The following is a 118,560-nucleotide window of genomic DNA, read 5'->3' on the forward strand; positions in this document are numbered from 1 at the left end:
ACGAATAACGGCTTGTATTTTGTATTTTTATTTGGTTATCCAAACAAAAATTGGAAATTTAAAAAACGGACCAGGAGCCGAATTTGATTTTGATTTTGAACTTGACCCATTTGTGTGCCCCGGAAGTTACTGATTTGTTTATTCTTGGTGGGTTTCACCTGAAAGATCCTGCCGATTTTTTCTGTTGTCATATCGTCTTCTTTCACTGCAACGCGTTTAGTTCCTCTGAACAAGATAAAACTCTCCATCCTCAACTCCATCCAAAGCCTACAGCAATACAGACTGTGTAGATAACACTGCAGTGAACTCCCGCGCAACAGAAACCCACCAAGAATAAACAAATCAGTAACTTCCGGGGCACACAAATGGGTCAAGTTCAAAATCAAAATCAAATTCGGCTCCTGGTCCGTTTTTTAAATTTCCAATTTTTGTTTGGATAACCAAATAAAAATACAAAATACAAGCCGTTATTCGTTTTTTGGTATTATATTCAAAAACGAAAAACGAAAAAACGAATTGGTTTTTTAATTTTCCGATTTTGATTCTCAATTGAATATCAAATGAACGAATGATACACGGATTGTCACCCCCCGCTTTGAAGCAGAGGTTTTTTAGGGAGGCACTCACTCACCAAAAGGCTGCTTTGATCTAATAGCCTTTTTGTAGCAAATTAGCCCCGTACCAGTCGAATTGATGACCGTTAGTTAGGGTCATGCAGTAAAACAAAATACTTCAAGCCTGAGCTACATCTCATATGTTATATGTTAATGTGGGTTAATTTGTCATATAATAGAGTCTGTGTTAGTCACATGCCTGATCAAACAATGTTTTACTATATATGTAAAGAATATACTGTGATTATTGGTTAATCTTCTATATAATACAAGGTTTCACACAATAATTATGTAATTATAGATACTAAGATAAGTAATCATTATTGAAAGATATTTGTCAATACACTCAAGGTAAAATAAACAGTTACTCTTTACTAGTTAGTTAGCAAGCTAGCTACAATAGTTAGCTAGTTAGTAGCTAGCGACATTAGTTAACTAGTTATTTAGTTAGTTAGCAAGCTAGCTACAATAGTAAACAAGTCAGTTAGTTAGCTACATTAGTTACTTAGTTAGTTAGCCAGCTAAGTTACATTAGTTAACTTGTTAGCTAGGTGTTACTCTTTTTATTTACAACTGACTAGACTAATTTATCAACACTAATTACCTACATCAGTTAACTAGTTAGTTAGATAGCCAGCTACATTAGTTAATTTGTTGATAATTAAATATACATACATACAGGTGTTAGCATCACCAGTTGCTGTTGGCATCGCCACCTAACTCTTAGCATCACCGGTTAGCCGTTATCATCGCCAGATATCTGTTAGCATCACCAGTTAGCTGTTTAAAGATATTCAAAAGGGGAATTAGAAACAGTATAAGACTTATTGCCTACATTATTACCACAAATAAAAAAATACACATATTTCCTTACTTTATGTGCTATTCTTAGGTGCAATAGTGCAAAAGTATTTGTGCTTCAGTGCTTCACACCTCTGTTAAATATAAACATATATTACATTTGAATACTTTTAGCACTTTTTTTAAATTTAGAAAAGTTTTAGAGTACTTTTACTCAAGTCTGGGTCTCTAGTATTTTATATGAATGTGTGAGTGTGATATAATAAAGAGCTCCGTACCAGTGGGAGGCGCTGAGATGCAGAGCTCGTGCAGGGATGAGATAAATAAATAAATATAGAGATAAATAGATGAAAGGGTGAGGGACAGACAGAGGCACGCGCTTGTGTGTTGTTGTTGATGTGGATGCTCCTGATTCAGCCCGTTCTCCGTGTTAATCTCTGCGGGTAAAAACTCGGCGCTGTGAGCCGCTCTCAGCATGGACCCCAGCACCACTATTCTCCGGGTGAAGAGGAAGCGGGGGACCGACCCCGCGGACGCGCTGCTGCTGGCCTGCAAGCGCATCCGGCCGGAGCCGAACTCAGCGCAGCCCGCGGCCGCAGAGCCGGGCCCGGAGCCCGCCACCACCGCCGCCGAGCCCCGCATAGAGAACTCCGTCTTTAAGCTGGTGGCCACGGTCTCCTCACAGGTACCCGCTACTGATAAACCCGCGGGTTATTTAGCTACAGCTTTAGCTAACGTTACATTAATATTAATGGAGTTTATCAGGTTAGCTTAGCTTAGCCTCGTTTTCACGTGTGTTTTTAGCGCGCGGCTGCGCACTGCTCATTAGCTAACTGTAGCGTTAGCTAACTGGCTAACTACAGGTAACTAGGTAACATGGCTAATTATAGCTAACTAGGTAACATAGCTAATTGTAATTAACTAGCTACTATAGATAACTATAGCTAATTAGCTTTTATAGGTAACTATAGCTTTATCTAATAAGCTAACTATAGCTAACTAGCCACTCTAGATAACTATAGTGTTAGCTATCTAGGTAACATAGCTAACTATAGCTAACTAGCTAATATAGATAACACTAGCGTTAGCTAACTAGGTAACATAGCTAACTATATCTAACTATAGCGCTAGCTAAATACCTAACGTGGGTTTTGTAGCTAAGCTGAACTAATGTTGTTGTTTATGGTAACATTTTAGTTAGTTAGACGAATAATAAAACCTTTAACATACAGAACTGAAATTAGCTATTAACTAACTAACATATTCTAGGGGTGGGCGATATGACCCTAAACTGATATCACAATGTTTCATGGTGCTTTATATCTCTTGGGGATATGACAAAACCCTGAATAAAATATATATATACAGGTGCTGGTCAACGAATTAGAATAATTTGAAAAACTAAAGCTAAGATGCTGTAGTTGTGCTTAGCACTGCAGATGTTACAGTTAAAAAATATCTGGATACATGTGAATGGCTCTTTGGGGACTTAATATAATTTGGACAGCTTGAATTTACATAAAGCTTATTAAAAGACATTTGTCCACTATTTTAATTATATTTAATCTTGTAAACAGGTTTCAGACACTAAATCTTCTCAAAACTGTGGTAAAACTGTGTCTCGTCATCACACAGAATAAGGTGGAGACTGTCGATACTGTAAGACAACTTCATATCATTTCCTATTCAATACTAAAATTTCATTTTAATTTTGTTGCAGTAGTGTATTCTTGAAATACAGGTGCTGGTCAACGAATTAGAATAATTTCAAAAGGCCTAGGGACTCCCACTCCTTAATTGTATGTATATTTGCAATATATAATTTCATATAGAATCCACAGAAATGTTGTTAGCAAGTCTTAAGATCCTGATCGATCTCTCTTTATGAAGGATGCTCCAGTCCAGCCTCACGTCCGCGAGGCTCTGTCCCGCCCCCGGCTGGCCCACGCCCTGCGCCCCTCTCAGGGCAGCTCCCAGAGGATCATCGGAGATCTCCGCAGTGTCAAATGGAGCACCAGGCGAGAGGAGCGCTACCGGATCCTCTCCAGCCACCGGACTGGGCTCCCGGCAGAACCGCCGGCGCCGAGAGAGACAGAGGCCCAGGAGACAGGCACTCCGACAGAGCCTGATCCACGCTTATCTCTGGGAGACATGCAGGTGTTCGACATCGTTCAGGAGGAGGAGGAGGAGGATGAGAAAGTCCCGGGAAAGGTGAGAATTAATCTACAGTTACAGTAGATACAGAATCACCAGCACTGTAATCTGTTGTACCCGTACTGCTCTGTAATTAATCTACAGTTACAGTAGATACAGAATCACCAGCACCGTAATCTGTTGTACCCGTACTGCTCTGTAATTAATCTACAGTTACAGTAGATACAGAATCACCAGCACTGTAATCTGTTGTACCCGTACTGCTCTGTAATTAATCTACAGTTACAGTAGATTGTGTTTTTGGTTTTTCTCATCATTTTATAAATGTGATGTAGATGTTGCTGAATGCTGGTGTTTCTATTGGCAATGCTGCTCACCCATATTTATCATTCACCTGCTAATCAGTTCTTCTCCTTTCTCCAGAACGTAAAGTCCGACACAGAGACGATTCTGTGTAATTCAGTGAAGATGATCCGGCAGAAGTTGGCCGTGTCGACGGATGGACTCGGGACTGAACATCGTGAGAAGGAGGACGACTACGTCTATGACCTGTACTACCAGGAGACGGCCACGCCGGGCTGGATCCAGGACATCCTGTCCGTCAGACCCTACAGCGAGGAGGGAGAGCTAGTGAGTGGGGCTGTAGGAAATATTGATATTGATATCGCATCCTATTGCAATGTTTTGTTATCCAAAACTTTAATTGATTGAATAAGAAGTAAACTTTTCTTTTACCCAGATGTTATAAATATGATAGTGATTTTATAGTATGAGAGTTTTTCAAAAATGTTTCAAACAATTACAATATCACATTGCTTACGGTATAGCAATATACTCAGTATTTGCCCATAACCTCGGCTCAGCTGGTGAGTGGATAGTAGCTTAATGCTGAATTTGAGAAGTTGGTTGCTTTATATACAAATTTTAGAGAGAGGTTGTATAATTACATACATTTTAATTTATTAATTATTATAGCAAGAACTACTAAAAAAATGACCAAGAAATGACGGTTGGTCAATCTAAAAAGAAGAATTACAGTTCTTTCACCCTTTTAAAACATGTATTAAATATAATGGTGAAATGGGCACTCATCAGGACTGCCCTAAGAATAGAAGATCGAGAGTTTCCTCTGTTATACAGGATGAGTTTATCAGAGTTTCCAGCCTCAGAAACCACAAGTTAACAAACAGCTCCCCAGATAAGAGCATCTGAATACTTTACAGAGTATTTTAGTTTGTTTAACACTGTTTTTAAGTTACTACATGATTCATTATGCGTTCCTTCATAATCTGATAGATCACTTCACTATTCATTTACTATGTAGGAAAACATAACATAGTAAAAACATTGAATGAGAAGATGTGTCCAAACCTTTTGACTGGTACTGTTTGTGTGTTGTGTAAAGGTAGTTAAAGTAAAATTACGTCTGCAGGTGCCGGAGGAAGTGGCGTGGGAGGAGGAGGTGTATGAAGACGAGGATGATGAGAATGAAGAGCGTAACTGGAGGAATGACTATCCGGATGAGGAGGACAGTGAAGACGGCAGTGATGCTGAAGAGCGCTATGGAGGTGAGTTTTTACCTGCGTTTGTTTCGTATTTACTGTTTAACCAATATTAGCACATAGGCTATTTAATCAAGAACATTAGATTCTTTGTACACATTAAAAATGCATTTATACTTGGGTAAAGCTGATGAGGGATGTTTTTAAATTGAAGTCACATGCTGTGGTTTAAAATAGAAGTCCCTGCACCTACAAGATTAATATTACAGGATCATTAATGGCAAGTAAATTCTAAAAAAAAAAAAGTCAGATTTTTTGAAGCTGTGGAGTTACAGCTGCTAATGCTAATTTGTTTGCTAAACGTGACTGAAATATAAATGTACTATTGAAGAATGAGATGGATCCTGTTTAACTACTCTAGCAGGCTCTATGAACACTGAGTGAGAGAAAAAAAATACAATTACTCCTTATGTATGAATTCTATCAGTCAGGTATTAAGGAGCAGTAAAGACACTCCACTGAAGTACAGAGTTATACAGGAGTTTCAGTTTAGTTCTCCAGCACCCAGACTGGAGCAGCATTAGCATTAGCCGCTAAACATGCTCGTTAATGCCCTGTACAGAGGGGAGTATTATGGGCCTGTAGCCTGCTGCTAATCCTGGCTAGCACTGCTGGAGAGGTTAGCTGCTAATGCTAATTCTTCAGCTTTAGTGCTGGAGAAATTCGGTAATCTAATCTTACTGTAAATAAACGGAAGCGCTTTACTCACCCGAATAAACAGTTTTCAGAAGAAAAATCTGTGTAGATTAACATCCAGCACTCTTACCTCCCACTACCACCCAGCGGAGAGATCTGCTGAATTAGAAGTTCCTTATGCACCTTGTTGTGCAAAAAAATACGATAATTGTTGATTGACTAATTTAGATATTGTGATACTGAATCTGAATACTAAAATACACAGAAACATCATCCTCGCCTATAGCACAGTTGAACCTGGGTGGGTGCTACAGAGGCAGAAATTACCTTACAAATAAATAAATGTTTATAGGCGACGAGTGGTCCAGCGGTCTAAAGCGCTGCCACTATGAGCGGTAGAGGTGTGCCAAAAAATCGATTCACATAAGAATCTTGATTCTCATTTACTACGATTCAGAATCGATTTAAAATGTCCCAAAATCGATTCTGAGGGGCGGGTTTTAGACTGATTTTGGGCTGGGTATTTTTGTTGGACCTGGCAACCCTGGGGATAGCGCTTGTCCCTTTGGAGATCTTCCAGACACACACAGAGCGTAGGTGTTTGAGAATCACCGGTAAGATGGCAGAACAAGCACTATATTACCTTAGATTAACGTGTAGTTTCAATGTTTTATGGCAGAATGCTTCATAACAAGCATAAAAAAGATCGCTAGTAGTTAGTTTCAGTAACTGTTAGCTAGCTAACTAGCTAACTTTCCAGTTCCACCTTAAATAACGCTACAGGTGGCAGCGGGCTGCAGCATTTAAGGCGGAACGGAAAAATAACAATAAGCTAATCAGAGCTCATTTCAGCTCCTCATCACAGAGGAATTAAGGAATGGACAATATGAATTAATTTCTCCACCTCCTGCCCCCTTTCTGAAGAAATACAACCACCTTAAATTAACTAGTTAATCAGCAGCTGCTCCTGAACTTTAGCGCTCCACTGCTATCATCACATCAGCCCAGCAGCGTCACCTACACACCACCGCTAGTAGCCTGGTAATAAAGCAGTGTTATTTATTTATGTATTTATTGTTCATTAACGTCATTGTGATATCCCAGTGATTCCTCTGTCACTGAGGACCCACATTCCTGCACATTTTATTGTTTTTGTAACACATTACTTGCTCCAGGACCAGTGTATATTATGGAGGGTTTTTTTTCAATACGATTCATAAGCCAGAAGCAGAAATATTTATAATTCAAATCGTTTTGAATCAAAAATCGATTTTGAATCGAATCGTGGCCCCCAAAATCGGAATCGAATCGAATCGTGAGATAGTAATCGATTCCCACCCCTAATGAGCGGGAGGTTGCCAGTTCGAACCCCCGCTCATGCAGCTTTGCCATCAAGCTGCCGGCGCTCAGAGGGAGCACAATTGGCCCTGCTCCCTCCGGGTGGGTAGATGGCGCTCTCTCCCCACATCACTCCTAGGGTGATGTGGATCAGCACAAGGCTGCGTCTGTGAGCTGATGTATCAGAACCGAGTCGCTGCGCTTTCCTCCGAGCGTTAGCGCTGTGATGCTGCTCGGTAATGCTACAGCATCAGCAGCAGCTTGAAAAGAAGTGGTGGCTGACTTCACATGTATCAGAGGAAGCATGTGCTAGTCTTCACCCTCCTGGTGTGTTGTAGCATCACTAGTGATAGGGGGGAGTCCTAATGAGTGGGTTGGGTAATTGGCTGTGTAAATTGGGGAGAAAATGGGGGGAAAAATTAGAAATAAAATCATAAAAAAAAGGTTTATAAAAGTTTAGGCAGGACAGATTTAAATGAATCACATTACAGGCAACTGTGTATGCATGTGTTTAATAACAAAGAACCAACTAATCCATTATTAAATTAGTATATTTAATTAGGCAACTATTTTAAGAATCGATTTTAATCGATTAGTTTCTGCAGCTCTAGTTTTCAGTGTTAACTGAGAGCTGTGTGTCTCTGCAGGCTGCTGGAGTGAGGAGCACTCCTACAGTCGGAGGAGCTGGGAGCGCTACCAGCAGGAGGTGATGAAGGAGGTGGAGGATGATGAAGACGAGGATGGAGAAGACTATGGTTCTGACTGAAACACTGTGTGTGTGGGTGGGGGTGTGTGTTCGGTTGCGTTCAGTGTGTGAGGGACTGTTTTTACTCACATGAAGGTGTGTGTGTGGTAGTTCTGCAGATATTAGTGTGGGGTGCTGTGTGTGTGGTGTGTGTTAGTCAGATGAATGATTTACTCTGTGATGTTGTTGAGTTGTTTGATGGTGCATGGTAGAGTGAACAGGCTGGTATGTTAGCAGTTGAGTTTGTGTAAGTGTGAAATGATCTGTGTTGTTGCGTGTGTGTTTGTAAGTGTGTGTGGGGTGGGTGTGTGTGTGTTTGTAAGTGTGTGTGTGTGTGTGTGTTGGGTGGGTGGGTGTGTGTTTGATTGAATCGACATTCCTTGTTTCCAAAGGGTGACTATCTGTAAATATGTAGATGTGTATAAAACAAAAAATAAAGATTTCAAAATGAATACTTTAGTCCTGAAACTTTCTTTCTTTAAAATTGGTTATTACTATGGGATTAATAGGGGTGTACAAAAACACTGTTCAATATTCCAATATTAATCTAAAACTCACTAAATTAAGATTACCGTGTTTTTCGCACTATAAAACACACCAGATTATAAACTGCATTATGCGACACTAGTAAGGAACAAGGGTGTCGCCATGTTTCCCTTCTAATTCAGCAGGTCTGCGTGGTGAGACCTGTAAAGCTAAGCTAAGTAAACAAAACAGATTTCTCTCCTGACAAACCATTTATCTGGGTGAGTAAAGCACTTCCGTTTATTTACAGTAATCTTAGATTTCTGCTAAGGCTGGGTGCAGCAGCGTTAGCATTAGCAGCTAACTGCTAGTGCTAGTAAATCCCGTCCGATAGCACTACACTGAGGAACCCTGAGTGTTCCAGTGACCCAGGGTGATATTAGGTAGCGGTTCATCCTAAGCAGCTTGTTTTAACACAGTGAACACACAGAGTACAGTTTGATATACTCCCCTATGAACGGCATAAAAATGCTAGTACTCCTGCAAAGAAACTCCTGTATAACTCTGTACTTCAGTGGAGTGTCTTTACTGCTCCTTAATACCTAAATGGTAGAATTCATACATAAGGAGCACTATATATATTTATGGGGGAAATTAAAAGATTTTAAGTGAGCCTTATCTTCTGAAAAATATGATTATAAGCACTTGGTTTACCTGAACATATTTTTCCCAGAATAAGTAGTATTTTGATTTAAGCTTTCACTGTGGACCTCTACCTCACTCTGCCTTACCCTTTCTTGCACTAAATCACTACCCTCACATTACCTCACTCTCTAACCGTTTACCTGGCTCTACCTTACTCCTTACTTAAGTTGTTGTTTACCACACGTTAGCGTTGAACAAGCTAGTTAGTTTATGCTTGAGAGCGATAGAAGCACAAAACTCAGTTCTGCTGACTTGCCACAGAGAGTAGGTACAGATCCCTCACTCAGACGAAGTCTGCTGGCTAATACTTCAGTGTACTGAAGTTCTGAACCAGCAGACTGATCTAGTGAGTTGGGTTCTGGTGGGGGTTGACGGGTGAGGGGTGGAGCCAGGGTGGTTCTTTGCAAGTTTACTTATGATGTCACAATAAGGGAGGAGCCAAATGGTTTATGGAACAGATGGATTTTTTTGGTGCTTGGATTGTTTTATAGAGGCAGTTGTGACCAAAGTGGAAATACAAAAGCATTACGGACATGTACTGATTCAGAAATGTTTTATTGATGTTCTGTATAATAATAATAATAAATTAAATAACACCTATGTGCCTCTTCAGACGCACTTCACAAAAGTGCCGCAGAGTTTAGAAGCAGAGTTTAGACCCTGCCACCTCGACCACAGTGAACATGAGCTTCCATGCTTTGGTCCAGCAGATGGCAGGATGCTCCTTTTGCAGTTTGTGTAAAAATGATCTCAATCAGAAACATGCTGATACATATTTCATCACATTCAAACTCAACAACTCAAAACAACTGTCCTGAAATATGGAAGAAGACGTCAGAACAGACACGACCGCCTCAAAACATCACATATGCCTCTGACTAACGGAATTACGCTGCATATCTGAACATCTGAGATCCAGAGAAGAGGAAGATTCCTGAATGTGCTGTTTTTTTTTTTTTTTGGTACTTTTGCCCAGAAAACAAAAACAAAAAACGTGTGTAGGTGTTCTATAAACATCAGCGTGAAAATAACGTAGAGGTAGAGCTGAAGACCCTTTAACTTAAACTTTAACTAACTACCCACACCCCCCCAGTGGCAAGATTATTATATAAAACATCATCATACCAAATCCCAGAACGCACCAGAACATTATGACCACCTGCTTGTTTGTTTCTGCACTTCTTCACCGTTCATCTTATCAGCTCCACTGATCATAAGAGCCTGTTAAGCAGCTGTAATAATAATAATAATAATAATAATAATAATAGTAAACACAGTACAGGCCAAAAGTTTGGACACCTTCCCTTTTTCAATGCGTTTTCTTTATTTTTATGACTATTTACATTGTAGATTCTCTCTAAAGGTATCAAAACTATGAATGAGCACATGTGGAGTTTTATGTACTTAATAAAAAATGAGCTGAACCTCCACAGTCACCGGACCTGAACCCAATCCAGATGGTTTGGGGTGAGCTGGAGCACAGAGTGAAGAAGACAAAGGAGCAACAAGTGCTAATAAACACCTCTGGGAACTCCTTCCTTCCTTCAAGACTGTTGGAAAACTTTTCATTTCAGGTGGCCACCTCTTGAAGCTCATTGAGAGAATGATGCCAAGAGTGTGTAAAGCAGTAATCAGAGCAAAGGGGGGCTATTTTGAAGAAACTAGAATAAATATGTTTTATTTCACCTTTTTTTGTTAAATACATAAAACTCCACATGTGTTCATTCATAGTTTTGATGCTTCAGTGAGAATCTACAATGTAAATAGTCATGATAATAAAGAAAACACACTGAAAAAGAGAAGGTGTGTCCAAACTTTTGGCCTGTACTGTATGTATATGTATGTATATGTATATGTATATATATATATATATATATATATATATATATATTCTCCGCACTGCCGTGATTATCATGGTGGTGGTGTATGAGGTGTTAGTGAGTGTTCAGCTGGTACAATAAGTGGATCAAAAACAGCAGTGCTGCTGGAGTTTTTTAACACCTCAGTGTCGATGCTGCACTGAAAATAGTTCTCCAACAATGCACTATGGGCGGCTTCCCGTTGCCAGTGTCCCGTTTATTTGCTGTCCCCCACTTTATTAGACACTGGGTATCCCGTGGGCCATCAGAGTCCCTTGTGCACCAACGATGTCCTGTGTGCCCTGTTCTGATTGCTAGCAGTGTCCCGTGAGTAATGTCCTGTGGGCCAGCAGCGTCCCGTGGGTCAGCAGCGTCCCGTGGGTCAGCAGCGTCCCCTGGATGGCGATCTGTGCACCAGTGATGTCCCATGCTTCAACAGTGTCCAATGGGTGGCATTCCGATTGCTAGCAGTGTCCCGTGGGTAATGTCCTGTGGGCCAGTGGTGTTCCATGCGCTAGCAGCATCCTATTGGTCCTGTTCCGTGGGCCAGCACTGTCCCTTGGGCAACATTCTGTGGGCCAGCAACGTCCCATATGCCAGTGGAGTCCTGCGGGCCAGCAGTGTCCCATGGGCGGTGTCCCAATTGCCAGCAGTGTCCCTTGGGCAACGTCCTGTGGGCCAGCAGTGTCCCATACGCCAGTGGTGTCCCATGGGCGGCATTCCAATTCCCAGCAATGTCCTGTGGGCCACCAGCGTCCCATATGCCAGCGGTGTCCCGTGGGCCAGAGGTATCCTGTGGGCAATGTCTTGTAGGCCAGTGGCGTTCCCAATTGCCAGCAGTGTCCCATGGATAATGTCCTGTGGCCAACAGTGTTCCATACGCCAGCGGTGTCCCGTGGGCAACGTCTTGTGGGCTAGCAGCATCCCGTGCACCAGCGGCTTCCAATGCGCCAGCGACGCCCCGATTGACAGCAGTGTCCCGTGGGCACCATCTTTTGGGCCAGCAGTGTCCTGTACCCTGTACTGATGAAGGACTACAGGATGATAATGACAGTAAACTGTGCAGCAACACATTCAGATCTTCTGTCTCTGACTTTACTTTATCTACAAGGTGAGATAATAAACAGTGTTTAAAAACTCCAGCTGTACCAGCTCAACACACACTAACACCTCATACACCACCACCATGCTAATCACTGCAGTGCTGAGAATAACCACCAACCACCTAAATAATAATAATAATAATATTAATAAAGAGCTGCTCTGTGGTGGTTTTTGAAGAACAGGGTGAAATGAGTAGAGTATAGAAACAAACAAAGAGGTGGTCATAATGTTATGATATGCATAACTGTGTATAAAAACAAATTACCAGTGTTAATATGAGAGTGAACGGTTGTGCAAACAAGAATTCCCTTCTTAGTTTCTCTACGATTTGTGATATAATGAAATGTATATAATAGATCATTTAGAGGAGGCTTGTGGTTTAAGGCTTTTGGTCGTTATTTCCTTCGTCCAGAGGATTATTTCTTTTTTTCTTCAACAAATGCTCCAATGCTTTAAGGTTTAACAGATATTCTATATATTCTACATACTCTAAAAATGCAAAGATGCATAAAATAAAATAACTTTGTTAATAAATAAAAAATAAAATAAACACTAAACTGATTTTAAACTCACTTTCTATGTCTAAAAAAATCTAAAAATTCATTGTAATCTAAATTAACTCATTTAAAAATAAAGATAATGCTACAGTGGATGCGACGGGAAGACAAACGAAGTCCCGCGTCACGGATCTGTCCGGATTTATCCGTGTTTGTCCGTATTTCACCACCGCGGCGCTCGTGTCCCTGAGAGGTGGATTAACAGGGTTATAAATGAGTTTCAGTCATCGAAACAAACACTTTCCTCATCTTGCAGCTCTGTTTAGATTTCTCTGTTCAGTTTTTCTTTTTAAAAGGTCACGTGACTGATCATGTGACTGATCACATGATCACTGAGGTCCTTCTCCTCCATGTGAAAGCGTTGTTATTAATAATGCAGGATAAATTCCAGCACATTCGCATCACTGCCTCCCCTTCCCCCGACCTCTAACACAGGACAGCAGCAGGACACAGCGGGACCGGACCCCCAGTTCTGGTTCAGGACGTTGAGTAAGGGTCTTATTCCTCCAGATCCATCTCAGTGAGAACACAGAAACAAGTGAACTGAGTGAAGCGGGTCAGAGAACCTGCAGAAACAACAGAAATACACATTAAAAAGTTAATTAAATAAAAAACAGCTGATTTATGTGAGCATTGGCAACATTATTTGACAATTTACACAGATTTTCACATCAGATAGCGAAGTTAAAGAACCATTATGTATGACGCAGTGGGAAAAATAAATATTTTATATGCTGCTGATTAACAATGTAGAAATTTGTAATTTTTGATGTATTTTTTTTATCCTACTTTTCTCCACATTTTAGCTATGCCGATAATCCCATCTACACTTTTTAGCTGTATACCCCCGCATATAATACCCTTATCACTCTATAAGGGTAAAGACTACCACATGCCTCCTCTGACACATGTTCTTTTGATAGACGGAGACCAGAAGGAATACAAGACATAGACTGAGCTGCTAATTTCTGCTGAACAGGTAGCCAAGCACTGAGCTTCAGGTATGGTAATCTTAACTTAGCTATTAAGCTAATTTATCCCAACTAAAAGCTAGCATGGATAGGCCTGATCGTAATCATAGCTATTTTTTGCACTATAAGGCACCGAAAATCTTCCCCAAAATCATCAGAGCTCCTTATAATCCAGTATTAAGGAGCAGGAAAGACACTCCACTGAAGTACATATACAGGAGATTCAGTTCAGTTTAGAGATTTCAGCATTAGCATTAGCCGCTAACTGTGCTAAGCGCTACTTAGCTCTTTCACTGTTCAGAGGTGGGTATATCTGACTGTAGTCTGCATGTTAACCATGTTAAAACAAGCTACGTGGGATGAACCGCTAGCTAATATCACCCTGCCTTACTAAAAACAGTCAGGGTTCCTCGGTGTAGCGATGTCGGGTGGCATTTACTAGCGCTAAGCAATGCTAACTGTGGCTAATGCTGCTGCACCTAGCCTTAGTGGAAATCTGGAAATCTAAGCTTACTGTAAATTAATTAAAGCGCTTTAAATCACCCAAATAAACAGTTTTCATGAGAGAAATCTCTGTAGATTAACATCCAGCACTCGTTTTACAGTTTTGTTTACTTGGCTTAACTTTACTTCACTTAACTTTACCGACCCCTCCCACCACCACCACTACCCAGCGGTGAGATCTGCTGAATTAGAAGGAAAACATGGTGACACCCCTGTCCTGTTCCTTACTACTGTCGCATAATGCACCTTATAATCCAGTGCGTCTAATAATACGAAAAATACAGTATTTAATTGAATCCCTCAGCTTGTCCAGAAATGCATGTGTAAGTCAGTGAACTCACGCAGCAGTTTGCTGATGATTGGAGGGCGCTTGGACTCGGGGAGGTGGATGCCCAGGAAGTAGACGGGCACCCCCGACAGGGCGATGGCGATGCCGATGAGGGAGTTGAGCGTGTCGCTGTAGAGCGGTACTGCCACCAGGAACACCGTGCACAAGCAGAAGATCACCGGGTACACCAGAGACAACTGCAAACACACACAGATAGAGAGTAAGAATGGGTTAATTTATTTTTTCTTTTACTTATTTTATTTCGTAATTTTAGTTATTTTACCATTTTATTTCTACTGTTTTCTTTCTTTATAATTTAAATGTTATTTTAAGATACTTCATTTTTTAGGTTTTATTATTTTTATATTTTTATAAATATAAATATATGATTTATCTCTTTATTTAACAGCTTTACATTTTAGCCTGTCCTGTTGTACTTGTATTCTGAATTATTTTATTCCTTCTTTATTTAATCCTAATTGTTTGTTTGTTTGTTTTCCTAATACTTTTGCAATTAAATTTTTATATTTCTGTTTACAAAGTTCCTTATTTTAGTTTAACCTCATTAAATACTTACTATTTAAATTTTATTTTTCAGTCCCTTTTTTCTTTTACCTTTTACTTATTTTATTTTGCATAAATAAGTAATTATTTTTAGATTTTAGCCTGCTCTTTTATACTTTTATTCTGAATTACTTTATTATTAAATCTTACTTGTTTGTTTTTCTAATGCTTTTGCAATTAAAAATGTATTGTTCTGTTTATGAAGTTCCTTATTTTAGTTTAACCTGCTTAAATACTTATCATTTTAATTTTATTTTATTTTTCAGTCCCTTTATTTCTAAATGCACAGCTGCATTGAAAATTATGGTTACTTTCAGTGCATCTCTGAGTGAAAATAAAGCTTCATTGATTATTTAGTGCATCTCAAGAGATTAGAATATCATTAAAAAATTACATTTCAGTAATTCAGTTTAAAATGTGAAACTCATATTATATAGATGTATTAAAAACAGCGTGGTCATTTTATTGTTGATGATTAAAGCTAACAGCCCAAATAAAACCTAAAAATCAGTGTCTCAGAAAATTTGAATATTATATATTAAGACCAATTGGTACTTTTGGCAGTGTGGGCAGTGTGCCAAGTCCTGCTGGAAAATGAAAGTTAAAAGTTGTTATCAGCAGAGGGAAGCTGTAAGATATGAAGTGCTGTAAGATTTTGTGGGAAAACAAAACTGCACTGACTTTAGACTTGATAATAAAACACAGTGGATCAACACCAGCAGATGACAGACATGACTCTCCAAACCATCACTGATCATCAGTCAATTTATTTATTTTAATTTCATTTAAAAGAAACCAAGGGATCAGAGTCTGTAGGAAGAGTGGAGAGACACAGTCTAAAAAAAGTTTTAAATGCTTGTATTTCACTGTGAACAAAAAAATATATATAAATAAAAATATATATATATTTTATAAATAAAATTTATTTATAATAAATAAATAAATAAATAAATAAATATATATATATATATATATAGACACTACCGTTCAAAAGTTTGGGGTCACATTGAAACGTCCTTATTTTTGAAGGAAAAGCACTGTACTTTTCAATGAAGATAACTTTAAACTAGTCCTAACTTTAAACAAATACACTCTGTACATTGCTAATGTGGTAAATGACTATTCTAGCTTCAAATGTCTGGTTTTGGTGCAATATCTACATAGGTGTATAGAGGCCCATTTCCAGCAACTATCACTCCAGTGTTCTAATGGTACAATGTGTTTGCTCATTGGCTCAGAAGGCTAATTGATGATTAGAAAACCCTTGTGCAATCATGTTCACACACCTGAAAACAGTCTAGCTCATTACAGAAGCTACAAAACTGACCTTCCTTTGAGCAGATTGAGTTTCTGGAGCATCACATTTGTGGGGTCAATTAAACGCTCAAAATGGCCAGAAAAAGAGAACTTTCATCTGAAACTCGACAGTCTATTCTTGTTCTTAGAAATGAAGGCTATTCCATGCGAGAAATTGCTAAGAAAATGAAGATTTCCTACAACGGTGTGTACTACTCCCTTCAGAGGACAGCACAAACAGGCTCTAACCAGAGTAGAAAAAGAAGTGGGAGGCCGCGTTGCACAACTAAGCAAGAAGATTAGTACATTAGAGTCTCTAGTTTGAGAAACAGACGCCTCACAGGTCCCCAACTGGCATCTTCATTAAATAGTACCCGCAAAACACCAGTGTCAACATCTACAGTGAAGAGGTGGCTGCGGGATTTGGGGCTTCAGGGCAGAGTGGCAAAGAAAAAGCCATATCCGAGACTGGCTAATAAAAGAAAAAGATTAAGATGGGCAAAAGAACACAGACATTGGACAGAGGAAGACTGGAAAAAAGTGTTGTGGACGGATGAATCCAAGTTTGAGGTGTTTGGATCACAAAGAAGAACGTTTGTGAGACGCAGAACAAATGAAAAGATGCTGGAAGAATGCCTGACGCCATCTGTTAAGCATGGTGGAGGTAATGTGATGGTCTGGGGTTGCTTTGGTGCTGGTAAGGTGGGAGATTTGTACAGGGTAAAAGGGATTCTGAATAAGGAAGGCTATCACTCCATTTTGCAACGCCATGCAATACCCAGTGGACAGCGCCTGATCTGAGCCAATTTCGTCCTACAACAGGACAATGACCCTAAACACACCTCCAAATTGTGCAAGAACTATTTACAGCAGAAGCAGGCAGCTGGTATTCTATTGGTAATGGAGTGGCCAGCGCAGTCACCAGATCTGAACCCCATTGAGCTGTTGTGGGAGCAGCTTGACCGTATGGTACGCCAGAAGTGCCCATCCAACCAATCCAACTTGTGGGAGCTGCTTCTAGAAGCGTGGGGTGCAATTTCTCCAGCTTACCTCAACAAATTAACAGCTAGAATGCCAAAGGTGTGCAATGCTGTAATTGCTGCAAATGGAGGATTCTTTGATGAAAGCAAAGTTTGATGTAAAAACAATGTTATTTCAAATACAAATCATTATTTCTAACCTTGTCAATGTCTTGACTCTATTTTCTATTCATTTCACAACGTATGGTGGTGAATAAGTGTGACTTATCATGGAAAACACAAAATTGTTTGAGTGACCCCAAACTTTTGAACGGTAGTGTATATATATATATATATGCGTCTCAAATAAGCCTCTGAAGTGTCTATAAACTATTTTGTATATATAAAACACATCAATCCCAGATCAGTATTCTTCAGCTCCAGTGATAATATTTAGTCTATTGTGTAAGCTGTCAGATACTCTCACCTTCAGTGGGCGGGGTCTATCCGGGTCTTTCCAGCGCAGGTAAATCTGTCCGGCGATGGACAGGCCGACGAAGAACCAGTAGCTGAAGCTGTAGTAGTTAATGAGCTGGAAGACGTCCTCCACGGCCAGGTAGATCAGAGCCATGGCGCACTGCAACAATCAATCAATCAGACCAGAAACAGTGAGAGACACGCAGCGCAACACTCCAACACTAGAGGGCTCCAGAGTTCACCTCCTACATTCACACTTAATCACTACTACTACTACTACTACTACTACTACTGTGGTGCTGCTGGATCACTAGCATCTCAACTCATACCAGCTTCACTGTGCCACAGCTCAGTATCAGTGGGGGGCTTTACATCCCTCTACCCCACCCCGGCATTAGATTACCATTTGAAAAATTCTAATAAAATAAAAAAAAAAATGGGAAGAGTAGTTTGGGAGGGGCACTGAGTGATGTATGGGTTTAGGTTGTGTGCTGCTGACATAGATGGTTGGACGTCACTAGGGGGTGGTTTTATTAACTAATTGACTGATTTGCATATTGGGAGTGTCCACATACAGTAAGTACACAGAAACATCATTCTCACCTATAGCACAGTTGAACCTGAGGGGGCACTACAGAGGCAGAAATGACCCCAATATAAGCGCATCTTTAAGGTTATGAAATGTACACAGTGTACAATAATACACAGATTTATACAGCGCCAAATGTTTTGACCAGTGTTGTGGTCAAGACCACCAGAGCTGAGCCGAGTCAAGACAAAGACTTTTTAGGAGTATAGTCCGAGTCAAGGCTGAGAACAAAATAAGATTTACAAATAAAAATTCAAATTCCCTTCATTTTTTTCCCAAAATGTAAAAAAAACAATTACAATTTGCCCTCAAACAGCTTATTACTAAGGTTAGCTAACTCTTCGCTAAGGCTAGCTAGTTTGCCACTAATGGTAGTTTTCTCCCCGGTAACATTAGTATTTTAGCTAGCTCATCGCTAAGGTTAGCTAGTTTGTCACTAGCTTTAGTTCTCTCCCAGGTAGCATTGATATAGTAGTTAGCTCGTTGCTACAGTTAGCTAGTTTATTGCTAAGGTTAGCTAGCTCATCACTAATGGTAGTTCTCTCCCCGGGAGCATTAGTATTTTAGCTAGCTCATCACTAAGTTTAGCTTGCTCGTCACTAGCTTCAGTTTACTTCCCAGTAACAGCTCATCACTAAGATTAGCTAGCTCATCGCTAAGGTTAGCTAGCTCATCGCTAAGGTTAGCTAGCTCATCGCTAAGGTTAGCTAGCTCATCGCTAACTTTAGTACTATCCCAGGTTACATTAGTATTCTAACTAGCTTGTGACTGATATTAGCTAGCTTGTTTCTAGCTTTAGTTCTCTCCCAAGTAACATTCGTATTTTATTTAGCTCGTTGCTACGGTCAGCTAGCTCATTGCTAAGGTTACCTAGTTCATCCCTAACTTTAGTTCTCTTCCTGATAACATTAGTATTTTACTTAGCTCGATGCTACGGTTAGCTAGCCTGCTGCTAACGTTAGTTATCTCGCTAGTTTGCACTTACTTCTCCTTGTGCTTTCTTTCTAGATGTCTGAAAAATTAATCGTAGTTCCCAGAGGTCACGATGATTCATATAAACCAAGAATATAACTCCAGAGCGCCGGTGTGAAAAACAGCACATTTAACTCAACATCGGACTATTCAAAATAAAAAGCGAATTTCACCTCAGACAGAGGACAGGTTGGGTTTTTATATCAGGATAAGGATGAGGATGTGTTTCTTTATAGTTTAAGTCTTTAGTATTAATTTACAATTTAGTAAATAAAACAAATAAAGAACAATATTAATGAGAAAGTGTGACTGACACTGTATTTTGTTAAAAAGTTTATATTTTGGAGGTATTTTTTCTACAAATAAACAGATACTCACATTGAAGAGGAGAGCAGGCACTGGAGTGAAGCGATGAACGTGAATCATTGATAAAGCGTCTGGAAGATGACCCTCTCGAGAACCCACGAAGAACAGTCTAGAACCAAAATCAGCAAATCAGCAGCTTTCAGCACAGAGCAGAATTTGCAGATTTCTCCCTCTACAGCCCAGAATATTTTCAAACCATTCATGAAATGGGGAGAAGTTTCAGTGTGTAAAAAAAAAAAAAAAAGACAACTTTTGCACATACACAACACAAAAAATCTAAATAAAAATATTCCACATCCTCTCAATTCGTAATGCACCTAATTATGTGAGAGTTCTGGGCTGATGCAAATATTACACATGTACAACTTACAGAGAGATTATACCTCATCATAGATCCCGGTAAAACTTTATAAACAAATATAAGTTTATATACCTTACATTTTAACTTTCATCCAGCTGTTTCATCCAGGCAATGATGGTCTGATAGCAGTATAATTTAGAATATAATTTAGAATTTGTTTTGATATATCGAGTATGGTGAAATATATGTTATGGTGAGAGGTCCTGTGGTTATAAACGGGTTAAATTAGGAGTTAAATCAGGAGTTAAAGGTGTAAATTAATTAGTGAATCTCACCTGGATGCAGCGATGATGGAGGCGTTGAGTCCACCATAACAGGACAGAGCCACGGCTATCGGAATCGTCCAACTCATCACTCCCAGCGTGTGATCAGCAAACGTCTGCGGGAAGAGACACACGATCAATACTGCACTCACACTACCCAACACGCTCTCACGCTAACAAATACGATCTCACGCTCCTCAAAATACCCCTTCAACACACTCTCACGCTCTTCAACCTCCCAAAACACAAGCTCATGTTCCTCAACACGCTCTCACACTACCCAACACACTCACATTCTTCAACGTCCGGATCACTCAAGCTCACGCTCCTCAACACGCACTCACGCTACCCAACACGCACTCACGCTACCCAACACGCACTCACGCTACCCAACACGCACTCACGCTCCTCAGCACGCACTCACGCTCCTCAGCACGCACTCACGCTCCTCAGCACGCACTCTCACGCTCCTCAGCACGCTCTCACGCTCCTCAGCACGCTCTCACGCTCCTCAGCACGCTCTCACGCTACCCAACACGCTCTCACGCTACCCAACACGCTCTCACGCTCCTCAGCACGCACTCACGCTCCTCAGCACGCTCTCACGCTACCCAACACGCACTCACGCTCCTCAGCACGCACTCACGCTCCTCAACACGCTCTCACGCTACCCAACACGCTCTCACGCTACCCAACACGCACTCACGCTACCCAACACGCACTCACGCTACCCAACACGCTCTCACGCTACCCAACACGCTCTCACGCTACCCAACACGCTCTCACGCTCCTCAACACGCACTCACGCTCCTCAGCACGCACTCACGCTCCTCAGCACGCACTCACGCTCCTCAGCACGCACTCACGCTCCTCAGCACGCTCTCACGCTCCTCAGCACGCTCTCACGCTACCCAACACGCTCTCACGCTACCCAACACGCTCTCACGCTACCCAGCACGCACTCACGCTACCCAGCACGCACTCACGCTCCTCAGCACGCACTCACGCTCCTCAGCACGCTCTCACGCTCCTCAACACGCTCCTCAACACGCTCTCACGCTCCTCAACACGCACTCACGCTCCTCAACACGCACTCACGCTCCTCAACACGCACTCACGCTCCTCAACACGCACTCACGCTCCTCAACACGCACTCACGCTCCTCAACACGCACTCACGCTCCTCAACACGCACTCACGCTCCTCAACACGCTCTCACGCTACCCAACACGCTCTCACGCTACCCAACACGCACTCACACTCCTCAACACGCACTCACGCTCCCCAGCACGCACTCACGCTCTCGCACTATTTAACCTCCCGAAAACACAAGCTCAAGTTCCCCAACACACTCTCACGCCACTCATTATGCTCCTAAACATGCTCTCACAACCTCCCAAAAAAACGAACTCATGCTCCTCAACACTCCCCAACACTCTCTCACGCTCCCAAACACGCTCTCAAGGTTTTAAATCTGTAAACGCACCACAGCCACAGCATCACTGGCGAGGATGGCGCTCATGTCCAGCACGGCGTAGTACGCCACATTAGTCAGGATGTAGATGATGGTGACGATGGGCATCGACACAGCTATAGCCAGCGGGAGATTCCTGAAACAGAGGAAGATAAAGATTTAGGACAAAACCGAGGAGCAAAAACTTACAGTACTGGTCTGACTGCACTGTGCTGAGTGTAAAGTTTGGTAGAGGGGGGATCATTATAATTATGGTGTGGGTTGTTTTTCAAGAGTTAGGCTCCGCCCCTCAGTTCGTGTGAAAGAAACTCTTAATGCTTTAATAGACCAAGGGATTTTGGAGAGTTTAATTAGATTAAATTGGATTAGATTCAACTTTGTCATTACGATGTACAAGTACAAAGCAACTAAATGTAAAAAGTAGCATGTAACCAGATGTGCAATAGCAGCAAGTGCAAGAAAATATAAAAAATATGCAGAATATAGATAGATATGTATAAATATGAAGAGAAATATGGTATTGTAAATATGATTTACAGAATATTTACAATATAGATAGATATGGATAATGTTTATGTATACAGTACAGTATATATATATATAAATTTAATAGATAAAGTAAAGTTAACAGGCATCAATCCAAGCAACATTTTTTTAAAACCCCGATCAATTCAACTCTGCCATTGAAAATCAAATTTCGGCCACTGAACGCCAATTATGGGCATAACAGGGTGCAGACTACAAAATACTGAGATGATTTTGGATGATGGAGGGTAGAAACCATACATTGCTCAAATTTGATTTTTGCTCAGATGGGCCAGGCAGTTTGCTTTTGCTGTTTTTTTTTTTTTTGCAGCTATAGCTGCACAGCTGCACCAAGAGATGCAGTGTGGGTATGAGAGAGAAGCACGTAGCGCTAATGCTAATGCTAATGCGTAAAAGCACAAAGATGCATGAATTCAGATTTTACTGTTTACATTCATTTCGCATGTATATGGATCGGATACATTATGGATTTAGGACCACATATGAAAGTGACTCCTAAATAACAAATTAACTACCGGTATTTTAAACCTCATTTCCTGCTCTCCCTCTTTCCTCCTCTATCCCACTATTCTACCATGTCCTCCTTTAGGCCCTGTCAAAAAATGTTTTTGCCTTGAACTTCTATGTCCTCTATTACTAAATGTACATCATTATTTGTTATAATTTGCTTTGAATAAAAGTGTCCGCTAAATGCAATGTAATATAATGTAATAATGTAATGAAAATTGGGTTAAAATATATTGAGAGTTACGATAATAAATAAAGTGAGAGTTACAATCTGAACGCACCTTTCTGGGTTCTCGATTTCCTCAGTGACGAAGTTAAGCGTGTCCCAGCCGGAGTAGGAGAACAGAGCGGAGTACAGGGCCAGAGCGATGCCCCCCGGGTCCCGGGACGACCCCTCGAAAAAGCCCTCGAAGTTTTGCGTGTTTCCTTCGTGAGAACAGGTGAGAAATTTGAGCTTTAATGCTTCAGCTGCTTGATCTCTTGAAACAAAGTGAACTTGGAAGAATCCCACTGAATGCAAATGACTCATTAAGCAAATTTTAATTACGAGAATGCAAATATATAAAAGGCAAATATGATAAAATTATCATCAGTGTATTTCTGCTGATACTGAGCTGATAATCATGCATTAACCCTCCTGTTATGTTCATTAGGAACAGTAATAGTGTTCCGGGGTTAATTTTTATTTATTTATTTTTTTAATTGAAATTTTTATTTATTTTGATTAAAAAAAAAAAAGAATTTTTTTAGTTATTGTTTATTTATATTTTACTCTTTACGTGATTAATTTTATTTGTTTTATATATAAAAATACATGTTCATTTTTGTTTTAATATTTCACTACTTTATTACTTGAAAGACCAAAATATAAAACCATCATAGTTTTAAATAACATTGAAAACATAACATTGCAATTTTGTTTTGTTTTTTGTTTGTTTTTGCAGGGGTTGGTTTGCAAAAATGTGAGATGAACCATTTTCATATTATATGTTATAATATAAATCATATTATATGATTATAAAAATTAATTAAGGCAAAGCAGAAGAAGTTTTATACTGAAAAAATACTTAACTATTTTTCTTCAAACTTTAAAATGGGTCAAATTGACCCAGAACACAACAGGAGGGTTAAGTGTTATTGTATACATAAACATATATATAACGAGTTGTCCCCCTGTCACAGGGGGACGTAGGGCCCTCGCACAACAGCGCAAATCGTACCGGGCCAAACCGAGAAACCGGTAAAAGTAATTTTGAGGTCTTATTGAGTGTGCCAATTTTCAAGAGTTTTCTATCCTGTTAAACATGTGAAATATCCATTTAAAATACAGGTGGCGCTATGGCGCTGTTAAAATACATGTATTTGAAATTCTAATTCTACATCAAACAACAGCCTTAGATAAGCAGGCTGGTCAAATTTTGTGAGTTTTTCTCCGTTATAACCTCCTCAAAACACCTGGCATTACCTAGGTTTTCACCTCCTGTTTTGATGTGGGATCTCAAAAATTCAACCATCTGCCATTTCGTCCTCGTTTGAGATATCGACTATTCCTTCACAATTTATCATCAGATATGTTCAATGTTTATTTTTACCAAATACCAAGAGAATTCATCAAATTTGCTAGGAGTAGTTTGACAATGTACACAAAAAATGTGTGTAAAATGCAGATATTTCAAAATGGCCGACTTCCTGTTGGGCGGAGTCAGTCCTACCAATGCTGAAAACGTGTGTAATAATGTCTTTTGTGTTTTTGCCAAGTTTCATGAATTTTCAATAATCTGTTTTCTGACCATGCCATGGTTTCACTTTGGTTTAGTGTTGCGTCTCTAGTGACTCAATTGCTCGCCATTGGGTCACCGTTTTACCGATCAACTAATCCTTTGGCAATTATCATCAAATATGTCTGTTGTTCATTTACAGCGAAATAAGAGGTAATCTGACAAAGACTTTAGGAGCAGTTTAAATTAGTTTGTGAAAAATTTGTAAAAATATTACAAATTCCAATATGGCCGACTTCCTGTTGGGCGGAGCTAATACAAGCCAATTGCAAATATGTGCAGGGTCATACTATCTACGATCCTACCAAAATTTGAGAAGATTAGACAAATTTTGACACATCCACAGCTAATTTATTAAACGAACCAATTAGGGGGCGCTGTAGAGTCCGCTAGCTATACATGAAAAAATTGTCAAAATATTTGTAAAGTGTTTTTAGGTCTTATGCAATCTGTCAATTTTCAAGAGGTTTTGAGCATTCCCGTAATGTCAAATATGCATTGAAACCTAGGTGGCGCTATAGAGCCAATGAAATACGTATATATGAAATTTTAATTTCAGATCAAAGTACTGCTTAAATCAAGCAGGCCTGTAAATTTTTGAGAGTTTTTAACCTTTTTAACCTCCTCAAACACCTACTAACACCAGAATGTATTCACTTCCTGTTTTAACGGGGCATCTCAAGCAATTCAACTGTCCGCCATTTCGTCCTCGTTTAAGATATCGACTATTCCTTCGCAATTTATCATCAGGTGTGTTAGTAGTTTATTACTGACAAATATCAAGAGTATTCAACAAATTCCCTAGGAGGAGTTCGACAAAGTATGCAAAAAATGTGTGTAAAATGCACATATTTCAAAATGGCCGACTTCCTGTTGGGCGGAGTCAATCATTCCAATACTACAAACGTGTCTTATGATGTCTCTTGTGTTTTTACCAAGTTTCATGATTTTTCAATAATCTGTTTTATGACTGTGTCATGGTTTCACTTTGGTCTAGTGTTGCGTCTCCATTAAATTAATTGTCCGCCATTACGTCATCGTTTCAGCTATCGACTATTCCTTCGCAATTTATCACCATGTATGTCTGGAGCCTATCCATACCAAATTTAGAGGTAATATGACAAAGACTCTAGGAGGAGTTTGAATGAGTTCGTGAAAAATGTGTAAAAATTCCACAAATTTCAAAATGGCCGACTTCCTGTTGGGCGGAGCTAGTACAAGCCAAAGGGTAATATGTGCGGGATGATAGTTTCTATGTTGTTGCCAAAAATCGAGAATATTGGAGAAATTTTGAGACAGCTACAGCTAATTTAATGGCCTAAACAAAATAGGGGGCGCTGTAGAGTCCTCTAGCTACACATGAGAAAAACGACAAAATATTCCTAAATCATTTCAAAGACTTATTGAATCTGCCAATCATCAAGAGGCTGAGAGCTTTTCATAAATATGATATAAAATAGGTGGCGCTAGAGAGCTGATGAAAGACGAATTTACGAAATTCCAACTTACGGTCAAAGTATGGCCAAGGCCAAATAGCTCTGTAAAATTTTAGGAGTTTTCAAACATCCTAACCACTCCGAAACCCAGCGGGAAACTTTTTATTTTGCAACTTCCTGTCAAAATGGCCGACTTCCTGTTGGGCGGATTCAAATAAAACCTAGTGATTCTTGTTGTTTATGAGGAGGTCAATGAGCGTACCAAAGTTGGTGCACGTTGGACAAACTTCATCCCGGCCACTGCCGACGTCTGGGGGCGCTATAGAGCTCCTGAACAACGCCAAAGTCCAGCCTCTATGGAACTTTAAAATTTTCGCCGAGCTTGAGGCCTGTGCCAAAATGCATGAGTTTTCGAGTATCAGAAATGCCTCAAAAATGGACGCAAAGAGGCAGAATAATAATAATAATAATAAACGGACCAAAAACAATAGGGCTTTGCACCTCCGGTGCAGGCTTCGCCTGCGCCTTCGGTGCTCGGGCCCTAATTAGTGTTATTATAAGCTTACCCTGACACAGTTTGACTATCCCAGTGATGATGATGACGATGAGCGCCAGGACTTTAGCGTAGGTGAAGAGGTCCTGCACCCTGGTGCCCCACTTCACGTATGCTGCATTAATGAAGGTGAGAAGACCTGCAAAATATCAGACAGAAAAATAAATCAGACTATATAATAATTATAATTATGAAAAGGTCAAGCTATATCAGATTTAACCTATTAAAATGCCTTGTTCTGTATACAGGCTACAGGTGTAGGTGATACAAAACTCTTATTATATGCAGTAAAATAACTTATTTACACTTAAAAAAATGTGAGGGTTTGAAATCTCCTACAGATTTTCTCTCTACTCCACTTAATAATTCCAGATCCGTAACAGGAATCAACTCAAATTCAGCAGGTTTGAAAAACATAAAAAGGTTTGGAGGAGATAAAATGTTTGATTTGTACTTAGTATTGATTTTAAAATTAAGTTTAGAAAAGAGCCAATTGTATGATTTTATTCCTTATATCAGATTTACTCAAAAAAAAATATATATATATATATATATATATATATATTCTATTACAATTACAATTATGCTTTTCAGTAGTAATGTTCATCAAACATGAAAGCTTTTTATGTAATGATTGTTCTATTAGTTCTATTAGTGCTGGGCGATTTTCACGATTAACTCGAATTACAGTTTTAATGCAATTTTCAAAATGGAGTAATTGCGATTTTACATGCAGATATTTTATCTTTTTAATCGTAAATATCCAAAAACACTCCTCATTTCTGAAGTGTTTATCCGTCTTAGCCTGGTTACTGGTGCTCAGTTCGAGTTTCAGCACTGTTCCAGCACTTTAAACACAAACACCCGGTGGGATAAAGCAAATATTTAGCTGAAAATAAATCGTACAGTTTCTAAAAACTGCAGCAGCATCGCTCTCTGGTGAGGATCTGGGTTTAATGGTGAAAAAAAAAGAAATCTCTCCCTCAATGTTTTTTCGTGACTTGTTTAGTGCTTTATTTCTCAATTTTCAGTCACAAACCTGCGTTCTCTAAAACCTGCGTTTTACAGGTAGACTTAGTTTCGATCCATTCCTTTTTTTTATCATCTGTAATTAGATTTTTTGGAAGGGGGTGGAAAAAATAGACTATAATCGAAAATCTGATTTTTTGTGAAAAAATGTAAGATTTTTTTAGGCCATAATCGCCCGCACTATTTTGCTCTATTTAATTTATTCAAGGATTCAATGACTCAAAAAGGCTTTACTGTCGCATCAGATGTGGTACATGAGGTGGAACGAAATTGTGATCTCACGATCCAGTTTACACCCAAGGGCAATTGTTAAAATAGATAATAGATAGAATATATACAAAATAAAAGAACACAATAAAAATAGAATAGAACTAAATAGATAAAGATAAATACTCTCACGCACAATTTTTTTTTAAATAAGTAATAATGAATAATAATTAATAGTAATAATAATTAATAATTCTGTCTTTTTACTCATTACATATTACTAGATAAATGATTTTGGTTATATCCAGTTTATCAGTAGTAAGTACTGGTGTTTAAGGTGGTCAGTGCTGGAGCTGTGGTGAAGTGGTCAGTAATTGACGGTGGGAAAACACAGGCCTTCACTCAGATCGTATCTCAGCCAGCAGGAGGATCGGAATGTGCCGCCTTTAAAAAGACTGACAAACAAATACCAAAGGTATCCAGGAGCGACAGGTAGAGGGGGAGGAGCTTAGAAGAACAGGAAGAACGAGTCTCAGAAACACAAAGAAGAATAGAAGTGACGGATTAACTGCATCAGTAGATCAATAGGATTAAACACAGAGACAGAGCGTGAAAGGAAGCTGTTTACTACACTGCTGTTTCCAGGAAAGAGGGATAGAAAAGAGTACAGTAAAAGTGTCCAAAAAAAAAAAAAGTAAAAAATAAATTCAGTGTTTTTTCATTATTTTAAAATGTTCTGTATTGTAGATTAATACTAAACTTATCCAAACTATAAAGAAAAACAAATGCAATCATAGTTTTATATTTTACATTTTCAATGTAGCTCCTCTTGTTTAGATGATCAGTTTTGAACATCTCTGCTGGATTTTCTCAGTCAGTTTTATGAGGTAGAGTCTCCTGGAATTCAGGTTTTCAGTTAACAGCTGTGCTGAACTCATCAAGAGTTAATTACTTGAATTTCTTGTCTCTTAATGTAAAGTTTGAGAGCGTCAGTTGTAAAGTTGTGGGTCAGTGTAAAGTTTATTAATTGAACTGTCTAGGCTAAATGCAAAAATATAAAATTGGATGTTAAAAAAAATAAAATAAAAAATTAAATGTAGTACAGTGTACAAGAAATAATATTTTTATCTATTTTTGTATTTTTAGTTTTCTCATCTCTGCCCCTCACAATCGGAATTTCAGAAAAAAAAAAAATAATAATAATAATAATAATATATAATATATAATATAAATATATAATATATAATATAAATATATATATATATATATATATATATATATATATTATTCCATCAGATTTGTGTAACAAGACACAAAATTGGACAAATCTGAAAATCAAGAGAAGATTCAACTTTTCATTTTTCTTGAAATTCTGTTTGCGAAAGGCTGAAATAAAAAAAAACTAGAAAATTAGATGAAAACCCATTATTTCTTCACTATACTGAATGGAAAAAATGATTGAGTTTTATTAACCAGTTTTCTATTTTCAAATGTAGCTTGGTACAGTCAGAAAATTAAACTGCTAAAGTTACACTTATTGTAATGAAGAGGTAGAGTTACAGGTATACAGTGAATAGCTCTATTTGAGTAATGTTCTAATCCAGATTATGAGAAGCAACAACTACTCAACTAAACAAAGAAACGTAAAAAATCTATAATGATGAAACTGGCACTCAGCAGGACCCCCCAGGAAAGGAAGAGAAATAGTTTCCTCTGTTGTACAGGATAGGTTTAACAGAGTTACCAGCCTCAGAAACATTATTTAGGCCATCTTTATGTAGAACAACAAATCTATTTCTCACATCCTCAGAAAGCTCTTTGCCATGAGGTGCCATGTTCAATATTTACTGGCCAGTATGAGAGAATATTGTACCAATATTGATTAGCATCACTATGTGGAGTAATGAAAAAGCAGCTTTAGCGTTAAGAATGGCTATGTTTCAATAAATTAGCAGGGCTGAAACTTGGTGTCTTAATTAACTTGCGTTAAAAAAATATTAACGCGTTACTGATTCCAAATTACCAGTGTGCGTTAATGCTTTAACGTTGACAGGCCTAAATAAAACATATATAAGACACTCTTAAAACGCTGGTACTTACAGATGCAGGCGGCGGCGAGGAGCCGGGAGGCCGAATACGGCGGTTCACAGGTGGGGAAGAGGGGCTGCACCAGGTAGTTGGCGAAGGTGATGGCGATGACAGCCTGGCTGGTGGGCTCGATGATGAGCAGCGACGTCCACAGGCGGATGAAGGCGATGAAGCCCCCGAAGGACTCCAGGATGTAGGCGTAACTGGCCCCAGACTTCTTAATGGTGGTGCCCAGCTCGGCGTAGCACAGCGCGCCAATCACCGAGAAAATGCCGCCGATGGCCCAGATCACCAGCGACAGCCCGTAGGAGGTGCTGTAGAGCAGGACGCCTTTGGGCGAGACGAAGATACCCGAGCCGATCATGTTCCCCACGATGAGGCTGATCCCGTTAATCAGAGAAATCTCCTTCTTCAGCTGCATGCTCTCCTTCGGCCGGGGGGCTTCCGCGGTTTCGGCCGGCTGGCTGTTCATTCGGCAGGTCTCACTCTGGTCCTCCATGCTGCCTGCGGGGCGTGAAGCTCGTGGAGGACGAGGGGCAGGACGGAACACGTTCAAACCAGCTCCAACCTTTTAGAGAAAAACAACAAGATTCAGATCAAGGAGTTTAACATGGATAAAAGTACCAGATAAAAAAGTTGGGACAATTAAACTCAGTGTTTAAGTTATTCAAATTACAGAAAAAAAAGAAAAAGAAAAAGAAGAGAAGATTTAGCTTTTCTTTTTCTTGAAATGTTGTTTTGCGAAAGGCTAAAATAAAAAACTAGATAATGAAAAAAATGGATGAAAACCCATTACAGTTCTTCACTCTAATGAATAGAAAAAATGATTAGGTTTTTATTTTCAAATGTAGGTCAAAAAAATAAAACTGCTAAACGTTACACTGACACAGGTATACAGTGAATAGCTCTATTTGAGTAATATTCTAATCCAGATTATGAGAAGCAAGAACTACTGAGAACTAAGAAAAAAAATGGGAATAAACAAAACAGAATACGTTTTATATTTTTTGTTCTTAAGCCCTATCCGGACAGGATTAGTTTCACATTGTTTCACACCTCTACTCTTTAGTGATAAAACTCCGGCATCCGGACTGCAAATGAAAAAACAGGAGGATCAGTGAGTTTTTAGGCTTTTTTCTCGGTCACATGACATCGTGTTCAGTAGCTCCTCCATTTCCACTCGCTGTTGTGTTTTTAACATGGATCTCCGTGGAAACCGTGGCGCACCCAAAGTGTAACTACGGTGCGCGGCAGTGGACAAATATCTATTTTATTAAAGGCGAGAAGACGAAACTCAGAGATGTGCGTCCGGACGGGACTAAAATTACCGGAGGAGCACGGAGTTCAGAGAAAAACAGTAGATAATTCAGCCTGTAATTTTCTCAGAGGACGTCTGAGAAAAACACCTACATGATTGTTCTGGACGGGAATAAAATCACAGAAAACATAAAGAAAATTACCCAGAACCCCTTAAAAAACTAATCCCGTCCAGTGATTAAGGCTTTAGATGATCAGTTTTGCACATCTCTGCTGGATTTTCTCAGTCAGTTTTATGAGGTAGAGTCACCTGGAATTCAGGCTTTCAGTTAACAGCTGTGCTGAACTCATCAAGAGTTAATTACTTGAATTTCTTGTATCTTAATGTAAAGTTTGAGAGCGTCAGTTAAAGTAAAGTAGTGAAGAGGTAGAGTTACAGGTATACAGTGAATAGTGAATATTTCAGTAATGTTCTAATCCAGGTTATGAGAAGCAAGAATAACTCAACTAAGTAAAAAGTAAAAGAAAAAACATTATAAGAAAAGAAATTACAATGATGAAACTGGCACTCATCAGGACCCCCCAGGAAATGATAGAAGAGTGAGAGTTTCCTCTGTTGTACAGGATGAGTTTATCAGAGTTACCAGCAAGTTAACAAACAGCTCCCCAGATAAGAGCAACTAAATTAGTATTTAGGTTTGTTTAACACTATTTTTAAGTTACTACATGATTCCTTATGTGTTCCTTCATAGTCTTACTATTCATTTACTATGTAGGAAAAATAAATAAAAGCATTGAATAAGAAGGTGTGTGGTTCTATACATTTACACATATAGTGAATAGTGAATCCCCAAGATGGCGGCGCGTTAACACGCAGCGGCCGCTCCGGGCCCGTTAAATGGTGCTTTTGTGTTACTATTTGTCGTTTTTTCCGTTTATTTCCTGCAAATATGTGCATCGGAACACCCGTGCACATGTTCTACCACCGCCAGACCCTGCTACAGTGGAGAAATCAGCCAGAAAACACGCTACCGGACGAGGTTCTGCAGACGCTACTTGAGCTTAGCTTGCTAAGAGACCCAGGCCACCAGCCCGCGGTGTTTCCTGACGCCGGAGCCCAGCGGAAGTGCCATCGCAAGCGGTGCGAGCGTAAGCGTAAGCGCGGAAAGAGAGCCGGGATCCGCGCGAGGCTAAAGGCTAGTCCTAGCCGGCCGGCTATACCATCGCTCTTTCTGGCAAACGTCTGTTCCCTTGACAATAAACTGGACTACATCCGACTCCAGCGAACAACCCAGCGTGAGTTCAGAGACTGCTGTGCTTTGGTTTTTGTGGAATCGTGGCTGAACGACAACATTCCGGACAGCGCCATTCAGCTAGCCGGGCTAACCGCGTTCAGAGCGGATAGGAGCGCGGCTCTATCCGGGAAGACCCGCGGTGGAGGCGTGTGTGTTTACATCAACACGGAATGGTGTAACAACGCTGTGACTGTCGCCAAACACTGCTCTCCGCTGGTGGAGTTCCTGATAGTCAAGTGCAGACCTTTTTATTTAGTACGGAAGTTCTCCGCCGTGCTAATAGCTGCTGTCTACATCCCACCCAGCGCTAGCATTGGTGCTAATGCTAAAGAGGCTCTGTGTGAACTCTATCGGACTATCAGCGATCTGCAGAACAAACACGCAGACGGACTGTTTATTATCGCCGGAGATTTCAACCACGCAAATCTCAAGTCAGTGCTCCCTAAATTCCATCAACATGTGGACTTTGCAACGAGAGGAGCGAGCGCGCTGGTTCTTGTTTACACAAACATCCCCAGCGCGTACCGGGCGGATCCCCGCCTCCACCTCGCTTTCTCGGACCACATGTGTGTTTGGCTGACTCCAACATACACACCACTCATCAGACGCTCCAGACCAGTTCAGAAGCAGGTGAAAACCTGGCCGGCAGGCTCCATCTCTGCCCTTCAGGACTGTTTTGAGTGCACTGCATGGGACATGTTTAGGGAGGCTGCTACTGAAGGCGATTCTGTTGATTTGGAGGAGTATGCAGCATCAGTCACTGGCTACATCAGCAAGTGTATTGATGATGTCACTGTCTCCAAGACCATCACTACACGCCCAAACCAGAAGCCTTGGATGACTGCTGAGGTATGTGCGCTGCTGAGGACCCGCGACTCCGTCTTCAGAGTGGGTGACAAGGTGGCCCTGAGGAAAGCGAGAGCCGACCTGTCAAGAGCCATCAGAGAGGCAAAGCGCGCACACGCCCAGAGAATCCACAGCCACTTCAAGGACACGGTGACGCGCGGCGTATGTGGCAGGGCATCCAGGCAATCGCCAACTACAGGACAATGCCACCGTCCTGTGAACGTGATGCCTCCCTCCCTGATGCCCTGAACAACTTTTATGCACGGTTTGAGGCACAAAACAACACGATGGCGAGAAAGACCATGCCCAAGCCGGACGAGCAGGTGTTGTGCCTGACTGCAGTGGATGTGAGGAACACTCTGCGCAGAGTCAACCCACGAAAAGCTGCAGGACCAGACAACGTCCCCGGCAGAGTGCTCAGGGAGTGCGCAGACCAGCTGACAGATGTTCTCACGGACATCTTCGACATCTCCCTGTGCAGCGCCACTGTCCCAACGTGCCTCAAGTCCACCACCATCGTTCCCGTGCCGAAGAAGTCCACATGACTACCGTCCCATTGCACTTACACCCATCATCATGAAGTGCTTCGAGAGGCTAGTCATGAGGAACATCAAGACACGACTGCCCTCTTCACTGGACCCCCTGCAGTTTGCGTATCGTCCCAATCGCTCCACGGACGATGCCATCACCACCACCCTTCATCTCTCCCTCACCCACCTGGAGAAGAAGGACACTTACGTCAGAATGCTGTTTATAGACTTCAGTTCAGCATTCAACACCATCATCCCACAGAACCTCATCAGGAAGCTAAGCTCGCTCGGCCTCAACACCCCCCTCTGCAACTGGATCCTGGACTTTCTGACAGGGAGACCCCAGTCAGTCCGGTTCGGGGGCAGCACCTCCAGCACCATCAGGGACCATTGAGAGCATCCTGAGCAGCTGCATCACTGCCTGGTTTGGGACCTGCACCGTCTCTGACCGCAAGACCCTCCAGCGTATTGTGAGGACAGCTGAGAGGATCATCGGCGTCTCTCTGCCCTCAATCACGGACATTTACACCACCCGCTGCATCCCCAAAGCAACCAGCATTGTGAATGACCCCACCCATCCCTCACACGAACTGTTCTCCCTCCTGCCTTCGGGAAGAAGGTACCGCAGCATCCAGTCCAGCACGACCAGATTCTGCAACAGCTTCTACCCCCAAGCCATCAGACTCCTCAACTGCAGAGACTGAACTGATGGTTTTTCTGTACATGCACACACACTCTTACCCCACTTACCCCAGAAAATGGAAAGCACTAAAAACCCTACTACCTCACTGGACTCTATTGCACACTGTGTAATAGAGGTAATTACTACCTCACTGGTCTTTTTTGCACACTGCATAATTTGCACACTGTCTTGTTATTTATTATTCTTTGTCTGTATTGTGTTGTATTGTCTGTCTGCACTTTTGTACTGTTGCACTATTGTTCTGTCTACACTGTGTTTATGTGCACCATGGTCCCTGGAGGAACGTTGTTTCGTTTCACTGTGTACTCTGTATATAGCTGAAATGACAATAAAAACCACTTTGACTTTTGACTTGACTTTATTAAAAAAGGTTCACTAAACGACAAAAAACATCTGACCAGGAATAAAGCCAATCCTAAACTGGATTAATATCTGATTAGATTTTGAAATGAGTTTTGTCATACATTCCTCCAAAAGTAGAGACTGTAAAATTAAAAATACAAGAAAAAAATATCAGGGTTGAAGCTCATTAGCATAATTACATAATCATACATTCTCACGAATCCTGGTTCACACGTGGGCTCTAATGTATCAGACGAGTGTGAAGTCAGCACTGAGAGGAACAGAGGTACACACTGTTATACGGGTGTCAAATGCCTTCTAATAGAAAACATGACCCATGTCACACTTTATTCAAAAACAGAACCAAAACAAACTCCTCCACAATGAGAAGAAACATCCAATCAGAATTAAGCTGTGAAACCAGACTGATGGAGAGATTACTACAGATAATTTAAAGAGAAATCACAAAAGGTTAGTTCACTTCTTTATCATCCGTTAGCGCTTTTCCACCAAAAGAACTTCTTGACGGTTCTTGAACCAGTTCCATTTAGGCTTATAAAAACTGTTGTGCTTCATAGCAAACCAGCCAGCACTTCCATTTTTCCATTTTTATAAAATTGATTTTCCTATTTTCTCCCAAATTTACACGGCCAATTACCCAACCCACTCATTAGGACCCCCCCTATCACTAGTGATACCCCAAGACATGTGAGGTCAGGTTCCTTTTTTTTTTAACCTTTTTGCTGAGTAGCATCACAGCGCTAACGCTCAGAGGAAAGCGCAGCGACTCGGTTCTGATACATCAGCTCACAGACGCAGCCTTGTGCTGATCCACATCACCCTAGGAGTGATGAGGGGAAAGAGTGCCATCTACTGTACTGTACCCACCCAGAGAGAGCAAGGTCAAATGTGCTCTCTCAGGGCTTTGGCAGCTGATAGCAAGCTGCAGGAAAAGGATTCAAACCGGCAATACAATTTGAACAACAACTTATATACATTTAATTTAACTTTGTTTTATTGTATTATTTATTATTTATTGTATTTTGTCTATTTATCTGTTTATTTGCTGCAACTTTCATTACAGCAGTTTTATTTATGGCTTGGGCCTTTTTCCTCTCCCCACTGCTTGTTGAGGACCAATGCTGGACTCTTCTTGAGGCCCAGCGTTCCTCTTTGTCCCAAAACTTCTTATAGGCTAGCGTTACTCTTGGTTCCCCTTTATTCTCAAACATCTTGAGGCCCAGTGTTTCTCTTTGGTCCCAATCATCTTGAGGCCCATTCCTCTTCATGCCAAGTGTTCTTCTTTGGGAACCTTTATAAATCCAGGGTTCCTTTATGGATGATTAAGCACAAGCTAATCCCTTGAGGCCCAGCGTTCCCCTTTATTCCCAATCTTCTCGAGGCCCAGCGTTCCTCTTCGGTCCCAAACATCTTCAGGCCCAGCATTCTATTTTTGGACCAATTTTCTTGAGGCCCAGCGTTCCTCATATTCCCAATCTTCATATGGCCCAGCGTTCCTCTTTGGGCCCAATCTTCTTGAGGCCCAGCGTTCCTCTTTGGGCCCAATCTTCATAAGGCCCAGCGTTCCTCTTTGGGCCCAATCTTCTTGAGCCCCAGCGTTCCTCTTTGGGCCCAATCTTCTTAAGGCCCAGCGTTCCTCTTTGGGCCCAATCTTCTTGAGGCCCAGTGTTTCTCTTTGGTCCCAATCATCTTGAGGCCCATTCCTCTTCATGCCAAGTGTTCTTCTTTGGGAACCTTTATAAATCCAGGGTTCCTTTATGGATGATTAAGCACAAGCTAATCCCTTGAGGCCCAGCGTTCCCCTTTATTCCCAATCTTCTCGAGGCCCAGCGTTCCTCTTCGGTCCCAAACATCTTCAGGCCCAGCGTTCTATTTTTGGACCAATTTTCTTGAGGCCCAGCGTTCCTCATATTCCCAATCTTCATAAGGCCCAGCGTTCCTCTTTGGGCCCAATCATCTTGAGGCCCATTCCTCTTCATGCCAAGTGTTCTTCTTTGGGAACCTTTATAAATCCAGGGTTCCTTTATGGATGATTAAGCACAAGCTAATCCCTTGAGGCCCAGCGTTCCCCTTTATTCCCAATCTTCTCGAGGCCCAGCGTTCCTCTTCGGTCCCAAACATCTTCAGGCCCAGCATTCTATTTTTGGACCAATTTTCTTGAGGCCCAGCGTTCCTCATATTCCCAATCTTCATATGGCCCAGCGTTCCTCTTTGGGCCCAATCTTCTTGAGGCCCAGCGTTCCTCTTTGGGCCCAATCTTCATAAGGCCCAGCGTTCCTCTTTGGGCCCAATCTTCTTGAGCCCCAGCGTTCCTCTTTGGGCCCAATCTTCTTAAGGCCCAGCGTTCCTCTTTGGGCCCAATCTTCTTGAGGCCCAGTGTTTCTCTTTGGTCCCAATCATCTTGAGGCCCATTCCTCTTCATGCCAAGTGTTCTTCTTTGGGAACCTTTATAAATCCAGGGTTCCTTTATGGATGATTAAGCACAAGCTAATCCCTTGAGGCCCAGCGTTCCCCTTTATTCCCAATCTTCTCGAGGCCCAGCGTTCCTCTTCGGTCCCAAACATCTTCAGGCCCAGCGTTCTATTTTTGGACCAATTTTCTTGAGGCCCAGCGTTCCTCATATTCCCAATCTTCATAAGGCCCAGCGTTCCTCTTTGGGCCCAATCTTATTGAGGCCCAGCGTTCCTCTTTGGGCCCAATCTTCATAAGGCCCAGCGTTCCTCTTTGGGCCCAATCTTCTTGAGCCCCAGCGTTCCTCTTTGGGCCCAATCTTCTTAAGGCCCAGCGTTCCTCTTTGGGCCCAATCTTCTTAAGGCCCAGCGTTCCTCTTTGGGCCCAATCTTCTTTATATTTGGGACCTGACCTTTTTCTTAATGCCCATTCCTCTTGAGGCCAAGTGTTCTTCTTCAGGAACTTTTATGAATCCAGGGTTCCTTAATAAATGTTTAAGCACAAGCTAAACCCTTGATCTGGCACCACCAGCCGCTAACAGTGGAGTGCTGATAACACATTCCTCAGATTAGATGACTTTGGGCCGCTTTTCACCGTTCCTAGAACAAGCACTCAGAACCTGCAGACACTTCATTAATGAAACCTGGACAAATAAGCTCCCAGTGTCTCCAACAGAACACTCAGCTCACAACAAACAACCTGATGAGCACCAGTTGGACTGAGATCAGTCCCTGGAGAATTCCCTGACCCTTCCCACAGTCGTCCTTCCCATCACTGAGCACACTTCCCAGAATGCCCCAGCCCAAACATCTGCGCCATGCTGTAGAAATCCTTGGTGCGAGAAGAGTGTGTGCTAACGTTTCCTGGGAAACGCCGCCGTCGCTGTGCTTTTGACCTTGTGCTCTATTGTGCACTCCACCGTGCGGAGCTGGCTGTTGATTCATGCCCTTGAGGCATAAGGTTGTTTTCGAGGTATTTAACCAGTGCCTGACTCGCCTACTACTGCCTTTGTTTTTTTGTTGGGTTGAGCACTTTTCTGTTCTTTATTTCCAATTTTCTTTTGATAAAGTGACACAAAACAGGAACAGTAGAGACATTAGTCATCCGTGGTTCAAACCCGGTTTGGTTGTGACATTTGTGGCTTTGATTGGCTAAAAGCAGAAGCATGTGTAGCACAGTTATGTTTTTACATTAGGATAAGCTTTATAACCATGATGTTGCTCCACTGACTGTAATATAGATAATATCACTATTGGTGTTAATCCAGACAGCACTGTGTCACTCTGGTGATGCATTTAAATTAGTAAAGCGATATTAAAGTCACATTAATGTAAAATCCTGAAAAACTACCATACTTTGTTAAAGCCCCTTGAAAGACATTTTGATATATTGATTTTATATTGTATGTTGTCTTCTCTCTTCTGCAAACTATGTGGGTGTGGCCAAAATATAATAGATGTTTTAACAAATGGTTGTTTACAATATCATGAAAACATATATAGCCTTGCAACATATAAGCTTTTTAGCTTATTTAGCTTATATTGTGCTGAGCAACAGATTGCTGCTTAAAGTTGCTCAGAGCTATGCTAGCCCCGCCCACTTTACATAAGAAGAAGCGCGATAGTTGTAAAAATACAGCAGAAATATATTACACTTTGGGAAGAAATTCATAAGAAAGTCTGTGTATATTTACACAGGGAGACCAGAGGAGACAATTTAACCCAATATTAGAAAGAAAAGTCAAATTTAGCTTACTAAGGGCTAAATTAACGATGAGAGTAATGCCAATACCACAGCAGCAATGCTAAGTGAGGCTGGTGACTAGCAAAAATGCTAATATCACTATAGCAATGATAGCAACAATGCTAATAAGGTAGCAATGCTGGGCAAAACTGAAAGCCAATGAGATTGTTATGCTAACATTGCAATAGCAGTGCTAACTGTGTGGTAGCAATGCTAGTGACAATGCTAATAAGGTTAATAAGGTAGCAATACAGGGCAAAACTGGCAGCCAGTGAGACAATTAAGCTAACTTGGCAATAGCAATACTAACTGTGCACTGTTGATGCTAGCAACAATGCTAATAGGGCTAATAAGGTAGCAATGCTGGGCACAACTAGTGACCAGCGAGATAGTGATGCTAACGCTCTGATAGGATTGCTAACTGTCTAGTATCAATGCTAGTGACAATGCTAATAAGGAAGATGTTGGGCCAAACTTGCAGCCAGCATAATTGTTATGCTAACGCTGTGATAGCAATGCTAACTGTGCAGTAGTAATGCTAGTGACAATGCTAACAAAGCTAAAGGGCAAAACAGGAGGCCAGCGAGATAGTAATGCTAACTGTGCTGTAGCAATGCTGGTGAAAGTGCTAATAAGGTTTCTAGCCATACTGGGCAAATTAGGTGGCCAGTGATGCTTACGCTGCAATAGCAATGCTAAGTAATGTTAGCACTCTAGTAATGTTAGCAACAATGCTAATAAGGCAGCAATGCTGAGGAAAACCGGCAGCCTGCGAGATAGTGATGCTAACTGCGCAGTAGCAATGCTAGCAACAATGCTAATAATGCTGCAATTCTGGACAATACCAGCGGCCAGAGAGAGAGTAGTGTTAACATTGCGATATCAATGCTAACTGCACCGTTGCAATGTTATTCACAATACTAGTAAGGTAGCAATGCTAGGCAAAACTTGCAGCCAGCAAGAGAATGATGCTAACGATGCGATAGCAATGCTAACCGTGCAGTAGCCATACTGGGCAAATTAGGTGAGGCCAGTGATGCTAACGCTATGATAGCAATGCTAATGGTGCTCTAGTAATGCTAGGAACAATGCTAATAAGGTAGCAATGAAGGGCAACAATGGCAGCCATTGTGATAGTGATGCTAACGCTGTAATAGCAATGCTAACAGGGCAGTAGCGATGCTAGCAACATTGCTAATAGAGCTAATAAGGTAGCAATGCTGCACAACTGGCACAGCTAAAGTAAAGAGTACACCCTAACAGCAGGGCTATTTAAGGTGGAATGGCTTATTTTCAACTTAATTATTAGCAATTTTAGCAATTATTCAGACTTTAATTAAGAAATGGTTGTTGAATATGTCCTACATAAATAAAAAACAAGTAGAACCTACTAATACGAAGCTGACATGTCTGCTCTTTAACATTAAACAGCTCTTTGTGCGAAGTAAACATAATAGGCTATAATCAGATCAGTAAAAAAAATCACTGAGGTTATGTCCATATAGTTACTGTACAATTTAAGTCGATAATATATAATTATCATCTGACATAATAAAGAAGTAAATATACCTAAACCCAAAACTACAACTAAATATAAAGTAATGTTACCAATCCCCCCAAAAAATGGACATACCTTAAACACACACCTTCAGTGTTTTTTTCTCCATTATTTTAAAATGTTCTGTATTGTAGATTAATATTAAACTAATCCAAACTACGAAGAAAAACATATGGAATTATTTACTCAGTCAGATTTCATGAGGTAGAGTCACCTGGAATTCAGGATTTCAGTTAACAGCTGTGCTGAACTCATCAAGAGTTAATTACTTGAATTTCTTGTCTCTTATTAAAGTGTTTGAGAGCATCAGTTAAAGTAAAGTAGTGAAGAGGTAGAGTTACAGGTATACAGTGAATAGTGAATATTTGAGTAATGTTCGAATCCAGATTATGAGAAACAACAACTACTCAACTAATTAAAGAATAAAAATTACTTTAAGAAGTTATGATGATGAAACTGGCAGGAAAGGAAGAGTTTCCAGCCTCAGAAACCACAAGTTAACAGCTCCCCAGATAAGAGCTCCTAAATACTTAACAGAGTATTTTGTTGTTTTTTAAGTTTTTAAGTTACTTTTACGTTACTACGTGATTTCAAATGTGTTCCTTCATAATCTGCAGGGAAAAAACATTCGTTTATCACGTCTTTTTTTTTTTTTTACACAATCTGGCAACCTAAGTGTACTTACTCAAGTATCTGGCAACCCTCTTTGTTGTGGAAGCGGCAATACACAACAAACACAATTAACTACATTATCATATTAGCTAAAGATGTCAGACACATTTACTTAAAGATTAAACTGAATAAAACAGCATTTCTAAATTTGCGGAGTTCTGGATCTGAGGGAATAAAAAACCCTCAGCAGAAGCAGAGTAACGCTGCTCTGGTGTTGTGTCGAATTGTGCTACCTATCCATATGTGCTGCTTAGCGCTACCACGCATGCGCTGGTCCACATTCATTGTTTTATGTTTATTTAATTTTTTAAGTTGTTTTTCATCCAGTTTCTAGTACCTAGGGTATTGTCTCTCATTATTTGCTTGAGTTTAACACAAAAATATAAATGTAAATGTATTTATTATATCTATCACCACCTTAATTACCTGATATAGTTTTATATTCTATCAAAATGTTCTTTAATTGTGATATTTAATATTTATTTTATATATTTATTCACCATGTCTTTTATAAATACATATAATTTGATATTTCTCCACTATGGACAGTGATATGGAACATATGGAGTAAGAAATTTATTTTCACTAAATTCTTGATATAAAAATGTAATTTTAACAAAACTGCTCCAAACCTTTATATTCTTATGCTTAAACTCAATCAGTCACAAACAACTAATGAAGAAAAAGTTATATACAGTATTACTTACATATAAGCTATAACATATACAGTACAGTTAGTTATATTTACATAAAATCCCATCATACTTTGTATGCATGTTATATGTATAGACTATTTTTTTTACACTTCAAATTTGTATTTATATTCATAAATGCATTTTTACATATATATTTTATTTCGTATGGGTATTACGCAGCATATGCATCTTGTCATATGAGATAATAATAAAATAATTTAATCTAATCTGTAGTTCTGTTGAGAGTGCTTCCTGTTATTATGCATTCATTTAATGGAATGGAATTAATTTGATTTATTGAATTACTTACTGAGATTCTTAAAATCTCAGTAGATAAATAACTTTTTTTTCTTCTCATATTTCACACTTTACACCTGATATATAAAGGAGTTTATTTTATGATTACACTGTGTTTAATATAATAAAAGCTGCATGTGAGTTGGAAGAGGGCTGCTCACTATTCTTCATAAATAAATACATAAATAAATAAGATAAAACATTTTGAACTTAAATGCAAAGCAAATATAGTTTGTGCTTCAATTTAAATTGTGCTGTTTGTTTGCATAAAAATAAAAGAGCAAAAAAGTAAAAGCTGTTGTGTCAGAATTTAAATACATAATTGAGAATTGCTCACATATTTGTAGAATACCAACATATTCATATATATATATATACCTACTGTAGTAGCATGCATTGACAAGGTAGCACAAATCAATAATTATAATTAATTAGTTAATTAATTAAACACAGAAATAATAAGTTAGTTAGTGAATTATGACTTTTATTATTTATTCTATGTATGTGTTAAACAGGCTGCGCAGTATAACAGCTGATCTGAATGCAGTGTTTCTGCTGTATCTGAGACTCTCTGTATTATTTAAAGCTGTAATTTCCCACATCCTGTTTATCAGCGAGCAGCACAGCAGCAGCGAGCAGCAGCGTTCCACTAAACCGGAGCATTCACCTTTTAATCCGGATCCAAAAGCGGACTGTCCTCAAACAAACCGGCACAAACGCCTTTACCTTACTATCACACAGAACCGGATCAGCTCCAGCCAAATAAACCCAGTTACACTAAAAAAACTCCAAAGAAAAAACAGTCTCCTCTTCTCAAACCGATCCGGATCATAATCCGAATTATATTCTTACCTCTCCTTCTTCCTGCTCTGTCCTCCAGAACCAGAACCAGAAACCAGAGCCGAGCAGGTCCACCTACAGCCCCGGCAGCATCTCTCACACTGAGCCCTGCAGCCCTCCACCCGGCACTGCTGCCACTCAGTCACGTGACGCCGGCACTATTGTTCTCACGTGGGTGTCTCTTTAACAGACCCATCCACCAATCACAATCCAGTCCGGCGGACTACGTCAAAATGTAGTTTATATGATCTTTATTCTGGGACAAAATAAAATACTATTGAAGAAAAAAACAAATATAAAACATTATTTTCAGATTCTATCTCACTACTTTGAGATACTAAGTCATTATTTTGAGATGGTACCTCATTAGTTTGATATACAAAGTCATTATTTTGAGATGTTATCTAATTTCTTCGAGATACTAAATAATTATTTTTTAGATATTAAATCATTAGTTTGAGATACTAAGTAAATATTCTGAAATGCTACCTAATTATTTTGATATACTAAGTCATTTTTTAAGATGTTATCCCACTACTTTAGGATACTAAGTAATTATGTTTTTAGATACTAAATCATTAATTTGATATACTAAGTAATTATTTTGAGATAAGTAGTTATTTTGAGAAGCTATCACACTATTTTGACATACTAAGTAAATATTTTGAGATGGTACTTCATTATTTTAATAAACTGGGTCATTATTTTGAGATAAGTCATTATTTTGAGATGCTATCTCACTACTTTGAGATACTAAATTATTCTTTTTTAGATACTAAATCATTAGTTTGAGATACTTAGTAAATATTTTGAGATGTTCTCTCATCTAAAAAATATATATTGCTGTTTACATAATAATAAATAATAATAAATCCCACTGATCTTCTGTGAAGAGACAGGAAAACTGCTGCACGTCACACTTTTCAGATTTTTGTTTAATAAAAAAAACCTTTCTTTTGGTTCCACTTCACAATTGTGTGCTACTTTGTGTTGGTTTATCACTAACAATCAAACTAAAATACAGTTAAATTTGTGGTTGTAAGGAGACAAAATGTGAACAAGTTCAAGGGGTAGGAATACTTTTGCAAAGTATTACTTTTTTATAAATATGATAGTGTGTTTTTATATTCTATATGACAAGGTATTGATTTAATTGCTTACAGAATCTTATATCTTAAATCTAATATGCAAATTCTTTGTTTATTTCTGATTTTTCTGATTCGTATTTTTCCTTATAAATCCTTATATTAATAAACAAATAAATAAATAACGAAAACATTTTGAAATTAAATGTAAATAATTGTTTGTGCATCACTTTAAAATTGGGCTGTTTGTTAACAAATACATAAAACTGCAAAAAACTTGTGTCAGAACTTAAAATCGTAATTAAGAGTTGCTCACATATTTGTAGAATATCAACATTAATATATATATTCTTTTACAATCAGTTCTATTTTATATACATATATATGCACACACATAGTGTGGTATCATGCATTGACAAGGTACAACAACTACATAACTATAATTAATTAGTTAAATAATGAAACACAGAAATAAGGAGTTAGTTAGTGATTTATGACTTGTGAATATATTATATATTACAAGGTTTTGGTTTAAACAATAGCAATATAACACTTTGCTTAAGGTATTATATATCTTAAGTCTAATATGAAAAAAACTGAATTCTTTTATGTATTTTTTTTTTAAATCCAGATTTTTCATTATAAATCCTTTAATTTGACCAAAGATCACATGCTCAGATTTAAGGCGAGAACTTAAACACCAGAACAGCTTGTTAAATATTACAGCCGGAGTGGCAATTTTAACACGTCCACCTTAAATCCCCCCGCAGCAGAGCGTCCACACTTTACTACGAAACAATTCAGAGTAAAGAGAACCACCCGCAATTAGAGCATCACTGTGAGGAGCTGCAGTACCACACACACACATTTAAACTCACACTAACACACACACACACACACACATTTACACACACATTAAACTCTGACGGTTCTGACCCACTTTATTACTTTCTTCTTCAAAAGCACAAAAACAAAACCCATAGAGTATATAATCCAATCACAGATCAATAATACACTGTATTCATCACTTAATCACACCCAATACTGATTAATACACACCGTTCATTATCCAGCACATTAACATACCATATATATATAAGAGATCACTTCTGACACAGTTTCACAGTTTCTGAATCAGTTTCTCTGATTTATCTATTTATAGGTTTATGTTTGAGTAAAATGAACATTGTTGTTTTATTCTATAAACTACAGACAACATTTCTCCCAAATTCCAAATAAAAATATTCTCATTTAGAGCATTTATTTACAGAAAATGAGAAATGACTGAAATAACAAAAAAAGATGCAGAACTTTCAGACCTCAAATAATGCAAAGAAAACAAGTTCATATTCATAAAGTTTTAAGAGTTCAGAAATAATCAATATTTGGTGGAATAATCCTGGTTGGTTTTTAATCACATTTTATTTTCATGCATCTTTGCATCATGTTCTCCTCCACCAGTCTTACACACTGCTTTTGGATAACTTTATGCTGCTTTACTCCTGGTGCAAAAATTCAAGCAGTTCAGTTTGGTGGTTTGATGGTTTGTGATCATCCATCTTCCTCTTGATTATATTCCAGAGGTTTTCAATTTGATAAAATCAAAGAAACTCATCATTTTAAGTGCTCTCTTATTATTTTTTCCAGAGCTATATATATATATATATATACACTCTATGGAATGATTTCAGTACCAACATGATTTGGATTTGAATTCTTCATATAAATTTAGATCTGATCTGGATCTAACAGATCGTGTATTGCACAGTGTGTATGTGTGTTTAAGACATGCTGCAGAACATATTCAAATAATTCAGTTCATAATTCAGATTAAAATCTCAGAAATACGACATCTGGATACTTAGATAAAGCATACAAACCAATAATAACAAATCTATTATTATTGCCAGAGATGTAAAATAATTCAGATTTATACAATTCAAATTCAAATCCGGTTGGTACAAAAAACATTCCACCATAATAATATTACACAATACATTACATAATAAAAGCTCTTGTTACAAGATACCCACCATCTGATCTACATCTGAGCAGAGACTCATCTGCTCTGATTACAGAGAGGATTCTGTTTCCTGTACAACATGCACAACTAACTCACCACCTTTCAAACCACACGTTCAAAAAGTCTATATAATAAACACACATTAACATACATAATAAAAATAAACTTTAAAAATAATCATAACTGGATGTCTTGTTATTATGGAAAAAACTAAAATATGAAATGAATGTCTGAAAACCATTATTACAAACATTTTTCTTAATCGTATTACTGCAGTTATCTGATTATTCAAATGTAAACAGCATATTCTGATTTCTTACATCAGATAAGAGCTAAAATCAGATTAGGAAATTCCAATAAAGAGAGAGGAATTTTATCTCATTGCTCAGATTTCTGATTACTGAGATAAAACATAAGTTACAGACTTACTGCTGTTACTCTCTATTGCAGCAGCATTTACACACTTACACACTTATAGCACATTCACACTTTCATCATCATAATAACTAGAAAAAGACACAGAAACACAGAGAACTCTGTTAAAACTATTAAAAGTAGAAGTTCTTTCTTTTCTTTAGTGCAGGGGTGTCAAACTTATTTTGGCCGAGGGCCACATTAGCATATTGGCTGTCCTCTGAGGGCCAGATGTAACATAAATATAAGAAAATGTAACCAGATGTAATATAATATGAATGTATTTTCTCCTTAATGTAATAACTCTCAATATACTATTCATTCAATCAAATATTACAGTTGCATGGAAAAAATGTTTGCTTGTTGCTCTATTAACATAAATCCTTTTAATTTGTCATGTTATGAAATCCAAAAACTCCATAAATCAAGAACCAAACTATACAAGTGAATAGAAATGACATAAAATACAAGTTATATTAACTTTGATCACCACAACACCACGGCTGCAAGGTTAGACTGTTGAAGGCTACTGAAGACTATTAAAGTCTATTGGAGGTTATTGAAAGGGTTATTGAGGGCAGAAATCAGTATAGGCTGGTTAGATAAGTGATTCACGTGCTCGTACTTTGCTGTGGTGAAACTGCGACTAGCGCTGTCACAGTGATGTTTATTAACGTCATTAAAACTGATTTTGTCAGCTATTGTCTTATAAATATTTACACAGAACTTATATCTCTTCTAAAAAGTGTTTATTTTGGTCAGTAACACTTTTCGTAACACAAAAGGCATACCGGTCTTTCGCCTTGAAGCACAGCCGTCCGTCTGCATCAACTTCTCTTTTTCTGGACATTATGGGATAAACATTTATATGTCTCAATTCCACCCGTGAAGTTACACCTTCCCTCCGGCAGGGTTTCCACATCAATGACTACACTGCCGTGTAGTGGCAGTAAGCCGTAACTTCGCGGGTAATACAATCGACAAGCATTGTGGGAAATGTAGTTTTTGGTCAAAGAACGCTTCTGACCTATTTATTATAGACACTTAAGATCTTACAAGCTCTCGCGGGCCACATAAAAGGACGTGGCGGGCCACATTTGGCCCGCGGGCCTTGTGTTTGACACATGTGCTTTAGAGAAATTACAGATGAAGTCAGAGAGCGGTGAGTACTGTTTCCTACACCTTCAAATAAAGACTCTTGGAAACTGGAGAAAATAATCTGCTACAGGAAGACGTCTGGCTGACCCACATGGAAACAGCAGCTTTAGCTGTTACTTAAATACTTAAAATGATCTTAAAAATAGGACATGAACCAGAAAAATATTTTATTCCCTGTTTTTGATTAAAGGTGCCAAATAATACATGTATTATTCAGATTTTGAGTTTTTTTTTTATGTGTGAATAGTAAGCATGTATAATAACGGTAATAAAAACTATTAAAGTCTCTAACTATCAAGTCTTTTCTTTAGAGAAATTACAGATGAAGTCAGAGAGCGTCAAGAACGGGATTTCCTACACCTTCAAACTCAGACTCTTGGAAACTGGAGAAAAAAAACTGCTACAGGAAGACGTCTGGCTGACCCACATGGAAACAGCAGCTTTAGCCTTTAGCTCAGATTAACATGATTAAGGACTGAGACAGGTGAAGAACTGCAGTAATAAAGCCACTGATAAGATGAAGATAAAATAAATAATGCTAAACTATAGGACTGTTCTAATGTCTGATTAATGGACTTAAAAAGGAATTTCCCTCTTCAACAGAGTTCCCTTTTTTCTACAGAGTTTTTATCAGTTTGATTCTCTGAATGCACCTTTCCCTTTAACACACCTGGGTGGATGAGGGGGCGGAGTCAGCTCTGACTCAGTATTAACCTCTTTAACACCTCTATTAACCCTTTAACACATTTAACACCTGTGTTTCTAACAGATCTGTTGCTGTTTTCTGTGATTGAGCACCGTTTACAGTTGTCTTTTAGGTTTTGTGTGCTGCTCTGATGTAATCTGATCAAATCAGATCAAATCGTTTGATCAGGCTGGAAGAGGGTAAAGATGGTGAAGATGTCTCACCTTCCAGAATACTGTCTCTGAACCTGAACCACATCAAAGGAATCAAAGGAATGAAAGGAATTCCTGTTTCAGGAGAGGCGTGGCCTAACAGCGCTCAGCCGGCCTGTCCTGTAGACGGGGTCCGGGGCCGGGCGTGGCCGCGGGCAGCCCCCGCCGACACCAGGCCCAGGGTGCTGGCCACCAGGATGGAGACGTTCTCGCCCAGGCAGGCGCAGACGTCCAGCAGGCAGCGGGTGCGAGCGGTCAGCGTGAGAGCGGCGGTGATGAGTTCGTAACTCTCGCGTGTTACGGCCTGTCGGGACCGCAGGACGTCCAGCAGGTTGTTGAGTCGCCCCTCGGTCATGCGATGGACGATGACCTCCCGCCTCTCCTGCAGGAGCCGGCAGCAACTCCACCCCGCAGACGAGCGCTGGCATCCTGGAGGAGATGGCAAAGAGAGAGAGGGCGGGGTTAGATTTATTAAAATGAGAAAAAATTGGTTAGAAAAGGAAGCCAAAATCAAGTGTATTAAAAAGTCAAGTTTATTATATTGTCAGTCTGCCTGCCATAAACTGCTCACACTAAATACGCCAACTCCCAACGTGTACTTAAACCAGACCTTTCGGATGTTACTGATCTAACTCACCAAGTTTCTGAGTACCCACACCTGTTCCTGTTTGCATAAATACCCCGTGTTTCTGTTCCTCGCTCTAGTATTGAATCCAGTTTCTAGCTTTTCTACCTTGCATTTATTTTGTTTACTGCTCTTTCGTTACCGACTCGTTTTTTGTATTTTTTCCTTTTTTTTAGCTTTTTCCTTCTCTCCCGTGTATAAACCCTTTTGCCTGCTCTCTTCCTGGTATGTTGTTTACTATTGCTGATGTTTTACAACTATTAAAATAGTTTTAATACATGCAGGATAGAAGACCTTCAGATCAAATCAAATCAAAATTAACATCACAAAATAAATGTGTACAGGTGAGTGAACATCGAGTAGAATAAGTAAAATAAAATATACAATTACCTTAAACAACATACACAATAACTAAAAACACTATTGACATACAGTAGTATGAAAAGTTTGGGCACCCCGGTACTCACACTGGACCTTCAGGACACTGCTGATCATGTGACGCTACAGTATTCTAACTCGCCAAGCTTCTGATTACCCACACCTACTCCTGCTAGTTTAAACACCCCCTGTTTCTGTTCCTCGTTGCCTGGTATTGAATCTAGTTTCTATCTTTTCTACCTCACATTTCTTTTGTTTGTTGTTCTTTTGTTTGTTGTTTGTTTTGTATTTTTGACTACTCTTTTTGCTTAGCCCTTCCCTTGTTTTGGATCTCCCATATATGACCCCTTTTTGCCAGCCCTCTCCAAAGTATGTTGTTTACTATTTCTGCCATTTTGTTACTGACCCTGCGCTACAACTGTACACTCTTGTCGCTTTTAGACTCTTTAGCTCGTTTTCTGCGCTACAACTGTACACTCTCGTCACTGTTAGAGTCTTTGGCTCGTTTTCTGCACTACAATTGTACACTCTCGCTGCTTAAAGACTCTTTGGCTCGTTTTCTGCACTACAACTGTACACTCTCGCCACTGTTAGAGTCTTTGGCTCGTTTTCTGTGCTACAACTGTACACTCTCGTCACTGTTAGAGTCTTTGGCTCGTTTTCTGCACTACAACTGTACACTCTCGCCACTGTTAGAGTCTTTGGCTCGTTTTCTGCACTACAACTGTACACTCTCGTCACTGTTAGAGTCTTTGGCTCGTTTTCTGCACTACAATTGTACACTCTCGCTGCTTAAAGACTCTTTGGCTCGTTTTCTTGACTACATTGCACAGTGGCTGGTAGGGCAATGGAGACTTCAGAAGGGCTCATTCACCCATAGTAAAAATAATTGTATAAGTGTGTAGTTGAAGTGAAGTTTCTGACTGAGCTCTCTCTCTCTCTCTAACTGAACATAACAATTTCGATTTATATTTAAAATAATAAAATAACTAATCACATAAAATGACCCAAAATACAAAGACACCATGTGACCTCGAACCCTGAACTAAACTAAAACAGCCCAGAACAGAACAACTGTATTGAGCAGCAGGAATGTGACTCCTCCACTCCAACCTCATTCCTTCACCTTCATCATCACTAATTCCCACACACACACACACACACACACTTTCTCCAGCTAACCGACAAAGCTAAGGGTCAGAGATGTGATTAATAAAACCACATAAATTACAAAATCAGTACAGATAAACAGTAAAATACTCCCTCCTGCACTCAGCTATACTGTACTGTACACACTGCCCTCTGTTAAAAAGCTGAAACTAAGACTTATCCTGAGAAAAACACGACGCCTCGGGGGAGGAAACGCACTGGATACAGATAAGGCCTCGGCGGCCGTGTGGTTCAGGAAGCTGGAGAACAGCCTTGCAGAAGTGCTTACTGTGCAGCAGCGAGAGCACGGATCACACGGGAACGGGTTGCCATGTTTGTTAAGAGTAAATTTACTTTAGCTTTACTCAGCAGACGAGTTACAGCACACAAATAAAGGCCTTAAACTGAATTAGCACTGAATAAAAGATACACTATGATATTACACTATGGATGAAAGAAGTTTGAGATGTTTTAGGGACCAGGGAACCCTTTGCTCATTGCTATCTTACATCCTGTTCATCTTTTCATTCGGAGCGAAGGTACTGTAATAATAAAGCCATGCAGTGTATTTGAGCAAAGCTTATTTAGCAGTTGTAATTACCCTGGTTTCTATAGCAGGGGTTTTGGATCGCTGTTGTTGGAGAACCACATGGTGTGTTTGGAGGTGTTGGGTTCGAGGTTCTGGTCTGATTTACTCCACAGACTGCAGCACACTGTCTGAGACCCGGGCTGTGGCAGGAGATGCTGGGGGGTCTCCTGGACCAACTGGGGCTTTCTAAAAAGATAAAAAAAACACAAACAAAAATAATAATCCTCAAATGAAAGTGAACACAAAGGATGCAAAAAAATATTGAGATATTGCACTTTTTATACAGCACTGGTGAAAATGAAGAGAGCACTTCAGTTTCTGAATCAGTTTCTCTGATTTTGCTATTTATAGGTTTATGTTTGAGTAAAATGAACATTGTTGTTTTATTCTATAAACTACAGACAACATTTCTCCCAAATTCCAAATAAAAATATTCTCATTTAGAGCATTTATTTACAGAAAAGCAGTTCAGTTTGGTTTTGATGGCTTGTGATCATCCATCTTTCAATTTGGTAAAATCAAAGAAACTTATCATATCAAGTTCTATTTTTATCCAGCTTTGCAAATACTGTGTCTATTTCTGTGCTTTATTTATTACTGTGTTAAAATCTTGCCCACTATAGATCCAATTGTTCTGACTGAATATGAGATAATATTTTTTATTATTTTTTCATTTATTTCTAATTTTATCCTATTTATCCCAGGCCAATGACCCTGCCCAGTGTTAAGGACTGAATCAGACTCTGGCTGCTGATGCTAAAGGAGAAGCAGCATGACCTACTATACTCTCTCTCTCTCTCTCTCAGACTTCGGCTGCTGATGGAGGAGCAACTTAGTGCAGTAAACCACTCTGAACCCCACAAACCTCATATAAAACCTCAGATTTTATGGATATGATCATGTGTTTTAATACTATTACATGAACAATTTGCAATAAACGATGGCAATAGTTCGCCTTGCTTACAGTATTGAAATAGATTGCGATATAATGTGTTATATTGAATCGTGAACCTTGTATTGTGATACATATTAGGGGTGGGCGATATGGCTCTAAAATAATATCACGATATTTCAGGGTATTTTTGCGATAACGATATACTTGGCGATATAGGAAAACTAAAATAATTAATTAATTTCAGGAATATAGTGTAAGAGTATAACAGTATAATCATAATGTGGCAAAATAAATAATATAGCATAAAATAATATAATGCAGCAAAAGATATTGCAGAATATTTAGTGCATGCATATAAACTGCAAACTAAAACAGTTATACAATAAATACACCTAAAGCTTCACAGTAAATAATAGACTACTTTTAAGACAGAACAGCTCTATTATCACGATATGGATTTTTAATATCACAATATTTCTGTGTCACGATATATTGTATGCGATATAATATTGCCCACCCCTAATACATATCATCAATGTTTTGTAAAAATATAACTGTATTTAGCATCACAGGGACTGAGCACTCACCCCTGCAGCACGCCGTCGGAGGACAGGGTGTCCGGGGGCAAGCTGATGGAGGTGAAGCTGATGGAGGGGAGGGTGATGGAGGTGAAGCTGATGGAGGGGAGGGTGATGGAGGTGAAGCTGATGGAGGGGAGGCTGATGGAGGTGAAGCTGATGGAGGGGAGGCCCTGGCTGCAGTGGGTAAAGCTGGACTGGCTCTGGGACTCGTCCCCTCTGATCTGGAGCTCTGTGGATCAGTGTTATTTAAGCAGATCACGTTCAGCGGCATCGTTTTAGAGGTCAGGATCTTCGGACACGCGCTGCCGCTGGAGCCCTGGAAACATTTGCAAATATTTAAATTCACAAGTAATTTGGTTTAATTTGTTTAAATCATTTGAATAAAACACAGATCAGAGAGAAAAAGATCAAATATTTTGATAATCACCATCAGAAAGCCTGTGAATGTTTTAAATAACTTTTTTTATTAGTTTATTAATTTATTTAATTTATTTTTGTTTATTTATTCCTTTTTTTTATATATTTTTATATTTTACTTTAATGTTTTATACTTTCATTCTTGTTCTTAGTTCTATTATTTATTTAATAACTTCTTATCATTTTTAACATTTTACTTTATACTTTTTTATATTTTATACATTTTTAACTTTTTATGTGTCAAATTAGGTTTTTATGATAATTTAGAGTTTTCTGGTTTATATATATTTTTATTAAATGTTGATTTAATTTTTTTTTTTTACTATTTTATTTCGTATTATTTCTAAATTATTACTGAACTGCTTGAATTTTTACACCAGGAGTAAAGCAGCATAAAGTTATCCAAAAGCAGTGTGTAAGACTGGTGGAGGAGAACATGATGCCAAGATGCATGAAAAAAACTGTGATTAAAAACCAACCAGGGTTATTCCACCAAATATTGATTATTTCTGAACTCTTAAAACTTTATGAATATGAACTTGTTTTCTTTGCATTATTTGAGGTCTGAAAGCTCTGTATCTTTTTTGTTATTTCAGTCATTTCTCATTTTCTGTAAATAAATGCTCTAAATGAGAATATTTTTATTTGGAATTTGGGAGAAATGTTGTCTGTAGTTTATAGAATAAAACAACAATGTTCATTTTACTCAAATATAAACCTATAAATAGACAAATCAGAGCTGTATATCTTTAATATTAATCTACACTGTAGAAAATGTATTAAATAAAGAAATAAAGAGAAACACTGAATGAGAAAGTGTGTCTGGTGCTGTAATGTTCAGTAACGCTGGGAAACAGAAAACTCACCTCCAGGTTGTTGAGCTCTATGGGCAGCTCCCACCCTGCGGAGTGTTTACAGTTCAGCAGCGCTCTCTCCTGGAGGAATGAGAGAAACACACTCAGATCAGGTGTATCTATCTGTCTGTCTGTCTGTCTGTCTATCTATCTATCTATCTATCTATCTATCTATCTATCTATCTATCTATCTATCTATCTATCTATCTATCTATCTGTCTATCTGTCTATCTATCTATCTATCTGTCTATCTATCTATCTATCTGTCTATCTGTCTATCTATCTGTCTATCTATCTATCTATCTATCTATCTATCTGTCTATCTATCTATCTATCTATCTATCTGTCTATCTATCTGTCTATCTATCTATCTATCTATCTGTCTATCTGTCTATCTATCTGTCTATCTGTCTATCTATCTGTCTATCTATCTATCTATCTGTCTATCTATCTATCTATCTATCTATCTATCTATCTATCTATCTATCTATCTGTCTATCTATCTATCTGTCTATCTATCTATCTATCTATCTATCTATCTATCTATCTATCTATCTATCTATCTGTCTGTCTATCTATCTGTCTGTCTATCTATCTATCTGTCTATCTATCTATCTGTCTATCTATCTGTCTATCTATCTATCTGTCTATCTATCTATCTATCTATCTATCTATCTATCTATCTATCTATCTATCTATCTATCTATCTATCTATCTATCTATCTGTCTATCTATCTATCTATCTATCTATCTATCTATCTATCTATCTATCTATCTATCTGTCTATCTATCTATCTATCTGTCTATCTGTCTATCTGTCTATCTATCTGTCTATCTATCTGTCTATCTATCTGTCTATCTATCTATCTATCTATCTATCTATCTATCTATCTATCTATCTATCTATCTATCTATCTATCTACTGTAACTGGAAACAGTGCACCAGATTATAATCTGCAGAGCTCTCCGGGTTAAATAGATGTTAAATAAATAAAAATAATAATACAATTATGGCTGTAGGTGAAGAGAAGACTGATGTGATTGATTATTACCCTGCATGATCTCAGTCTGAGAGCAGCATCAGCAGAAACCTCCGAGCTGAACGAGGCCACGGCCTTCCTGAGCTCCTCCACACACTCTGTACACAGATTACATTAGATTAGATTAGATGAATGAGATTAGATTAGATTGGATTCAAATAGATTAGATTATATTAGATTATTTAAGATTAGGTAAATTTATATTTAGATTAGATTTTAGATTAGATGAGTCTGAATAAGAAAAAATGAGAATGGATGAGGAAAAAATGTATTAGATGAGATGAGAATGAATGAGATTAGATAGGATTAGATAAAATTAGATGAGGCTGAAGGAGATTGGATAAGATTAGATGCGGCTGAATTAGGTTTAGATGATATTGGATGAGATTATATGAGATTAGATTAGATTAAATACATTTGGAGGAGTTTAGATTAGATGACACGCAATGCGATTAGATGATATTGGATGAGATTAGATGACAATGGATGAAATTAGATAGGATTAGATGAGATTAGATTAAATTGAATGGGATTAGTTGAGATTAAATGAGACTGGATGAGATTATTTGAGCCTGGATGAGAAAAAAAATGATTAGATGAGATTGAGATTAGATGAGAATGAATGAGATTAGATAAGATTAGATGAGGCTGAAGGAGATTGGATGGGATTGGATAAGATTAGATGAGGCTGAATTAGGTTAGATGATATTGGATGAGATTATATGAGATTAGATTAGATTAAATACATTTGGAGGAGTTTAGATTAGATGACAATGGATGAGATTAGAAGAGATTGGATGAGATTAGATGAGATTATATGAGACTGGATGAGATTATTTGAGACTGGATGAGATTATTTGAGATGAGATTAGATTTGATTAGACTAAATAAAATTAAGTGAGATTAGATGAGACTGAATGAGATTAGATAAAATTGAATGAGATTAGATGAGAATGGTTGAGATTAGATGAGAATGGATGAGATTAAAGGAGACTGGATGGGATTAAGTGAGATTAGATGAGATTGGATGGGATTGGATGCTATTAGATGAGATTAGATTGAATTAGGTGATATGAGATTAGATGAGATTGGATAAAAGTAGATGAGACTGAATGAGATTTTATGAGATAAAATGGCAATGGATAAGATTAAAATAAATGAGATTAGATGAGACTGGATGAGATTGGATGAGGCTAGATGAGATTAAATTAAATGAGATTAGATGAGATTCGTACCTTCAGCCAGGGGGCGCTGGCTGGGTTGGTTGGAGCAGCAGCTGATGATGAGCTGGGTGAGGGCGGGGCACTGGGGGGTATCTGGGGGTAAAAGTTTGGGTTCTGCAGTAAACAGTAGCAGGGTCTGCAGATGATCCAAACCTGAAATATACAAATATATTAAATATTAAACTTTTGTTAAATAAAAAAATATATAAATATATGGCAATAAACTCTGAATTGTATATGTTTATCACTCCAATGTCCCACAACAACAAATAATATTGCTGTATTTAATCTGATACTTTTTTATTGATTGAAACTACAAGTTTTGTTTTCTTTTTCCTGTACAGCTGCCCTTTGGAGATACAAGGTTTCTGCATGACAGTGATGATGTACAGTAGTTTCAGTATTACATCATAAACTGAACAACAGGATTAAACTGAAAACAGAACAGAAACAGCAGAACCTAAAACACAATCCCACAAAGAGAGAGAGAGTGAGAGAGAGAGAGGAATGTAAGAGAGAAAGAGAGAGAGAGAGAGAGAGAGAGAGTGAGAGAGAGAGTGAGAGAGTGAGAGAGTGAGAGAGAGAGAGGAATGTAAGAGAGAAAGAGAGAGAGAGAGAGAAGAAGTTAAGAAAGAGAGAGCGAGAGAGAGAAAGAGAGAGAGAGAGAGAGAGAGAGAGAGGGTGGGGTGATGACATCACGTACATTCGCATGGTCGTCGTCGGTTCATTACCTCCCAGATCAGAACCCCAAAACTAGAAGTGAGAGAAAAAAATATTTTTTAAGTATATTTCTAAAATTAAAAATGTTTAAAATGTATTGGAAATGTAATTTATAATGCACGTTAGCTGTTCCCCAAACATATTTAATGCAGATTTGGCATATATATGAATATATATGAAACTGACCAATAAATGCATATTTATTAAAAAATATATACATTACTTTAACATATGACAAAAATATTAAGAATATGTAAAATAAATAGATATAGAATTATAGATTACAGAAATATTATATTAGATATGTTCTTTGGTCGTTTCCATCCACTGCAGAGAAATATTTGATAAATACATTCTGAGTGTAAACTGACCTGTATATATCTGACTTTACTGATGGAACTCCTCCTTCTAGAACTTCAGGAGACATATAGGCCAAATCTCTGAAACACGGACCCCCGGCACCGGATACAGACGCCCGTAAATCCAGGACCCCCTGCTGCCCCCAGTCACACAACTGCAAAAACCAGATATCACATTATTGAGATAATATTGTATTGTGATAATGTCATATTGTGATAATATCGTATCATAATAATATTGTATCGTGAAAATATTGTATCAAGATAATATCGTATCATGGTAATGTCATATCGTGATAATATTGTATCGTGTTAATATTGTATTGTGATAATAAGATATCATACTAATAAGGTATCATGATAATTTCGTATCGTGATAATATTGTATCGTAATAATAATGTATCGTGATAAAGTATCATGATAATGACGTATCGTTATAATATTTGATAGTAATAATATTGTATCGTAATAAAATTGTATTGTGATAATATCGTATCGTGATAATGTTGTATCGTAATAATATTGTATAGTAATAAAAATTGTATTGTGATAATATTGTATCATGATAATATTGTATCGTGATAATATTGTGACAATAAGTTATCATGATAATGTTGTATCATGATAATAACGTATTGTGATAATAAGGTATCATATAAGGTTTCACCACCACTGTGAACTGTAGTACCTTGGCGCGGTACTGCTGGTCCAGTAGAACGTTGGTGGTCTTCAGAGCTCCATGAACCACAGGAACGTCATGCAGGAGCTTCAGTCCCTCAGCCACGTCCAGCAGGAGCTGCAGCCGGAGCCCTGAGGGCAGATCCGGATAGAGCTGAGTCTGAGGAACCAGAACAGAATCATTAAACCTCAGAACCACAGACCCATTTCCATCATCACCAAACCTCATAATTTGATGTAGATCCTTTACAGCTATAACAGCTTAAGGTCTTCTGAGTAGGCTTTTCACAAGGTTTAGGAGTGAGTTTATGGGAGTTTTTATTTGTGATGTCAGACACTGATGTTCTGTTCAAACAAAGTTAGAAGAATGACATTGTCTGGAACTAAGGGGCGGAGCCTAACTCCTGAACAACAACCCCACACCATCATCATAATGATCCCCCCTCTACCAAACTTTACAGTTTGGTGAAGTACTGCAGTCAGAATTCTATGATTGGTTTTGGGGAGTAAATATTTTTGGCATAGTCTACGCAAAATGTATTTGTGTATATATTTGAAAAATGTATTAAAATGTATTTTCTTGTGGACCTTTCCTTCTTAATGGACTGCAATTGTTTAAAATAAATTCATTTGACATTTTCTGAGTAAATAAAGAGTACAAATCAAACAATGTAGGGTTTGCTTACACTGCTGTTAAATATATGATGATACTTTATTACTAGTATAAATTATAAAGACAAAATAATTGTAAAGACAAAATGCAGTTTTTATGACACCTGAGTTAAATTTCCTTAACCAAACCCAGACCTGATTACTGCCACACCTGTTCTCGAACAAGAAAACAGGTGTGGCAGTAATCAGGTCTGGGTGTGTAAATAGAACCTTCCTGATAAAGAAAAGTTGACCAAAAGATACTCAAAATCTAAAAACTTCAGAAACAAATGGGAAAGAAAGTTATTGATCATCTATCAGTCTGAAAAAGGTTATAAAGTCATTTCTAAAGCTTTGAGACCACAGTGATTCACTAATGGAGAAAAAAAACATGGAACACTGGTGAACCTTCCCAGGAGTGACCGGCCGACCAAAATTACTCCAAAAGGGCATGAAGAACTCATCCAGGAGATCCATAAAAAGAACCCAGAACAACATTTAAAGAACTGCAGGATCTCACTAAAGCCTCAGTTAAGATCAGTGTTAATGATTCAATAATAAGAATAAAGAGACAGGGTGAAAACGTCCTGCATGGCAGAGTTCCTAGACTAAAATCACTGCTGATTTTTTACCACAAAACATCTTGATGATCCTCAAGTATCCTCAAATAAAATAACACAGCATTCCAGAATAAGAATAACATCATGCATACTGTAAAACATGGTGGTGGTAGTGTGATGATCTGGGGCTGTTTTGCTGCATCAGGGCCTGGAAGACTTGCTGTGATGAATGGAACCATGAAGTCAACCAAAAAGTCCTGAAGGAGAATGTCTGGCCATCTGTTTTTTGACCTTAAGTTGAAACAAACTTGGGTTTTGTAGCAGGACAATGACCCAAAACACGTTTTTTCTCCCTTAATAATAAAAACCTTCATTTAAAAACTGCATTTTGTGTTTACTTGTGTTGTCTTTGAGTCATATTTAAATTAGTTTGATGATCTGAAAAAATAGATGGGTCAAAAACATTGTGGGTGGTTTTTAAAGTAGGTCTTTGAAGCTGTACAACAAGTTTCACTGGCTTAACCGGTGTACCTAATATAATGGCAACATGCAGCTCATGCCACCTATGCTGGATTTGTTCATAAGGAAATGCAAAATGCTTTATAGGAAATGGGTTGAGAACCACAACATTCTTTTAGGTCTAGTGTTAAAGATTAGATAACTTATTAGGTAACACTGCACAATAAGGGTCACAAATAACTGTCCTGAAGACTTGTACTTAAATACTGATAACTGGTTAAGTAACATCTTAACTAATTATTAATGGACATTAGCTGATTAAATGATTAAACATTAGTAAATATTAATGCTTAATCATTTTTGTAAGCCCTGTTATTAAATAATGATGATTTTAAGACAGTAGTTTCACATTTTGTAATGCTGTAATAAACTGTTGATTAATGTACCCTTATTGTAAAGTATTACCTTTTATTATTACAGAGCAATATATTTCAGCTATTAATGTAAAAATGTATTGTGTGTAATACAGTATTTAGGTGAATAAATCTACAATAAACTATGATAAATTGGTTTAGTGTTGTACAAGATATACTGTATTACAGCATCTTTTAGTGACTGATGATCATTACAGGGATCCAGTTATTTAGTTCACTGCATTCAAGCTGAGCACAAAGGGCAGAACACTATAGATACTGTAGGCTGACAGTGTTGGTGTATAATTATGATGATATACAGCACATGTGGGGGTTTTATACTGTTTTATATCTATATCAGAATTATATCACATAAACTGAATATATGGAAATATATTTAAGCAATAGAACATGAGAGGGAGTGTGTTATCACGAATAACATCATGGCTGTGATTCGGTCTTAGGCACGAGCCGAAGGCGAGTTTTTTTACAAAATGAATAAAGAAAATAAATCTAAGAACTTTAAGAAATTAAGAATGAATATGCTTAAATATGGACTGTGCCTTCCTCCAAAAAGTAGTTCCACCACAACTGTAACAGAACTGAAACTTAACTACAAAACGGTGTATGGTTCATACAGACTAACACCACGAAAGTTAGCTTGATATCAGAATTGGGAATAAGTGAAGATGGTAACGTTAGGAGCGTGAAATAACGCTAATACTCTCCTCTCCTGCTCCGTGGTCTTCAGGTGAACGCTGCACATTTTTTGAGCATTTCTGCTTGTTTTTGCTGGGGGGTGTTGGTTTTAAATAGCCGGCTGGACTGTGGTTAGGTTAGCATAGCTTGGTTTAGCTCAACATTAGCTTAGCTTAGCCTAGCCTGGCTGGTTAGCGTTCTGGCTGTCAGACGGCATTAGCCGATCGATTTTCTTTCCCTTTTTTCCACAAAAGACAACCAGCGCTGCAGGCTGCCGGCGAGCATGCAGCAGCTGAGCGCTAGCCTGTGCTAAGCTAACGCTGCTGCGGGTGTCCTGTGTGTATAAATACGCCGTTACTCGGCAACGCGTCGGTGGAGTGATACAGGTTTAGTGTGAGAAGGCCGTCATGTTATCACATATATCAGCATGGCTAGAACACTTCTCAACCAATCAGATTGTGAGGTCGGAACTAACTGTTGTATAATGTGATATAAATGTTAGGCATATCGTCCGGTCATTTCATAGTAATGTGATCTCACCTCATACAGTAACGAATGCAGAGATCCCTCAGCCATCCAGTCCCACACTAATCCCAGTAGACCTCCGGCCCGGTACAAACCCAGCGGAACCAGAACCCGCTCAGAACACACCTGACCCAGCGCCAGTGCCTTCTCCACCTGTGCAAGCTGGGCACTGCTACACACACACATACACACAAAAACATTTTTAAAAACATTATTCATTAGTTTATAAAATGAGGGGTTTGTCCAACCATGTCGTTAATGAGACCACAATTAGCCACTAGCTAAAATATGACTGGCTAAAATATGACTAAAAGTTCTCGTAACGCTAAACCCAGAGTCTGTTTATGGATATCGCCCCACCCATCAACAAAAAGAGCCAATCAGCCTGCTGCTTTCCCTTTGATATGGAGATCTGCGGAGGCGCAGTAGCCGGAACAAGCTGTAAGATGATGAAACTGGCACTCATCAGGACCGCCACAGTAAAAAGGAAAAGCAATAGTTTCCTCTGTTGCACAGGATAAGTTCAGTTAACCCTCCTGTTATGTTCATTTGTCAGGAAGAGCAATGGTGTTCCCGGTGAATGTTTAATTATCCAAAATAAAAATTATTCAAATATTCAATACTTTATAATATTTTATATATATTTCAATATTTTATAACTAACTACATTACTAATTATTCTATCCATATTTAGTGCAATGGTGTTCCTTACCTCTAACAGGTAATGATTCAATAAGGATAATCACTTGTTTAAAAACCATAATAATAAATAAATAGACATGTTCAAACTTTTTTTAATGTTTCACTACTTTACTATTTTTGAAAGACCAACATATTAGACAGAATAGTTTTACATAACATTAAAACATAACATTGATTTTTGTTTTTTTAGTTTTTGTTTATTGCAGGGGGTTATATGTTGATTACACTAATTAAGGCAAGCAGAGGTTTTTATACTGAAAAAATACTTGTAATTATTTTTACTTTTTTTATCTTCAAACTATTAAACGGGTCAATTTGACCCGTAACACAACAGGAGGGATAACTTTTAATTCACTACATGATTTATTGTAAAAAGCGCGATTTGATATTCAGAGCACCGGGACTCACCTCTGAGCGGCGGAGCGGCTGAGCAGTTTGACCGCCACACGGCGCGCTGTTCCCCGCAGAGCTCCGCGCAGACAGGCGCCGCCGCTGGTTCTCACCAGACCCACCGCCACCAGCTCCTCCTCCCGGTACCGCTTCAGAACCGGAGCCTGGGTCATCATCTGAACTCCGTCCGATTATTCACATTTACACTCATATACACACTCTTACACACTTACACACACTCATATACACTTATACACTCTTACACTCATACACACTCATACACTCTTAAACACACTCTTACACACTCTTACATACACTTATAACACTCTTACACTCTCATAGATACTCTTACACTCTTACACACACTCATACAGAACTCTTGCATGCTCATACACACCCATACCGACACTCTCTCCTCTCTACCAGCGCGAGCTATGAAGTGGAAAATGCAGCCTTGCATGACATCATGTGTTTATGTGTAATCTGATTGGCTGCTGGCTGTGTGCAGAAATCCCCTATTGAACCCGAGCATCTCAGTCCTACAGGCTCAGACAGGACAGTAATATCGAAAGTAAAACAAAAAGCTTCTGCACAGGATCGATTATCGATTATTAACAAAGGTGTGAAAAGTATCTAAAGTATCTCCACTCATTACTCTACAGTGGGTAGAAGTTTAGATACTAGTGGTTTTATAAAATACTTCTGCAGAAGTTGAAGAAGAATCAACTCAAGCTTTTTACTCTTTAAGTAAAAGTGTTTTTAAAAAGTACTGGAATCAAAACTACTTAAAGTATAAAAGTAATGTAAGGAGAAAAAATAAAGCCAAATAAAGCCATTAATAACAAAGTCTTAGGCCACGCCCACAGAGTCCTATAGTGCACTACACAGCCCCCCCCCCCCTTTCCAAAACACATTTTACTAAGAGTCATAATGAATATAATGTTAAAATATTAAAATGTTAATGTTGATAATATAATTTGGGATTTTGCACTATACTCTTCACTAGTGTTTCAGCTGCATATATGCTCATTGTACATGAATGTATTTTATTTAGTAGAATGTAAATATATTAAATATATTGTTTAAATATAAGTTTTAGTTGGACGTTTGGAGAGCTGGAGTTCTCTTGAGTCTCTGCAAAGATCATCTTCATACTAGGCTACTAGGACCTGTGCAGGTGTGATGGATCTCAGTATAAACCAATAGGGAGTGGGAATGGTATATGTTTATACTTCTCTACATCCAATCACCAATCAGATGCACTCTCTGGATGGAGAGATTTATCTGGATAGGGGTTTTATTGAAAGATGAGAAGCCGGAATAAAAACCAGCTGAAATGAGTAAACAGGAGAAACGAGGCTGGTTTTATTTTATAAAATGTAAGGAGTACAAAGTTCAGATATTTGTGTTAAAATGTAAAAATAATTACTACAGTAAAGTACAAAAACCCAACACACCGCACACCATACTGTCATTAAGGGGAGGAACCACAGCTGTTCAAGTTTTGTCATCTAGTACAATGCAAATTCCAATTTCATCATGGAGGTGGAAGCAGTATGGTTGCCATATATATGTATATCTGCGTTACATTATTATCTGCATTGTATTTTCTTTTAACATTGTTCTCAAAATATTTTCTTAACTTACAATTATTGTTTAACATGTTTTAATTTGACTTGTATTTGCTTTATTCATGTTTAAATCATGTTTTATCTATGCTTTATTCTTATTTTATTCTTTAATTTACATTTTTATTGTTACATGTTTTTGTAATTTGATTTCTCTTTGTATTTTCTAGTTTGTAGCACTTTAAATGACGATTGTGTATGAAAGGTGCTATATAAATAAACTTGCCTTTCTATATGTAAATTACAGTGTATTGTTTGTTTGTTTTATGTGTTTTGATAGTAATGGTCTACTCACTCTTACTAATCAGAGTAAAGGGAATTTCCTCTCTCCTGATAGTTTGAGTCTCAGATCGTGGTCAGTGTGAGCAGAATACCAGCTTCTCTCTGTATGACAGGATTATTAACAGAGCTTAATTATATATAAGTTCCCTTTTCTTCAGATGAAAACAGCGCTGATGTGTGAATTCATTGTGAAGAGCTGTTTCAGGATAAACCCACAATGAAACACTGCCGAGAGCATTAGGAGACCACATTTTGTCTTTTTTGATTGAGGAGAAATAAACATTATATTTATTTACTACTTTAAATAATGTCGCATACTGTTTTTAACACTCGTAACATAACAATTCTCAATTCTAAATCAATTAAGAAATCTACACAAAAGGTTTCGACAGAATATGCACTGCAAAAGCTGCTCAGATGTTGATGTATTATAACACAATTAGTTCCGACCCTGCAATGTGATTGGCTGAGAGGCGTTTTTTGAGTGCCATTATCAGCCGGTAATGCACTGTAACGGTGTAAAGGTGACATATTATAAAAACTCACTTTTTGTAGACTATTTTTTAAATACTTTTATACTTGACTTCCCCTATAAATACTCCAAACACCCCCAAAAAATAATCCATCCATTCCTGTAAATCAGCTGAAAGAGGTGTCAGGAATCATTTACTTCTATGTGCCTTCCCTTTTTGTGACATCACAATAAGGTAATCTGCCACCCCTCACCTTTCAACCCTCCCTATAGATCAGTTGAAAAAACATATTTGGCACATTTGGGTCTGCTGTGTGAGAACCTCAGACAGTACAAAGCGGGATTTGCAGTAGACTTCGTCTGAGGGAGGGATCTGTATTCCCTGTACTAATCTGTACTTCATGACAAGTCAGCAGATGAGAGAGATGTAAAAGCAGTAAAAAATATATATATAATTTTGGGAGGTCAATGCATTTATATATCATTTTTATTCTTTGATGTTAAATATTAAAATACATTTACAGTATCCATATCTGGAAGAATCTTGTAATACGATTTGTATCTTGTACAATTTGTATTTTGTAATACATGGATCATACGATTCTCTTGTCTGCCTCACTTACATATTATTGGTCATTGGTCTTTATTGGCCACAACAGTATGTGTAAGTAGCTGCTGTCTAGCTTTCTTAAAGAGGCACTAAACCCTAAACTATATATATATATATATATATATATATATATATATATATATATATATATATATATATATATATATATATATATATATATATATAATTTATTAATAGCTGAAATGTGTTCCTTTGAATTAATAAAACATAAAAGTCCTGCTTCAATGCTTGAATTTTAATGATGTTTCTGTGTACTTTGGTGCACAGACACTCACAATATGTAAATCAATCAATCAGTAATACTGGCCCCTGGTGATGTCCAATCATCTGCATCTCACCACTATCAGAGGGACTGCTCAGCACAATCAGCTCTCCCGTCTGCCCCGCCCCTAAACCCATACATTACCCAGTACCCCTCCAAAACCACAGCATTTTTTAAATTTGAGCTGAGGGTGGATTCAGCTCAAAACAGGGGGTTTAGTTACACATTAAGGACTATTGATTGCCTTCAATAAAGTGTACTTAGCATTACACACTCCTTCTGTTTGTGTAGATCAATAAATATTAACCATATCAGTCTAAATTTATAATCATTTACTTTTACAGTTTTTTCCCAAATGTTTAAACGCATTTTTAGAAACTCAGCTCAGTTTCTCAAAACTCTAAACACAAACTGAAAATTATTAACTCCTTTGTTGAAACTCTACAAATCTCCAGCAAAACTGATTCCTTCCACCAAAACAACACACACAGATATTTATTTATGATCTCTTACAGAGCATCAAATAAACACTGACAAGATCAATTCAGAGCTCTGTTATCAGAAGTGTTTGGTTGTGTTTTTGACTTCATGAGGCCGCTGTACAAATTCAAAAGCATACAAGTCCATGGAAATATGTTGTCTTTCTGTTGTTTTTACTTATTTGTTGTGGTGTAGGACCCCCCCCCCCCCCCCCCCATTTACAGTACTATGAAAATATAAGCTATATGTACTGTATGTAAAATGTTGCAAAATTGTAATTTTCACCTATTTTCACAATGAGAAACATGATAAGGAAAATTCACATACAAAGAGGACACAAAAATGTATTTATTGCAAAACGCAAAGAAACAGATCACTGTTCATCAGACCCCTGATCTCGGTCAAGCAAGAAGACCTCATCTACATCAGCTGCAATATTCTCCCGCCAAACAGTGGGGGGAAAACGCCTTGCATGGCAAATCCATCTTTGGCAATCATCTGTGTGGATGTCATCACATGCCTCCCCCATTACATGAAGTAGAGCCAAACGCTCGTGGGGTCTGCGTTTGTACACTTTCCACCTCCATGCAGAAAAGAATTCCTCTATTGGATTGAGAGATGGGGAATATGGTGGAAGGTGCAGCACAACAAACTGTGGATTTAGAGAACCAATCATTGACCAGAGCTGCCCAATGGGAAACTTACATTATCCCAGATCACAACATAGGAGGGCTGTATCAGTCACGTGAGGCCTCTTTTATACTCTGACAAGTGATTGAAACATTCTTCTAATTGAGTTTATATAGCTGCAACTTGTGTGAGACTACTTGGTAATTAAGGTTTTGTATTTGAAGGTCAGTGATTCTCAGGTGAGCAAGGTGTTCTAAATGATGAAATTTGTGTTTAGTGATTTGCAAAGCTGTGATTTAGAATGATATTTGAGTGAGAACATATAAAATTGTGTTTAGAGTTTAGCAGTTTGGAGTCACAATGTTGACACATGAGCTTCATGTTTTTGCATTTGTGTGCATAGTTCCACATTTTTTGTGTAAACATTTGGGAAAAACTGTAATTTTTATCTTCCTTCTTAATATTATTACAATCCCACACTTCCTTCTTGTACAACCATTTCTTTGAGGAGTAAAAGAGTAAATATGTGGGTCTGCTGGGTCTGCTGTGTGTGTAATCAGTAATATTTAACTATTTATAGTGAAATATTTAACAGTGTATTTCTGCAATCAGTGGGATTCCCCCCGACTCTCTCTCCTCACGGCTTCCTCTACTGGTCTACAGATCACATGATCACACGGGTCGACTGAGGACTCGCTCTTTACCACACTTATATATTACTTATAATATATATAATATTATATATATATTATATATTTAGATTTCTGATAGTGATACAGGATTTCACGCTGTTTGGATGTGTGAAATATTGTATAATGCATTGGTATCAAATGGTAACAGTGATAAACTGCAATTAATATAAACTTATCGGAATATTTAAGTGGAATGATGAAATGTATCTGATATTGTGTTTAATCAGGTTGTGCTTGACTTATACTAGGATTAGAAAAAAAATATGTGAACCGCTTGGAATTTTATGGTTTTCTGCATAAATTTGATCTTCACCCAAGTCTGGGGTACTGAGCTTGTGGTAATTAAAATAATACAACATTTCTAAAATCTAAATATATTTTTTTAAACACAACAAGAACAGCATGAGCAGCTGCAGCTCTTCATTACCCACGTTCCCATCAAAAGTCAATTTTGTAAATTTGCCGTAACAGAGTGAACAAACACAATACAAGAAATAAAAAGTGATTAAGCAGATAAAATTATGATTTCTATGTAGTCTCACGTATTATAAATATAATTGTTAGGGCGAAAATGCATAGTATTTTGATAGTGACCTGTTAATTAATGTTAATTAGTTGTTATAAATACAGAAATATCAGGTATCAGTTATGCAGTTTTGGCTGGTAAATCAGTGCAGTGAGTGAAGATCATAAACTTAAGGAAGTAAAAAGCGGATTCAATTTTAGGACGTTATCGACAGATTGATTATCTCTGAGGTTGTGGTGATGTTTATCAGAGATGACTCAGTTTGAGAGACTAGACACAACCCCAGCTTTTAGATGATGATTTTTCTATGTATTTGGCTTTCTAGTGTTAAATAATTCAACTTATAAGAAATCAATAATTTATATTGTTTAAAGTGTTGAAGATTATTTGTTGATTATAGATTTCATTTACAGTCACACCTGCCTTGTTGTCTTTACTTTTTGCCATTTAAGATCTTTTTAGCATTGTAAAAATTTATATTGCAAAAGTACATTGTAAAAAAATAAAAAAGTAACAGAATCATATATTTTTAAAAAAGAGTGTGCGATTTTAGCTTTATTTTTATTGGTTAATAGCTAAGACCTGATAAGTAGTACTGGAAATAAACTGAGCTTCAGAAATAGATTTTTTTTTTTTTGTGAATTTCCAAACTCTTATTCTGTATTAAAGCAGTAAAGCTGGAACAGATGGAGTTACTGCTGTTACTCTCTACTGCAGCAGCATTTACACACTTACACACTTAAAACTCTGTATCTATTAAAAGTAGAAGTTGTTTCTTTTCTGTAGAGAAATTACAGATGAAGTCAGAGAGCGGTGAGTACTGTTTCCTACACCTTCAAATAAAGACTCTTAGAAACTGGAGAAAAAAAACTGCTACAGGAAGACGTCTGGCTGACCCACATGGAAACAGCAGCTTTAGCCTTTAGCTCAGATTATTATCATGATTAAGAACTGAGACTCAGTTTCAGCAGAGAAGAGAATTAGAATTAGAGTTAATCTGACAGGAGAAGAACTGCAGTAATAAAGATATTGATAAGAGGAAACAGCCACAAATTTGGCGTTTTCAATCTAAATGAATCTGCCAGGTCCCCCAGCATGGGCTTCAAAACCACAGAACAGGAAGTGATGATTCTGTGTTACAGAAAAGGGGACGCCCAGAACCAAAATCAGGACCTGCTGGTGAATCACAAACTTTCACATCCATTTATAGCATCACGGAAATGAGAGAAAGTCACGCTGTTTCAGTCTGACCTGGTCTGAAAATAAACACCAGTCCTACAGGGTGAATAAATCAGTTTATTCACTCACCGACCACATACTTCTACACACTCTTTACACTGGTGTAGATATAAATAACGCCATTCTGAATAGTTACCGACAGTATAATTCAATTAACCTTTATTTTCAAACGGGAAAAACATTGAGGGTGACCCCCTTAAAAAAAATTTTAAGTAATGGGGAATAAAAACTTGAGTTAGCATAAATTAAAACATCAAGTTATTACAACTAAACGAAAAATGTATTTATTTCTAAGGTAGTCCAGGGGGAATCACTACACACTGATGGTGAAGCTGTTAATGGCAACAGACTAAACTCAGTTATTATAAGTTGGTTCAACTCAAATATCTGTCGTGCGTAATTTCACGACTCTTCTAGGCCTCCCAGAGAGGGAAGCCTGGGCTAGCTAAAATGAGCTCTAAAACTTATCTAGTCATGCATCACCACAAAAGTTCTAAGTTCAAAAGAAAGTAGGTAAAAACAGACGAGTGCCTCAAGTTTAAAGAAAGGAGAAGGCGAATCGTTCCGAAGTTCTAAGTTGATTCTTTATTGTTCTTGAAGTCAGCCAGATTCAGTCAGGAGGATTCAGTCTTCTGACAATACAAAGGAATACATGCTCTTTTATACAGTATCTGGGTGAACAACGGTGGGGGCTTTTGGCACACCTGTTCTTCACTTGGGCACTCTTCTCGTGAGAGAAAGCTGAGTCAGCAACGTCTGGGCTTTTTCAGCTGAGGTCATACAAAGTCCAAGCACCTCACGCCCTGGCACAGACTGTACAGGCCTCAGAGAAAGGGTCAGACACCTGTTTTAACAGAACTTAGTGAACTCTAGACTTTTTATCCAAATATATTATTATAAAGGTAATATAGCATATATTGATCACCAATTTAGGGCCCACATATCTCAGTTTGAATAGTACAGTATATGTGCCCACATTTGTGCAACTAACTCAAAATAGTATTGTTTAGAAATATCTAATTTTATGTAAAACAGACTTCGAGTGAAATCATTTGAGTTCAAGCAACTTCTGGGTTTACAGTGTACTCAAATACTCACTGTATACCTGTAACTCTACCTCTTCACTACTTTACTTTAACTGATGCTCTCAAACACTTTATTAAGAGACTAGAAATTCAAGTAATTAACTCTTGATGAGTTCAGCACAGCTGTTAACTGAAAGCCTGAATTCCAGGAGACTCTACCTCATAAAACTGACTGAGAAAATCCAGCAGAGATGTTCAAAACTGATCATCTAAACAAGAGGAGCTACTTTGAAGTAAAAGTAAAATACAAAACATATTCTGGTTTGTTTAACTTTTTTTTTTTGTTTAGTAAATAATTTAATATGTTTTTCTTCATAGTTTGAATGAGTTTAATATTAATGTGAAATGCAGAACACTGAATTTGAGATGTGGTACTGAGTTTGAGGAATACTGTATGTGTAAATTAGTTCTGCTTGAGTTTCTATCTCTTTTTCTCGGCAGTTATAAACCACTCGGTTCAGTGTAAACACTGTTACACTCAACTGTAGCCCAATGACATCACTGCTTTATCATTTATCTTCTTCCTCTTTTCATCCTGTTGTTTTTTATACACTGACCTTGAGTGTGTGTGTGTATGCTAATTTTTTTGTATTGTCAGGACAATTGGCAGAATACTAGAGCTTAGTTCAGACCCAAAAATTCCAGCCCGACCCAACCCTGTGAACCATGGACGAAATTTTGATTTCAGAGGTGGGGGACACAAATGGTTTAAGAACCAGGGGGTGGGGGGGTGAAGGTGGTGGAGCAGAAATTGAATTATTTTGACAAGAAAATGGGAGAAATTTAATAAAATATCCAAAATTCTTTGCAAGTACAGATCATACATTTTATATATATATATTTTTATTTATTTTATTTTTTATTTTTTTTCATTAGTGTAACAAAGAACCAGAAAGAAAATCACATTTTCGTTATAAAAGAAAAGTGAACACTTAAACATGCTGAAAATATGGGGTGTGAGTGAGTGTGTCTATCTGTCAGTAGAGAGTTAAAACTGAGCGTTTAAAATCATTTTCAGGCTGTTTAAATGAGCCAAATCTGTAACGAATTGTGTTAATTAACATTGCAACACTAAAGAAGTATAGAGCTGTAATTTAATAAAAAGGTTTATTAAGAGAAGAGGAGCTGAGTGATTAAAACGTTCTAACTTAAAAAAAAAACACTTTGATGTGTTACTTTGCTATGTTGTGAAAAACAGATGCCTTTGTCACAGATTATTTTCTTCAGGAAAGTTGTGAAAAATCTCGGCTCGAGTTTGGGTCGGAATCGGGCAGAGAACTCTACAGAATACACACCTTGGGGATTTGTCAGTACAAAAAAATTATTATTTTGACGTGTGTGTGTGTGTGTTTGTATGTGTGTGTGTGTTGGCTTTTGTGTATTTTTGTGACAATTTCCAGGCCGGAATACACACCTACAAAGTCAGTACCTATGGATTTGTCAGTACATTAAACGTTTTAATGATTTTTGTATGTGTGTGTATTTGTGTGTGTGTTGGCTTTTGTGTATTTTCAGTACCCATGTATTTGTCAGTACATAAAATGTGATTTTACCTTTTTTGACGTGTGTGTGTGTGTGTAATGCTGACTGTGGTAATCGAGTAATCTCCCTGTCACACTCTTACTCAGGGTCAGCTGTAAAAACCCTGTTGTGTAATTTTCCGCAGAGCTGCTGCAACTTTCTTATTACGGTGCAACTTTCAATTCCGTCTTGCCAAATCTTTTACCATTTTACCTCCATTTTCCACGGAAAAATGACTGACTTTTCCTAAATATCTCCATCAGCCTACGCAATACAGTAGTTATTGTGAGCTACTGTTATTTTATATTAGCTATTTTTTCTGTTTTTCATTTACTTTATGCCTACTTTGTCTATTGAGGAAAATTATATGAAACATACATCATCATAACAGAGAAACACAAACAAATCAAAATAATACATAAATAAAAAAACTCAACGCACCCTCTCCACCCTGCTTTTCCCCCATGCTGCCACCTATATACCTCATCAACAACAACAAAGGATACATCATTTGGTGTTTAAAAAAGAAATAAATGGTCCCACATTTTTCTAAAAAGAGAAAGTTGGCATTTTAGCATTAACTGAAGCCTCTCTTACACTGAAAAAAATGATGAGTAAAATTTACTTTAAAAAAGTTTCGCAGCTTTCTGCATTTGCATTAAGTAAATTTTATTTCAGATAAATTTAAGTTACTTCAACTCGGTTTCAAGACTTAAATGTTACACAGAGTAAATAAGTGAACTGAACTTCAGTCAATCCTTTCTTTTAGTAAACTTTACTACATTTATTTTTACTGAATCAATCCTTTCTTTTAGTAAACTTTACTGCATTTATTTTTACTGAATCAATTATTTTATTAGTAATTGTAAAATTACTAATAGAGTCAGAGAGCGTTATGTCTAGTTTATGTCTAGTTATATAATTATTTAAAACTTAAATAATATTGAGTTTAATTAGATTCTAATGCTACACATCCCTATTTATTATATTATTATTATATATAATATAATAATATATAAACCCATTTAACCCAAGCTACAGCAAAATGAATTGGCGACACCTGGTGGCGAGTGTAATTTAAGAGATTTGCGTTAAACTCTTATAAGTGCTTAAAATGTTAAAATCAATAAAATAAATGCTTCTGGTCGCCCTCTGGTGGATGTACATTTTGTACAGATTTATAGTGAGATTTTAGTGTAACAATGTGGTATTTAATATTAAACTACAAATCTTTAACTTAAAGCATCAGTGAAAGTGTAAACTAGTCCAGTCTGGAATATTAATATATTTAAATTTCACTCTGATACTAAAAGAAGTGAAAGCTCCATAAATGAGTCCAGTGTTTCCTGTTATACAATAGATCTCCAGTACAGTAAACTGTATGGTTCATTTCCCAGAGACCCGCCCACTTTTACTTACTGGAATTCCACAGTCAGAGAGCGTCACCAGTTCAGCTCCCAGTATAATAATCCCCCTGTACACAGAGATCCCAGTGACATCACCAGTCCGGGAATCACTGACCAGTATCTGACCTGTCTACAGTGTGTAGTGTGAAGTGTGTGTTGTACATTGTGTAGCGTGATGTATAGTATGTAGTGTGTGTTGTGTAGTGCGTATGTTGTGGAAAATGTATTGTGTAGTTTGTAGTGTGTGTTGTGTATTGTGTGTTTGTGGAGTGTGTAGTGTAGTTTGTATTTTGTAGTGTGTATTGTGTGTTGTGGAGTGTGTAGTGTAAAAGTCTTGTGCAGTTTGTTGTGTAGTTTGTACTGTAAAGTGTATATTGTATAGTGCATTGTGTTCTGTATTTTGTAATGTGTATTGTATAATGTATATTGTGCAGTGTGTTGTGTATTGTGAGTTATGTAGTGTGTGTTGTGCAGTGTGTATTGTGTTTATTGTGTAGTGTATGTTTTGTGAAGTGTGTTATGTTGTCAGGTCTTTTGTCTGTCTGGTTCTCAAGTCTGTGTTATTCTCAGGTCTGTGTTTCTTTCCCAGTGTTTTTCCACTCACCTGTGTTCATTTGTAGCTCCGCCCCTTCGTCCCAGGTGTTTCCTGTTTCCTGTGTGTGTGCACCTCTATTTAAGGTCCGTGTTCCATTTCCCCGGTGTCGATCCTTGTATGTTTATCATCTGTCAGTGCTCCATGTGTTCCCCAGTTTCCTCAGTCTTGTTTCCAGTTTATTCCCGGTGTATTTTGTATTTGTTTTCTTTAATAAATCCCTTTTTTTGTTTGCATTTGCGTCCGCCTCAGCGTCCTCCCTGCACCCGCACCTGACATATGTAGTGTGTTGTGTTATTTGTACTGTGAAGTGTATATTGTGCAGTGTGTATATTGTTTTGTGTTGTGTGTATTGTGCCATGTGTATTGTGAAGTGTGTATTTTGTATGTGTAGTATGTAGTGTGTACTGTGCAGTTTGTACTGTGAAGTGTATATCGTATAGTGTGTGTTGTGTATATTGTGTTATGTAGTGTGTATTATGTATTCTTTATTGTGTGTTGTGTAGTGTGTAATGTTTGTTGTGTAGTGTGTATTGCGTGTTTTGTGGTATGTATTGTGTACTGTCTATTGTGCAGTGTATTGTGTAGTTTGTAGTTTGTGTAGTGGGTGTTGGTTAGTGTGTGTTGTGTAGTGTGTATTGCCCATTTTCACCCAGTCTCTTTATTCTTATTATTGAATCATTAACACTGATCTAAACTGAGGTGAGTGAGATCCTGCAGTTCTTTAAATGTTGTTCTGGGTTCTTTTGGGATCTCCTGGATGAGTTCTTCATGCCCTTTTGGAGTAATTTTGTTCGGTCGGCTGGTCACTCCTGGGAAGGTTCACCAGTGTTCCATGTTTTTTCTCCATTAGTGAATAATAGTGAATCGCTGTGGATCTCTGGAGTCCCAAAACTTTAGAAAATATGACTTTATAGTCTTTTCCAGACTGATAGATGATCAATAACTTTGTTTTTCTCATCTGTTGTTGAGTTTATTCAGATGTGGGTTTAATAACAATGTGCTGCTTTTAAATGAGATCTTATATCTGCTTCATGTTCTCAGACAGGTTCTATTATAAAAGTGATTTCTGGATTCTACAGGTCTGGAATCAGTAATCAGGTCTGGTTGTGGTTAGTAGTGAAATTTAATTTAGCTTTCTAAAATGTGTGATTAATCACAGCTCATTTATATGGAGGGGGAACACTTTTTCACGAAGGGACAGATTTGTTTGTATAGTTTTTTTTAATGAATAAAATTATCATTTAAAAAGTTATTATATAGCTCTGTAAAAATAAAAAACGAAAAACATACCCCAATCATCCATAACAATTTGTATCTTTTATTTTTATACAACAATAAGATCACATTTTACTAAAATAACACAAAATACAGAAAATACACATGAACAGACGTTTTATCTTCAGCTTTAGAATAAATAAAAGTGCCTCAGAGGCCTGGGGGGCGGAGTTACAGTGATTGCAGACGTTTGTAGATGTTAATTATCTAAAAACACTGATCAAATATACAAAATTAAAACACTGTTTACAGCATTTGCATATCTGTACGCATGGACACTTCATGCCAGACGCCGCCGGTCGCCATCATTACAACCCACTGCACTGCACTGTCCACTGCGGGTGGTAATATTAGGCTTATATGACATATTCCCGGTACACATGTGACACTGTGTTTAACTTCCCTCACTAGATAACACCTCACAACTTACACACAGGTGTGGATGGGCTTTCCCAAGCATTTAGTTCCACGGGGTACCTCTTGATTTTCAGTTTACACACTGATTTATCACGACTTTTGCAATTTTTTTAGTGTATGGCATTCATTTAGCTTCAGGAATTAAAATAAAGGTAAAAAGTTCATTTTTATCCGACGTACCAATAAAAACCCAGCAAGTAAAACGTTTTACATTTAATTCATTACTGGCCTTAAGTACTGATTTGGCTAAAGTTGTGCTTTTTATGATATATAACATTTAATGCAGTAGTTTTGCACAATAATAAACCTAAAAAAAAAAAAACCTAAAGTGCTGGACTCCATTAAAAATGAATAGAAAATAAAAAAAAAAGCTTATTAGGAATAAAGAACGAGCTTAAAAACAACAAGACTCTGGCCCTGCACTGTATCTAAAACAATCTCTCAATTTTACACTCTGTATTCAGTGCAGTACTTTAAAAAGGCATTTCTAAAAACCTGACCTGCAGGAAATATATACATTTATATATATATTTATTTACAGAAATAAAAATCGATAAGAATGCCCTTGTGAAAACATACAATAAACACAACAATAAACATATACAGTGCTTATGAAACATGTTGACTATATTGGATATTTAAATGTGATGTGGAATCTGTGTCTTTTAAACGTTTAATACCTAAAAGTTTTTTCTTTTAATTTTTTTTTTCTTCTATCTATTTTGTCTTTTTATTTGTCAAATTTTATGTTTTATCTTTTAGCCTTTTTATTTTATTTATTTTACTTATTTCATCCTTTTATTTTTTTTAATCCTTTTTTTAAACTTATTTATGTTAGTTCCATCATTTACTTTTTTATAATTTTGGTGTTATTTTAGTCCTGTATTTCTTTAATTGTGTTTATATTTTATCATTCTAATTATTTATCTCTTTGTTTTATTGCTTTACATTTTAGCATATGCTTTTATTCTGAATTATTTTACTTCTTCTTAATTAAATCTTATATTGTTTGCTTGTTTTTATCATTTAAACTTATTTTTTTTAGTCCCTTTTATTTTGTAAATGCTCGGCTGCATTGAAAATAAGGGTTACCCTCAATGTATTACCAAGTGGAAATAAAGGTTGATTAATTGATTTATTGAATTCTACTGTACTGTATTGTTTACATGGACAATTCTAGCCAGACACCGCCGGTCACCATCATAACCCCCCAATGCACTGTACACTGTGGGTGGTATTATTACCTTAACTATGGTGTATTCCAATCTGCACCCACTTTCGGACCTCAGTACAACTCTCATAATTAATCTGCCCAGTCCTTAATCAAGCTCACTCACAAGATATCCCCTCACAACTTACACAGGTGTACGATCTGTGCCCTAAGGTGACACTTCATGATCAATTAGCTTCATGAACATTCTGCTCTTCCATATCTTTTGGTATCTTGGCAGTGTAATTGAAAGCAGTTCTCTGTATGTTGATGTTGATCTTACTGTATGAATAGTCAGGTAGCTGCGCTGTTAAAATAGAAATCCAACAAAGTCAGAGCTCACCTGGCTCCTAAAGGGAATGTTAAGTTACAGTACTGACCAGGTTCATCCAGCACAGCTCATCTACAAAGATAAAAGCTCATGAAAAGCTTTAAGAATCTTTAAGAATGGGCTCCTTGCTCTTGTCCGTGCCTGATGACGTGTTGTGTGGTGTGGAGGAAGTGCTGCTACTGGATTCAGAATTAGTCTTCTGCGTCTGGATCCACTCCAAAGCATAGAACCGCAACATCAGGAAAAATCCTGCAAGAAAAACACAGTATATGATATATATATATATATATATATATATATATATATATATATATATATATATATATTTATACAACAGTTAGTTCCGACATCACAATCTGATTGGTTGAGAAGTGTTCTAGCCGTGCTGATATTTGGTCTCATTGAACCATAGGACATGTTTCCAGTAATCTATGACCTTTGTTGACATGTCTTCAGCAAAGAGTTTGAGGGCTTTTTTGTGTACAGACTTCAGAAGAGGCTTTCTTCTGGGGTGACAGCCGTGCAGACCAGTTTGATGTAGTATACTGCGTACGGTCTGAACACTGACAAGCTAACCCCCCTCCCTCCACCCCTTCAATCTCTGCAGCAATGCTGACAGCACTCCTGCACCTATCTTTCAAAGACCTTTGTAAGCATTTGTACGTGACGCTGAGCTTCACGAGCACTCTTCTTTAGACGGCCAACGCGAGGTCTGTTCTGATTGGACCCTGCTCTTTTAAAACGCTGGATGATCTTGGCCGCTGTGCTGCAGCTCAGTTTCAAAATGTTGACCATCTTCTTGTAGCACAATGATTCGTCTTTTAATATCCTCAGAGAGTTCTTTGCCATGAGGTGCCATGTTGGAACTTTCAGTGACTCTCAGTATAAGAGAGTGTGAGAGCTGTACTGCAAAACTGAACACACCTGCTTATACCCTGTGCACACCTGAGACCTAGTAACACATTTTGTAGGGAAAATGACAAGCAGTGCTGAATTTGGACATTTAGGGGTGTGGTCTGTTTTTAGAGGTGTACTCACTTTTTGTTGCGGGTGGTTTAGACATTAATAGTTGTATACTGAGTTATTTTGAGGGATGAATAAATGTACACTGTTATATAAGCTGATATATATATATATATATATATATATATATATATATATATATACATCCCTTACATTTCTGCATATCTATCTATATATATATATATATACAGTTTGAGAACTCACCTTGCAGAGAGTTGATGATACAGAAGAAAAAGACGACGGTTTCTGACGTCGTCCCGAAGGCCAGAGTCCAGGTGGTGCCGAACAGACAGCTGAGCCCCCAGATACTGAGAAACTTCACCCGATTTTGTTCCCACTCTTTATGTTTTGTGTTTTGAACCTGTCTCACCACCTGGAGGAGCATGATGCAGCCGGAGCTCGCCACCGCAGCCAGGAAGCCCAGGTTCAGAATGAAGTGAGCGAGTAAAGCCGGGTGAGAGTCCGTCATCCAGCACCTGAAACAACACGGCACAGAATAACATAAAAATAAAGTACAGCATGAGGAGAGGGACAAATTTTACCCACAATGCACCTGTGATTCCTTCATTCTTACATGCGAAAGGGCTTTGCAGCTTCATCACTGGACATAACTGTCCTCTGACCGTAAATATTCCCCATGGACGCCAGAATAACCACAGGCAGAACTGGAAAACCTGTAAAACAAATGTTGCACAAATTACTAAAGGCATGACTGCAACTATTTATGGAACTATATATTTTTAATACTGTCTGAAATCGAGTAAAAGTCATTGTAAACACAGTACAGGCCAAAAGTTTGGACACACCTTCTCTTATTCAATGCGTTTTCTTTATTTTCATGACTATTTACATTGTAGATTCTCATTGAAGCATCAGAACTATGAATGAACACATGTGGAGTTTTATGTACTTAACAAAAAATGAGGCAAAGGAGCAACAAGTGCTAATAAACACCTCTGGGAACTCCTTCCTTCCTTCAAGACTGTTGGAAAACTTTTCATTTCAGGTGGCCACCTCTTGAAGCTCATTGAGAGAATGATACAGAGAGTGTGCAAAGCAGTAATCAGAGCAAAGGGGGGGCTATTTTGAAGAAACTAGAATATAAAACAAGTTTTTTTTTTAGTTATTTCACCTTTTTATGTTAAGTATAGTGAACACAGACTCCGCCTCTTTTTGAACCTTTTCACCGAGTAGCATCGCAGTGCTAATGCTCGGAGAAAAAGCAGCGACTCGGTTCTGATACATCAGCTCACAGACGCAGCCTTGTGCTGATCCACATCACCCTAGGAGTGATGAGGGGAAAGAGCGCCATCTACTGTATCCACCCAGAGAAAGCAAGGCCAATTGTGCTCTCTTGGGGCTCCAGCAGCTGATGGCAAGCTGCATGACCGGGATTCAAGCCTATTCAATAGTGGCAGCGCTATGGCCCAATATTTGCATTTATCATACTGTCCCAACTTTTTTTTACTTTAGACTTTGGTAACTTCAGATAAACTGTAAAATATGATAAAATAAACAATATATCAGTAAATAAAAGTGTATAATTACCGAATCCCAGCAGGTACCAGATCCATGGGTTTGGGTCTAACCGTTTGAATACCATGCAGACCATCATGAACGACTGGATCACTTCCACAGCCATCCAGCAGAGGGTGCTGAGCAGAGCGTAGTGCAGTAGTGCCCCCATGAACACACACGCCCCCTGGTGCTCCAAATTACCAATAGTGCCGGTGAGGACAAAGAGGAGACACAGGAAGAAGAGCGCCACCACCAGGCCACGGTGCACCAGGCTGCTGGACCGCCGGCCTGTTGGTATCCTGGAGTTCCTAAAAAAAACAAAAAAAAAAACAGGATGATCAATATTATACATGATTTTATTATTTTTCCTACATTATAAATGAATAGTGAAGTGATCTATCAGATTATGAAGGAACACATAAGGAATCATGTAGTAACTTAAAAACAGTGTTAAACAAACCTAAATACTCAGAAGAAAATAACTCTGATATGAACAGTCCTGATGAGTGCCAGTTTCATCATCATCACATTTGTTATGTTTTTTTTACTTCTCTTGAGGATACTTTCAAAGTTCTTGAAATTCTTTTTTTTTTGGATTGACTGAACTTTTTTTATTTTTATTTAGAGTTTATTTAGTAGAGTAGTTGTTGCTTCTCATAATCTGGATTAGAACATTACTCAAATATTCACTATTCACTGTATACCTGTAACTCTACCTCTTCACTACTTTACTTTAACTGATGCTCTCAAACTTTACATTAAGAGACAAGAAATTCAAGTAATTAACTCTTGATGAGTTCAGCACAGCTGTTAACTGAAAGCCTGAATTCCAGGAGACTCTACCTCATAAAACTGACTGAGAAAATCCAGCAGAGATGTTCAAAACTGATCATCTAAACAAGAAAAATTAAAAATATAAAACATATTCTGGTTTGTTTAACACTTTTGTTTACTAAATAAACCAAATTTTTTCTTTATAGTTAGTATTTTTTAGTATGTTTATTTAATCTTTTCATGATGAAGTTAAATCTGATACATGCTTTTATTTGTGTATTTTGTTTTTGATTGAAAGTGAGAAAAACGGCCCAATGCAGATCACTGCCTCCACCTGAGACCACTAGAGGGCACTGCAACCCCTCATTTAACACCTGATACAGGTAACTAAATACACACACATACATACACAGACAAAGACACTGAACACACACACACAAACACACACACACACACACACACACACACACACACTAAACACACAAACACACACACACTGAACACACACACACACACATACACTAAACACACAAACACACACACACACTGAACACACACTGAACACACACACTAAACACACACTATACACACACACACTGAACACACACACACTAAACACACACTGAACACACACACACTAAACACACACACACTACACACACTGAACACACACTGAACACACACACTATACACACACACACTGAACACACACACACTAAACACACACACACACACACACTGAACACACACTGAACACACACACTATACACACACACACTGAACACACACACACTAAACACACACACACACACACACTGAACACACACTGAACACACACACACTAAACACACACACACACACACACTGAACACACACTGAACACACACACTATACACACACACACTGAACACACACACACTAAACACACACACACACACTAAACACACACACTAAACACACACTAAACACACACTAAACACACACTAAACACACACACTAAACACACTGAACACACACACTAAACACACACACTAAACACACTGAACACACACACTATACACACACACACTGAACACACACACACTAAACACACACACACACACTAAACACACACACTAAACACACACTAAACACACACTAAACACACACTAAACACACACACTACACACTGAACACACACACTAAACACACTGAACACACACACACTACACACTGAACACACACACTAAACACACTGAACACACACACACTACACACTGAACACACACACACTAAACACACACACACTAAACACACTGAACACACACACACTACACACTGAACACACACACACACACACACTACACACTGAACACACACACACTAAACACACACACACTAAACACACTGAACACACACACACTACACACTGAACACACACACACACACACACTACACACTGAACACACACACACACACACACTACACACTGAACACACACACACTAAACACACACTATACACACACACACTGAACACACACACACTAAACACACACACTAAACACACTGAACACACACACACTACACACTAAACACACACTATACACACACACACTAAACACACACACTCACACTAAACACACACTAAACACACAACACACACACACACACTGAACACACACACACACACACTACACACTGAACACACACACACACACTGAACACACACACACACACACACACTGAACACACACACACTAAACACACTGAACACACACACACACTACACACTGAACACACACACACACACACACTACACACTGAACACACACACACACACACACTACACACTGAACACACACACACTAAACACACACTATACACACACACACTGAACACACACACACTAAACACACACACTAAACACACTGAACACACACACACTACACACTAAACACACACTATACACACACACACTAAACACACACACACACACTGAACACACACACACACACACTACACACTGAACACACACACACACACTGAACACACACACACACACACACACTGAACACACACACACTAAACACACACACACACACTAAACACACACACACACACACACTGAACACACACACACACACACACACACACACTAAACACACACTGAACACACACACACACACACACACACTGAACACACACACTAAACACACACACACACACACACTAAACACACACACTAAACACACACTATACACACACTATACACACACACACACACACACTGAACACACACACTAAACACACACACACACACACACTAAACACACACTAAACACACACTGAACACACACACACACACACACACACTGAACACACACACTAAACACACACACACACACACTAAACACACACACTAAACACACACTATACACACACTATACACACACACACACACACACTGAACACACACACTAAACACACACACACACACACACTAAACACACACACTAAACACACACTGAACACACACTGAACACACACACACACACACACTGAACACACACACACACACTGAACACACACACTAAACACACACTGAACACACACTGAACACACACACACACACACACACTAAACACACACACACTAAACACACACACTGAACACACACACTAAACACACACACACTACACACTACACACTGAACACACACACACACTAAACACACACACTAAACACACTGAACACACACACACTACACACTGAACACACACACACACACTACACACTAAACACACACACACTAAACACACACACACTAAACACACACTATACACACACACACACACACTAAACACACACACACTAAACACACACACACTAAACACACACTAAACACACACACACTAAACACACACACACACACACTAAACACACACACTGAACACACACACTAAACACACACACACTACACACTACACACTAAACACACACACACACTAAACACACACACTAAACACACTGAACACACACACACTACACACTGAACACACACACACACACTACACACTAAACACACACACACTAAACACACACACACTAAACACACACTATACACACACACACACACACTAAACACACACACACTAAACACACACACACTAAACACACACTAAACACACACACACTAAACACACACACACACACACTAAACACACACACTAAACACACACTAAACACACACACACTAAACACACACTAAACACACACTATACACACACACACTAAACACACACTAAACACACACTATACACACACACACTAAACACACACTAAACACACACACACTATACACACACACTAAACACACACTAAACACACACTATACACACACACACTAAACACACACTAAACACACACTATACACACACACACTAAACACACACTATACACACACACACTAAACACACACTAAACACACACACACTAAACACACACACTAAACACACACTAAACACACACTATACACACACACACTAAACACACACTAAACACACACTATACACACACACACTAAACACACACTAAACACACACACACTATACACACACACACACACACTAAACACACACACTAAACACACACTATACACACACACACTAAACACACACTAAACACACACACACTACACACTGAACACACACACACTAAACACACTGAACACACACACACTACACACTGAACACACACACACTAAACACACACTGAACACACACACACACACACACACTGAACACACACACACTAAACACACACTGAACACACACACACACACTGAACACACACACACTAAACACACACTGAACACACACACACACTACACACTGAACACACACACACTAAACACACACACACTAAACACACACACACTAAACACACACACACTGAACACACACACACTAAACACACACACACTGAACACACACACACTAAACACACACACACTGAACACACACACACTAAACACACACTGAACACACACACACTACACACTGAACACACACACACACACACACACACTACACACTGAACACACACACACTAAACACACACACACTAAACACACACTATACACACTGAACACACACACACTAAACACACACTGAACACACACACACACTACACACTGAACACACACACACTAAACACACACACACTAAACACACACTATACACACTGAACACACACACACTAAACACACACTGAACACACACACACTAAACACACACTGAACACACACACACACTACACACTGAACACACACACACTAAACACACACACACTAAACACACACTATACACACTGAACACACACACACTAAACACACACTGAACACACACACACACTACACACTGAACACACACACTAAACACACTGAACACACACACTACACACTGAACACACACACACACACTACACACTGAACACACACACACTAAACACACACTGAACACACACACACACACACTACACACTGAACACACACACACTAAACACACTGAACACACACTGAACACACACTGAACACACACACACACTACACACTGAACACACACACACACACACTACACACTGAACACACACACACACACTAAACACACACACACACACACTGAACACACACACACACTGAACACACACACACACACACACACTGAACACACACACACACTGAACACACACACACACACACACACACTGAACACACACACACACTGAACACACACACACACTGAACACACACACACACACACACACACACTGAACACACACACACTAAACACACACTGAACACACACACACACTGAACACACACACACACACACACACTGAACACACACACACACACACACTGAACACACACACACACACACTACACACTGAACACACACACACTAAACACACACTGAACACACACACACACACTGAACACACACTGAACACACACACACACACACACTGAACACACACTGAACACACACACACACACACTGAACACACACACACACACACACACACACACTGAACACACACACACACACACACTGAACACACACACACACTGAACACACACACACACACACACACACACTGAACACACACACACACACTGAACACACACACACTGAACACACACACTGAACACACACACACACACACACTACACACTGAACACACACTGAACACACACTGAACACACACACACACACACACACACTGAACACACACACACACACACACACACTGAACACACACTGAACACACACACACACACACACACTGAACACACACACACACACACACACTAAACACACACTGAACACACACACACACACACACTGAACACACACTGAACACACACACACACACACACACTAAACACACACTGAACACACACACACACACACACTGAACACACACTGAACACACACACACACACACACACTAAACACACACTGAACACACACACACACACACACTGAACACACACTGAACACACACACACACTACACACTGAACACACACTGAACACACACACACACACACACTGAACACACACTGAACACACACACACACACACAGTGAATGACCTTCTCCTGCAGAGTACGATGAAGAGGACCACACAGCTGACGATGGACACGGCGCAGCCCACCGCTGTAATGTAGGTGAGGGCCTGCAGGTGGCGCAGTGTTTTGGTTGGGTTCACTTGCTGTTATAAGAAGAGAGACGGAGTGTTTACAGTGATTACACGGATTAATCATAACATTATGACCACCTGCACTGATCATATAGGACACTCTGTAGTTCTATAATAAATACAGACTGTAGTCCTAAATAGCCCCCCAACAGCATCCTGTGAGCACCATATACAGTCCCAGCCCAAAGTGTGGACACACCTTTAATTCTGTGTTTTTTTTTTACTATTTTAAAACGTTCTGTATTGTAGATACAATACTAAACTCATCCAGACTATGAAGAAAAACATAAGAAATTATTTAGTAAACTACTATTTTAGCAAAATAGGCGAAATAGTAGTAAAAAAAAACAGGCTTAGGTCGGCAACAGAAAACAAGCAATAAACTGGGCAAGGCAAAAAGGGTAAACCCTAATACAGAAACAGGTCAAAACACAAAAAGCCAATAAACAGTGAGAAACATGTCATATCAAAGCTAGGAAACTAAGATTCAATACTCAACAACAAAGAGAGCAAACTGAGGGGTATTTATACCAATAGTCCAGGTGCAAACAATCAAAAGCTAGGCGAATTGGAACACCGTAGTGTCATGTAATGGTAGTTTTGAGTTCGAGAATGCTGGGAAATGGAGTCCAGAGCAGGCAGACTGACAGCATATTTGAGTAATTCATATTATGAGAAGATCTACTCAACTATGTAAAGTGTAAAAGTGAAAAAATGACTTAAGGAAATGAAGGTCAGTCAATCAGAAAGTCAATTTTAAAAACTTCAGTGGTTATGATGATGAAACTGGCACTCATCAGGATTGCCCAAGAAAAGAAAGAAAGAACAAGAGTTTCCTCTGTTGTACAGGATAAATTTATCAGAGTTACCAGCCTCAGAAACCACAATTACATTTTTGATTAATAGTTTTAAGTTACTACATGATTCCTTATGTGTTCCTTTATAATCAGATAGATCACTTCACTATTCATTTACTATGTAGGAAAAATATATAAAATTAAAATAGAAACATTGAATGAAAGAATGAGTGTCCACACTTTTGACTGGTACTGTATATATATGTATATACAATTATTTGAATAAAGAACTGAAAGAAAGAACTGTTTTTCATATTGTTCTTCTTTTTATGTAATAAACTCGTCACTCACCACAAGAATAGCGAAGTACGTGAGGTGGTTACAGCGGCACTCGGTTTCTTTGGGGTTTATGTGAACCGTTACGCAACCCTCCTCCCTCCACGTTATCTCGTTATCTACAGAGGAAAGAGAAAATGGAATGAGACACCATCTCGTCTCCAGCGTTATCAGTCAGACGCTTTGTTGTTATGGTGTCTGGAAACATAACACACTGAGATACGGCACGATATTCTCTTTACTTCAGTTTGTTTGTTTTCTGGGAGGCGGACCCACCTTTCCTCGTGTCCCAGGACACACACTTTGCGGTCTGATTTGCCTGCAAAAAAATGAGAAATAAAAAAAAAAAAGATTAACACCAAATCTTCTAATTAACCTCTATTCTCTGGGTAACATGATCCCAGCAATTTAAACCTCCAGAAATTTGTATTATCATAATTAAATTAACATTTTAGCAACGTTTATTCGCCAGTTACTTTATGTTTATTGGATAAATTGTCAGTGGTTCTGGCATTATTATAATGTTATATTAGTATAACATTAGTGTACAACAGTTAGTTCCGACCTCACAATCTGATTGGTTGAGCAGTGTTCTAGCCGTGATGATATATGTGATAACATCACGGCCTTCTCACACTAAACCTGTATCACTCCGCCAACACGTTGCCGAGTAACGGCATATTTATACACACAGGACAGCTTAGAAACATCAACGGCATAAGCGGCAGCGTTAGCTTAGCGCAGGCTAGCACTCAACCACGGCACGCTCGTCCGTACCCTGCAGCGCTGACTCGTCTCTTGTGGAAAAAAGGGAAAGAAAATCGCTCGGCTAATGCCGTCTGACAGCCAGAACAGTAACTTAACCAGCCAGGCTAGGCTAAGCTAAGCTACTGCTGAGCTAAAGCAAGCTACGCTAACCTAACCCCAGTCCAGCCGGCTAGCTAAAATCAACACCACCCAGCAAAACAAGCAGAAACACTCAAAAAATGTGCAGCGTTCACCTGAAGACGACTCCACGGAGCAGGAGAGGAGAGTATTAGCGTTATTTCACGCTCCTAACGTTACCATCTTCACTTATTCACAATTTAGCTTTCAAGCTAACTTTCGTGGTGTTAGTCTGTATGAACCATACGCCGTTTTGTAGTTAAGTTTCAGTTCTGTTACAGTTGTGGTGGAACTACTTTTTGGAGGAAGGCACCGTCCATATTAAAGCATATTCATTCTGAATTTCTTAAAGTTCTTTGATTTATTTTCTTTATTCATTTTGTAAAAAGAAACTGTTGTATAAAAGCAATAGAACACTCGAGGTCGCGTGTTATCACGAATAACATTACGGCTGTGATGATCTACGACCGAATCACAGCCGTGATGTTATTTGTGATAACATACTCCCTCTCAGGTTCTATTGCTTAATTATATAAGTATTGTTAGTATTGTTTTGTTAAGTTAGGACCTAAAGGGAAGAAACATTTACAAAAAGATTATAAAACTGTCTAAAAATGTCACAGTGACCTCTACATCACTACCACACACATGTGTGTAAAATATTGATATTTCTTATGTTTTATGCCAGTAAAACAGCCTTAATAAAACAGACATTGAAAATAAAACACTGAAACATTTTGTTTCTTATGTACTGTCTTCATTAAATTAAGAAAAAAACAATAAAATGAATCAATCTCTTGCTCATCATTCTCTTTAAGAGTAGATCAGGTAAGCTCTGATTTTGGCGAATTGCTATTTTAACGGTGCAGCTACCTGGACGTGTTCAACAAACGCTTCTCAGCAGAGGAAACAAAATTTAATAACAAAAATTCTTCACTGCAGGTTTATTAACTCTATTCATTTGATTATATCGCCACCATGTGGAGTAATAAAGCAGTAACTTTTAATTGGGGCGGGGCTTAGAAATTTTAGAGCTCTTATGCTTCAATAAAAATATCCATATTTGCCTATCTATCTATCTATCTATCTATCTATCTATCTATCTATCTATCTATCTATCTATCTATCTATCTATCTATCTGTGTTTGTCTATCTGTCTGTCTGTTTGTCTATCTATCTATCTATCTATCTATCTGTCTGTCTGTCTGTCTGTCTGTCTGTCTGTCTGTCTATCTGTGTTTGTCTATCTATCTATCTATCTATCTATCTATCTATCTATCTATCTATAGTACATTTAAGGGTAAACCTCATTTAAAATGTAGCCAAACAAATACCTACAGTAGTGGTTGTCTAAATAGAATTTAAATAAGATAGATAAGATACTATTATAAAATGAGATAAAAAATGAGAAATGAGAAAAAAAAAACAATTTTAAGAAAATTTAGGGTAATAAAATTGATAAAATCAAAAGGCAACAAAAGATGTATAAATGAAGCAAAAAAAGAATAAAACTTAATTAAACTAAAGTAAAACACATGAAACAGTAAAATAAAAATCAATTACTGAAAGTAATAAAAGACAAAATAAAAAGTGAAAAAAGACACCATAGAAATCTAATCTAAAATATATTGTATGGAATTCTATCCTTCTATCGTTCCACTCTACAGCTCAACACAGGGGAGGCATGCTTCTTATATATTTATTTTTATTTATTTGCTCCAGATAGTCCTATTCTATTGGCAATATTTCTTCTGCACAGGAAATAGAGAAGCTGTGCAAAACGTGTGTATTTGCACATCTGTGTCAACAATGTGTGCATCCTAACCCAGCTGAGTACAGCGTTATTACAAGGAGGGATCTGTAGTATTGTGATAATCTGCTGTTTTTTGTAGAGTGTAAACAGAAAAGTTTAGTGTCTTTTCTTTTTCTCAGATCTTGAAGTAACTGTTTCTTCACCCTCTCCAGCTCTTTGATGTGGTTTAACCTCTGTCTGAATGAAGCAGCAGGAGGATACGTTTAACCTGCTGTTCGGAAACGAACGTCCAATAAGATACGAGCTCACTATAACCACAGAGTGTATACCTAACTACCAACGATAAACACACACACACACACACACACACACACTCACCAGAATGTCAGAGTGATGGAACTTAATTCTGACAGGCTCTGGGAGGTTTGTAATAATCTCATTTTCCACAGAGATCCCGATCACTTCATCCAGAACCTTCTCAGATCCCTGAAATCACAGAAACATGCATTAAAGCATCACTTTATGAGATTCTTTTCTTTTTAAAGCAGCAGTATTCTTCAGAAGTTTCTATTTTTCTGCATAAAAATAACCTAAAACTTCATCAGACATTTACACAAGTCCTAAAAGTAGATAAAGAGAACCCAGTTATTCCATTTTTGGAAGACAATTATCCAATATTTCATATTTATGAGGGTAAAAGTATGTAAAGCTTTGTTTTCAGTATCTGGTGTAATTTTCCTCCTTTACAGCAATAACATAAATCATGATACTACCGACACCATGTTTTACAGATACAGATGATATGTAGATGGCTGCTGATGGAGAAACAGCATGACCTACTGTACTCTCTCTCTCTCTCTCTCTCTCTCTCAGACTCCGGCTGCTGATGGAGAAGCAGTATGATCTACTGTACTCTCTCTCTCTCTCTCTCTCTCTCTCTCAGACTCCGGCTGCTGATGGAGAAGCAGCATGATCTACTGTACTCTCTCTCTCTCTCTCTCTCTCTCAGACTCCGGCTGCTGATGGAGAATCTGCATGATCTACTGTACTCTCTCTCTCACACTCTCTCTCTCTCTCAGACTCCGGCTGCTGATGGAGAAACAGCATGATCTACTGTACTCTCTCTCTCACACTCTCTCTCTCTCTCAGACTCCGGCTGCTGATGGAGAAACAGCATGACCTACTGTACTCTCTCTCTCTCTCTCTCTCTCTCTCAGACTCCGGCTGCTGATGGAGAAGCAGCATGATCTACTGTATTCTCTCTCTCTCTCTCTCTCTCTCTCTCTCAGACTCCGGCTGCTGATGGAGAAGCAGTATGATCTACTGTACTCTCTCTCTCACACTCTCTCTCTCTCTCAGACTCCGGCTGCTGATGGGATTCAAACCAGCAGCTTTCCCTTAATTAAACTGTACGGAAGTGTAATCATACCTGGAACATGGAGATGTTTTTGTAGTAAGTACAGACTACTTTGGCTTTCGTTTTGTTTGGAGGTTTGAGGCAGGCGGGCAGGTGCACTGTGGTAGGATCCTTCTTCGCCTGAAACAACAGAGTAAATAAATACATTTATTTATTAAAATATACAGAAGGAAGTGTGGGACTGTAATGTTATTGAGAAGGAAAATAAAAGGAACAATAAATAATTATAATTTTTGATTATATGTGTAATATTTATTGAGTTACACATACAAAAGTACGACATTTTAATAGAACATTATAGTCATTATGGCTTTTAGAAAAATGTGTTTTGGTGTGGGGGGGGGTAGTGCACTATAGGACTCTGTGGTTTTATTTTTTCCTCTTACATTACTTTTACTTTTATACTTTAAGCTTTTTCACAGCTTTACATAAACCATGTTCAGTATGAAACAGATTTGCATGGAGCAGCAGCAGAGCTAGCATTCTTTAGTAAGTAATCTGTAGTAAGTAATAATCTGGGTAATAAATCAGGTTAAACTGCACCTGAACAGCTGTTTAGTTCAAATATGGGGCATATATTTGACAGTCAGTTCAGATTTAAGGCCAATTTATATTTCTGCATCAAACCTACGGCGTAGCCTTTTTCTCTCTTCTGTAAAATTGCTGTTTCCCCTCTACAATTACATATAATTTGTTTTGAGTCAATTTATTGAGTGAATCAATGATTCAAAACATTATATACAAGCTCACGCATTCATATCACGCTCTGACTTTGTATCTACAAACTCACACTCTGGCAGACACTGGATTTTACTTCAGAACGCAGGTTTGTGACTGAAAATGAAGAAATAATGCACTAAACAAGTCACAGAAGAAACTTTTAAGGAGAGATTATTATTATTGTTTTTTTTTAAATGAATCACAGATCCTTACCGGAGAGCGATTACATTGCAGTTTTTAGAATTGGTTGGATTTATTTCTAGATAAATATACACTTTTTTCCACTGAGTGTTTGTGTGGAAAGTGCTAAAACTTTTTTCAGTATGAGCTCAGTCTTCGAACTAAGCGAATTGTTTAGAAAATATGCACGGCTTAATCTGTGGGAGGCCCCGGTAACCAATGTAATACGGATAAACACTTTAGAAATGAGTAGCGTTTTCACTACAATTTGAAAATCGCATTAAAACTGTACTTGAATTAACTGAATTTATCATGTAAATCACCCAGAACTACTTCAGGTCCAACATTTTGAGGGTCATTGTCCTGCTGCATGACCCACCTTCTCTTCAGATTTATTTCAGACTGATATTTTTCTGTAGAGTTTTCTGATTTAATTCAGGTTAATTTAGGTTATTGTGTGTGTGTGTGTGTGTGTGTGTGCGTGTGTGTGTGGACCCTTACAGTCAGGGTAAGATTGTATCCTGAAAAGTCTTCATTCATCTCAATCACAGAGCTCTCGGCACACGGCAGATCCACGTTTCCCACAGTGTTGGATCTCATCACAGCGTCCTCGATCCTGCAGAATCACACAATCACACACAATCACACCGACATCAAGCGTCTCCTACAGAGTTTACACTTTATTTCAGCTGCTGATTACTGGATATACTGTGGTGTTCGCTAACAGGAACCATCAAAACCAAGAAATAATATCCTCCCAGCTCGGGGTTTAAACCCTACACTGAAATACACACATAATACACATATATAACACACACAATACACACATAATATACACACATAATTCACACACAGCTACTGAACTCTGCACTCAGGAACGGGTGGGGTTCACACCAAAAAACCATGACACAGCACATCTGCAGCTCTGTCACAATAACCAGGGTTTTATTATATGTTTATTTATTTCAATTAATGCAATTAAATTTCCTTAAACAGAAAAAAAATTGTAATACTGACGATTTTGATTTGTTTCAATTAATGTGATTAAACAGCCCAAAAAAATAAATAAAAATAAATTTCTGTAATATTAAAAATGATCATTTAGATTTTATGGTTTCACAGTCAGGGCTTTGCAACAATATTGATTTTTAGTTGTTGTTTTTTTTTCACACTAGAAAATAAATATTAATATCTCCCAAACACCCATAATTCACCCTATAATAATCAATAACTGCATAATAACTCATCTACACATGACTTATACACAGCAGTGAATGAGCTGACTGTGTGAAAAACCCAGAAACTCACCGCCGTACATTTTACCTCAAGAGTTTAACTTCCTGTTTGTAACCAAGCTGTTATTGTTTTGTCTGAGACGAGCATTTTAATTTCAGAGCCCTGTTTTAAACACTGAAATAACAGCAGGATTATCACCCTGCATTCACCCAATCAGAAGTGATCAGTATCTATCAGATCAGATTCAATTTTAATGTATTCAATTCAATTTTCAATTTTAATGCCTTGTATAAAAGTGTCTGAAATCAGAACTGAATGGGCTCTATCTTATACCCTGCACAAGGTGCGTCATGATGCTTATTGCTATCTTACACCCCACTAAGAGTCTACTTCCATGCCTTTTGTCTGAGTTGTTTAAACAGCAGCAGATCTTCTGAATATATCTACACTGATGGGTGTGGTGTTCTGGAAAGGAGGTGTGTTCAGGTACATTTCTGGAGTTTTGCTTGTCTTTTTGTCATTCAAGCATTTTAATTGTATGGCCTTTATTTATGCTGAAACAACTGAATATAACCGCTGCATTATATTTCTCTGTGTTTATCCTACAGGTAAAATCTGATATTCCCTTCAAATCATTATTTTTTAAAAATATTTTTTTTTGTATGTCTTCACACTTACACTCTTTTTAAATGTGATTTGTGTCTACAGTAAACATAGATATATATATATATATATATATATATATATATATATATATATATATATATATATATATATATATATATATATATATATATCTGTGTCACATTTGAACAAAAAGATTGGGTTTAGGCCACTGAGAAAATGTAGGAAATGAGAAAAGTCTTACATGTTCGCCCCTCTTGCTTTTTGGACCACCTTTTCGCAGAACTCTTCCTCTGTAAGTGAACAGAAATAAGGGAAACGGATTAGATCAGGATCAGATGTTTATATATTGTTCATATGCACATCATTTTTTTTCAGTGTGAGTCTGGTGTGTTTGAATAGTAGGAATCCAAGGTTTCTAGGAACCCTGGGTTCCTAGAAAGGCACTTTATACTTTAAATGTAACTTCATTTGCTCATTCATAGAATGCATAATGCAGAATAAAAATACTAAAGACTCTTACTGGAGCCGCCTATGAACTCCTACTCTGCCATGACTTCACTGGTATAACACACATATTACACTGTCTCAACAAATGGATGGCATGTAATACATTATTTTTAGTAATGTATGCAGAAATTAAGGTACGTTTACTAAAAGAAAGGATTGATTCAGTAAAAATAAATGAAGTAAAGTTTACTAAAAGAAAGGATTGATTCAGTAAAATAAATGAAGGAAAGTTTACTAAAAGAAAGGATTGACTGAAGTTCAGTTCACTTATTTACTCTGTGTAACATTTAAGCCTTGAAACCGAGTTTAAGTTACTTAAACGTATCTAAAAGTTAAATCTTAAAGTTACTTAAAAAAAGCGAATGCAGAAAGTTGAAAAACATTTTTTAAAGTAAATTTTACTCATCATTTTTCTAGTAGTCTGAATGGTTGTGGGTTTGAATAATAGGAATCGCTTATTCATACATAGAATGCAGAATAAAAATAGTAAAGACTCTTACTGCAGTGGTTAGCTGCCTATGAACCGAGTTGAAGTTACTAAAATTTATCTGAAATTAAATTTCCTTAAAAAAAGCTAATTCAGAGAGTTGCGAAACTTTTTAAAGTAAATTTTAATCTACATTTTTTAATAGTTGTGTGTTTGAATAGTAGGAATCCAAGGTTTCTAGGAACCCTGGGTTCCTAGAAAGGCACTTTATACTTTACATGTAACTTCATTTGCTCATTGATAGAATGCATAATGCAGAATAAAAATACTAAAGACTCTTACTGCAGTTGATGGAGTCGCCTCCGAACTCGTACTCCGCCATGACTTTACTGGTAATAGGGTCTCCACCTACGCTGGCGTTGATGATACCGTAGTCCCGTGCCGGTGTCTGTCTCCCGCCGGAGAGATTAGTACAACAGGTCGTCTGAACACCGCGAGACTTGCACAGCGGGATCTCCCTGTCGCCCACCTTCACCATCAACCGGTCCAGCAGAGGCTCCCAGTACACACAGAAGTGACTAGGCCCCGGGGACGGGGACGGGGACGAGGACAGGGGCATGACTTCAGATTTGACACACTGAGCCGTGATCTCTCCGCGGAGGGACAGTGTGCTCTCATTGGCTGAAATGTAGATACTGTTGCATCCTGTCTTTAAATCATAGACCAGGTTCCTCAGGCCGTCACCGTGATTCCAGAACCCACAGAATTTAAATTCTTTATCGTTCTCTGCTGCTAATGCTGCCACTGTATAAACAAAAAACAATACAAAACAAACAAGAGAAAAGAACAGAAAATTAATATAAAAGAGCCTTTTTCAGTGTTTTCAGAGTTTCTATTGTTCCCAGTGTTCATCTATAGTACTCTATATCTGTTTTCATGTTGAAAGAGACGAGCTGTACAGGACTAGTATAGTTACGTTAGCTGAACTAGCTTAGCATTAGCATCTGTTTACCAAAAGACTGGCTGCTTTTCTCTCTGTAAATATCACTCACATGTGATCTACTACGCTGAATAAAATGATGCGTAAAACTTACTTCAACTCGGTTTCAAGACTTAAATGTTACACAGAGTAAATAAGTGAACTGAACTTCAGTCAATCCTTTCTTTTAGTAAACTTTACTTCATTTATTTTTACTGAATCAATCCTTTCTTTTATTCACCTTTACTTAATTTCTGCATACAATATTACCTAATTACAATTACTTCATTTATACAATATTACTCAAATAATTTATGATACATAATATATTATAATTCCTGAAATTTTTATACTTTTAGTTAAAACACGCATTCAAATATTTACATAATCTCAAAGATTTATTAGGTCTCACTGTCTCAACACAGGGATTGCATGTATACATTGTAATGTATAGTACATTGTATGCATGTATAGTAATTGTAATTAGGTACTATTGTGTGCAGAAATGAAGTAAAGTTTACTGAAAGAAAGGATTGATTCAGTAAAAATAAATGAAGTAAAGTTTACTAAAAGAAAGGATTGATTCAGTAAAAATAAATGAAGTAAAGTTTACTAAAAGAAAGGATTGATTCAGTAAAAATAAATGAAGTAAAGTTTAATAAAAGAAAGGATTGACTGAAGTTCAGTTCACTTATTTTAAGTCTTGAAACCGAGTTGAAGTTACTTAAATTTATCTGAAATTAAATTTACTTAAAAAAAGCAAATGCAGAACGTTGCAAAACCTTTTTAAAGTAAATTTTACACATCATTTTATTCAGTGTATAGTAACGTTAGCTAAGCTAGCTTAGCATTAGCATCTGTTTGTTTACTAAAAAAAACAGCTGCCTTTCTTTCTGTATGAATTTCAGTCACATGTGATCTACTATTATAGGTCTCTGTATTATGTCTTATCATATGGCTGTAATCTATTGTAGTGCTGTTAGGATGCTGAGGGGGCGCTGTGGAGCACTGAGGAACTGTTTACATTTTGTGTGCATTTCCACTTCCTGTATTTCTGGGATGCTGTTTGTTAACTTGCTGTTTCAGAGGCTTGTAACTCTTGTAACTTATCCTGCTCTTCTTCTTTCGTCAGGCAGTCCTGATGAGTGCCAGTTTCATCATCATAACGTTTTTGATGTTCTTTTTTTTTTAACTGCACTTGTGTATATTTTCGGATTGACTGACCTTAACCTGATCTTAACCCTCCTGTTTTGTTCTGGGTCAAATTGACCCGTTTTAAAGTTTGAAGATCTTGGAAAAATTGTTAAAAGTATTTTTTTCAGTATGAAACTTTTTTTGCTTGCCTTAATTAATTAGTTAAATCAACATATAATATAATAAATAAATGGTTCATCTCACATTTTTGCAACAACCCCTCACAAAAACTAAGACTTAAACTAGAAATTGCAATGTCATGTTTCAATATTATGTAGAACTATTGTGTTTTATATGTTGGTCTTTAAAAGGTAATAAAGTAGTGAAATATAAAAAAATATATATATTTTAATGAGCAATGAGTAAATTATCCTAACTGAAGCATTACCTGTTAGCGGTAAAGAACACCATTGTACTAAATAATGATAGAATAATTAGTAATGGAGTTAGTAATGAAATATTTAGTAAAATATTTTTTTGGTTTCTGACATCTTTTAGATAATTAAACACATTGCTATTCCTGACAAATGAACATAACAGGAGGGTTAATATATTTTTTTCTTTACTTAGTTGAGGTATCTAAGCTAGAGGTGCTACTTTGAAGAATATAAAATATAAAATGTATTTTGGTTTGTTTAAACTTTGTTATATTTCCATGATTTCCTTAATAGTTCGGATGATTTTAGTATTAATCTCAAATGCAGAACATTTTAAAATAATGAAAAACACACTGAAACTTGTTCAAACTCGTGGCTGGTACTGTATTTAAAGAATTAAAGAATATCATGATTTTTTTTTTTTTTTATATTATTGCTCAGATCTACACTGTAAATACTCACCTTGCCTCCAAACCAGAGTAATGCAGAAGAGCGGCAGCAGGATTCTTCTTTTATTTCTAATTCCTGGATCCATCCCAAAACTCTGATTTACTCCTGAAACACAAGCAATAAAACACAATCAGAGAGCAGACTTTCACTCTGAGAGAACGTCGTGTTCAGCCGACCTCACAGAGATTATCTGAAGGAAACACAGAGTTCCTGAGGGCAGATTAATACACCACACAGTCTACTGCAGGACTTTATCACCCAACACACTCGCTCTATCTAACAAACACACCATACAACCCAAATACCACACCACCGTTAACTATTTATAATACAAATACCACACTATATACATTCTTTCCCAGCAGAAATACGATAACAACCGCCTCTGCTCACTGTCACAGACGGATACACCACATGACCAGAAGTTTGTGGACAGACGGCCATTGTAATGAACGCATTCGGCTAATTTAAGATGCACTTAGTGCTGAACGATATGTGAAAAATGTATATTGTATGATATATTGTTTAATTGCGGTCAATATGATATACAGTAACTCTGGTATAGATATGAACACCACAGTGCTAACGCTTAGAGGAAAGCGCAGCGACTCGGTTCTGATACATCAGCTCACAGACGCAGCTTTGTGCTGATCCACATCACCCTGTGATGAGGAGTGATGAGAGGAAAGAAAGAGGGCCATCTACTGTACCCAACCAAAGAGAGAGAGCAAGACCAACTGTGTTTGCTCTCTCGGGGCTCCGGCAGCTGATGGCAAGCTGCATGACCAGGATTTGAACCAGCGATCTCCTGATCATAGTGGAAGCGCTTTAGTCTGCTGGATCAGTCGGCAGCCCTAACAGATAGATTGATATAATATGTGTATGATATTTATATTTATATACATTACATCAGCATATATTTATCAAATTAATGCAGGACTTATTATAAATGTGTTTAACATTATTAGAATAGGACTCTCTGTAGTAGATAAATAAAAATCCACCTGTTGGCATTGTGCCTAATCTAATGCCTGAATCTGTTTCGAGTGCAGTGTGGTGATTCTATTGTTGTAACTAGCTGGTAAAGCAGGTATCGCTCTGTGGTCCAACAGAAACTGACTCAAAGCTCTGAGAACCTGCACCACAATTAACGGATATGTGTGGTATTTTTCCTGTAACGGCAGGCAGACCGCAGAATCCTATAATTAAAGATTATTTAAGATTTCTGTAAAATCCAGGAATACAGAGTGTGAGTAATACGCTGTTCAGGTGGAAATGTTGCTGAAATCTCATCGAAACTCACATGAAATATAATACACATGACACATGTAAGCAAATCAATGGAAATAAACCTGCTTTTGTTGGAGATAAGGCTGGCGGGAGAGTGAGGTAGGATGCGTTAGAGTCAGGCAGAGTGAGGTAGGGCTAGGTAAAGTGAGGGGAGAGTGTGGTAGAGTGAGTTAGAGTGAAGTGAGTTAGAGTGTGACAGAGTGAGGTATAGTGTGGTTGAGTGTGGTATAGTACGGTGGAGTGAGGTAGTGTTAGGTAGAGTGAGTTAGAGTGTAGTAGTGTGAGTTAGAGTGTGGTAGAGTGAGCTATAGTGTGGTAGAGTCAGGCAGAGTGAGGTAGGGCTAGGTAAAGTGAGGGGAGAGTGTGGTAGAGTGAGTTAGAGTGAAGTGAGTTAGAGTGTGACAGAGTGAGGTATAGTGTGGTTGAGTGTGGTATAGTACGGTGGAGTGAGGTAGTGTTAGGTAGAGTGAGTTAGAGTGTAGTAGTGTGAGTTAGAGTGTGGTAGAGTGAGCTATAGTGTGGTAGAGTGGGGTATAGTGTGGTAGAATGCGGTAGAGTGACGTAGAGTGTGGTAGAGTGAGGTATAGTGTGGTAGAGTGAGGTATAGTGTGGTAGAGTGAGCTATAGTGTGGTAGAGTGAGCTATAGTGTGGTAGAATGCGGTAGAGTGACGTAGAGTGTGGTAGAGTGACGTAGAGTGTGGTAGAGTGAGGTATAGTGTGGTAGAGTGAGGTATAGCGTGGTAGAGTGAGGTAGTGTAAGATAGAGTAAGGGTAGAGTGACGTAGAGTGTGGTAGAGTGAGGTATAGTGTGGTAGAGTGACGTAGAGTGTGGTAGAATGAGGTATAGTGTGGTAGAGTGAGGTAGTGTAAGATAGAGTAAGGGTAGAGTGACGTAGAGTGTGGTAGTGTGAGGTTTAGTGCAGTAGAGTGAGGGTAGAGTGTGGTAGTGTGAGCTGGAGTGTACTAGACTGAGGTATAGTGTGGTAGAGTGAGGTGTAGTGTGGTAGAGTGAGGTTTAGTGCAGTAGAGTGAGGTATAGTATGGTAGAGTAAGGGTAGAGTGTGGTAGTGTGAACTGGAGTGTAGTAGAGTGAGGTATAGTGTGGTAGAGTGAGGTGTAGTGTGGTAGAGTGAGGTAGTGTCAGATAGAGTAAGGGTAGAGTGATGTAGCGTGTGGTAGAGTAAAGTATAGTGTGGTAGAGTGAGTTAGAGTGTGGTAAAGTGAGGTATACTGTGTTAGAGTGTGGTAGAGTGAGTTACAGTGTGGTAGTGTGAGCTGGAGTGTGGTAAAGTGAGGTATTATTCGGTAGAGTGAAGTAGTGTTAGGTAGAGTAAGGGTAGAGTATGGTAGAGTGTGTTAGAGGGTGGCAGTGTGAGCTGGAGTGAAGTAAAATGCGGTAGAATGAGGTATATATTATACAGTGAGGTAGTGTTAGGTAGATAAGGGTAGAGTGTGGTAGAGTGAGGTATAGTGCAGTAGAGTGAGTAACAGTGTGATAGTGTGAGCTGGAGTGTGGTAAAGTAAGGTATTATGCGGTAGAGTGAGTTGGAGTGAGGTAGTGTGAGGTAGAGGTCCACAGTGATTGCACAGTAAACTACTTCTTATTCTACTTATTACTATTAGTGCAGCCAAGTTCTAAAACTAATTTAGAATTTTAATCTAGGGATGGGACAAAATATCGATATTGCGATACATTATCGATACGTAGACGCTTTAAACTCTTTAAGGCTCGATTTGCAATTAGACTTAATAAAGTTGCTCCTTTATTACTCCACATGGTGGCGCTATAATCCCTAAATGAATAGGGTTAATGAACCTGCGTGAAGAATATTGGTTGTTAAATTCTTTCTGTGAAACAGAAACACCAATTAATCCATAATTGCTGGTATTTAATTGTTTAGGAGAATTTTATCCTCTACAGGAACACAGATGCTGTGAAATATTGTAGAAAATTGTATTGTGATATATATCGATAATCACATATCACACATTATATCCATTATATTCATATAGTTCCCCAGTAACTCCTCTAACATTTACCTGCTTTCTAGAGGAAAGTCTTAAATAACCATCAATTACAGGATTCCACTCTCAGCATGTCTCTACAGGACAAATACCATATCCATATACCATATCCATCCCATAATAATGCTGCAGGTCCTCAGAGCTGTGAGTCAGAACAACAGCAGCTATATAAAGTTTATCCGTTCTGATCTTGTTTTTATTTTCCGGATAATTCACTGAGGTGTAGAGATTGCAGTAGTGAACAGTAATGTAGATCATGTTTCTTCACACCCAGCTTCTGGTGCACAGGTTCCGCACACGCACAGCTGCAGTCTGCAGGGCTCGGCCTCGGGTACCGCACTGTTCACATCTGAGAAACAAAAGCGTGAACTATGCTTCACACTCTGGAGCGGCTTTCACTTATTCACACGCTCTTTACACCAGACCAGACACGCTGGAACCTGCAGCAGATCCCCCGCTGAACACCCACACCTGCAGACCCAACACTCAGACCCGCCGAGACTCTGACTCACGATCATATCTGCACCAGTGCCGTCGCTGTGAGCACTAGAACCATAGTGCAAACGATTGTGAACACCGATACTAATGCCTTAAACCCTGTACACCCTTATTAATAACATCAGCTTCATAGTGCCCTTCATTCATTGCAGAATTTATTTCAAATTGAAAACCTCTGGAATATAATCAAGAGTAAGATGGATGATCACAAACCATCAAACCACCAAACTGAACTGCTTGAATTTTTGCACCAGGAGTAAAGCAGCATAAAGTTATCCAAAAGCAGTGTGTAAGACTGGTGGAGGAGAACATGATGCCAAGATGCATGAAAAAAACTGTGATTAAAAACCAACCAGGGTTATTCCACCAAATATTGATTATTTCTGAACTGTAGTTTATAGAATAAAACAACAATGTTCATTTTACTCAAACAAAAAAACCTATAAATCAAAATCAGAGAAACTGATTCAGAAACTGAAGTGATCTCTTTATTTTTTTTTTAGAGCTGTGTATGCAAATGCCTTTCCAACTGCAGCCAATCAGTGTAGCACAATCGGAGGAAAGAGCCCGATCCCCAGCTCTCATGCATCAGCTAACAGACACCTATGTATATAAATGTCTATGACATTATCAGTACAGTGATGGCGGCGCTCAGAGCTATAGGAGTTATAGGATGTAAACAGTGGTGTTTAATAAGCTTCTTCTGCACTTTTTAAGTTATTAATGCCTCGTTTTAAATGTCAGGGCTCTCCAGATTCTAGTAAGGAGGTGTGGTGCTACTTTGAGCTGGATAACGGTGTAAAAAGTGATTTATCAGGGTAAATTATGCCCCGTATCTCCCAGTCTGAAGGGTGTTTGTTGGATAAACTGTTAAAATTTCTGGATCTCTGAACGCTGTGGGAGAACGGAGGTGTGCTATTCATCAAAGATAAGAACTTTTATCATGTTTTACTACAATAAAAGTCCATTTTACACCAGAGATCTCCTTTAAAGCGTTGGTAGTGTTGGTATGATCTGTATCTGGTGCTGGAACGACTCAGTGTGACGGAGGCAGAAGCTTTTTAGAGTAATCCACTGCCAGTTCAGTGTAAATAATGATCAGCACTGGGAACATTGGGAACGGTTAACTCCAGTTAACGATAAACACCAGCTTCAGTAAAAATACCGAGCCGAACAGCCAACACAGCCTGCTCTAACTCTTATCTGCTGCACAGAGAGTACCCACCAGCTACTCTGTGCTGTCTGAGAAAAGTGGGCGTAAACCTCGTACCCAGCTCCCCCCCCACCCCCGCCCCCCCTCCTGTCTCTCTGCCGTCTATTGTTCGGGCGATGGTGGGCCTCACTGCAAGAATTTCCCTTTCATTTCTTCTACTGCCATGGTGACCACATAGCTGGGGGTGTGTAGTGTGTACACTGTGTAATGTATGTGTGTTAGAGTGTGTGTGTGTGTGTGTGTGTGTGTGCGTGCACTAGTGCATTCTGACACATAAAATACCCTGTGGAATAAACACAATATAATAACTCCAAACTGTAGTTGTGTATCTGTTTCTCTGTATTCTTTATTATTCTCCCTATTATTATTAATCAATAATAAATACTCAATAATCAATAACTAGCACGGTGAAGTCTGAAATCTTCTGTATGAGACTTTACTTTATCTGCGAGGTGTTTCAGCTGTAGGTAGGAGTGTGTAATAGAGTGGAGGACATTAGAGTAGAGATTAAACTCAGTGTTTAAGAACTCCAGCAGCACTGCTGCAGTATCTGATCCACCCACTGTACTCACAGCAGCACATCACACACTAACTAAGGGGTGGGCGATACGGCTCTAAAGTAATATCACGATATTTCATCAAGGTATTTTTGCGATAACGATTGTGATCTTGGCGATGTGACAAAACACTGAATTAAAAAATATATAATATATTTCAAGAATGCACTACTGCAACAAAATGAAAATAAAAAAAAGTAATTTTATTACTACATATGAAACGATATGATATGGCACACTCCTAACTGAGATATTAAGAAAAATAAGACTTTGATCAGATTTGTAACAGAAGTCATTGATCCAGAATGATCAGTCATGATAGTAATAATAATAATGCACTCCCAATATCTCCATATATCCAGGATTAAAGTAAAATAAATGATACTGGACAGATATAATCTGTCTCTAGTAGATATATAATGGGGAAATGAGAACAGTGTGAATTTTTCTTTTGATAAAAACAGTAAAAAAGTAGAACCCTGATGTGATAATTAGGGGTGGGTGATAGGGAAACATACTTCAGGGTATAAAATCAATAATCACCATATTCAGAAATGCTGGTAATATTATTGTGTATAGTACAATATGTCACGCCCCTATACATTGTAAATAAATAGTGAAGTAATCCTATAAAGGGTTATGAAGGAACACATAAGGAATCATTAAAGTACACGAGGAACAGGGGGAAATATATAAATAAAATGTATAAAACAAATCCAATATAACAAAAATATACAATATAACAAAAGTCCAGAAGGAGATGTATTGCACTTTGTTTTAAAAACTATTGCACATAGTTGGGTTTACGTTGTGATCCGTTGTGGTTTCTTAGACTGTTCATAGGGAATTCTTGCTCTTTCTTTTCTGGTTAGTCCTGATTAGTGCCAGTTCCATCATCATAAAGTGTTTGACGGTCTTTTTTTTTACTGCACTTGAGTAAACTTTCAAAATTCTTAAAACTGACTTTTAAATTAACTGACTCCATTTCTTAAAGTATTTTTTTGTATTTAGTTGAGTAGTTGTTGCTTCTCATAATCTGTATTAGAGCATTACTGAAATATTCACTATTCACTGTATACCTGTAACTCTACCTCTTCACTACTTTACTTTAACTGATGCTCTCAAACACTTTATTAAGAGACAAGAAATTCAAGTAATTAACTCTTGATGAGTTCTGTTAACTGAAAGCCTGAATTACAGGAGACTCTACCTCATAAAACTGACTGAGAAAATGTAAAATGTAAAACATATTCTGGTTTGTTCAACACTTTTTGTTTGCTAAATGATTTACAGTTTTTTTTTACATGAGTTTAGTATTAATCTACAATGCAGAACATTTTTAAATAATGTATATGTATATAAAGACATTTAAAAATTCTATATATATAACGCATCTTGGCATCATGTTCTCCTCCACCAGTCTTACACACTGCTTTTGGATAACTTTATGCTGCTTTACTCCTGGTGTAAAAATTCAAGCAGTTCAGTTTGGTGGTTTGATGGTTTGTGATCATCCATCTTCCTCTTGATTATATTCCAGAGGTTTTTAATTTGGCAAAATCAAAGAAACTCATCATTTTTAAGTGGTCATCTTTCCCTTTTATCAAAGCGAGGGAAGATACCATAGAAAAGTCACTAATTTTTGTTTATATATATATATATATATATATATATATATATATATATATATATATATAAACAGGAAAGAGTGACTCTGCCCTTTTTCTGCGGTATATTCCCTTGCTTTGATAAAAGGGAAAGATGTTAAGGGTTTTGCACGCTCACTTTCACACCCCCACCCAGCGTTTCCTCCGATATAATTTAACACCTGTCTCTGTGTGTATTTCTTGTTTTATGAAGTGATGTGACCTCTCAGTGTCTTTCTCTGAAACTGTTTTATCTTCTCTCAGAGTTCAACCAGAGGAGCAGCGCAGCTCCGTGATGAATCAATTCATACACACATCAGAAGAGTACCAAAATAGTAATATATCAGTAGAATATATGGAAATAGCACAATATTATGTACTGCAATACTGTATTAATTCTAGTGATGCACTGAATGTTTGGAAAACAAAAATATTTAGACATAAATGGAAAAAAGCACCTTAAAAGAGCAAATAATGGTATCACTTTACAATAAGGCTACGTTAAATTATTTACACAACTAATTAAGAGATTATAAATCATTACAACATTCGTTAACTAATGACTAAAGTTTTTTATCATTAAAATACAGTAATGTTTATTATAATAGAGATGCAAGAATGTGGGAATTTTACATGTATAGATTACACATGTATAAACTAATGTAACATTTATTTATTATTGTATATAAACAATTCAATGAAAGGTTTATACATTTATTTATCTAACCTGTGCTTATATAGATTGTTTAAAGCTTAAATAAAACAATAGACCTATTAAAACTAATACAAATATATCAAAATGAGCTTAAATATATGATGTTTAAAGTAGTGCGGCCAGCGTCATTTGGTTCTATTCCAGAATTCAAAAAAATTGATCAGCAAATATTGGATTGAAATATCGGCCAATGCCAATGATACTTAAAAAAACATTTATCGGCCAATACCGATATAACTCTGATCATCATTATCATTACTCTTATTTAATAATGTCTTAATAATTAGTTGAGCTATAATTAACCATTTAACAACGTTTATTACTGTAATTCTTTGGAAAAAAAAATAAGAGAAAACTTAATAATGATGAGTTTCTTTGATTTTACTAAATTAAAAACCTCTGGAATATAATCAAGAGGAAGATGGATGATCACAAACCATCAAACCACCAAACTGAACTGCTTGAACTTTTGCACCAGGAGTAAAGCAGCATAAAGTTATCCAAAAGCAGTGTGTAAGACTGGTGGAGGAGAACATGATGCCAAGATGCATGAAATTAAAACTGTGATTAAAAACCAGGATTATTCCACCAAATATTGATTTCTGAACTCTTAAACCTTTCTTATTTCAGTCATTTCTCATTTTCTGTAAATAAATGCTCTAAATGAAAATATTTTTATTTAGAATTTGGGAGAAATGTTGTCTGTAGTTTATAGAATAAAACAACAGTGTTCATTTTACTCAAACATAACCAGCGTTCGTCAGGGTTTCTGGGTTTAGTCAGATGAAGCTGCAGGAGTGGCGCAACGTAACGACACCTGACTGCTGTGGTTTTATCTTGTGACATCATACACGACAGCATACAGGCTGACTGCCGGGTGGCATGACGTGCGTAAGTGGCGGGTGGCGGGTGGCGGGTCACTATGTGGTGGTGAGAGTCTGCTGCTGAGCCCGAGTGGTTCAGACAGGAAAACCAGAGAAACTGAAACGTTATAAACCCCCAGACGAAACTCGAAACCTACATATCCTTCTGCTCCTCACTGATAATACCCCCCAGTTTACTCACCACAACCTGACAACATTCATCATAACTCATTTATTATCTCATTATAAAGAGAACAGAGATACTCAAACACTGCAGCACAGCGGTGGCAAAACAGCAAAAACAAGGACTACCCCTACAAGAGTGAGCTTTAGTTCTGTTAACAACAATCAAAAATCATATTTTCATGTTTATCGCAGTAAATAAGAGTTTCCCTAATAAACACACATAAAGGGCTGTAATATCGATCAACTGCATTACCCACATACAGCAACAGAGGGAGCTCTACACACTGAAGACCATGCTCACGCAGCATTACCAATTATGGAGTTAGAGTGAGGTCGAGTGAGGCAGAGTGTGATAGAGTGTGATAGAGCACTATTGAGTGAGGTAGCCGAGGCAGAGTGAGGTACAGTGAGGTAGAGTGAGGTAGAGTGTGATAGAGCACGGTTGAGTGAGGTAGAGTGAGGTAGAGTGCGATAGAGCACGGTTGAGTGAGGTACAGTGAGGTAGAGTGAGGTAGAGTGTGATAGAGCACGGTTGAGTGAGGTAGAGTGAGGTAGAGTGCGATAGAGCACGGTTGAGTGAGGTAGAGTGAGGTAGAGTGAGGTAGAGTGTGATAGAGCACGGTTGAGTGAGGTAGAGTGAGGTAGTGTGAGGTAGAGTGTGATAGAGCACGGTTGAGTGAGGTAAAGTGAGGTAGAGCACGGTTGAGTGAGGTAGCCGAGGCAAGAGTGAGGTAAAGTGGGGTAGGGTGAGGTAGACCAATGTAGAATGAGTTGGATTGAGGTAAACCAAGGCAGAGTGCGGTAGAGAGAAGTACAGCAGGTAAAGTGAGGTAGAGTGGGATAGAGTGAGGAAGACCAAGGCAAAGTGAGGCAGAGTAAGGTAAACCAAGGTAGAGTAAGTTTCACAGTGTTTGCATGTCAATGCTGATATGTAAATGCACTGGTTTTTATGACATCATAAAAGTAACGAATAGTTGCTGAGCTATTACTGTTTCACTTCACTATGTGGACTAAATATACTGATGGAGAATAGAAGAATATTTTAAATAAATATATAAGCAATGTTTTAAAAGAAAAGATGAAGAAAGTTCAAGTTTTTGTTAGACAGTTCAGTTTGTCTCGGTTTAAAATGAAAAAAAAAAACACTTTCTGTATGAATTTGATATTTAAACCCTTTTGTAGACATTTTTACTGATTTTCAAAACAAGGCAGAATGAGGTAGAGTGAGGCAAAACAAGGCAGAGTGAGGTGAAGCAAGGCAATATTACGTAAACCAAGGCAGAGTGAGGTATAACAGGTTAGAATGAGGTAAAGTGAGGTAAAGCAATGCAGAGTGAGGTAAAACAAGGCAGACTAGGGTAAAAAAGGCAGAATGAGGTATAAAAGGGCTATACAAGGTAAACTACTGATTTTCAAAACAAGGCAGAATGAGGTAGAGTGAGGCAAAACAAGGCAAAGTGAGGTAAACCAAAGCAGAGTAAAATAAAACAGGGCAAAGTGAGGTAAAACAAGGGAATATTAGGTAAACCAGAGTGAAGTAAAACATGAGAGTGAGGTAAAACATGAGAGAGTGAGGTAAAACATGAGAGAGTGAGGTAAAACATGGGAGAGTGAGGTAAAACATGGGAGAGTGAGGTAAACCAAGGCAATATTAGGTAAACCAGAGTGAGGTAAAACATGAGAGAGTGAGGTAAACCAGAGTGAGGTAAAACATGAGAGAGTGAGGTAAACCAGAGTGAGGTAAAACATGAGAGAGTGAGGTAAAACATGGGAGAGTGAGGTAAAACATGGCAGAGTGAGCTGGAGTGAGGTATAAGAGGGCAAAGTGAGATGGAGTGAGGTCATATTTTTGTCTGGTGTTCTGAGTCAGTGTTTTGTCTGTTTGCTGTAAATGTGACGGGGGGGGGGGGGGTGCGGTTGGTTAGTGTGGGGTAAGTCAGTGAGGCGCTGAGTGGTGTATAAAGGGAGAATTCCTCTCTATAGAGGCGTATTGATCGAGGGCTGGTCGGGGTTACGGGGTGAGGAGAGCTGCTTTCTACTGAGCACGCTCAGACCGGAGCCCGCCGGCTCCTCATTTATACACAGCCTGAGGGTAAATATGCGTCTGCAGATCCTCCACCTGCTCTCCAATTTCCTCAAACCTCTCCCAGACAGATTCACACACACATCACACACACATACAAAACATCACACACACATTCAAACATCACACACACGCGTAACAAACCGTACAATCCTGCATATCTGAGAATATATGAAACAGCCCTGCAGCCGCTGTAAATGGGGAACTCACTGAGATCTGAGATCTGGAGTTTTCAGGGGGTTTTCTGTGATATCTCTCTCACACATCACGGTATAACACTTTTACACTTTCTTCGGGTCACGGAACAGGTTCTTCCCACGTATATTTAGAACACTTACCCTCATTTTTATATTTTTCACAACTTTACAACTTAAACAGGCTTTTATACTAGCACTGCCCAATAAATAAAAAATGACTGTATAGCCCTTTACCAGATTAGTCGGTTTTGTGGAGTCCCACATGGTTTTAGTGCTTAAAAACAAAAAGTAAATTAGTAAATTACGACTGTAACAAAGTATGAGGTGGCAGGAAAAATAAATGCAACATAAATTGGTAGATATTCTTTATCATACAGCATTATTTAGGAAATACACAGTAAATATTTCTGTCCCAGTCCTTCCTCTTCATATCGACTTTAAGGATCTCTCTTTAGGTCGACGTTATAGAGAGTCTTTGATTAATAAAAAGGTCTATAAAGGAGTGATTGTTCCGAATGCCATCAAACACATTAACAAATCGCACTGTATAAACAGTACTGTATATCTAGTCTGTATATGGTTGTTATTTATTGATATTTTGTCTGTGCTGTGTCATTCTGTGGATGTGTTTATTAGTTAATTGTCCAATTTATGGTGAAACCAAATAAAAATGTCTTGCTTGGGCAGGACATTAAAGCTTTATTCTATTCTATTCCATTTTATTCTATTCTATTCTATACAGAGCAGTACTTAAAGGGTTTAATAATTCTCTTTTTTCAATATTAGAGCAATATAAACAATATTTGGCAGATACAGTCTTACTCTGGTAGTTAATCTCATGGAAAATGAGAATAGTGTAAATATTCCTAATAAATAAACCCACCAAACACATTGTAAAAAACGTGATGAAACAATAATTATAATATAGTTTTTAGATTAACCTAATGAGGTTAACATGATGATCAAATAACTTACTCAACCCCTGCGTAATTCTAACACTCTATGAGCGGAATCCTGTATTCTAAAGGTGTGAAATACAGTAAAAAAATCAGAGTTTTTATTCACTGCTGGAGTGCAGTTTGCGTGGAGGTGAGAACAAAGGCGATGTTTCGATTTCCGTAACAGTTAGTTTTCACTCTAAGAAAAACTTTAAAATTCTAATTAGGGGCTTTTCTCTGCTGTTAAACATGGTGGCGGGTGATTTCTGACACTTAGGACAAAAATACATGGGTTAAACATCTACACCTGCTGTTCTACACTGTTTGAAACATTAAAAAAAACATAGCACAGAAAAATCTATCCATATATAATATATCGTATATAATAGTGTATTATTATACACAGTGTGTATAACACACAGTAAATTCGCACTATTAGTGTTAAAAACACTATTGTATTTAGCTACTGTATATTTTAACACTTAATAATATTCATAATAGTGTTGATATAACAATGGAACATTTATTGTGTTTGTATATATGTATATATATATATATTTAATATACTGCATACCAGGCTATATCTACAATATATAACCTATACATCAAAGCCTCCAGATGACACTTGTCATTGTGGATCCATCACAAAAGATCAATAGTAAATTATTTGAGATGAATTGAGTAATATAGAGTAATAAACATACTACCCACACACAGTTTGGGTTATATACTGTAGAATATTGGATACACACAGACAGACAGATAAATAAATAGATTTCTTTGTTGTCATTGTAGAGGAAAGAGTAATTGTGAAATGGTGAAAAGTATAATAAAACAAACAATGCATGAAATGTTTACATAAACAAATATAATATATTTCATATCAACATCAAATTTACACTGAAATTGAGTTTTATCTCAAACTGAGACAAACCTGAATGTGTATTTATCTTTCCTTTAAAAACAATGGTCATATATTAAGTTGATTACTCCAAATATTGAGTAAATTATTATTCTATTATTATTTGAGCTACGTTTGCATGGTTAAATATTAATATATTCAGCTATATTTCTTAAGGTTAAATATGGAAAATGTGTAAATGTATAACTTTCTGTTTAATATTAACTCTATATTAGAAAAGCGTGTCAAAACCCCGTAACTCCAGGAATCAGATTCAGCCTCTTACCTGTTCAGTTCAGCTGATCGTAGAAATATCGTAGAAAATTCGTAGAAATATCGCTAGCCGGTGCTCCGCCGTGACTGAAGCCCTACATACAGCACTGTTCACTCCTCACTGTTCACTCTTCAGTGTTGTTCACTCCTCGCGCGAACCGGTGTGCTCGATGTAATCTGACGGTAAACCGTAAAAACCCGTTAAAAACTATTCCTGCGCAGTTTTTTTGCGCGATTTCTGTAATAAAAAGCGTAACTCTTCAGCCTCGCGCTGCCTGTCAACACGAGCGAGCTGTGCGCGCGCAACTGACCGCCTCGAGCCGCGCGAGCGAGTATAATGTGTGTGTGTGTGTGTGTGTGTGTGTGTGTGTGTGTGTGTGTGTGTGTGTGTGTGTGTGTGTGCGAGCGCGCGGATAATATTGGTTTTTCTGACTTTGTGGGGACCTGGGCTGGGTTTCACCATTTTTTGCGCGAGTTACTTCGTAAGTTTGTGTGTAACATCTCCACTAAGTTCTTAGTTACGCGAGTTAGTTTTAAACTAGTTTTAAAGTAACTGGCGTCTTAAATAGTAACAAAAAACTCGTACGCAAAAAAATACCTTAAAACAAAGTTACAACATGGCAGTCAACACGTTGCCATGGAAACACGGTTGTCAACCAGCACAGGTGTTTTTATAATTAAAAACTGGTTATAAATATAAACAACCCTAACAGCATGTCTGATTGGATAATATATGGGATATATCGTTATAATTTCATATAGAGCTCAGGAAAAAAAATAAGAGATCACCTAAAAATGATGAGTTCCTTAGATTTTACCAAATTGAAAACCTCTGGAATATAATCAAGAGGAAGATGGATGATCACAAACCATCAAACCACCAAACTGAACTGCTTGAATTTTTGAACCAGGAGTAAAGCAGCATAAAGTTATCCAAAAGCAGTGTGTAAGACTGGTGGAGGAGAACATGATGCCAAGATGCATGAAAAAAAAACTGTGATTTAAAAAAAACTCTTAAAACTTTATGAATATGAACTTGTTTTCTTTGCATTATTTGAGGTCTGAAAGCTCTGCATCTTTTTTTTTGTTATTTCAGACATTTCTCATTTTCTGTAAATAAATGCTCTAAATGAGAATATTTTTATTTGGAATTTGGGAGAAATGTTGTCTGTAGTTTAAAGAATAAAACAACAATGTTCATTTTACTCAAACATAAACCTATAAATAGCAAAATCAGAGAAACTGATTCAGAAACTGAAGTGCTCTCTTCATTTTTTCCAGAGCTGTATATATCTGAATTTTATGTTTGCGTTATCTTGTGTTATGAAAGAATAGCCCCTTTAAAAACATCTGGCGGCAATAGTGATTTCTTTTCATCCTGCTTGATGCTCATATAATGTTTTTTTCATTGGTTTAGTTGCAGATACCTGCTTCTTTAGTAGCTACTAGTTTAACGTAAGTAAATGCTTACGTTACAACTAGCCAACATTTGAACTTATGTACAGCTGGTGCAACCGGCCCCAGATGTCCTCATAACCACAGTGAAATGTCATAATTTGTTGGTTTTTGAGGACATTTGGATGGTCCTCACAATTTTAAATGCATTTCCTTTACACAAAAATTTTAGTACTGAAAAAAATACTATATATTAGAATATCTAAAAGAGTAAAATAATCTTTTTTTTTACACTGAGGTTAAAGTTAGGGTTAGGTGTGGTATTGTTATACATTAGGTACAATTATTATTATGAAAATGGAAGGTCCTCACAAGAATAGCAAAACCAACATGTATGTGTGTGTGTGTGTGTTTTGGAGGGGGAGGGGCTGCTGGGGATGGAAATTGCCTGCTGTGCTTATTTAGGCTAAAAGACCCAGAATAATTCTAACAAGATTTTACATACTATATATTTAGTAAACTCTATAATTCTTAATATTGAATAAGGTGAATTTATTTAAATAATCAATGCAAATTTGTTGGGGGGTGACTACACACTGACAGTGGGAGTCTGAAACTGGGAGACACTCCCAGGGCCCTATTCTAGTGATCTATAGGCAAGTTGTGAACCCCGCACATCATGCAGCTTGATTTAGGGCGTGTCAGTGTGTCTTTGCTGTCGTAACAACGGGAACAGTACACCTTGCTTGACTCAAAACAAGTAAAAGGCATGTACTAATTCTCTTAATTAATCATGGGTTTGTTTAATTTTAAGTGAAATGTGAAATAAATCAATCAGAGTGTCTCTGTTGCTCATCATTCTCTTTAAGAGTAGATCAGGTGAGCTCTGATTTTGGTGGATTGCTATTTTAACGGTGCAGCTACCTGGACGTGTCCAACAAACTCTTCTCAGCAGAGGAAACTGAGCTGCTGGTTGACGCTGTGAAGGAGCTCCAGCAGCTCATTTACGGGAACAGCAATGTTATTTTATCTACTATTCTGTTTATTGTTGATTTTGATGCCTGTGTTACAGAGATAGCGATGAACGTCTGACTGTTGCCGTCTGTCTAGGTTGTATTCAGTCAGTGGCGCTCCTGTGTTTTCTGTTACCAAGATAAACAAGCAAAACTGTACCTGAACACACCTCATTTCCAGAACACCACGCCCATCAGTGTAGATATATTCAGAAGCTCTGCTGCTGTTTAAACCAGGCAGGAGGAAGGAGTGATAATAGACTGCTGGGGTGTAAGATAGCAATGAACATCACACCCAGCCTTGTACAAGGTGTAAGACAGGGCCCCTAGTATATAAATAGAAGGTGCAAAAAGGCAACAGAAAATAAGAAACTCAGAGATCTCTGTTTTACTGTATATGAATGTATATGTGTCTGCAAATATTCATCTAAATTAAAATAGTTTAGTAATGTTTGGAAAATTTAATTTTACATAAAACAGACTTGTGAGTATATATATTATAGATTTATGGATGATTTATGTTCCTAAATTTTAACATATTAAACTCAAACATATAATTGGTTATTATTACAACACAACTAAAGCCTAAAATATATTGTTTCATATTATTTTTTCATATGATCCTCGTCATATCCTAATAAACCTGCTGAGGAAACAAACGCGCAACACAAAGCTTATTTGCTTTATAACTTTATATAACTCTGAATCAACAGAGCAGAATAGAACAGTAAACAGCAGTGTGGTTTTAGTTTGCAAAGTTCCTCTTGACTGATGAATATGGCCACATTAACAGAAACACCTGTGTACACAGAGCTACCGGTCAGTTTGAACAAAAGTCTGCGTCAGCATACAGTTTTTAAAATGTTATATTTTATTTTTATCTTCCCACTGTACTTTACTACTATTATATACAGTAATATTTACTCATTACTAATATTTTTTGTTGTATTGGTGTGGATTATTTTACTTATTTAGCTTGTTTGGTTGCAGTAGTGTTGCTAGATGGTTGCTGAGTGGTTGCTATGGTTTTGCTAGGTATTTGCTATAGACAGCTGGTTGCTGTGGTTCTAATTGGTTAATGCTTGGCAGTGTGGTGGTGATGGCATGATACTATTACATTCAATTGCACTGGTTACGTAAGTTACTTACTGAGTACTTGGGTGATCATAAGTCATTGCTATGGTGTCACAGTGGTTGCTAAGGTGGCTCACGTGATTGCTGTGGTTCTGCTTGGTTAATGCTTGGCAGTGTGGTGATGGCATGATGATATTTCATTTAGTTGCACTGGTTAGTTCGGTTTCTGAGGGAGTACGAGTCTGATGTTAAGTAGTTGCTGTGGTATTGCAGTGGTTGCTAAGATGTCTCAGGTGGTGGCTGTGGTTCACCTTAGTTAATGCATGTCAGTGTGGTAATGGCATGATGATATTTCATTCAGTTGCACTGGTTACTTAAGTTACTTAGTGAGTACTAAGCTGATGTGAAGTAGTTACTATGGTATCACAGTGGTTGCTAAGGTGCCTCTTGTGGTTGCTGTGGTTCTCCTTAGATAATGCTTGGAAGAATGGTGATGGCATGATGATATTCATTTATTTGCACTGGATATCCAGGTTTCTTAGTGAGTATGAGGCTGATGCTAAACAGTTGTTGTGATGTTACTGTGGTTGCTGTTAAATCCCTGATGGTTGCCATGGTTCTCCTTAGTTAATGCTTGGCAGTGTGGTGGTGGCACGATGATATTTCTGTCAATTGCACTGGCTACTTAAAAATCTTAGTGAGCACTAGGGTTATGCTAGTAGTTACTATGGTATCACAGTGGTTGCTAAGGTGTCTCACGTGGTCGCTGTGGTTCTTCTTATTTAATTAATGATGGATGCTGCAGTGTGGCAGTGTGATGACGCTATGGCATTTCTGTCAATCGCAATGGTCACTGAGTGGGTACTAGGGTGTTGCTATGGTATCACAGTGGTTGTGATAACACACTGTCTCTGGTGGTTGCTTGGGTGTTATTAGTGTTTTTGTATAACTGTGACATTTGTTATTTTGGGGAAAACAATCAGCAAAAATGAATAAAACTGTTTTCAGATTATATTTAGTGTCTGTAACATATTTCTGTGTGTGTTTTTACACCAATTAAACAGAATAAACAGAATTTAATGGACACACACACACAGACCTCCTCTATAATGAGGTGTAAGGACGATGGGGGTGGGCGGGAAAATGTGTGTGTGTGTGTGTGTGATCAGTGAAAGCACCTGGTTGGCTGTGCTCCTCAGCTGTCGTAATGAAAGGCCTGAAAAGCTGACAAAGCCCTGTCTGTGCTTTCACTCAGTGTGGGGGTGGATTGGGTGGAGGTGGTGGGGGTGGTGTAGCAGCTCTATCTGTGGGGTTGAGTGGGTGTCGGTCTGTGACTGATAAGCTTGTCCTCACTGCCAGTGAAAGGTCACGGTATGGACAGAAGTATTGGGACACCTGCTCATTCCTGATTTGGTAACATTTTAGTATTTTCAGTACTTACCAAGGTTATAATAGTTTAGATTTTTTATTATAGTTAAATTTTATTTCCTTTTCACTTTTTCTCCTCCAATTCATTTAGTTTTAATTAGATTTTAAAATGCGCTTGCTATTTTTTTTATTAGTGCTTAGTTATAGTTAGTTTTTTATTAATTCTAGTATTAGTTTTAGTTTTTTTTTTTTCGCACGTTGAGTTATGTGTGAGGTGCAGGATTAAAAAAGGTGTTGTGTAATAAAATTAAAAAAAGCTAAAGAAACCATTAACCATATTAACCATATTCAGTTACAGTGTAACAACCAACTGTCCACAAAAACAGTAGCAGTCCACAAGCTGCAGCCTTAAGTGCAAAATATATGTTACACTGCTGCTTAAAACAGTCAATAAAACAGGATGATGATGATGATAATGATAATTCTATATTCAGCCTGTTCTTAATCACATATTACAAAAACATTACAAACATTAACAGCAAAATAAAGAAATAAAAAAAAAACAATTAACACTTGTAACCTTCAAAAGTTGTCCTACATTACCATTTTTTGGAAAATCGAAAATGAACTGCACATTCGTAAATCCATGTTAGCATCATTCCAAAGTTTAGGAAAGGTCTGGTATATTTTTATTAATTCAGAGCAAGACATTTCAGCTATTAATAAAAAAGTAAGTGCCTCTTTAAGCATTGACTCAATTGATTATTAAAGGAGAACTCCAGTGTGAAATGGCTGTAATGAAACATGATAATGAGTAAGAACTTTTGTTGGATAGTCCACTCTCTCAGACTCCGGCTGCTGATGGAGAAGCAGCATGATTTACTGTACTCTCTTTCTCTCTCTCTCTCTCTCTCTCTCAGACTCCGGCTGCTGAAGGAGAAGCAGCATGATTTACTGTACTCTCTCTCTCTCTCTCTCTCTCTCTCTCTCAGACTCCGGCTGCTGATGGAGAAGCAGCATGATTTACTGTACTCTCTCTCTCTCTCTCTCTCTCTCTCTCTCTCTCTCTCTCTCTCAGACTCCGGCTGCTGATGGAGAAGCAACATGACCTACTGTACTCTCTCTCTCTCTCTCTCTCTCTCTCTCAGACTCCGGCTGCTGATGGAGTAGCAGCATGACCTACTGTACTCTCTCTCTCTCTCTCTCAGACTCCGGCTGCTGATGGAGTAGCAGCATGACCTACTGTACTCTCTCTCTCTCTCTCTCTCTCTCTCTCTCTCTCAGACTCCGGCTGCTGATGGAGTAGCAGCATGACCTACTGTACTCTCTCTCTCTCTCTCTCTCAGACTCCGGCTGCTGATGGAGTCGCAGCATGACCTACTGTACTCTCTCTCTGTCTCTCTCTCTCTCTCTCAGACTCCGGCTGCTGATGGAGAAGCAGCATGACCTACTGTACTCTCTCTCTCTCTCTCTCTCTCGGACTCTGGCTGATGATATAGCCCACACCTGACATTAGATTAGACATTACGGCAATAGGAATTATGTATAATGAATAAATCTCTTTAGAGAGTCCTATTCTGTTCTATTCTATTGTAGCGTCAGCAGTTGCTGCAACCTAAGGTTTGTGAATCCTTTTATTAGAAATAGTGTCCACAAACATTGGGACGTGTAATTTATCTATTTCCTGTTTGGCGTGTCAGCAGGTACTCCAGTGTGCAGCAAATGTGTACCTTTAAGTACAAAAAAGTACTTTTATTGTACCTCTGTTTTTTTGTAGTGTAATCCTTGGAAAGTTCCATGATATTATGGGCTGTAGAGGGAGAAATATGCAAATGCATGCTTTTCGCTTATTCTTCTGCACAACAAAAGTGCTTTTCTACAGATTAATAATTTCAGCTGCCAAATATTTGGTGCATGTCTGGAAGTTTCTTTTCTACTTCTTTAAAGGACTAATTCAGTGTTTACATTCTCCAAATACATTCTCTCGCTTTACACACACACACACACACACTGGCATTGCGAGAGAAGGACAGACGCCTTAGTTAAACAGAGAATAGCTGCTGGAGGAACTGAAGGCTGTTCATGGGGCCGTGGCTCTGTGGTGTTGGGCAGCAGTTTTATGGGCGTTTGAGGCGACTGGGCTTCCATCCCAACAA

The 118,560-nt window shown here is 38.1% G+C and overlaps 4 protein-coding genes across 6 annotated transcripts; 1 reads left to right on the forward strand and 3 right to left on the reverse strand.

The window, feature by feature from the left end:
• The first annotated feature begins 1,730 nt into the window (after positions 1–1,730).
• slc7a6os (solute carrier family 7 member 6 opposite strand) lies at positions 1,731–8,302 on the forward strand. The gene is made up of 5 exons (XM_049465399.1): positions 1,731–2,100; positions 3,306–3,626; positions 3,993–4,199; positions 5,002–5,137; positions 7,753–8,302. The coding sequence occupies exons 1-5, from the start codon at positions 1,891–1,893 to the stop codon at positions 7,869–7,871; spliced, it is 993 nt and encodes a 330-aa protein (XP_049321356.1). The 5' UTR covers positions 1,731–1,890; the 3' UTR covers positions 7,872–8,302.
• Positions 8,303–9,559: 1,257 nt separating this feature from the next.
• On the reverse strand, positions 9,560–43,200 carry slc7a6 (solute carrier family 7 member 6). 2 transcript variants are annotated; one of them, XM_022667398.2, is made up of 10 exons: positions 43,070–43,200; positions 29,820–30,375; positions 26,497–26,622; positions 22,998–23,142; positions 21,676–21,799; positions 20,203–20,306; positions 19,579–19,675; positions 17,650–17,799; positions 14,357–14,540; positions 9,560–13,106 (listed from the first exon to the last, which is right to left on the reverse strand). In XM_022667398.2, the coding sequence occupies exons 2-10, from the start codon at positions 30,304–30,306 to the stop codon at positions 13,039–13,041; spliced, it is 1,485 nt and encodes a 494-aa protein (XP_022523119.2). In that variant the 5' UTR covers positions 30,307–30,375; positions 43,070–43,200; the 3' UTR covers positions 9,560–13,038. The 2 variants fall into 2 exon arrangements, with proteins under 2 accessions (XP_022523119.2, XP_049321354.1); XM_049465397.1 differs by lacking the exon at positions 43,070–43,200 and adding an exon at positions 41,239–41,417.
• A 2,592-nt stretch (positions 43,201–45,792) lies between these two features.
• Positions 45,793–62,996, reverse strand: si:dkey-181f22.4 (receptor-interacting serine/threonine-protein kinase 2). 2 transcript variants are annotated; one of them, XM_049465391.1, is made up of 11 exons: positions 62,561–62,996; positions 61,466–61,619; positions 58,154–58,303; positions 57,477–57,619; positions 57,089–57,138; positions 56,398–56,538; positions 55,175–55,260; positions 54,135–54,203; positions 52,858–53,167; positions 51,388–51,561; positions 45,793–49,063 (listed from the first exon to the last, which is right to left on the reverse strand). In XM_049465391.1, exons 1-11 carry the CDS (start codon positions 62,716–62,718, stop codon positions 48,741–48,743), a joined length of 1,758 nt encoding a protein of 585 aa, XP_049321348.1. In that variant the 5' UTR covers positions 62,719–62,996; the 3' UTR covers positions 45,793–48,740. The 2 variants fall into 2 exon arrangements, with proteins under 2 accessions (XP_049321348.1, XP_049321347.1); XM_049465390.1 differs by having other exon boundaries at positions 61,466–61,622.
• Positions 62,997–75,289: 12,293 nt separating this feature from the next.
• LOC111191717 (adhesion G-protein coupled receptor G5) lies at positions 75,290–111,882 on the reverse strand. Its single transcript, XM_049465389.1, has 14 exons — positions 111,568–111,882; positions 98,181–98,273; positions 95,511–95,972; positions 94,476–94,524; positions 92,873–92,987; positions 91,484–91,591; positions 90,433–90,540; positions 87,693–87,735; positions 87,432–87,535; positions 86,177–86,295; positions 79,796–80,073; positions 78,822–78,921; positions 78,452–78,723; positions 75,290–77,473 (listed from the first exon to the last, which is right to left on the reverse strand). Exons 2-14 carry the CDS (start codon positions 98,251–98,253, stop codon positions 77,325–77,327), a joined length of 1,980 nt encoding a protein of 659 aa, XP_049321346.1. The 5' UTR covers positions 98,254–98,273; positions 111,568–111,882; the 3' UTR covers positions 75,290–77,324.
• Positions 111,883–118,560: the final 6,678 nt, after the last annotated feature.

Source organism: Astyanax mexicanus, chromosome 16 (genome assembly GCF_023375975.1).
Source record: "Astyanax mexicanus isolate ESR-SI-001 chromosome 16, AstMex3_surface, whole genome shotgun sequence".
Lineage (NCBI taxonomy): Eukaryota > Metazoa > Chordata > Actinopteri > Characiformes > Acestrorhamphidae > Astyanax > Astyanax mexicanus.

Excerpts from the sequence above, each read along its gene's own strand:
- slc7a6 (XM_022667398.2), bottom strand. The coding sequence starts at position 30,306 with ATGGAGGACCAGAGTGAGACCTGCCGAATGAACAGCCAGCCGGCCGAA. Across the intron at positions 21,800-22,997 it reads GAAATCGAGAACCCAGAAAG|GAATCTCCCGCTGGCTATAG; the intron begins GTGCGTTCAGAT and ends CCTCTGTTTCAG. Across the intron at positions 19,676-20,202 it reads TCCATCATCGCTGCATCCAG|ACTGTTCTTCGTGGGTTCTC; the intron begins GTGAGATTCACT and ends TTTTGGTTCTAG.
- LOC111191717 (XM_049465389.1), bottom strand. The coding sequence starts at position 98,253 with ATGGATCCAGGAATTAGAAATAAAAGAAGAATCCTGCTGCCGCTCTTC. Across the intron at positions 90,541-91,483 it reads AAAACATCTCCATGTTCCAG|GGATCTGAGAAGGTTCTGGA; the intron begins GTATGATTACAC and ends CTGTGATTTCAG. Across the intron at positions 80,074-86,176 it reads ATCGTACTCTGCAGGAGAAG|GAACTCCAGGATACCAACAG; the intron begins GTCATTCACTGT and ends TGTTTTTTTTAG.
- si:dkey-181f22.4 (XM_049465390.1), bottom strand. The coding sequence starts at position 62,718 with ATGATGACCCAGGCTCCGGTTCTGAAGCGGTACCGGGAGGAGGAGCTG. Across the intron at positions 58,304-61,465 it reads TGCATTCGTTACTGTATGAG|ACTCAGCTCTATCCGGATCT; the intron begins GTGAGATCACAT and ends CTGGTTCCTCAG. Across the intron at positions 53,168-54,134 it reads TAGAGCTCAACAACCTGGAG|GGCTCCAGCGGCAGCGCGTG; the intron begins GTGAGTTTTCTG and ends AAATGTTTCCAG.
- slc7a6os (XM_049465399.1), top strand. The coding sequence starts at position 1,891 with ATGGACCCCAGCACCACTATTCTCCGGGTGAAGAGGAAGCGGGGGACC. Across the intron at positions 2,101-3,305 it reads TGGCCACGGTCTCCTCACAG|GATGCTCCAGTCCAGCCTCA; the intron begins GTACCCGCTACT and ends CTCTTTATGAAG. Across the intron at positions 3,627-3,992 it reads ATGAGAAAGTCCCGGGAAAG|AACGTAAAGTCCGACACAGA; the intron begins GTGAGAATTAAT and ends TCCTTTCTCCAG.